The sequence below is a fragment of the Erpetoichthys calabaricus genome, chromosome 4 (assembly GCF_900747795.2).
Source record: "Erpetoichthys calabaricus chromosome 4, fErpCal1.3, whole genome shotgun sequence".
Lineage (NCBI taxonomy): Eukaryota > Metazoa > Chordata > Cladistia > Polypteriformes > Polypteridae > Erpetoichthys > Erpetoichthys calabaricus.
Window position 1 is genome coordinate 287,286,437 of NC_041397.2, and position 134,889 is coordinate 287,421,325.

Below are 134,889 nucleotides of genomic sequence, written 5' to 3' on the forward strand. Positions count from 1 at the left end.
ATTTTGTTCAAACTTAATTTTGTACTAATGTTTCAGGAAAATAAAGGGAACTAAAAGAGGTTGACATCAGGAAGGGCATCCAGCTGTAATACGTCCACTCCAATTACCAATAAAAGAGGTGGGCAACATTTTCCAGGCAGAGAGAGTGAGAGGGAAGGAGGGAGATTGAGGAGAATAATAAACTTAACAAATTTGATCACAATTAGTTGATCCATTCACAAGGGATGTTTGGCACAAACACAAAGACACACACATACATAAAAGGACACTAGGGTGGTCCACAAACCAGTGCAAAGAGTTGATGTTTATAGAATCATTTCACCGCAAGGTTTATTTTTGTCCTTTCGGATATCTTGCTTACCTGTGAAATTTCAGCCTGATTGGGAAACATTTAGAGGTCGCTCTGTTCTGAACATGTTCTTTGTATTGTTACTAAGTACGTATTTACGCAGGGTCCTTTACTGGTTAAGTCATCAGTAAACAATAAAAATAAAAGTTCAAGTAGAGAGCATTCCAGTACTAAAGTTGAGTTCCCTGAACATTCTAGTAGTAAGCGAAAGTTTCAGAACATTCTTGTAGGAATTAGGAATTTCTATTTTAAACTCTTTTGATGACCGAGTCTCAGAAGAAACAAAGAAAAAGATGGTGCAAAGCCGTCAGTGGCCACCATTACCAGACATTCCTCGACATCTTATGTTGACAAATGAATCTAAACAGCTGAAGCTGAAGGATCTGGAAACAGAAAGAACAACATCCTTCTTTGATGTCCTTATAGAGAAAGGCAAAGAAAGGTCTTGGTCGTTTATCAACAAACCACCAGAACAATGGACAGATGATCTAAGCTTCGTGGAATTTTGTGAAATGTTGGCATGTGTGACAAAACAACAACTTCATTTTTGTATAGTGTTCTTTACTGATTACAGGCACAGAACACTGTGAACAATTCTGTTAAAATACTGACAATACTAATTACTCAATACAGAAGTGGTACACATATAAATACAGATTTGTCAAAACATATGGAGAATAAGGTAGAAACTGATTAAACATAAATGGAAACCAACAATACCTGTCCATTAATTAACTGATGAACTCTAGCCAATTGACAATGGTGGAGATTATACATTGTAAAAGAGGAAGTCAAAAATAAAGTCACAGTCCTGGAGACCTCAGCCAACTGGCAGCATACCCGCTTCTGGGTTTCCTACAGTGGAGTCTGTGCTGTCTGCCCAATCTTATGACAGAATCTTTCCATCTGATGATTGCAATGCTTCTTTATCCAAGATGACTTTTCCATATGCAAGACGGCAGCCTGGTACCAAGTGCCAGAACAAGATACGGAGATGAGAAACTGAATTAAAGAAGGCTAGTAATGGTTTAAAAATTGTGACACTTATATTTTAGTACAAATGTCTGTCAAGCATAAATGCAGTATGCACAGGTAATCAGCAGCTCTAGTCAGGGTATGCTGGACTACAGTCGTGAATCTTCAGCCTGGATTTAAAAGCTGAGATTGAAGGGGCATCTCATATAGTAGCAGGCAGACCATTGCACAGCTTTGGGTCTCTGTAGCTAAAAGCTTAAATCCCCCAAACACACACACACACACAGTTATTTTATTAATCCATGGACTCTTAAGTAGGCCTGCATACTGAGATCTGAATGTGTGCCCTGGTCTGTAAGTAATGATCGGTTCAGATAAGTAAACAGGGTCTTGGCCATGTAAGCATTTATAAGTTAAAAAGGAGGATTTTGAAATAAACCCTAAACTTAAATCGGGGCAATCACCAGGACTTGAGAACTGGGGTTATGTGTTTGTATTTTCTGGTTCATGTAATGATTCTTGCAGCAGGATTTTGAATTAACTGAAAGTTGCATGAAAAATGATTGGAACAGACAGTGAATTAATTCATTTCTCAGTATCCTGCATATTTAGAAAAACATCTCAATCTTCCAACATTTTTAAGATGGAAAAAACATGTTTTGGATAGTTTTGAAATGGGTGTTTTAAACGATACACCAGAGTGAAAGATAACCTCTAAACTGTGTGCTGTTTCAGTAAAACTAATGGTGAAGATAGTGAACGATGCAGCTGAAAGATTGAATATTGAAAAATACAATGGCATTCTGACAAAGGATGTGGAGCAGGAGCAGTTTATTCTTCGACTGGTCACAAACCGTTCCTAGGGGTTTCTAACTTCACAAAGACAGTGCTAATGTTGTAGAGCTACAATTACGGAACAGTTGTCTGATGTTCAATTTAGAAAACATAAAAACTACCAAATGATGTGACCTCTAAATGTTGCTTTTGTGTGTTTATTATAAATATGATAAAGAACAAGACTAGCCTTTTTGAATCTGTTAAATGTTTTTTGGACAAACCTATCCATTCAGAGAAAGTAAAATGCATGAATAATGGATAAGCGAGACCAATCACATAAATCTTGAACAAGACAACTTCAATAGGAGATTATACTTCTATTAATCTTCCACAGCTATAGAATTTTGTGAAATTTATTAAAACAGCTCCTGTTTTGTTTTCACATAACTTTATTTAAAATTCAATCCTTTGTTTGAATGTTGCTGGAAATGTCTGCTGTATTTCAAGAGTTTTGTATTCTTTCTGTCAGGTCGTTTGGTACTGTGGTGTATATCCTGACTGCTCCTTAACAGTGTTGTGACTGGCTCTTAGGGAATATTATGTAGTAGAAGTAATCAAGACAGTTAAAATATGTTTTAGCTATCTCTCATTCTTTCTAATCTTTCTATGTTTAAAGAATTTTCTGGACAATAAGCGCAGCACAGAACTGCGACCTTTTCTGTTTTCATTTTGTTTTTCACTTGAACTCTGTAACAGTAGTTAGCCGCACAGAACAGGAAATGCCTAGCAGATAGATGATATTAAAAATTAAAACCAGTAAAAAAATGAAACTTTTCCAAAAGAAAAGTTTGGCAAGATGAAAAGTTAAATTGTAAACTGGTTATTATTTCTAGACTTTCCACGTGTTTAACTATAAATCCCTTGAACCATTGGATACCTTTGTGCACACACACCTCATGAATATGTACTGATATGGTCAGCTAACGGGTCATTGGACAGAGAGGGGATAGAGGTGTTGCACCTTGGCCGTGGCAAATTTTAAAAAGTCAGCAACTTCAAGAAATAATGAAGAAGAGAGACAAAACTAGGAAGAACACAGCCACCAAGAAGACCCATGATGCGAGACGCAACAATATAACCTTAAGAGTCTGAATGCCTCACACACCGGGGATGTTGGCCAGCATCGTCTGTGACTGCTCCTGAAATATCCTGGTTGCAGTGGTGATTTGTCACATCCCTTTACTTCTTCTTCTGCTTTTAAAACATTACCAATATTTAAAAAATTTTAATACAATATTTTGAATAAAAGTTTATTGTCTGTTCCCCTTACTTTCCTTGTTGGTCTGTCTTTAAATCTGGAGAATTGAGAATTAAGAGGAGAAGTGAAGTACAGTAGTAGTCAGTTCTGGGTGTAATGCGAACCCATAGTCCTAGGAGTCTGCGGGATGTGTTTCCTTCCAGGTCAGGGGAGTGCAAGGATAAGAGAACAAGAGTTGGGGTACAGTACATATGTGTGGCCCTGCATAACAAAGAATTGTGTGTGGGAATAAAATAATCTGTTTTAGAAAAGAGTCACCCCAAATCCCTTTCACAAAAAAAAGCAAGAGTAAAGAGAGAACACTAACAATTCTTGATAAACATTTCAAAGAAATCCTCAATCTACATGATATTTGTCTTTGATTTTGTAATCCAGACAATAATTAAAAATAAAGGGATATGGAGATGTATTATCAAACAACCACAGTTCAAAAATCTGTAGATAAGGAAACATCTTATATAGCAAGGATTGCAGCTAAGAAGGCCCAATATCACTTTTCAGTCCCAAGCACATTCAAACATTAAAGTGCTTTGGGCATTAAAATATTTTTTAATAGGATGAGCCATTCAAAACTAAGATAGTAGAGTTAACTGTGTTATACATAGAATGACACAAAGCATAAACTTCAATGCCAAAATGCAGAGCTCACAGCAGACACTTAATTTCACTCTCCAATCTTCTTTCAGTGTGTCAGATCAGTTCAGTTCATCATTCTGTTGTGCTCTTCACTGAGGACAGCTTACTAAAATAACACAGCAACAGAAAAGAGCCCAACATTACAATGCACCCAGATATGCAGTGTAGCAGTAGAGGTTGTTATCGACCTCTTGAACCCTCAGGTACCACGCCAAACACCAGGTAAAAGTGCAATACTTCTTCTTTTTATTATAAATATGTGCACTAAGCACCCTCCACTCCACACTACACATAAAAAGCTCAATTCTCTAATTAATCAACACAATAATCTCAATCCTCCTCTCCCAGACACTTAGCCACCCTTCCTCCCAGCTCAGCTCAGTGTTCTGGTCTCCCAGAGTCCTTTATATAGTCCATGACCCGGAAGCATTTCTCTCTTCTGTCCATGTGACCGTGAACACTTCCGGGTCGGATAAAAGCTCCTTTCTTCAACCCGGAAGCATGTCGTTTCTCCTGTTCATGTGACCAAGACGTACTTCCAGGTTATAGGGCACATAGCACTCCCCAAGCCTCCCTACAGTGGCTCCTGGTGGTCCCCATGGTATCCAGCAGGGTTGTGTATACAAACTACAAGGTCCATAAGGCCCTGCTGGAATTCGGGGAACCTCCATGCTGTTGGGAGGGTTCCACCTGGCGGCCTGGAGGTGTGGGCCAGAATATTTAGCCGGCCATCCTTCACAGTTGTTCAAATATATATTTTTAAGATTATATCTGAAATAGGGCGTCACGGTGGCGCAGTGGTAGCGCTGCTGCCTCGCAGTTAGGAGACCCGGGTTCGCTTCCCGGGTCCTCCCTGCGTGGAGTTTGCATGTTCTCCCCGTGTCTGCGTGGGTTTCCTCCGGGCGCTCCGGTTTCCTCCCACAGTCCAAAGATATGCAGTTTAGGTGCATTGGCAATTCTAAATTGTCCCTAGTGTGTGCTTGGAGTGTGTGTGTGTGTGTGTGTGTGTGTGTGTGTGTGTGTGTGCGCCCTGCGGTGGACTGGTGCCCTGCCTGGGGTTTGTTTCCTGCCTTGTGTTGGCTGGGATTGGCTCCAGCAGACCCCCGTGACCCTGTGGTTGGGATATAGTGGGTTGGATAATGGATGGATGGATGGTGTCTGTGTGTGTCTGTGTATCAGTCTGGTTACCATCTAGTTTCTATTTCTCTGTTATATGCTATTTGGTATGGGATTTGAAAAAGCAGTGCTAATGCTTCTGATGTGTCTTCTGTTGGAGTAAAAGTGCAATTCATATTTTTACTACTGTACAGTACATGCATTACAATAATAGATTCCACTAGATAGTACATTGCATACATTAACACTGAATTCGTTCAACAAAGAGTAACTACCAGATGGACAGAAATCGGCTTCATAGATTTCAACGGGTAGCACAGCTAGTGGAATGATATTTTCATTGGCATGTTAATATACTTCAAAAATATACTGCAATATACAAAAAGCACCTTGAAACATAAGGTCTAAAATATTTAGTAAAGCATAACTAGCATTTTAATTAGTTTGTAATAGTTTTATGAAATGTATATTATTCCTAATATTTTAAAATGTTAAGATTTTTTTATAATTTGCAAAATATATTACAATGTAGAAAAGTGGCAATTTACAAATTATATAATACATTTCAATATACTGTAAGATATTGTAGCATGTTTAGTACCTTGAAGAACTTTATAGCATAATTTAAATATATTCATATAGGTAGCAATACATTTTTAAAATATATTCTATATGTATTTAATTTTTCTTAAGGAGATACATAAGCACCGTGGACACCAGGGGGTGTACAGCACCCCAAACTCTGGACACAACAGACGCAGAGCCCAAGTTCAGCACACAAGACACATTTACTCAGCTGTGGGAAACGCTTTTGTCTCGTTCCCCACAGTACCATAGTTTCCAAGCACAGCACAATACAGCACTCTTTTCTCTTCTTTCTCTCTCTCTCTCTCTCTCCCCCATTCTGTCTCTCTCCGTCTCCGCTCCTCCTGACAGCAAGCTTTGTCCACCTGCTCCTGACTCTGGCCCTGAGTTGTGGCAACTGGCCCCTTTTATAGGACACTTGGAAGGACTCCAGGGGCCTCATGTATAAACGGTGCGTACGCACAGAAATGTTGCGTACGAACCTTTCCACGCTCAAATCGCGATGTATAAAACCTAAACTTGGCGTAAAGCCACGCACATTTCCACGGTACCTCATACCTTGGCGTACGCAATTTCTCCGCTCGGTTTTGCAGACTGGCGGCACCCAGCGTCAAAGCAGTGCTACTGTTCCTATGTGGTTACTCTTTCTTAGATCCACATCCACAGCGGCGGCTTTATCAAATACACTGAAATTAACCGCATATCGTTCATAAATTTAATGCATCTGATTGTAATTAACCTGTAACAATATAATGGTCCACAGAATTGTCAAACTAATGTTCCTGTGTGCTCATCCTTTCTTTCTTAGCTCCACATTCCTGACGCGGCTTTATAAATACACTGAAATTAACTGCATATTGTTTATTAGTGTAATGCATCTGATTGTAATTAACCTGTAGCAATATAATGGGCCAGGGAATAGCCATAGTATTCCAAATACCATAACTGCTTTAGCATTGTTACGCTCACTGCATCTTGTTCTTCTTTTTGCTGCTTCCGTTAAGGGTTGCCACTGCGGATCATCTTTTTCTATATTACTCTCACTGCACCACTCGGAGTATTTATATCACTGTATCTGAGTGTGAATCACAGCAGCAGATGATCGGAAAGAGAATTATCGGTATACAGTTTCAAGTACACACTACCTCAACCACGGCAAAAAGCGTCAAAGCCTTTCCTGTACGGACCTCGCGTTTCAGAAACAGTTTCATACCAAGAACTATAAACGCACTCAATCAGTCCATCAAGTGTTCCTTGTAGAACTGTTTGTACTTATAAGTAGAATAACCTCACTGTAAACTTATACTACAGTTATAATATTGCACAACCTGCGCTACTTTATAAAGCGCGTATGATGACAATATCATTTTTAAGATGAAATGCAGCAAAATATGTTGCTTATAGTATACAGATAAAACTTTAACTTCATTTAAATAATCTGTATTATTAATAATTAAACATGTGAGGACACGGTGCCGCAGCGTATAGTTAGTTCAAGGATAGCTCCTGCCTTGCGCTGTATTCTTGCTGGTGCTGACGCGACACTGGAAGGATAGACGAATAGAATAATTAAACATGTACTACGAAGATATTTCAATGTTCCTTAAAAGTTTTGAAGAATCGGCGTTCTAAGCTTACAAATGGCTTAACGTCTATTACAGAGCTGATTGTGTGGCGATTGGAGAAAGAAAAGTATGGACAGGAATTGGAGGTTAGTACGTTTGAAAGAGACAGTACTTCTGTAATAAATTATTTCATCGAAGGTCGCACATGGTGCAGCAAGCCTCTTGCGTGAGATATGAACAATCACTGCGCCACCGTGTTCTCATGTTTAATAACATGCTTTCATTCCTATCATCATGAAAATGATATCACGTATACATCTCAGTATTTTAATTATTCAGAGAGCTGTAATATGTCGAATGTAATGGATTCTGTGTTCTGTTGGAGAAAGAGAAAGAACGGAAGCACGTAGTGATTCACACACAGAGCACATAGAAGATCAAATACAGAACAAAGCATTTAACGTGCTACTTGAGAAACTAGTAAAATAAATGATTTTAAGATGAAGTTTATAATGTTCTACTTTAATGGCAAAATAAACTACGTGATTAAAGTGGAAATTTCGAGATTAAAGTTGACATTTCATGCTTTTTTCCCACTGTGTGCCTATATTTTTTGTTTATACCCTAATACGCTTTCATATGACACTCAGACGGTGGGCTGCGACTTGCCTTTTCACGGCGACTTTGATATGTGATTTCTTTTTTTTCTGTGCGACTTTGTGAATTTGATCTTTCGAGTTTTTCCGACACTCTGTCACTCGATCAACTTTCTTTTGTTGATTATACCACTGTTTAAACCAACAAATAGTACGTTTTTCCTTTGCCTCCACTTGGTATTCGCTGAAATTCTTATATTTTCCCCTGTGCTTTTCCCATTGTCTTTTCACAGAAGGCTATTTATATTGATTTGCATATTCAAAGAGGCGTAATTCTGGGAGGAGTTGGGGCGGGACAGAAGGCGCGTGCACGTGCGTTACTTTTCACGCTGATCGGGATTTATGTAGTGGAAGAACGTGAAAGTATGCGTTTGCACAGATTCCTGCATCTGGATTTTTCTGTGCGTACGCACATTCCCGCTTTTGTGCTTACGCCATGTTATAGTGTGAGTTCTACGCACGGCGTTATACATGAGGCCCCAGGTGTCCAACAACTTTCTTCCAGCAACACTTGTGGGTGTGGAGGAAGTGCTGCCAAACACAGCTCAGTAAATGTCCAGCTGCCCCCTGGCGGTGACCACAGGCCAAAGCAGGGTTGAGCTTCCATGCTCCAAGCCCGTGGTCCAACTGCAAGTCAGGAGGGCTGCCCTCTGTCATTCTGGGGGAGATAATGTCCTGGACAAGCTGTCTCCCCTGGTCCTTCCAATGTCGAGGCATCCTGGCCTTGTAAGGGCCCCAGCCATCTGCCACAGCACACATATTATCACTAATCCAATTAATGTTAATACAGAGATCCATGGACTTTACTTTAAATGTAATTGAATTCATGCTAACAGAGATCTAACATGCAAAATATACAGAGAAAATAAGAGGGAATTGTATTTTGTACATTGTGAAGAAGCAGAGTCCAGCTGACGTAGACCACTTGGCTGCCCTCCCCTGCCAGGGCATCCAGCAATACGCACACATCACAAGTGTTACAAAATATGACAGTCCAACTTAGTGTTAGTAGCCACTGATGCCAAAGGTTCCCAACCACTCTGATACCCCTGTGTTGGCTGGGATTGGCTCTAGCAGACCCCCGTGACCCTGTAGTTAGTATTCAGCAGGTTGGAAAATGGATGGATGGATGGACAGATAGGACCTCCAAACAGTGCTGGAATTATACAATGTCATGGTTTAGCCTGGAGTTGAATTACTTTGTTGTTTATTCAATTATTTCTGTGGTTTATTTGACGTATTAGTTTGCTACATTTTATATTGCATGTATTTCTTTTGTGATTATTTCTTTCATTTGCATGTCAAGCCCCTGGGTGCTGTGTTTTCTGGTCTAAGGCCATTGATTTCCTCAGCTAGTGCTCAGGAATTGTGTGCTGTTCGGTTTCCCTTTGTGGATTTCCCTGTTTGAAGATATGGCAAGTTTTGTTGGATTATCTGCTTTCTTGATTTGGGTTTTTGACAAAGTTTTTCAGTTCTTTGGTTATGTTTGCTTATCTTTTTTTATGTAATTCTTTGCAGTTTGGATTTCCTTGAGTCCAGTTGTTAAGTTTCTCTTCAAACAAAATGTGGTGATATGTGGTTTCTAATGGCTTTTCTTTCCCATTTGGGATTTATCGTTGAGAATTCTACCACTAGAAAACTCCCTCAAAAACACAAACAAAACAAAAAGGTAAAAGGAGGCTTAAATATCCAAAATGGAATCTCAGCCTTTCTATCTTCCAGCCTCCAAATGTCCCAATCAAGTCTTTTCTACCAAATCTATCCCGAAGATTTGGAAGGCTTAGCATACTAAATAGGATTTTTACCCAAACTATAAGTATGCTATAGCCAACACGGGCACAAATTAATGAAACCAAACAGTACTGAAAGCCTAACAAAAACATTATATAACACTAATGATATTTAAAGACTCACTAAAAGATAACAACATGTGACACTATATTTGCAAACTGGGATATTTAGAAGTCTGTATAAGCCTTGACCATTTTCGGTTGACCAGGCCTGATTTTCAGTTTAGACCTCCTTCTGAGTTTCAGGGTCAGGCCTACTTTGACTTTTGGGGCCTAATAGGATTTCAGGCCTATTTGTAGGATTCAGCACTGATTGCTGGGCAAAAATGGCAAATGTGTCCATTTAAAATTCATTGTACAACACAATAAAGCATGCAGAAAGTGAAGGGGACTGAATAGTTTCTGAATCTACTGTATAACTAATATAAAGGCTTTCTGAAACATACACAATTCTTATTAATTAGAATTGTATTTTAAAAGTTTCTTTTGTCCCAGTAGGAAACAATACATCATTTAAATAATTTAAACAAAGCATATCAGCAAGTTTACTTTAAAGTCTTACTTCAGCTGTAGAAGAACCATCCATGATGTAACAGCTACCAAACTTGCAGCAGTTTAAATTTCCAGCATCTCCCACAATTCCAAGCAAAAGCTGAAACTTCTCTTTTAAGTATAGTAAATGAGATATAATGCCAAGCACAATGATATATTTTATTAAAACAATCAAAATATTTTAATACATTTTCAAAACACAGCAAGTGCAAAGTCATTTATGCTCCACTTTTTACCACCACCTGCAGTTTAATAACTTCTCCAAGCTATAACAAGATTTCCTCTATCATTACTCTTCTGGCCGTAGCTTCTTCCCAGTACTCATCAATGGTTTAATATGATAGTCATGCTGTTCATATCTCATCCGACAATGCATGAATTTCCTCCTAGAACTTGTATGCACTTGCAACAGGTAAAGCATCATATTTAAACTTAGTCACACCTACAGTATTAATGGTTGTGAACACCAGTTCCTTTAACATTTTCTGCCTAGAAAAATCACACTACTCTTTCTTGATTTATTTGGTGCAAATAGGCACCGTATCGCATAAATAATGCCAGGACACAGGTCTTTGCAAATCCAGCTTTATGTCACATCCAGTGCAATAATTCTGGAGTTTCCAAAATTGCTTAATTGCATAAAAGACAGCTGCATTGTTCTACTTGAACAAGAAAACTCCAGTGATGTTTGATAAAGTCAGCGTAAACAAACTTCCACTTGTCCTCCATAACAATCTGAAACACGGAAATCCTCAGTTCTGGAAAGACCTCTTTTATTAGAGAAACAAGGAATTAAGAAGACATAGTGTCAGTGTCAATGTACCGTATATACTCATGTATAAGTTGGGTCTTGAAACCCGAAAAATCGATCATAAAATCAGACCCCGACTTATATGCCCGTTCAAAAATGCGACACTTAATTTTTTTTTTTTACATCTTCTTGCTTCCTCCAATTTCGCAACAGTTTCTCAGACACATCGAAGTTTGTTTCAGCAGTGCAGTTACCAATTTCTTTCACCACTTCAATGACTTTTAATTTAAAACCAGCTTCATATTTTCTTCTGATCTAATACTCCATCATAGATAAGAGATGCTCTTACGATAAAGGTGTATGAAGGTGTGAGATACAAAAAACACAAAACAGTTCAAGCGTCGCTTCGGAATAGTTTGGATATTACCGCGTGGTCACATAGGCACAATACATAGATAAAAAAAGGCTGTGTGCTCCGTGGTTATTCTCTGAGGTGGGTGTTAGCATATCATAATCTCTTGGACAATAGCGTGAGTTTTCCACATTCGACTTATAGGACCGACATTTTAAAATACCGGAAATTATACGGTAAAATCAAGCCCTGACTTATCCACGGGAAAACTTTAACGCAAGTATATATGGTAATTATTAACCAGTTCTGTCCATATAGTTTGGTTTATTTGATATTTTTTCAATGGGTAGAACGCAGGTATGTGCCTGAGGGTTTTTTGTTCAATTTGATAAAGTTTTATTTCATTCCCATTCTGTTTCATTTTTGGTTTACATGATGCGATTGGATGTGTCACAAGACTGCGATCATTGCTTCTTTTATGTCATAGGATGTGATTGTATAAATGTGATGGCGGTGCCAGTGTGCATCATCCCTCAGTGGATAAATATCTCGAATCTCAAATTTAGTGATAGTTAGCTTCTTTAACAAGTAAGCCCTAATTTCAGGTTTTGGTTTCAATTGTTTTGAACTTCTTTCTGCTTTAGACTTCTGATTTGCTTTCATGTTTTGGCTGCCTGAAGGATTTGGTATTTTTAGCTCTCACCTGGTTTTCCTTTACCTCATTAACTCCTGGCTATCAATTCTCTGATACCTTGAAGATCCTGCATTAAACCGAGCTACACTCAACAAACGGTGTGCTTCTGTTCTATAAAAGTAGCCTGAAAAAGCAATCTGCACCCACGTTTAAGGCTCAGTGGCAGCTATACGCTGACAGGCAGGCACACACTTAGGGTACTGAACCAGCTGTTGTAAACTCACATAAATGATTGGAAACAAAAAAGTGTCCAAACATTTTGAAGAACTCTTGTAACTCTTGGATTTGTGTTTTGATTTAACTATGGTGAAGTTTTTTTTATTAACAGTGTAAATACTGTATACTATGTGCACTGTACTGTACTGAAGTAGCAAACCATTATTTGTGTGGATGTACTATTAAATATTATTATGGTTTGTAATGCTGTATATTTGTCATGTTTGTTTAATGCATCATCAATGTATTTTTGTTAGGCGACTTGTCTTGTTATGTGCCAGTTATGATTTGATTTAAGGGCAAAATTATGACACACTGTAGGATTTAGGATTTTCCACCGTCTGTGCAGAGTGATGAGAGTAGCGAATTAAGTGAGTGTAACAAATTGACCAATTTATCCATATAAGGTGGTGAGTTATTAAGAGTATTGCCCTTTCCGACATTCCTATTCCCATTGACATTGATGACCCCTGAACCTTCTTGTTCATAAAGTTTCATACATCTCTCTAATACACACTAACAAACAAGACAAGGGGCTTCTCATTCTGTAACGATTGTAGCTAAGCTGTGTTCCATTTGAACTCGGAAGTTGGAATTTCTGAATTCCCAGTAGGAAGTTTCAACTAGAATGCCACCCAAGTTGTATTTCTTCCTCAGAAAGTCAGGAGAGCCTCACCAACCCTGACTTTAAAATACAAGTTGGCTGCACTGCATATCAATAGAAGTGAAAGCAGTAGTATTATACTGTTTATTAGCACTTCTGTCTGTTTGTGTCTCATCAAATCGGTCGTACACACAGTACCGTTCAACTTCTATCTGTTGACATGTTGCTGCGGTGTTTGGATGCACAAAATAAGTAAGTGCAAAAAAGGTTGTCCTGGAGTCGACTGTATTGGTTTTTCAAATGTTTTACTGCAACACGGTGAGCTCAGGTGTGATGACATTCCTAGCTCTGACAGCCAACTTCTGAGGTAAATGGAACACAGAATGACATCTCAGTCAAGAATCTGTAATGTGTCTGTTTGTTTTTACCTCACTGGTTGAAGCATCTTTATAGAGCACATTGTTTAATTTTTGAACTTCACTTTTCTATCCTTTCCATTGTGGACCATAACTGACATTCTTGTTGGCAGGAGTCTGGAAGGAGCAAACATAGTAATAGCTAGCGTGGAACAGTATGCCATTTATTGGATTCTTCTGTCTGTCGGTGGGAGAAAGTGACTTGATTCCAACACAATGCCACCCTTCTCCTTCTCTGTGCTTCTTTAACTGCACCTTACTTCACCAGGATTGGTCAGGATCACTCTGTGTGCTGGTAGGTAGTAGCCTTCATAATCAATATCCTACTGTCATGGATTCCGTAGTCCACCTGCTTCTACTTTCTTGCTTTCTCATCTGCACCCACTTTGCAAATCTCGCTGAGGTTTTGTGTCTTGTCAGAAGAACGGAATAGCAGCGTGAAGTCAGCATGCAACGTTAAAAAGAAACAGATTCACAATAATGAGAGAGAAGGAAAGAAAAGCAAAAGTACAACATTTAATCATGGAAGGCCACATCCTCAATTTCCCAACTTTGTGACATGCAGGTCCGTCTCAACACTTTGAACTCTCATCCACTCGAAAAAAAAAAAGGAGCAAGCAACGTTTGGTATAAATTCAAATTAAACATGTTATAAACTGCACAGCCTCTGGTCAGTTGAGTTTCTAGGATTTCAATAAGTTATATCTTGTTAGTGGAAATGGTGATCACATGTTCATAAATCTATTCAGTCTAGTTACATTTAGACAAAAAAATAAAACAGAAAAAAATGTTCTCTAGGTTTGTCGCTCTTTTTTATGAATGGAAGAATGGAAGGATAAAGTAGTTTTTGTTTTAAATTATGGACCAGAATTAAAATTTACTACAAGTCCCATTGCTTTCATTAAACCAAACATATTTTCATATCATTTTCATATTAAACATATTAGGGTACACATTTAACCTGTGTATCCTCTTGCTTTTTACTGGATTTTATTTTTTTGAGTCAACCATCTATCGCCTAAATCTGGATTTTCTGTTGAATGATTGCAGAAAGTCAACCCAAGATATGCAATGACCGGGGGCACCAGGAGCATAAGGTGCCCACGATGTTTCTGATGCTTATGTATGTTTCTGCTTTGCTATCAAAACCGTGACTCCACTGCACCACTTTGCCCGGGGGTCTATGATGCTGTTGAGATGGCCCTTCAGATATGTGGACTCGAGTCACATGACTTGGACTTGAATTTGAAGACTTGAGACTCGACTCAACAAAATCAAAGAAGACTCGCAACCTGACTTGAACTTAAACAGTAATGGCCTCCACTGGGACTTCAAATTCCACCATATGACACAAGAAGACTTGAGATCCTGCCCAAAACTCCTTTGCACGGCAGTATTTAAATGCAGACTGAAAGAAATTGCTAGAACATGCACCCACAGATTATATGACTTAACTTCAAAGATTTCTAGAATTATGAGCAAAGATTAAAAGAGCTGTGTTTTTTCAGTTTAAGCAAGAGGAGATTATTGTGATTGAAGTCTTAAATCTTGAAGGAAATTAGTCCAGTGAATCTCTGATGTTACTTTAAAATGAGTTCAACAAGAACATGGGGACACAGTTGGAAACTTGTTCAGGGTAAACATTAGGAAGTTTTTCTTTACACAGACAACCAGAGACACTTGGAATAAGAGACCAAGTAGTGGGGTAGGCAGTAAGACTTTAGAGACTTTCAAAGCTGGATTTGATGTTATTTTGGAAGAATTAAGTGAATATGACTTGTGAGCTTTGTTAGGCTGAATAGCGTGTTCTTGTCTGGATTGTTCTAATATCCATCCATCCATTTTCCAACCCGCTGAATCCGAACACAGGGTTACTAATGTTAAAAAAAGAAAAATTAATAAATTGCAAAACATGGGGAATAAAAAAGTTGAATAGATAGCCTATAATATTGAACTTTGTTCATCATCTGAGGTTACACCGAGAACGATAAGTTTGATTTTTGTAGTGTCACACATGTGCGACTAAGAGCAAGCTGAGTGGGCCAAGTGGAGGTAATTACCTGCCAGGCCAGGGGGTGGCGGGGTGCTATAAATCTATTTCTGTTATCTCTGCAGACCAAAAACGGGAAAACCTGCCTGACTTAATGTCACTTCCTGTTCTGGCCCCCAGACTGACGTCCCTTCCTGTTCTGGCCAAATGACATCACTTCCGGTTCACTGCATATAAAACCTCCATCTTTCCTACCAGTTCAGTTCAATCCTGGAACTCAACCTAACAACAACTTCTTGTTTTTCTTTAAACCTTTTGCAGCCAGGGACAATATACAGGTGGCTGCCCCCAAACCTTTCCAGTGTGATGAGACTCATTCTTTCACAGTAGCAATTACCATTAGCAAGCTGGGGACAAGTCAGAACTAAACTATAACTTAGTAATTGTGAAAAGGAAGTCATTTTAACTGAATCAGTTGCTGCTATTTATTTATTTTTAATGTTTTATTTTGTGTCTGTTATGTGCCCAAGACTATATGGCTATTCAGAAATGGCAAAGTGAAGAGACAGCACGTCAAAATCCAGTCAAAATGAGAAGGTTGACCTTATTAAAAATAAAAGACAAACACATGTGCATGATATCTCCAACCCTGAAAACGACAGCAGTGGCAACTCATTAAAAAAATAACTTGTCAGAAAATAGACAAAGTCTAAAAAAGTTAATGCAAACTTAGCTGAAAAGGGGAAGGAATACATAAACATCCTGTGTCAGTGTCATTCCCTTTCTACGTGGCAGAAATCAAGTGACATTAGGCACTGCTTAAACGGTCCTGAATGTTGTCATTTTCTCAAATGGATAAAAAGAAAACATAAAATTTGTGTCCAAGACCATTAATACCATAATCAGTAATGGGAAATGTTGAGAATGGTTTCCCTCTTCACCATGCAACCTGCACTCCGTGCTCAGTAAGATAAAGGCTGTTTTTCAATATTAAAATGCATATAATAATAAGTTTGCTTACTGTTACTCTTGAAGTTCACGATTTTTTAGTCAATGATGTATTCCATGCTTCTCTAAATACTCTACATTGTTCTTGCAGACTGCACAAACTAACACTGGCTAATTTGGTCTTCAGTAATTCAATGCCCCATAGGCATGTTAAATTATATTTCCCACTTGTTTCCCAACTGTTTCATTGTTATATTCAGTGGCACTTTGAAAACTGTTTTGCATTATATTTGTATTTGCAGATTGCTTTTTCTTTTGTTTATCCATTGTAATAAGAAGATAGTGAAGGAGTGGAGACAAGCCGGTACCCTGATTAATACGTCAAAGTAAAAGATGTGTAAAAGTGTAGGCTTGAATATTACCTAGCTGAATAAGCTACGTAGACTGAAACTGTTGTGGAAGAAAAAAAACCCAAAGCAAGACAGGAATAGTTCAATCAATTAGATTTTTATTCAGTCACAGAAGAGTGCCTGGATTCTACACTGCAAAGAAGAAGAGCAAAGTTACATTTTTTTTCTATTGGCTTTTTATAATTTCTTCTTCCTCCCCCTTCCCCTTATTATTCAAAAATAAACATAATATTGTTTACTTAAGCATTTTGTTTTAGTACGCTAGAACATTAGAACATTAACACTCTAGACAAGAACAGGCCATTCAGCCCAACAAAGTCCGCCAGTCCTATCCACTTATTTCTTACAAAAAAACACCAAGTCGAGTTTTGAAAGTCCCCAACATTTTACTGTCTACCACACTACTTGATAGCTTATTCCAAGTGTCTATCGTTCTTTGTGTAAAGAAAAACTTCCTAATGTTTGTACGAAATTTACCCTTAACAAGTTTCCAACTGTGTCCCCGTGTTCTTGATGAACTCATTTTAAAATAACAGTCTCAATCCACTGTACTAATTCCCTTCAAAATTTTAAACACTTCAGGCAGGTCACCTCTTAATATTCTTTTTTGCTTAAACTGTAAAGGCTCAGCTCTTTTAATCTTTCCTCATAATTCAACTCCTGTAGCCCTGGAATCAGCCTAGTCGCTCTTCTCTGGACCTTTTCTAGTGCTGCTATGTCCTTTTTGTAGCCTGGAGACCAAAACTGCACCCAGTACTCCAGATGAGGCCTCACCAGTGCATTATAAAGGTTGAGCAGAACCTCCTTGGATTGTACTTCACACATCGTGCTATATAACCTAACAGGGGCCATCTGCTCTTATTTTTTTCCACTAATCAGATAGACCCTAAAGAAGGAAAGGTCATCTTTCCTGTGTCAAATAGACGCGTTCCTAAGAAACTGGAAATATTCCTAGGTGAGCTTACTGTACCATCTTATGACAGACGCCTGTTTGAATAACCTGCCATTATAACATCACGGCTTTGTCAGCTCTTAACCCTAAGTAGCTTGCAAGCAGTTAATTTTTCTTTCACACTGTCTTCTCACTTGAAAACAATGTCTTGCATTTCCATTAAAGACATGCAGAACCACCACCACCTCCAACCCAACCCATAAATCTGTCTGGTGGTAAATATGATCCAGGGCCTAGCTGGACTGGACTGTTGCCAAGAACCAATCCACCCACCTCTCACTCTCTGAGGTCATCTACGGAGGTCTCATGTAAGCATGCATTAGAAAAAGGTAAATCAAAAGATAAAAAATATGTAATGTATTGAAGTAATCAAAGCAAAAGGTTACAGTTCCATTTTTAATTCAGACCTACAGTTGTGCTTTTGTAAAAAAAAAAAACAAAAAACAAAGACATTAGTGGTATATGCTAGAATATACAGTACATATACTTATATATGTGTAGATCCTGGAGCTACTTGTGCAACCTGAATCGCCTCATGCTACCAGTAGTGACAAGAACACTAGCAAAGTCCAAAACTAGAGAGGAATCAGTCAGGCAGGATGATGAGAAGAGAGAAGTTGTCTATGGTCACCACATACAAAGCCATTACGTTTCTGGGTCGTCATACTGTTGCCTCTCCAGTGCCCCAGATGTCACTTTCATTTGTACCAAAGCAGGTGAAGTTGATTCACAATCATTTGTGCTTCCTAGCTGAACAGATTGATATCCCTGAAGCTTAACTGACTTGGTGTAAGACTTGGGGTGATGAAGTGTTCCCTTTTGAGCAGTATAAATTATTGAATTGCTTTTGAAAACAGTATTCATTGTATTTTCACATAGACATACTGTCCTTTGGTTTACTTACAGTCAATAAAAGATTGCACTGAAACTGTAACCTTGTTGTATAGTGGTAAAGCATGATGTGGGGTAGAATGGTAGGATACAGCACAGCAGCGTTTCTCAACCTTTAAGTATTTGCGACCCGAGTTTTTATAACAGTTTTAATCACACCCCCCCTAATGTTTTTTTGAAAGGAGCTCACTAAGACCAATTAGTTCTTTTTAATTAATGATATATCATAGATGCATATTTTATTATACCTACTTAACTTTTATCGACATTTATCTAACTCTACTGTATATTTATTTTTCTAGTATCAGAATGTAGTTTAAGTTAATTTTTTTTGGTTTCAATAAATGTATTTTTCATATTTTCGATTCTTTTTTCATTTTTTCACATCTTCGCACCCCCCTTTTTGTTACTTTGCGCCCCCCTAGGGGGGCTTGCCCAAAGGTTTCAGAGCCACTGCAGTACAGTATAGTATGGTAATAAAGGAAGCAAGTTTTAATACAGTGGTTCCCAAACTCGGGGACCCACTGTAGCTGCAGGTTGTTGTCCCAACCAACTTGGACTCTTAGCCTAATTAAGTGAGCCATTATTTCTCAGTTTCTGTGTTTTGGAGTCAATGTAGAAATTACAAGTTTGGTAGATTTTTATTAAAATATAATAAGCAGTTATATGGGGAATATGTAGGATTGTTTAAGTCATTAACAGTATTTTCAACCTAATTTTCATTCTGCGTTTCCAGGTGTTCTGGTTATTAAATTGGTTATTTACTAATTAGCGGGTCTGACACTCAAGTCGTTGCTGCTTTCATCATCCCGGGTGTCTGCTGTGCTGGTTGTTAATTGTCACCATAAGGGTTAAATGAAGGGAGAAAACTACACAGGAAAAGGGGAAAATAATAGGAAAATAACAAAAGAGAGTTAAGCATTTATAGCTTTAAAAAAATAGAACTATTTCTAAATGTCTTATAAATGTAATGTAGTTCTCTGAAACTAAATAAGGAGAAAACAGATATCTTAGTGATTGGCAAAAATAGATATAATGAGGGTATTAGAAATAACCTCTGTCTTGACTTTTAAGCCTAATGGATCAAGTTTAAGTATTTTGGAGTAATTATGGACTCTGACCTAAATTTTAAATCACATATTAATCAGATTACTAGGACATTTTTTCACTTAAGGAATAAAGCAAAAATTAGATCCCTTATAACTTTACAAGTTTCTGTAGCCAAGGATCGGACCGCCAAGGTCCCCGCCTTCGGCCACCACCCAACTCACACTGCACCCGACCTCCTTGGCCCCTCCCATAGGTGGTGAGCCCATGGGAAGGGGGACCCACGTTGCCTCTTCGGGCTGTGCCCGGCCGAGCCCCATGGGTGCAGGCCCGGCCACCAGGCGCTCGCCATCGAGCCCCACCGAAAGAACGAGATCGCGAATACAAGCGGCTGAAATGAGTTTCCTCCGCAGGGTGTCTGGGCTTTCCCTTAAAGATAGGGTGAGAAGCTCAGTCATCCGGGAGGGGCTCAGAGTAGAGCCGCTGCTCCTCCGCATCGAGAGGAGTCAGATGAGGTGGCTCGGGCATCTGATCAGGATGCCTCCTGGACGCCTCCCTGGTGAGGTGTTCCAGGCACGTCCAACCGGGAGGAGGCCCCGGGGAAGACCCAGGACACGCTGGAGGGACTATGTCTCTCGACTGGCCTGGGAACGCCTTGGGATTCTCCCGGAAGAGCTAGAAGAAGTGGCCGGGGAGAGGGAAGTCTGGGCATCTCTGCTCAAGCTGCTGCCCCCGCGACCCGACCTCGGATAAGCGGGAGACAATGGATGGATGGATGGATGGATAACTTTACAAGATGCTGAAAAATTAGTTCACACTTTTGTGTTTAGTCGGCTAGATTACTGTAACGCACTCCAATGAGGACTACCCGAAAAAGACATCAATCGATTGCAACTCGTGCAGAAAGCAGCTGCTAGAATCTTAACTCAGAAAGGAAAATCCGAGCACATCTTTCCAGTTTTGATGTCACTACATTGGTTACCTGTGTCATTTAGAATTGACTTTAAAATACTGCTTATGGTTTACAAAGCCTTAAATAATCTGCTCCCATCCCATATCTCAGAATGCCTTTCACCTTACACTACAAATTGTAACCTTAGATCTTCAAATGAGTGTTTGCTTATAATTCTGTGAGCTAAACTTTAAAGGAGTGGTGAGGCAGCCTTCAACTGTTATGAACCTAAAATCTGGAATAGCCTACCGATATAAATTTGCCAGGCTAATACAGTGGAGCACTTTAAAAAACTGCTAAAAACCTATTATTTTAACATTGCTTTCTTATAGCTTCATTTTAGTGTAACCCTGATATTCTGTATATGCATTGATTTTTTCATTTTTATCATGACTCCACAATCCGTACTAACCCCTACTTTCTCTGCTGTTCTTTTACTGGTTTTCTGTGGTGGTGATCTGCTCCACCACCACCTGATCAAGGCACCGTGCAGTCCCTGCATTGATGAATTGAAGGCCAGAGGTCCACATGACCATCATCATCAAATTCTTTCTTGTGCAGTCTGAAAACCATGAGGACTGATTTAGATCATTTATGTTAGGTAGAATGCCTAGGGGAGGTTGGGTGGTCTTGTGGCCTTGGAACCCCTGCAGATTTTGTTTTTATTTTTTTTCCAGCCCTTGGAGTTTTTTTTTTCTGTCCTCCCAGCCATCAGACCTTACTTTATTCTTTGTTATTTAGTATTGTCTAATCTTATTTTTCTATTTCTATTTTTTATATTTTTTTCTTTCTTCATCCTGTAAAGCACTTTGAGCTACATCATTTGTTTGAAGATGTGCTATATAAATAAATGTTGTTGTTGTAAAAACCATACTGTTATGCTTTTCTGAATGCAGAATAAGAGAAAATTAAAAAAGACCAGCTAATTAAATGAGATCAGTTGTTATTGATTATCACCGATTGTGAATCTGGTTGGAACAAAAACCTTCAGCCGCAGTGGGTCCCCACGATTGAGTTTGGGAACCACTGTTTCAATACATCAATTTTAACAATTCAACAAAAACTATACATTTAAATTAGAATATTAGAATCATTGTGACATTGTGATGAGAACAGGCTGTGGGATATGGCTGACCATTCACCCCGGCCAATACACCCAGGCTGCCAGATGGAGCCCTCCCTGCAACATGAAGGTACCCCGAATTCCAACAGGGCCTCATGGACATTGGAGTTTTACTGCACAGCCCTGCTGGATACCATGGGGACCGCAAGGGGACGCTGCAGGGAGGTCCAGGGATTGCTATGTGCACTATAACCCAGAAGTGCGTGCTAGTCGCAGGGACAGAAGAAATGACGTACTTCTGGGATGAAGAAAAGGAGTTTTCACCTGACCCGGAAGTGTTAAGAGTCACATGGACTGAGGGACAGAAACACTTCTGGGTCAACAAGTATAAAAGGACTATGGGTAACCCCAGCATTTGAGCCGAGTTGGGAGGAAGGGTGACTGAGCTGCTGGGAGGTGTGGAGGATTATCATTGTTGAGAATTGTATTGAGAATTGATTGTTTATTGATTATAGTGGTGTGGAGGTGCTTTGTGCACAATTATTATTATAATAAAGTCATTTTGGACTTTTATCTGATGTCTGACATATTGTCCGAGGGTTCAAGGGGACAACAGCGCCTCCTATCTGTCACAAGGCCTTTCAGCCCAATTTGCTCATCATCCTGTTCACTTAGCAAACATTTGGAAGCTGAAGCTTAGTGGCCAAAGAACAGGTCCTTAAAGGGCTAGTCAGAAAAAGGGTAAATGTGAAATCTTTATGAATAAAAGGTTTATTATAAAATACAATCTGAAATACAAAGTTCAGAGAACCACAGAAGACACAGATGCTATCAAATCTGGGATTCCCATTAGTAAACACAGTCCCAATACGCAAATCCATAGAAAAGTTGAAAAACAGAGCATAGGGGTAAAAAATCCTATAAACTACAATCAAAAAGAGAAATTAACACAGGAGAACTTGCCAAAGCAACACCTTTAATGAACCACAAGGGACTGTTTTTTCTCAACCTTTATTGGGCTAAAGGAAATCGCTTGACGTTAATGGACAGGTGACCCCACCTCTTAGTCGACCACACACAAAATTCACTTATTATAGCAGTAGATACGTCAAAATGTAGAAAATAAATAATCAGTTACCAAAACTTAAACAAACTGACAAATAGACATAAATGAGAAATTTGAATCATAACATTGTTAAGGACAAACTGTGACTAGTGCAGAAGTTTGACAAAAAATATCTCTCTGGTCCATATCAGGTTGGTCATTCCTCCCAGTCACACCTTTTCAGGTTTCACTGCCAATGTCCACATTAAAATTTAAGTCTCCCAGGCGGAGTGGTGGCTCTGAGGCTAAGGATCTGAGCTGGTATCCAGAAGGTTGCCGATTCGAATCCCCGTCACTGCCAAAAGAGATCCTACTCTGCTGGGCCCTTGAGCAAGGCCCTTAACCTGTAATTGCTCCAGGGGCACTGTACAATGGCTGACCCTGTGCTCTGACCCCAACGGGTACGCAAAAACTAACAAATTCCTAATACAAGAAATTGTATAAGGCGAAATAAAAAACAAACAAAAAACAATAGAGTCCCCTCAGGGAGCACCTTTCAGAATTCCCAAGTCCACCAAAACTCCAAGAAGGATGATTACTCAGAGACTTTTCCCTTAATCAGAGTTACAGGGAGGTAATGCTCTCGTTTACCCAGGTAAACTTCAACATACACTGCCACTCCCCCTGGGAAACTTCAGAGTGGAATAAAATTGAACCAGGAACCATGAATTTTTGTTTCTGTATGATACTTCTCTAACCCCCTCACTGGCTCGGTTTTTTTTACCCCTAGAGAGGTCACATTTTGTGTCTGTAGAGTTGGTTTTAGCATCCGGGGATTGATTTTTCTAAAACAATTACCTTTGACTGCCACCCAAACCACAATGCACCAGTCGTTTATAGCTACTTCTGTAGGTGGTGGGTCCACTGAAGGACAATCCCATGTTGCTGATTTAAGTTGTTCTTGCACTGGCCCTGTAGGTAAAGCCAACAATCAGGAGGTCCCTCCCCAGTCCAGACTCCAGGAGGGGACCCTGATTTCCTGTTTCTGGGCCAGGTTAATGGGTCCTTGCTAGCTCTTCTCATAAAGTTCATGAGAACACTCACTCAGAACCAATTGCTCTCAACAACATAGGGCCTAGGGTCATTGGGACATACAAATCCCTCCACCCTGTTAAGGTAGTAATTCATATAGTTTTTTTTTTTTACTGTTAATTGTGTTTATTAATTTTCTTTTCTAAGATTGGACTTATTTTATTTCTTTAGTTTATTGCATGTTTCTATTAATAAATCTGACAATTCATTTTATCAGCTATACTTTGTTATTACTGCGGTGGGCTGGCGTCCTGCCTGGGGTTTGTTCCGGCCTTGCGCCCTGTGCTGGCTGGGAATTGGCTCCAGCAGACCCCCGTGACCCTGTGTTAGGATATAGCGGGTTGGACAATGACTGACTGACTGACTGACTGACTGACTGACTGTTATTAGATAATGGTTGTCTCATGAGAGGAATTCTAGTCTTGTGGGTGTTCCCACAGGGGACAAATTCTGACAGTTACAGGGACACCTGACTGGTAGTTCCATCCTCCGCATTCTTTTCCCGATGTACCCCCCTTATCTCTCCTCTGCACGTGCCCAAACCATCTCAATCTAGTCTATCTCACTTGGTCACCAAACTGTCACACCTGTGTTGTCCCTCAAATATACTCCTTCCTAATCTTGTCTACCTTCATTACCCCCAGCGAAAATTGTAGCATTTTCAACTCTGTCACTTCCAGCTCTGCCTCATGTGTTTTTGTCAGTGTCACCGTCTCAAACCATACAGTATAGCTGGTCTCACTACCGTTTTATAGACCTTCCATTTCACTCTTGCAGTTACTCTTCTATCACAAATCACTCCTGCCACTTTTCTCCACCCAGTCCACTTTGCCTGCACTCTCTTTTTCACTGTTCTGTGGCACTCTCTCTTGCTCCGGACTGGTGAACCCAAGTATTTAAATTCATCTACCTTCACCAAATCTGCTCCTTGTAGAGACATGCTTTTACTACCTTTCATCCATCATTCAAGCACATGTACTCCATCTTACTCTTACTGACTCTCATTCCCCTTCTTCCCCTCATGTGTTTACTCTTACTACAGATCACAATGTCATCCGTGAACATCATAGTCCATAGAGACTTCTGTCTCACTTCATCTGTCACCCTGTTCACCACCATTACCTTGATGTAATCCCACTCTCACCTTGAACCAGGCTGTCATTTCAACTGCACACCTCACTGCAGTCACACTGTGCTTATACATATCCTATTCCACCTTCACAAACTTTTCTGATATTACTGACTTCCTCACACAGTACCATAACTCCTCTCTTGACATGCTGTCATACGCTTTCTCTAAGTCCACAAACATCCAATGTATGTAATTCCTTCTGACCTTCTCTCTACTTCTCCATCAACACTCAAAGTAAACATCGCATCTGTAGTACTCTTGCCATGAAACCATATTGCTCCTCATAGATCGCTACCTCTTCTCTCAGCTTAGCATCCATCACCGTTGCCCATAATGTCAGGGTGTGGCTAATGATCTTTATACCCATGTAGTTACTGCAGCTCTGCACATCTCCCTTATTCTTTAAAATTGGTATTAATATACTTCTTCACCATTCCTCAGGCATCTTCTAGATTTTCAAGATTTTGTTAAGCAATCTAGTTAGAGACTCTACTGCCATCTCACATTTCTGTGCCTCCACTTGGTTTTTCACTTTTCATTCTCTTTATAGCTTTCCTACCTTCTGATCCCTGCTACTTTGTGATTTATTTTCTCCACTTCATCCAACCTACACTGTCTCTCATCTTATATATAAACGTCTACACGTAGAAGTGTCTGTCTGTCTGGCCCGGAAGTGAGAGGGGGATTTGAGGTAAAGGTTCTACCTCCGAGGAAACAGAAAACTTGCTTAGCCGCTAATACACAAGTGAGGCGAGCACATCGGCAAAACAAAACCTCCGAAGAAAGAAAAGTCCCTAAGCCACTAATGCACAAGCAATGCGAGCATGTCGGCAAAACAAAACCTCCTAGGAGAGAGACACCCAGAGTAGTTCCTTTCAAGTACCTGACATCTCTACATTTCAGTTTTTTTCTGACAATTTCAATAGTTTCTAGGAACTCTGGCTTTTTACAGCACAGGCTTACTCAGCTAGTTTTCTATATTCATAAGTTCCTCAAAGTACTCCTTTAACCTTTTCAACACACTCTTGCTGTTTGTCAGCAAATTTCCATATGCATCCTTTATCACACTGATCTGCAGCATGTCCTCTTCTTGGTCCCTCTTTCTTATAGTCTGTAATCTCTTTCACATTGCATCTCCTACTTAGGGCATATCCCACCAGTGTACTCCTTCCTCCACTTTTATACATCACCTGTGTTCCTACTTCTTCCTAAACTATGTATTTATCACCACCATTTCCATCCTGATTGCAAAGTCAACCACCATCTGCCCTACATCAATTCTCTCCTTGACACCATACCTGCCCATCACCTCCCACATCACCACTGCTTCCTTCTCCAACGTGCCCATTAAGTTCTGCTCTGATCACCACTCTTTCTTCTTTGGGTGTACTCTCCACCATTTTGTCTAACTCACTCCAGAAAACTTCTTTCTCCTTCATCTCACATCCCATTTGCGGAGCATATGCGTTGATTACGTTTAACATTGCTCCTTTGATTTCCAACTTTATGCTTATCACTCTGCCAGACGTTCTCTTCACCTCCAGAACATTCCTAACATACTCTTCATTCACAGTTATCCCTACCCCCATTCTCTTGTAGTCCACACCGTAATAGAACAGTTTGCCCCCAGCACCAATGCTTCTGGCCTTGCTCCCTTTCCACTTGGTCTCCTTTACACACAGTACATTTATCTTTCTCTGCTCTATTATGTCGGACAGCTCGCCCCCTTCACCAGTCATAGTGCCAACATTCAAAGTTACGACTCTGAACTCCACACTGTTTTCCTTCCTCCTCTCCTATTGTCTTTGAACCTGCTTTCCTCCTCTTGTTCTCCCTTGCCTTCTTTGCCCAGCAGTAGCATAGTTCCCACCATCAGTGGCAGTTGGTGGAAACCTGGGCCACAACTGATCCGGTTAGGACATTCTGCTTCTCTTCCACATGTTTGAATTGGTGCAGGTTTTATGCTGGATGCCCTTCCTGACATCTTCCTGAGTTGCCAATCTTCCCTTCCCAATTTACCCAGGCTTGGGACCACCACTGAAACCACATTGGCTTGTGCGACCCCAGTGGCTGGGTTAGCCACTTGATTTTGTGTTTGTTTAATTTGTTCTTCAGGTTGTTAGCACTCCATGGTTTGCTATTGGGGAAATACTGAACTGTTTTTGTAGGAATTGTGCACATTTTGTTTCTGGATTAACTAAATAGTTCTAACTCTCCAGCCAGCTTCTCTTGCTTTAAACTTTCCCACTCCAATGCATGACTTTTCCTTTGCCACCCACCTGGGTATCAACCAGATTCACAGAATGTTAAAGCAGATGGCTTTGTAGGCTTTATAACAATTAGTAACAAAAAAATTCCCTTGTATTCTGTCAATAGTCTTTTTACCTCCTGGTGCTGAAGAAACAGAAGCCTCCTGGTGATTCTGTGCAGAAGCTCTTTGTCTGCTTCAGGGGGCACCTTTGTTTTCCTTTCTCGCAATGTAGTTTGTCTTCGATTATCCTTTAATCCCCCTCTAACCCTTTCAACAGGCTTTCTCAGGCTGTAGGTATACATGTATTAGTCTTCTGTATTTGAAAAGTGAATCCATTTACTCACAAAGGAGGTACTACAGAAAATACACTTTTACAAATGCTCAAGAGGAATTAGGGAGGACACAAAGGACAAAAACTTGACATTTATTGGTTTCCCAAGTGTTTGGCTACATCTGTGGCATGTGTGCAGCTTTATTGTCATCAGCAGTTTGACGCGCTCAGGCAGAATTTCCCTTTTTAACATTGTGTGGCTTCTTTAACTCACATTAGTGAAACACACAGGCCTACATTTCTAAAATAAAGATGGTTCATATAGAGTGAGATGAACTATTCCAAGCCGACAACGCTTTTGTTTTTTTGATTCAAAAATATAACTTCACCGTGACCACACCGATGATCAAACCTTCCTAACAAGTGTTCTTCAAGCAAACATTGATCTAAAGCAATGCCTGGTTATGGTCAGAAGTATTTGAACGTCTAACTTTTCTATTTTGGTAACACATACTTTTGTTTTCAACATTAAAAAATACAGGATGACATTGATCACATCATTGGATGGAATTTTGCTGAGTGGTGGTCTTCAAAGAAACATCTAGGTAAAGATGTGATAGCTGTGCTAGCATAAGGCCCAAAGTTTAGACTTTTTGATAATGTTCTCAGTTGTCACTCTGCACTTCTGTGTGTAAAAACCAATGTGATGCATGCAGGCTGGAGGACCTCCTCACAGGCTCAGTCAAGGTATGGTAATAATCTGCCAAGAAAAGAGGGAGCGCTACCATTAACATCCTTCTTTCTTCACAGTGCTGTGAAGCTGCCCAGTGAGAGCATTTGATCTTGCCCCTTCTGGTCCAGCTGCCATAAAACCTGCACGTCTTGGAAGAAGCCGTCATTACTGGTTCAAGGAACCCACCGGATGGAGCTCAACTAGAAGCGACTACAACCTTGTAGTGCTTTATTTACCTAGAATTCCAGCATGCAGGACACACACCGAAGAGAATGTTTTCTTTTTTGTTTATTTGCTTTGTCCTTGGACAATAAAGGGACAACCCAGTGGGCTTCACAAAATTTTTCCTGTCTGCAGAACTATCCACACCAAGTTAAAGCTAACCATGATGATTTAAGATGGTTTTGCTTTAAGGAGCTAGTAGTGTGACACATTAAAACATTATAAACAACTGTAACCTCCCCACCAGTTGTTTACACATAGTTCCTTCTGGATTCCAAATGCATATGTGATGATGGCATGCATTTCTCCATCTTTAATTTTCTTGCATTCCCTATACTGCACTTAACATTCATCAGAGAGAGCTGTGCTGCTTCTTATTATTATCATCATGGTGTTCTTCATCACATCCATCACCTCTGTGATCTGCTTGATGGTTAGCAGATGTTGTTGGTGTTCTTTTTCTTTCACTTGTCTCACTTCATTTGCAGTTCATGTTGCTGTAATAGACTGATGAGCAGAGGTCAGTTTCTGAGCTTGCCACCACCTTAGTTTTTTTTTTGCATTCCCAGTACATATCAGGTAATAAGCTTTTGATCAAGTCCAAGATCAAGATTCTAGCTCCAGTAGTTTGCAAGTAATTGCATGACAGATGGACAGACCTTATCATTTTATATGCAATATATATAAGGACAAGACATATATGAGGTGAGTGAAGGATGCAAAAGGGGAAAAACATGAGGTCCATGGGACATCCTAAAACAGCTCCCACAATGCATTTAGCAAAAACCATTTCAAACACAAAGCAGACTGGCCAAAACACTTGCTGTCACATACAGTGCCAATAGAAAATCATCCCACCCCATTTAAATAGTCACCTTTTTAATCTTACAGCCTGACATTAAAACCAATTAAAAACAAACCTTTTGCAACTTTTTCCACATTTTGCCTTACAGCATTTAGGCAAAAAGATATCAGTTCTAAAAATCAATTAAAAATGAAAATCTAGAATAACAGGGTTGGAAAGGTGATCAATCGCCTGATTAGACTTTGTAGAGTCACCTTTAGCTTTAATGACAACTATCAGTCTGTTTGGACATGTCTCTACCAGCTTTGCGCACCTCGATTGGGGAAAAGGTGGCCATTCTTTCTTGCAGTATTATTTAAGTTCCGTCAAATTTTGTGGTGACTGGTGATAAAACTGCTCTCTTGGATTTTTGTTTATTTCTCAGAGTTTGCCAATCAAGGGCATTCACCTCCTAATCTTTAAGCCATTGCATTGTTTTCTGGTGGTGTCTACAGTTGTTGTAGTTTCGGTGAAGCTAGATGTATCTCTCTATTAGATATATAATCCAACATATGTATGTCTGTATGTCTGTCCACTTTTCACGCAAGAACTACTTAATGGATTTCAGGTTTTTTTTCTATAATTTGCTTGAACATTCCGGTTGATTTTGCGACTTCTGTCATCAAGCTAAGAATCATAGTTTGCTTGCAGGAGAGATATATTCATGCTAATCTGAGACAGAGGCTGCAAGCCGAGGGGTGGGGGAAGCGTGACGTCAGGAGTGGGAGCCGGGCAGGGTCCTCCTCACTGTACTGTTTCACTACTAGATGGGCAGAGCCACAGGGGACGGCTAGTAATACAACCATGAGTAAAATTTGCTAAAACTGGGTGGGAAAAAATAGACGGCTCACTAAGTGACACATTTCTAAATCAGTCTAATGTCTCATGAAGGCAACGCTCAAAGTAAGGGAGTTAGGTGCAGGCTTCTAATTACGATGAACGTGTACAGTCGAAAAGTCACCTAAAAAACCCTTATTAGACATGTAAATGTGTGTTGTGTGTGCCAAGAGCATATTGCATTCAACGGCATCAATAGACGAATGGTAGATGTGAAAGATATGCTGTCACAGGTGCTGTGTGTGCTCTATGTTGTTCAGCGTTACAATAGTGTAGGGGTCGATGTAAGCTCGAAAGAACTGGCAGCTGTATTCATGAAAATACGAACTGCAAGATGTGCATGTGAAGGAAACGGTGTGTCACAATCCATCAAAAGGAGAGCTGATAATGAAGAGCCACAAAAGATGTAGATATCAGTCCTCTAAACATCCAAATCAACAAATCTACCTAACAACACCAGTAGATGCACAGATGAGGCTGTACAACATCCGCCTTCTGACTGAACATCTAAATGAAAAACCAAAGAAATGTAACATTACTGTCTATTTGGAAATGCAAACACGCCATGACAAATTGGCAGCAGCATTTTAACACATTGTATATCCATAGACCACAATGCTTATCTAAACTCTAGTTGCTGTTATGTCAAATAGTGATAAAACAGTTAAAATGACAGAAAGATACCATAGCAGACAAAGGCACTTCTCAAATGTGTGGAGCCCATTAGGTCTGCATATGTGTGTGCCTGTCTCCAATGTCGCAGCGCTCATTACAACGTGCACATTAATCATTTCGCTTCAGATACCGTGTGCTACTAAGCTCCTAAGTAGATAACAACAATTTTAGCTTCTTATTTTCTTTCAACATCAAGTCTTGTGTTCAGTATCTTTTGCTCTTTCCCAGAAACTCCAGTGGCAGTTTAAAATGCATGGACTGGAGAAATAGGGGGTTAGGAAGAAGCCCTATGAGTGTAGTCTTTGCAGCACAGAATTTCGCCACTATTCACTACACACTTTTTAACGGGTTGTCTCTAGCTGTATATTCTTGTTTAAGAATCATTTCTGGCCTTGCCAGACTAGGGTATTTGTGGTGCAGGCAAGGTGAACCACCTACCCACCTTCAGCTGTTTAGCAAAGGGCTGCGGCTTTTGCTCAAGAATAAACATGTAAGAGGCAGCATCCATTTTCCTATCAATCCTGATCAATTTCCCAGTTCCCACTGAAAAGAATTACCTCAGCAACATAATGTTGCCACCACCACTCTGCACTGTAGGCATGGTGTGTTTTGGGTGGTGTGCTGTGTTTCGTTGTCACCCAGCATTGCGTTTGGAGTTCCTTCCCAACAGTTTCATCTTGGTCTCATCAAACCATAAAACCTCTTACCACATGGCTTCAGAATCTTCCATGTGTCAAGTGAGATTCAGTGTGGTACTTCTTAAGAAGAGGCTGCTTTCTTACCACCCTACCATACAAGGGGGCTTTGTGTAACGCTTGTGAAATTGTTGTCAACCAATCTCAGCAACGATTACTTGTAAGTCCTTTAAAGTTGCCATTGGCCTCTTGGTAACTTCCATGATCAATGTCTTCTGGCTCAGTCATCCAGTTTGGCTTTTCACTTCTCGTATGCTCTGAACAGTTCTCAGAGGGCTAGCTAAAGGCATTAAAATCTTTTTGTACCCTTCTCCCAACTTGTGCCTTTCTTTATTCCTTTTGAAAGGACCTTTCCAACCAAGTAAACAACTAACCCCTCACTCAGTATGTGGAATGGAATTAAGGTATAGCTGGGATGCAAGGTCAGCACTCTGTACCCTAGCAATGACACCAACCTAACTGACATCCTAAACCAGCTCTTTGACCGTTTTGACACTCTAAACAGGGGAGCTGCTCCTTACATTGCACCCAACTCTAGGAGAGCAGATGTTGGTTCTACAATGCCTCCAAGTGAAATGCTCACTACAGAAAATTGATGCCAACAAAGCTTCAGGTCCAGACAGGCAGTGAAGGCATGTGCAGATCATCAAGTAGAGATGTATGCTAACATATTACAACTAGCTTCTGATCCAACATGCCTTAAATCCTCCACCATCATTCCTGTGCCCAAGAACTCGGTACCAAGGTGTTGAAATCATTATTGCCCAGTTGCTCTCACACTAATAATTATGAAGAGTTCTAAGAGACTGGTGCTCTCACACATCACATCCATCACCCCCCTAGATCTGAACCACCATGAGTGTGGCTACCATGTAAACCAGTCTACAGAGTATGCAGTCTCAATCGAACTCCATAAAGTGTGACCACTATGGGGTGTCACCAAGTCCCTCAAACCACAGACTTAACCACACCAAGACAAGTCCCAAGTGTTTTTGTATTCACCAGATACCTTTTAACAGTCCACACCACAATGTCCAATTCATAATACTCCTCCTCCTCCAAGTGAGCTTTGCCCTATGCCTCCTGACTCTGACTCACTGGAGGAAACTCGATGGCTTCCTTTTATGTTGGACCGGAAAAGTACTTCAGGTGCCAGAGTATGGCCTAATGGAAGCACCCCGAAACAGGGAGTTCCTCTCCCTGCAGCACCCAAGGACCCCAATGGGGTTGTCCTACAGGACTATGAATCCCATGGATTCCGATGGGTATCCATACTGGGTCCACACCAGCGGAGCACTTCCAACTATTGTACTGTTGTTGTACTACGTACAAGTTGTACTAAAACTTCCAACTACAGTCGACCCTTGATATACGACCGGCCTGACATGCGAACAACTTGATTTACGACCAAAATTTTTGTTTTGATTTATGACGAACATCTTGCATTATGACCTGGATGCGGTCATGTGTATCCGCTTGTGCGATTGTAAACAAACAGCCGAGTGCGTTTGTAAGCGTCAGTCGGAGCCCAGATACATGCGTTTGTGGACGTAATTTCGGTCAGTGCAGTGATTTATATAATTTTTTTAGATAATTGCTAAGGAAGGAAGAGAAGGTAACGAAGGTAAAGAAAGCGATCACAATCGAAACGAAGAAGGAAATTGTGCGGAAATATGAGAGTGGTGTTCGTGTGACCGATCTCGCCAATATGTACAGCATGTCGAAATCCACCATCTCGACAATTTTACAAAGAAAAGATTTGTATAAGGAGGCTCCTTCCAAACAATAACCACCTTCCATTTCATTCTCCTCCTCCTCCTCCCTTCCTGCAGCACAAAGATGTCAAATTAAATGGTAAGTTGCTGTTTCTGGTAGGCTAGGCACTTTTTATAACTTTTTGGTTAGTACATTAGAAAAATTATTGGTGTTTTGGTAAATTATGCACATTATACAACCCTTTTTTATTATGAAAAGGTTAAGTAAGTGTTGCTGTGGGAGGTTCGGAACACATTATGGGTATTTCCATTATTTCTTATGGGAAAAATAGTCTTGACTTACAACCAACTTGAGTTACAACCAGCCCTCACGAACGAATTGAGTTCGTAAGTCAAGGGTCCACTGTATTGTACTATTGTACTGGGGAGGAAACAACCTCCCTTAGTACATCCATTAATCTTTCCCCCCAGTTTTTTTTTTTTTTTTAAAAACAGCTAAAGACTTTTCTATTTAGGAAAGCTTATTAACAAGAATGGTATAATTATTGTTGTTTTATCTGTTTTTTATCTTGCTTTGCCTTTGTTTAAACTTTTATGTTGCACTTTGAAATTTACTGCTAATGTAAAGTGCCCTATAAATAAAATGCATTATTATTATTATTATTATTAGTCCAACTCCATCCTGGCTGGGTTATGCCTCCTCTCATGTTGTCCTTTCCATTATGGTTTCTTGACCAGGCAAGGATCCACATTCCATCTCAGTCAGGATGCCAGTCCATCCATCATGGTGTTTAGAAAAGGTCTGATTCACCTAGAACGGCCAAACATCTATAGAAGTATTCTATTTGTGGACTTTAGCTCTGCATTTAGTAAAATAAACCCCAAATTACTTGGGAAACATGTGCCTGGATGCTTCTCTCTGCTTCTGGGTCATAGACTTCCTCTTAAACAGGCCACAGAGTGTCAGGATTGGAAACCACACTTCTGTTCTCATCCTGAACATGGGAACCCCACAAGGCTGTGCGCTTAGCATAATGCTCTTCATTCTCTCTACCCACTACTGTACCGCCATTCAGCCATCCAGTCCTACAACTAAATTGGTTAATAACACCACTAACGTTGGCCTAATTCAAGATGGGAAGGAAGTGCTTACAGGAATGAGGTGGACTACCTGACTGAGTGGCATATGGTCAACATCCTGGTCCAAAACACCACCAAAAACAAAGGAGATCATCTTAAACCTTTGAAGAACTAAGAGAAGACAGACCACCTGCCCTCTCCAAATTTATGGAGAAGTGGAGGAATGTGTGCAGAGCATCAAGAGTCTTGGAGTTTACATAACAAAACAGCTGCCATGGTCCCTTAATACCTCCTACCTGCTGGAAAAGGCACCATAGAGACTCTGCTTCTGTAGAAAACTGAAACAGAGCCCACTCCCTTAATCACTTCTGATAAACATCTACCACAACACCACTGAGAGCATCGTCTCCTGTATTGAGGATCTGTGACACACCATCTTCATGGTCACCAAGTGGAAGGATCTGTGTTGTATGGTGGTAATAATAATAATAATTCTTTACATTTATATAGCGCTTTTCTCACTACTTAAAGCACTCGATGGTGGCTCAAAGAATCATCAGGCCCGGCCTCTGACATCTGTACGGTGTCTACATGAGCTGATTGAACGTTCTTAAAAATGAAAATGACAGAGTGGTTTTTCAGAGTGATTCCATAGGGGAAACATTTCTTGTTCCTAAAAGACTCATCCACACGAAGATTCCCGAAAGAATTTTTTTATTTATTTAGATCTGCAACAGACTCCATACAGTTAATAACCATGAATAGATGGTAACAGATTTGTGATTTTAAAAGGACTCTTGCAGTATACACACAGTAACACAGACTAAGTCCAGGTTTTCTTCACCTGTTAGTGTCCTCCTAGGTAGTCTACTATACAATAAAGATTTCAGATTTTATTTCTACATATTAGGAAGCTTTTCAAGGCACAAAGACCAACCTCATATGCAGAGAACCCTTCTCAGAATGAAATTGTGCTTGGTCAAGCAAAGGTTCAACAAGGAACCACACAACCCAGTAAAGAACGATAAAGTGCAGTTAAAGAACCAAGCTGTTTTTAAGCATGAAGAAGAATGCTGGCAGCATCAGCAGAGGCACAACACAGCCTGGACATTCCCTTTGTGATCTATTACCGTCTGGTAGTTGGTAATGGATGATCTGATTCAATACAAACAGACAACAAATAAGAGCTGTGGCCTCCATCACCTCCATGTCCGACTGGCGATAATGGATTTAAAGCCCACCTTGGACTGTTATTACACACACACACAATTCAGCATCCAAAGGCTGAATCTATTGATCTATTTATGTATTGCTAGTTATTCTTTTGGTGTTCTTTCTTCACTATATACTCTATGTACATTTGAGTTCTTTTATTGTGATACATTGCTGCTTTTATGAGAGATGCATACCAAGTTTCCGTTTTATGCAAATATAATGACAAGTTAAGATTTCATTGCGTTGCCATTCACTACTAGCAATGGACTCCTTAAGGAGCAGCCAGGTTTCTTCTGAAGTAGTCAGAACCTCTACAGTGGATGACTGATGGGGAGCACTTAGCCGGGTGTGCGATCTGGAAGGTGATTGGCTCTGTCTGAGCAAGTTGGTAATCATTACTCCAATGGCATGAGCACATATCACACCAGGCACTTGACTAATTAAATTGGAATAATTGTTCAGGATGTTTTAAATATTATTTTCAGTTTGATGTTGATGGATATAGTGTGTAAATACAGCTGAAAATAGCTATGCTTAGTTCATTTTAATTTCCAGGGTTTAATGTAACAAAATGTAAAGATTTTGAATTTCTGTAGGCACTGCAGTTCATTGAGTACTAGAAAGTTACTCTCAAATACATGTGAGTGTGCTCCTCAAGCGATGCTCTTCGGACTTTCTTCAGTTCCTGTACTGCAGGTTCCAACAATTCACTGATTTTTTTTTGTATTTTGTGATTAACTTCTTCTTTTCCCACTTCTATGCTCAGTAGATGTGCTTGATCAACCTTCTCCATACACGTCGGTCCTGCTCCTCCTCATCACTCAAACTCTTTCCCTTCAGATCTTCTTTTACTTTATCCATCCACCTCTGTTTTGGCCTCCCTCGCTTTCTGTTCCCCTGCACTTCCATTTCCATCACTCTTTTGCCCACATATTCATTGCCTCTCTCCTCATCACATGTCCATACTACTTCAAGCTACTTTCCTGTGCTTTCATAGATATCTCCACCACTTTTATAGAACCTCATTATAAAAATTGGACCACTGGCCAGTAAAGCACCTACAGGATGAATTTGGTGTAGATTGCAAAAATATGTATCATACTGCAAGCATATAAAAAATAACAATAACAAATATTATATTTCATTAAATCTTTTTACATTGATTTCTGAGTGTTTTGAATGCAGCGTGGTGTCGCTGCTAAAGCACTGGAGCTTCAGTTGCAAGGTTACAGTTCACTGTCCCTAAGCAAGTCTCCAGGCCATCAACCGCTAAAGGACCTGTAAGCATTGGTCATATGTAATAAAGACTTCAGCCATATATGCAGTAATAAAAAAAACATACTGAAATTTAAGAGTCTATACAGCACCCTGTAATAAGTATGAAAGTCATTAAACCGTGCACAAAGTGTATGAATTTAGGCTCTTTCTTTACTAACGGATTAGGCAAATGCTGATCTCCCACATCTAACGTCCTGATGCTGTCCAGTCGCTCATGATAACACAAAAGGGAATTCAAGACGACTGCAAAACCGGGTGATGCGTTTGTTTTCTGGCAGCCTCAAAGCTCAATTCTGTCACTTTTACAAAGCAGAATGAGCACATTATGTATTTATTCGTAGATGGCTCCAGGTCTCCAGTCTCTTGTATCGCATGCACTTCACAGCTTGTTTGGCTCCTCCTCCCTTTGACAAAAATCACATCCGCAACCTGAACTTCAAACCGAAGTCGGGCGGTGCTGCTGCCGGCAGTTCAGGGCAGGACCCCCCTTCCCCCTAGCAAAAAAAAAGTAACTGGACAAAAGCAACATGATCGCCACAATATGAATACCTCGGAATGATCTCAAACAGGAGCTCGGCTCGCACTGATTTCCCATCAACATACAGGAAGGCGCGTTTATTTTTTTACATTTAAATGACTGGCATTAGCGCACAGGACAGCGCAACTGTTTAGCTGCCCGCTTTATATTTTATTTGTACTGCTGCATGGAACTCTTATTCTGGGAAGGTGAAAGTGTTTGTGTGGATAAAACAAACTCCGTGAAGCTCAGTGTCTTGCTCCAAAGGGACATCGGAATATGCGCTCTGCGCTGTTACTAAAACTGCTACATCTTCTAAACTTGTCTTCGGGACATTGAGGGCAAGGAAAATGAGCAAAAGCCTGCGAAAAACTGCAGCTGTGACAGAGAGGAATGATGTGACAGCTAGCCTTAAACATTTGTGGTTTGTTCCTTCGGCATATTAAGGTAACAAATAACAAATTAGACCTTTTACTGTTGATAATATTTGTTAATAATTATTCAATGTCTCAGTAATAGAACATTATATATATATATATATATATATATATATATATATATATATATATATATATATATATATATATATATATATATATAGTTAGTTAGTTAGTTAGTGATTTCAATACGGTATCATTACAACGAAATTATATTTTACATAATTTTATTTATGTATTTATTATTAATGACTGCTTTTCCGTTTTTCATTAATTATGACAAATGTATAGCTTTATAAGGTCATTACTGTCACGTGTGCAGAGAAATGCATGCGCTAATCAACATGCAACACTTCTTCTTCTTCTTCATATTATTATTATTAGTGGATTGGCGCCCCGTTCAGGGTTGCTTTCCTGCCCAGAGCCCGACTATTTAGTGACTGCTCCAGTATCCATGCATAAGCTTAAATTAGATTAGGTGGCCCAAAAAATAAATGGATTTGTTATTATTATTATTATTATTATTATTATTGGAAATAATAGGAGGATTGACAAGTGATGGATTGAGGAGGAGCTTATGATTCCTGAGGAGAGAATGACTCCAAACTTGAATTAGAGGACACTGAAAATGTATTTATTTATTTATTTATTTATTATTAAATTAATTAATTCAATCATCCCTATGCCTGTCTTAAGACTGGGGGTCCATACAAATTCTTGAACCGTGAAAGCCCTGCGTCACTATGCTGCCGTATGAATGGCTACTAGGTATACATAAAGTGAATGGACCCGATCAGATTGCTTCCCAACAGATGTTGTTATTGTTATCCTAGCAATTAAAAGAAAAGGTATTTTCATAACCTATGTCAACAGGTTCCGCACAAATGAGCCACCATGTAAATTAAAATGAGACGCTTTGTTTTACGGTACAGTGGAGCGGTGGAACCCTTCGCACCTCTCTGTGTTCTCAGGCCGTTTTCTGCGCGCTCTCTTCGTGCTCGTTTTTCTCTGAAGACTCCGACGTCCGCCCATAGCCCTAATAAATGAATGGCGCCTGGATAATGTGCAATTCTACACTTCCCACGGGTGCGTTTGTGGCAGTGTGTCCTGTGATGAACCGGCGCTCCTTTCAGTGACATTTCCCAAACCTGCGGACGCCACCAGCAGGATTTATGATGGCATCCTGCGCCTCACATTATTGTAAAAACAGATCCAGAGATCCAGAAATAGATGGGTCAGACTGCATTTCACACACTGGTCTCAACTGACCCAATCTGCACAGACAGGCAGGGATTTATTGACTACTTCCAAAATTAGGCGATGATTCCAAATTTACCCTGCGTGAGTAAGAGTGCGGGTGTTTGCTTGAATTAATCCTTCCTCAGAGCATGGCCACCAGAGTTAAAGGAACTGTCAGTGTGCCAAAATAATCCGTCATAGTGTGTGTGTTATACGATTAGATACATATATTCGCTTAAAGTTAATTTAACTTCGAGGCGCCCTATTCGGTGCTGCCTCCTGCTTTGTGCCAGCGCAGTCCAGACAGGCTCCGCCTCCCCCGCTTCAACTGCCCAATCCTGGACTGGATTAAACGTGGATACCTGTACCCGTATGTTGGCACGGTTTACGAATGGGGATTTCGGAGCCATCAGTGTGGCAGGTGAGCGCTGAGTCCTGTAGCTGAAGCACTCGAAGGTTTCAAGTTTCTGCGGTGTAAACTTGAGCGAGAGACTTCACTTGCTAGTGTGCAGTTACTCAGTCATAAGTATTGTATTTGTGCTTATTAAGTGCAATGCACTGGAACAATCTAAACAAAGCCCTATCTAAAATCTCATCCATTTAAGTTTGTTTGTCCACTCATTTCCTGAAGTCGCAACTAGCAGTAGATGATCGTGGGAAGTCGCAGCCATTCTCCGTATTATCTTCTGCGGAACGGCTGTCCATGAATTCACTGAGATGTACAATAAATCACATTGGACAAATCCGAACTTTTCAATAACTCTACTGAAAATTTAAATAATACGTGCTGATAATTAGTGATTGAATCAGTGACTGAAATGTATATTTTAGTAGCCTGGGTGTGTGACATCGATGCTCTTTCATTCATTTCTGAGGCTCAGCACAGTGTCGCTGAGCCCATTACGACTCGGACAAAGGCAGGGACCATAACTGGACAGGGTGCGTTTACTTACAAAGCTACGTAAACAAAATCACCAGTTAACCCAGTCTACAAGGACTTTAGGTGTGTGACGAGCCCACCATCGCACAAGAAGAGATCGAAAAGAGGATGATTTGAAATGGAAACCCTAACCACTGCGTCACCCCCGATGACACAACTGAATGACGTCTTTCTATATTTCTGGGTAGGGTGGTGCAGTGGTTCTGCCGCTTCGTGGATCTACCGGCTTCGGTTCCTCTCACACCCCGGTCGTTGAATTTCCACGCTCTACTTTGTTAGTTAATGAATAGCATTGAGTTCCAGTAAAATGGAGTCATCGTGGTAGCCGATACGTGAACAAATATCCAGTGGAAATGGAATCAAAAAATAATTTTGTGGAAATCAGTCTGCGTGGGTTTCCTCCCACGGTCCAAAGACATGCAGGTTAGGTGCACTGGCGATTCTAAATTGTCCCTAGTGTGTGCTTGGTGTGTGTGTGTGTGTGTGTGCGCGCGCACCCTGCGGTGGGCTGGCGCCTTACCCGGGGTTTGTTTCCTGCCTTGCGCCATGCGTTGGCTGGGATTGGCTCCAGCAGACCCCCGTGACCCTATGTTTGGATTCAGCGGGTTGGAAAATGGATGGATGGTTACTCTAAACTGGCATATGGAGATTGTTCCTACTTTATACCCGAGTGCTGTAGGAATGGGAACCTGAAGTGCGTTAGCGGTGTCCACTGTTGATCGATCTCGCTCATTTCCCTGTAATTGACATCAAGATCTCAAAAACGAAGCAATTGAAAAAAAAAAAATCACAGCATAGAGCGCATGCGTGGCGTCAGCGGCTCTTAAGTGTGAGGACAGCGCCGCGCACAACTTCTATCGCTCTCTGCTGGGCAGCTCTTCCCAATTATTTTCGATTTCTTTGACTAAAATCGTCGCACAAGGAGACGATCCTAAAGACCGAAAAATGAGATGTCACCAGTCTTTCTTTAAGGCTTCATTCATTCTTTGCATATGGAGCATAAGGTAGAAAACGAAAATAGTAACGATAGTTAGGATGAAGGCAAATAAAATGTACTGTATATTGAATTGCATTTTCAGTCAGTTAAAATTACTCCGCGGGTGTAACTTTATAGCCGAGCAAACGCAGCTGTTGATGCTTGTGGATGAACGGAACTTTTAAATAGAAAACGACTTGGGTTGTTGAATTCCCTTGCATTAAAAAAGTCAGAATGGATATCCGCTACAATTTGGCTTGGGTGTTTTAGTGGTGTTGCTTAAACGTTTATGGCTTTGTACCAACTGAAAGTTAATGTTCCGTTAGCACACTTGAAGAGAACGTCCCCATACAGTGCTGCCCCTACAGCCCAAACTGGGGTCCTAGGAAGAATCTTCTTTGTACAGTATGTCAAAGTTGCTTGCATGGTGCTTTCTCACAATTCAGCCAAAAACTAACTACAAAAGAAGAGAACCAGTGTTGGTAAAATTTGGTAACATCAGATTATATCTATTAAGCACTTTATATCAAAACTATTACCCTTAACGTCACTCCATTATTCCGGTAAACCGCTAGCTTTAGTGTAGTGGCAGTTGATGCAACATCAGCAAGCTTACTGGAAGTTAGACAGATTTGGAATCCTAAACATAACTGATAGTGCAGCACAATCTGCTTCTTCATGCTTTTCTAAAATTTATTTATTTATTTTATTCTCCTGACTGGTGTTGTCTTGAAGTCACCTCTCTGCTTGTTAACGAAAAATTATCACAACGGGTTACTGTCAACAACGTTGTTTTGACAATTCATGAAGCAGCTGCAATCTCAACATAGTCAAGCTGCTCCGTCGAGGAGATTCTCACTTTACATTAAACTTCAGTGACGTTATGTGATATGGCCAGTTACAGTAAGGTTAGGATTAGGGCTCTGGGAAGAGTTAACTGACTCAAGTCCTTTAAACCAAGTGACCAAATCATGTGCAGAGGAGATCCTGAATCGTTGAGGACTACGAACCCCCAACATAGGTCCTCCGATCACGGGCCCCCCACACATTGTGTGATCTACAGAAGGCTCAAAGGGTAAATCTGGGCACAGATTATGAGAACAGAACAATTTTCAAATCTAATTTATGGTTGCCAGGGAGCTGACAACATCCGATGTGAAGCAGCACCTAACCCCGTCCATTTCACAGCCTACTCACGCTCACAGCCACACTCAACATGGGGACAGTTTGGGAACTACGAGTTTAAAAGTTTTTGTATGTCTTATTGTGATTATGACCAGAAAACCTGAATAGCCAGAGAAAAATCGACATTTACTCTAAAAGGAGTGTTAACTACTGTGCCACCCTGCCACTCTAAATTAACCCTTGCAGAATTAAGGAATACATTGTAAAATAAAAACATGAATTAGAAAGTCAATCAAAACCCAGCAGACAATCATTTATAGTTTCACTGCCTAAGGGTTGGTCGTATATATGACATTCCAATTCTGTTCATGCGTGAATGGGGAAGCATTTCGGAAATTTAAACTTTAAAAATACATTTTACAGGTAAACAAAAAAAATGAATGCAACAGTTTGCAAGTACCTTTTTGGCTTATGTCAACTGTTGTTATAATTAAGTAGCTTCAACCAACTTTACGATGAGTTAGTTTTCCTTTGTATTTAAAATTATTTTTAATTACTGCATGTGTACATAATAATTAGCAGTTTGTTAAATTAGATACACAAAAAAATGAAGTGCTTTTGTCTCAGTAGGTAAATGTACTTTAAGCATCATTTATCCATCCATTTTCTAAACCCATTTATCCGAGGCTGGGTTAGGTGGTAGCTGGAGCCCATCCCAGCAAACATCAGGCACAGGCATGGACACCCCCTTGACATGGTGCCAGTCCATCGCAGGTTGAACATACTCACGGGTCAATTTCACAACGCCAGTTCAGCTAACCTGCATGTCTTTGGACTGTGGGAAGAACTCACGCAGACACAGGGAGAACATGCAAAGTCCACACAGGGAACACCCAGGATTGTGAACCCTGGTCTCTTTATTGGCCGTGTTGGAGTGTGGTGCCTCTGTATGTGTCATGTGTGTAGTCGATTTAAGTAGGAATAAAAGTTGATGACATTTCAAACATTTTAAGTTGTTTCAAATCAGTTTACCTCATTATATGTCAGCATTTTCCAGTTATGTTGTGACATCAGCATCAAAACATTATCCATTATTTCACTAAGCAAAGCCCATATACAGACAACGCTTTGATCATAAGACTGTGTCTTTACATAAACGGTGAGTGAGTGTTTCTGCACTCCAGTCGGTGTTGTTCAGCGGGCAGGTCACATGCCATGATGCTGAGCAGACGTGCTAAGTGAGCAGGAGCTTTGAACATTCTCTTTCAAACGACTTGATTAAGTCACCAACACATCATTTTGTATTTTTAATCAGTGAATTAATGAAATGGAGTTAAAATTACTTAGAAAACTAAGTCATTATTATTAGTTCCCCTGATTAAAGAGTGCAGAATGAAAGCAGCTGGCAGTGCAAGTGTGAAAGTGCGGGATATTTGTACAGAATGTCAAAGTCAGAAGTAAAAGATGCCATGCTGGTAATAGGAGGTAAATGGTGGCTCGGTGGTTAATGCTGATACTTCACAACATTGGGACCAGGGTTCAAATTCTGCCCCACACACTGTCATTATGGCATATGCATGTTCTCCCAATCTCACAGTTGGCATTCTGTGGGCACTTTCACGTCTAACAGACTTCCTGGTTTTGTTAATGTGCCCCTTTGTTGAGTGAGTATGGCTTGCAATAGAGTGATGCTCTCCCATTGTTGGTTGCTGCCTTGTACCCTGATGCTACCTGGTGACATTGGGTGTTGGATATAAACAGGATACACAACCTGTGACACTATAAATGAACAGGCTGGTTCAGCGAACCATGATAATTGTTTTTCTTTTCCCACAAATGTGCATCATGTCAGCCAAGTAACTGCACTTTTATTTGACTGTTTTTGCTTGCAGTGTACTGTAGTGGTTAGGGTGTTGGCCTTTAAACCACAATCAATCATTGCTTTTCACTCACTGTGTCACTTGCTTGTGCCACAATTGTAAAAAAACAAAAAAACAAACATACTTGACTGTGATTATGTACATCGCCTTGGGTAAAGACGTCAGCCGTTACTCAATAAGGTTAAATACAGCAGTGTCCGCACTGGCCGCAAACTCTCAGTCGCCACTATAACATGCAGCTGCTTGGCCTCACTTAACATTCTTCACAAATGGATATTTTAGCTCTGCTGGCATTATATACTATTGGCTTCTAAGGTTGTATTTAGATTTATACTGCCAAAAAATATGCTTCACAAGTTGCGGGGTTTGGTGCAGAAGTAGCTGCTGGTTTTCATTTCTGTTCACCTCCTCATCGATGAGTTCTTCTCTAATTTTCTTCACTCTTTTTCACTTTCTCAGTGGTTCTCCATCCTCTTTAAATGACTAGTAGCTTCACTTCATACTATATTTAAAGATTTTTAACCACATATTTCTATTTAGCCGCTTATGTGTGAGGCAGACCACCTATTCAAAAAATACAATGTCTAAAATACCCAGGTGTAAATGAAAAATGTCCTCTCCTTAAGGGCAGCTGCCTCTTGTCATTAAAAAAAGGACCACCCTTGTACTGCATTCAAAATAGTGCAGCCATTTACTAAACTTGCTTATAGCAGTCGTAATATTGAGGAGAATTTGACATATTGTGGGAATTGATCCATTAGTGGATGTCAGTACACTTGGCCAATTTAGAGTTAATGGAAGGCAGGAGCCCACCCTAGACGATCTGCTGGTCCATTGTACAGCACAATTTCACTATATGGCCAAAAGTATGAGGACACCCCTTCAAATTATTGAGTTCAGGTGTTTCATTGTTAACAGGTGTAACTATGACATCTCCATTGGTAGTAGAACGGGTCATACTGAAGAGTTCAGTGGCCTTAACTGTGACACTGTCATAGGATGCGACAAGTCAGAATGTGAAATGCAGCTCTACTTGATCTGCTCTGGTCAACAGTAAGTGGTATTCATGTGAACTGGAAGCGTCAAGGAGCAAGAACAGCTCAGCCACAAAGGGGTAGGCCACCCCAATTCACAGAGCTGTGCCACCAAGTGCTAAAGGGCATAGTGCATAAAAATCAGCGCTACTCTGTTGCTTCACTCACAATGGAGTTCCTAAGTACAACTGGAAGCAACATCAGCACAAGATCTGTGCAGCAGGGGCTTCATGAAGGGTTTTCCTGGCCGAGCAGCTGCACACAAGCCCAAAACCACTATGGCAGTGATGTGCGGTGATGTTCATGGCTGGTGAGAGTGAGATTTACAAATATATGAACCCAAAAGAGTAACTTATTCACTATTCATTTGGCAGCATGCACATTGACTACTGGTTATGTTTCATATCTCATCAGCATTCTTTACACACACATAGAGAGGTAAGGTTCATATTTGGCTAAGAAAGAACGTTACATTTATAGCGGCGAGGGACAGCAGAGTGATCGCATTTGCTCGGCACCCTCCATGTTTTCTAAATTTGCCGTTGCAATTCCACAATTCACACTCATTTAATACAAATGAAAGTTTAGAGTGGTGAACAAAAAAAACAGATTTCAAGTTTGACCTTAACTGTAATATTTTGTTGTTTTTAAAAGCTTTTAATTCTGATGCTTTAATCAATTTTAATACAGACTGTTCAACAAAAGGATAACAAGAAAAACAAACAAATATTTTATTTAAGGTCAAAATTTAGTTTTAAATAATGGATTGTTTTTTTCTTAGTTTGGTCCCATTTTTTATAAAATTGAAAACCATTTATGGTCTTACCTTTATTTGTAAATTAAGTCCTATTCGTTCTCCATGAAAATCTCCGTCACTCTCTTGTAAAAGTCCTTATTATTTTCCTTTAGTTTTAAAAATCTTAATCTTCCATTTTGGCAGTCAATCGGAACAAAAAATAAACATAAATGGACCGCTGCAGTGCGCTTGACTGTCTGATACGCTAACTTATTGGTGTCTGAGCCACTATGTAGAACAGCAGCAACAAGAACCTATTGGGCTCACATGTGCCCCCTTCAGCATGGCACAGTACTGTCTGCTTCACTCACCTTGTGCCTTTTCACTGCAGTTTTATGTCCGATCAGCAAAACTAAATATGTTACACACAATCATTAAAGATATTAGATAGGCTGTGGAATGTCAGGGTATATAAAAAACGCGTGTGCAAACATTATATTTGTGACATACAGAGAGACAGCAACAGGCACACGCCAATTGCAGGCATCAACCCTGTGTGTGTCGGAGAGCACAGTCCGAGGGGAGGTGAGGCTCGTATCATTGCTGCCACACCTCGCATTTCTCCTTTGTATTTGAACAGGAAATAAGCAAATTCAGCGATTTTAACTAAAAATGATCAAAATTATTGGAATCATACAGAAAACAAATTTATAGCACAGACCAGTGGACAAATTTATTTTATGTTATCATTATCAGTTTTTTTTACTTTTTATGATGACCCTCACCTGCCTCCCCTGACCGCATGTCCCTGCTATGTGGTCAATACCAGACGTCAGCTGAGGTGGTGTAAAGCACATCACTATTGGACTCTGGAGCAGTGGAAACGAGTTCTGTGGAGTGATGAATCATGGGTTTTGGCAGATGCCAACAGAACGCTACCCTCCTGGATTGTATAGTGTGTACTGTAAAGTTAGGTGGTGCAGCAGCGGAAATGGCCTGAGGATGTTTGTCAGGGTTTGGGCTCAGCACCTTGGTTCCAGTGAAGGGTACTTTTCAGACAATTGTGCATTTCTAACTTTGTGGCAACAGTTTTGGGGAAGGCCCTTTTTCTGTTCCAGCATGACAGTCTCACTGCATACAAAGCCAGGTCCATAAAGGCATGGTGGAACTTGAGGGGCCAGCACAGAAACTTTTGAGATGAGCTGAACTTACAAGCCAGGTCTTCTCTTCCAACTTCGGTACCTGACCTCACAAATGCTCTTTTGGATGAATAGGCACACATTCCCTTAGACACACTTCAAAATCTCCTGGAAATGCTTCCCATAAGAGTGGAGGCTATTGTGTTGGGGGCAAATCCATATTAATTCCCATGGTTTTGGAATGGGATATCCAACAAGTTCATATAGGTGTCATGGTCAGGTGTTCATAAACATTTGGCCATGTTGTGTGTAAATGCACACCTCCAAACAGGATCAGCTTATGTATGGAGTCTGCACATTCCACTCATATCTGCATGGGTTTTCCTGCAGATAATCAGATTTTCATGCTATATTACCAAAGAAGTGCTGGGCAGGTTAAATGGAGTTGCCAAATTGGCCCCAGTATGAGTGTGACTGTTTTCTGGTGATACACACATTTTTGGAAGACAAAAGCCCATCCAGATATGGGGAGAACATGCAGACTCTACTCAGACAGAACCTGGCTGAGAACAGGCCACAGGACACAGAACAGAGCAGTAATCACTGCACCCTAGAGCAATGAATTGGATCAAGAGCATTCAAGAATGTTAACTCATGTTGCTTACCTCAACATGCACATCTTTGTAATTTGGGGAAACATCAGGGTACATGGAGAAAATCAGCTCTGACATGGTAGGGAACAGATTGTGTTACTAGGAGAACACAAACCTATGAAACTGTGAGGACATAGCAATAGCCATGAAAAGTCCCCAAAATGTACTTCTAGCAAAATTAGTTTCTAAGCAAAACATTAGAAAACATCAGTGTCATGAAATAAGCCATTACCATCTGTACAAAAACAATTAAATACGTCAATTGTATCCCACCTAGAATTGTTCCATGCAAAAATAGAAATTAACAATAATAATAATTTATATTAATGTAATGTAATGTAAAGTATTAGTTCAGTGAAAAATGTCAGGGATTATGCCAACAGATAACCAATCAGGACTGATTTAATTTCTTTCCAGTAGGTGGCACCAAAAAAATGAAAACTGTGGCCAGGGTTTTTTTTTTTTTATTTTTGTGATAAAATTTTATTGTAATACTGTGCAAAGCAAAAAGTTTATAGAGGAGAACATAAGTCATTCTGTCAAGAAATACAATAAGGTAAAACCCCATGCTCGACAATAATAATAATAATTCATTTTATTAAAGGTGCCTTTCAAGACACTCAAGGACACCTTTTTTTGTTCTTTATTTTGCCTTATACAATTTCTCGTATTAGGAATTTGTTAGTTTTCACATACCCCTTGGGGACAGAGTGCAGGGTCAGCAATTGCAGGTTAAGGGCCTTGCTCAAGAGCCCAGCAGAGTAGGATCTCTTTTGGCAGTAATGAGGATTTGAACTGGCTACCTTCCAGATACTGTAGCAGATCCTTAGCCTCAGAGCTACCACTTCACCTCAAAAAAGTCAAGGAAATATACCAAAACAAAGAATTCATTAAATGAATAAATACTAAAAGAAATTAACAATAAATAAAAAAAAAAAAATGCAATGAGAAATAACATTATACAATTAAAATAACATTACGTATATATGATCATAAAACTACTAAACGGTACACTCAAGGGACAAAATCAAGGGGAGTAGGCAAGGTTAAAAAGATAAGTTTTAAGTCTGGATTTGAAGATGGGAAGGGAATCAATGCTGTGGATATCTTGAGGAAGGGAGTTCCAAAGACGAGGAGCAACAAAGTTAGAAGATCTAGACCCCATGATAGATAAACAAGCATAAGGGGTAGCTAAGAGATTTAAGTAAGAAGATAATAATAATAATAATTCTTTGCATTTATATAGCGCTTTTCTCACTACTCAAAGCGCTTAGCAGTTGCAGGTTAAGGGCCTTCTTCAAGGGCCCAACAAAGTAGAGTCCCTTTTGGCATTTTACAGGATTCGAACCGGCAACCTTCCGATTGCCAGTGCAGATCCCTAGCCTCAGAGCCACCACTCCACCTACAGTGGTGGGTACGAGCAGGTGTGTAAATATGTAGCAGATCAAAAAGATATGAAGGTGCCAGGTAATGAAAAACTTTGAATGTTAGTAGCAGAATCTTGAAATTAGTACGGTATTGAACAGGGAGCCAGGTAAGTTCACAAAGAACTGGGGTAATGTGTTCTATGGAAGTGGTTCCAGTAACAATTCGAGCAGTTGAGTTTTGGAGCAGCTGAAGCCTATGCAGAAGATTATGTACCTTCCCATAGCACAACCTAACCTGACAATGCGGAATTAAAATTGGCAAAGACCACCAAGTGAGGGAACAGCACAACATCGACCCCATTACACAGAAAAACAGCTAAGCATTAGGGTTGCTGCCAGATTCAGGGTGCATCCATGCTTGGACCAGCTCTACCGTATCCATTTATCTATAGAACAGTCAGATGCCCCATTGATCCTTACCTCTGGCGACTCAACATGTACCAGATTAAGTAGAGAAGACTTGGTGGGGGTGCAGTTTCTAGAAAAGGGTTGTAGTGGATGGGGTGGAAAGTTGGATTTTGTGGAATGGGTAGATTGTGCCCGGCTATTTTTCTTTAGCACTGTGTGTCCCATGAGTTAGAGGATGGCTGCTTGACATCACCCTGCTTTCACATTTTTTTTACCTTGACTGTATTTGAGTTAACCCTCTTCTATATTTTATCCTATACAATGGCTAATTTAAACATTGGCTCTTGGAATGTTCAGAGGCTAGACTCACTTGTGAAAAGCACTGCCGTTTTGGATGTTCTTCGGCATAAAAAGGGCAGCTGTTGCTCTCTGACGGGAGACTGAGCTGCTAGGGAGTGATGTGTCCAGAATGCATAACAGACACTTCAAGGTGGTGGGCTCTGCATCTGCTGCCTCCAGGAAGCATGGTGTGGCTACTTTGGCATAGCACAATTTACAGATTAAAATTTTGTACTGTTGACTCTGCAATGTTTTGTAAGCTTCTTTTGCATTTGTGTAAGTGAGACGAGTTTTGGCGAAGGCCCCTATATAAAAATATTGTGAATTGTAAAGCATTTTGTCAATGAAAATGAATTACAGTGTTAGACTGATGGTGGATACAAAGCAGAATGAGAAAAAGGTCTGGCTTCAAATAATTTATAGAACATTAGAACACTCTAGACGAGAACAGGCCATTCAGCCCAACAAAGCTCGCCAGTCCTATCCACTTATTTCTTCCAAAAAAACATCAAGTCGAGTTTTGAAAGTCCCTAAAGTCTTATTGTCTACCACACTACTTGGTAGCTTATTCCAAGTGTCTATCGTTCTTTGTGTAAAGAAAAACTTCCTGATGTTTGTGCGAAATTTACCCTTAACAAGTTTCCAACTGTGTCCCGTGTTCTTGATGAACTAATTTTAAAATAACAGCCTTGATCCACTGAACTAATTCCTTTCATAATTTTAAACACTTCAATCATGTCACCTCTTAATCTTCTTTTGCTTAAACTGTAAAGGCTCAGCTCTTTTAATCTTTCTTCATAATTCCTCCCCTGTAGCCGTGGAATCAGCCTAGTTGCTCTTCTCTGAACCTTTTCTAGTGCTGCTATGTCCTTTTTGTAGCCTGGAGACCAAAACTGCACCCAGTACTCCAGATGAGGCCTCACTAGTGTGTTATAAAGCTGGAGCAGAACCTCCTTGGACTTGTACTCCACACATCAGGGTGCTATATAACCTGAGATTCTGTTAGCTTTCTTAATGCCTTCTGAGCACTGTCGGGAAGTCAATAGCTTAGAGTCCACTATGACTCCTAAATTCTTCTCATAAGGTGTACTCTCAATTTTCTGACCGCCCATTGTGTATTCAAACCTAACATTTTTACTTCCTATGTGTAATACTTTACATTTACTGACATTAAATTTCATCTGCCACAAATCTGCCCAAACCTGCATGCTATCCAAGTCCTTCTGTAATGATATAACGGATTCCAAATTATCTGCTAATCCATCTATCTTGGTATCATCTGCAAACTTAACCATCTTGTGTCTTATATTGCTATCTAAATCATTTATATACTATATATTAAAAATATCAGCGGCCCCAGCACTGACCCCTGTGGAACACCACTCTTAACATCAGCCAGTTCTGATGAGGTTCCTCGCACCATCACCCTCTGCTTCCTGTGTCTGAGCCAATTCTACACCAGTCCACAAACATCACCCTGAACTCCCACTTCTTTTAATTTGATGCCCAACCTCTCATGTGGCACTTTATCAAGTGCTTTCTGAAAGTCCAGATAAATAATATCATGAGCTCCACTCTGATCATATCCTTTTGTTGCCTCCTCGTAGAATTCCAGCATGTTAGTAAAACACAACCTTCCTCTTCTGAACCCATGCTGACTGTTCAGAATAACTCCTGTCCTTGCCAGGTGTTGCTCAATCTTATCCTTAATATAGCTTTGGTTTTGGGCACAAAACCTTTTATATTATTATTATATAGCATTCTTAATTGTCCACAGAAACAGATTAAAGGCACTAGAGCAGCACATGAACAGTCCATGTGATTTAGAGCAGTCATGAACACTTCACCTCCGTGTCTGACAGAATGAGGCAAGTGGTCCTCAGTTGGGGTTATTTTTACTTCTGGTTCCAAAATCAGAATGAAATGCATTTGTCAAGGAATCTTAAATGAAACTCCTTTGGGGTGCCATCTGTCTAAGTGGGCAAGCCTGCATGTGTTCAGTCCAGAGTCAAACATCCAAAAATGTCAGTATGAGTTTTGGTATTGCACTTACACATGATGTATCTGTAAATCTAAAAAAGCAATAGGGCTTCTGACAGCCAAATGACATTTTCATGTTGTTCTGCTGTAGTGTGGTTGATTTAGCACCTTGACTAAAAATTTGGCTTCTTCTTTAAAACTTGACAAATTACTTGTTCTCATATGTTATTATGCAGCATGTGCTTCATGGGGTGCAATGGATCAGGTTTTAAATTCTGGCCTGGTCACCATCACTGTGGAGTTTTGATGTTCTCCCTTTGTTCATGTTTGTAGTCAGATGTTGTCAGCAGAGACTCCAGCCAGCCCACAACCCTGGAGTTTTGAATGTTCTGGACTGCTCTGTTCTGTGCAACATTGGTACAATGCACAGTGGTGCTGCCTAACTTTTCTACACAGTTTCTATGAAAAGCGTTCTCCCCTTAGAGGTTTTCACATTTTATTATTACACAACATTGAATCACAGTGGATGTAATTTGACTTTTTTGACAGTGAACAACAAAAAAGTCTCTGCAGTCTACTATTTTTACCTCTGGAAAAATGAGCCGAAAGTGTTGGATTATTTTTCACTAAGAAACAATGTTATTACATATAACAGAAACATATCAACACCAAAGCATCAGCATAAATACAGTAGGAAAGGTATGCCTAGTGTCCACCGTGGTACTGATGCGGGTTAAGCATACGTGTGTTGAGTGATGTGGGTTGAAACACTCACTAATGCACATGTCAAAAGATTTTTTTGTAATAATTCTTTTGTTGCTTGTGCATGAGAGGAGTGACACCAGCTCGTGTTATTGTAGCCTAGCACAGCAGCAAGCTTAATGACTTCCACATTTCCTCTGACACAAACATTGACCCAGAGCTAAACCAGTAATACACCAGTACAAGTCAATATAGTATATATGCACACCAGTAGTATACATATACAAACCAATGTAGTTCACACACAAACTGAAAATACATGAATAGTAACCAGTACAATTGAATGAATGAAACCAGTGGTGTATGCATGCCAACCAATAGTAAATAGTGTGAACATTTAAAATGATAGATTACACACAAAACATATATGATTTATGGGCTGTTTGGCCCCTCATACCTTTTGCATATTTTTTGATGATCATCTGATGAACATCCTACAGTTTGTACAGTTTCAGTGTTGGGTGATTGGCTTTATCATAGGCATAGTCATTAGTGAAATGTAAATATTTCATAATGAGTGAAAAATTAAAGTCTTGTATAACTTCGTTGAAAATGGGTGTCTGCAACAACCAGTTTGTGGACTAATACCATCTCTGGACTCATTTACCCACTATGCTTTTTAGTGTTAGGAGGCTGAAAACACCCAAATGTCCTCTGCAGTGACAGGTTGCCATAGACTGCATCAAGTAAATGGTTTGCTGGTTTGGCATAGCAGCTCATGTAAACAACTTTTTTCTCCAGCAGACCATCATCGACAAATCATAAAAAGTCCAGATAATCATGATTGAGAGACATTTTTACACTGGAGTTACCCGTAAATGGGCAATGAGGAGGTGCAGGATTCTCAGCAGTAGTATAAAGCAGACACTAATCATCAACATCACTGAAACTTGGCAGGTCAGAATCCACCAAACAGGGGTCAGTGTCACTGTCCATATCAAGGTCTGGTAACCATTTCAAAGCGTCATCAGTTTCACTAGATTCGAGCAATTGGTCCAATTTCAGTGTTGTCTTAAACTGACTTTGCAGCCTTTCGTTTGCCATTGCATCTTTGGTTGAAGGCTCTGTTCCACTCATGAATATTGATTAGTTACTATAGAGTTACCATAAAGTGGCAGAACACACGGAGATATTCATCATTTTTTGCTGCATAATGTCATTTCATCCACTATATGGCAGCAGAATACTTTCCTGAGAGTTACTCAAGCTTAACATTGTGAAGCAGATCATTACATGTTACCCCGAGTCTGACTCAGGCTTAACTTTATTGACATAGAATTCTAAGTCACAATTAGGGTTAATGCCAAGGAGGTTATTGTCAAAGTAAAAACAAATATCTGCAAAATGGTCTAAATTAATTACAAACATAAAATACCAAATGGTTGATCACATAAGTATTTACCCCCTTCAAGATACTATTTAGTCAATTAAATTTTGGCAGACATAACAGCCTTAATTCTGTGTGCTCAGGTTTGTTTCTGTCTCTTTATCAGCTTTGTGCATCTCCACACTGACATTATTCCCCATTCCTCTTTGTAAAGTGAAGAGCCTTTTTCAAGTTCAGCCATGAATTCTCAATTAGACTGAGATGTGAATCTCTGACTCGGCCACTCCAAGATATTAAGCCTCACTGGAAAACAAACCTTCTCCAAAGGTGCAGGTTCCTTGCACACCACATCAGGTTTTCCTCCAGGATTTCCCTATATGTTGCTGCATTCATTTTGCCCTCACAAGAATTCTAGGGTCTGCTGCAGAGAAGAATCCCCATTGCCTGATGCTGCCCACCACCATGCTTCACTGTGGGGATGGTGTGTTTGAAGTAATAAGCAGCGTGCAAACATGATGTTTAGACTGATACAAAAATAAAAAAAAGCTCAGTTTTGGTCTCATCAGACCATAGAACTTTCTTCCAGCTGAGTTCAGATGGCGTCTGGAAAACTGTAGCTAAGATGCCCTGTGCATTTTTTTCTATGCCACTCTTCCATAAAGCTGAGACTGGTGAGGCTCCAGAACCACAGTTGTCTCCCAATTCCCAGTCCCTGTAACTTGTATCTTCTTCAGAGTCCTTCAGAGAGTGGTCTCCCTCACTATTCTTTTTCTTGTACAATCAGTTAGTTTTTGTGTAAGGCCTGCACTCGTAGATTTACAGCTGTGCATTCTCTTTCCATTTCTTAATGATTCCTTTTACTGGACTCCAGGGCAAATTCAGAGACTTTAATAATCTTTTTATGGAGTTATGTGGAGTGTTCTTTTGTCTTCATTGTTTGTTATACTACCATACTCACCGTTAGTTGGCCCTTCCAGATAAGGTGCATTTGTACTACAGTCAATTGAAATCATAGAAAAGGTGGTCTCAACTGAACTTATTTTGGGACTCCTAACACCAATTGGCTCCACCAGTGATGATTTAGGTATGTCATATTAATGGTGGTGAGATCATTTATTTTGTGTTTTACTTTTGGCATTAAAGAGTCTTTTGATTAGTGTCAGTAAAGTCCAAATAAATCCAGTGGGATTCAATATTGTGTAGTATAAAAATAAAATTTTATAATATTCCAATGGGGTGAGTACTTTTTATAGGCATTGCAATTCTGTTTTCAGATCCTGCCTTGGTCACTATCTGTATGAATTAGGTTATGGTCTTCCTAAGTCCAAAAGTGATTTCTCCTACATGCTAAAAATGTATTATTTATGTGGATTTCCTTTGTGAAATTGTCAGCGTAAGTGTGTGTCTATGAAAGAGCCCAATGCCTGACTGGTGTCATATTTCTTGGGTTTTATCTTGTCTTACATTTTGTGCTGAATGGCTAAGCTCCAGCTATTATGTCCCTACCAGTAATGGCGGACTGCACAATAAAGTGCAGTGAATACACCGGACTTCTAGTTTTCATCCTCTTTCTCTGTACGCTTATCATTCGTTTGCTCAGTGTTTGATGTGCTTGCTGTTTCCTGAGCAGCTCTTGTTTTCTCCACCCTAGCGGCCCACTTCTTCTCTTCCTTTGTCAGCATCTTTTTCGCGTTAAAACTGATTAAACCACTGTTTGTGTTGCAATTTAAGATATGAAGAGGTAGAGGAAGAGACGGTGAAGGTGGTAGGGATGAGAACGGCGCCCATATACATGCGCCACATGGCCACCCTGCTGGCCACTGCCGAGAGTCGATTCTACAATAGAATAAAATAAAAATAAAAAAAGTAATAAAAATCATCACCCCAAAAGTGGACAGTAGAGGTCACGTAGTATATGTGTACCAAATTTCAGGTCAATAGGTCAAACGGTTTGCGAGCTACAGGTGATTTAAAATCCTGGACAGACAAAACGGACTGCCATGGTAGAGTATTACTGTATATAAGAAAATATTGAACTGAGTAGGTAAAGAAAATGAACGGAGTGGTGGATACATCCGTTTGATTCACATTACGCTGTGTTATGGATGCTGTTAATGTATTCAGTTTTATTATCTGAATTAGTCATTAAGCCCATTACAATAACGGGCACTAGAACAGTAATCCATAAACATTAGTAGGAAGAGTCTATATTAAATGGCAAGGGACCTTTTACCTCATTACATTTTTTCCGTAAAATGCCTGTAATTTTCTCTGGCAGTAATACTGGTTTTGCTTGCCGTAATATGCGTTTAATTTTCTGTGACAACAGTGGGCAATCAGCAGATTATCCCCAGCAACTGATGTAATGTGCGTGAAAATAATTCTGCTTTTACTTTACAATTTACTGGGCCAAGCTTCTTAATCGCAAATCTGACATCCTCAGAGTGAACACTTGCACAACAATGGGGAAGCTGGTCTCCGTGTCTCAGTACCCGATTGGATTTTTCATGTTTTCTGTTTTAGGTCTTGCCTCATTTACCGAAATCCGATTGGATCTGCCGCGCGATATTTTATAGGTCCCGCCCTCTCTGTCTTGTGTGACGCGTCAGGCGGCCTTTGAAGCATCTGTTTTTATGCATCGCTCCGTGCCCCGCGCATGCGCACTTCACCAGAAGACACGGACACATGGACGCACACAGGGATTTTATTAAAGAGGATGATGATTCTGAATATGGGCTTGTGAAAATGTGAGTATGGTTACACAAAATTGCTCCTGACTAACTGTGAAAATCCCTTCTTTTACTGTGTTAGTTAATTTTCAAGTGAATCAACTTTTACTTTATATAGCCCCATACAGTGCTACATACAACAGCTTTTCATTACATGTTACACTTCTACAATAAATAGTACATCTCCCTCTAGTTCTGGTTATGCCCACCTTTTACCTCCATTCTTAAAGACATGGATTCAACAACATGCTGGAATCATTCCTTAAAGATTTTTGCCCATGATGACTTGATAGCATCACATCGTTTCTGCAGGTTGTTCAACCACACATTCATGCTTTGATCATCTGACCTGCTCTACTGAGTTGAGATCTGTGGACTATGCAGGTCATTTGAGTAAACAGAAGTCATTGAACAATGTTATGAAGATGTGGGCTTTGTGACATTCATGATATCTGTTAAAAAAATGTTTGAGTACATTGTGGCATTCAGATGAAGCTCATCTGGCATTAAGAGCCATAATGAAACACACACTATCACACTGCCTTCACAAGCCTATACCACCAACACAAATTGCCAAATTCCCCCCTGTGGAATCTAATTTTATCTAGTCCATAGATTTATCTGCATGTCACAGCAGAAACACAAATTAATCAGATGAGGTGACATTCAGTCATCTAGTATTGTTATCATATACACATTCTAGCCTAATCTCCTTATCCTTATGTGACTGGAGTGACTCCCAGTGTGGCCTTCTGCTGCTGCATCAAGGTCCCACATATGCATTCAGAGATGCCTTTCTGCATGCCACTGTTGTAAAAAGTGTTATTTGAGTATTTGTGGCTTTTCTGTTAGTTTGAAACAGTCCAGTTATTATCCTGTGACTCCTCTTATTAATAAGGTCAGCAGCAGAACAGTCACTCGCTGGATATATTTAGGTTTTGGTCTTATTCTCCATAAATGCTGCAGAGTCTAATGCTTGGACATTCCAAGAGGACAGCTGGAACTGTCACACTGATGCCAACAATAAAATAGTCAAAGTCACTTAGATCACAAATTGGTTGAATGATAACTCAACCTCTAGACCATGTCTGTATGCTGTGTAGTGGATTCAGAATGTATTCACACCCTTTCACTTTTTCACATTTTGCTATGTTGCAGATTTATGCTAAAATCATTTAAATGCTTTTCTCGTTCATTAAACAACAGTCAATATTCTAGAATTAAAAAGCAAAAACACATTTATTAAAGTGAAAAAAACTGAAGTATCACCTCGAAACAAGCATTCAGATCCTTTGCTATGACACTTGATATCTGGCTCAGGTGCCTCCCATTTTATTGATCACCATTAAGAAGTTTCTATACCTTGTTTGGGGTCCACCTGTGGTCAATTCAATTGATTGGACATGATTAAGAAAGATAAACTCCTCTATAATGAAGGTAACATAGTTGACAATGTACTGTATATCAGAGTAGAAACTAAGCAGTGAGGTTGAAGGAATTGCTTGCAACACACATTCGTGGAAAAAATTCCTCTAGCACTGAAGGTTTTCAAGAGCACAGTGGCCTCCATATTTCTTAAATGAAAGAAGTTTGAAACAGCTATGATTCTTCTTAAAGATGGCCGCCAGGCCAAACATAGCAATCAATTTAGAAGGGCCTTGGTAAGCGAGGTGACCAAAAACCAGATGGAGCTCTAGAGAATCTGTGTGGAGATGGGAGAAATTTTCAGAAAGACAACTATCACTGCAACAATTTACCAATTTGGGCTGTATGAGTGGCCAGACAGAATCCTTTTCTCAGTAAAAGACACATGGAAGTCCGCTTGGAGTTTGCAAAACAGCACCTAAAGGACTCACAGACTAGGAGAAACAAGATTCTTTGGTCTAATGAAACCAAAATTACCATCATGTGTGGAGGAAAGCAGGCACCACTCATCAATACCATTTTAACGGTGAACCATGGTGGAGGCAACTGGGACAGGGAGACTTGCCATAGTTGAGAAAAAGTTCAACATAGCAAATATCCTTAATAAAAACTAAAGGAAATAAATAAATAAAAAGGAGTACTCTGAACCTCAGACTGGGCCAAAGGTTCACCTTCCAATGGGACAATGACTGTAAGCACAAAGCAAAAACAATACAGGAGTGTCTTAAGGACACCTCTTGAAATGTCCTTCAGTTGCTCAGCCAAAGTCAAGACCTGAACCCAATCTCTACAGAGACCTGAACATCCTCAACGGTCTCCATCCAACCTGACAGAGCTTGAGAGAAACTGTAGAGATGAATGGCAGAAAATCCTCATATCCAGGTTTGCGAAGCATGTTGCATCAAACCCAAGAAGACTCCAGGCTATAATAGCTGCCAAATGATTACTAAAAAGTTTATTTCCATTACCATCTGAATTTTGTGTATGCAATGTCTTTGGAATGGATCATGTGACTGTGATTGTCAGGATTGTGAGTTATGCATTCAATTTCTGTGTTATCCTTTGGGATGTAAAAACTCTTGCACTAATTAGTGCTGGTTAGGTTAATTGCCAAGTATACCCTAGTGATACTTTTTTTGTGTTCTCTTTCTTCTGTATTTGATCTATGATTTAGGTTTACCCTTTTGTTTCTGTTCACTCTGTCTCATTTCTGGTATTCTGACACTTGCTAAGTATGATTTCTTGCTTCTTTTTTATCTCCTGGTCATTTTTCGCTTACAACAATCCTCAGCACCCAGAGTATCCTTAATATTTTCATAGTCGTTAAATATATACAGTCACTCCTCTACATTTGCACGTTTAACTTTTGTGACTTCAAACATTTACACAATTTTATTTGTAACCTCATTTTTTACTTTCGTGTTGGCATCCTTGCATATTTGCGGGATTCATGGCTCTGTGTAGTAGAAAAACATAAATGAGAGGCGCAAGTGCAAGTTTTAGGAGCACCTTCCCCAGTCTTGTTCACCCTACCACTTTAGAATAAAGAGCTCATCATGCATTTGTTGCATATTTTCATTGTTTTGCTTAAAATAGCAAGTTTTATGTTGCAATGATATGTAATGCAAATCCTTAGGGTGCTAAGACCAAGCCATCAATGTCAGTGATCTGGCTTAGTGAGAAAATAAAGGTCGACTACTGCTGTTGGCTGTGAATTTGGTGGTAACAAATCAACCAGCTGGATATAGACATCAAGGCTGCCGATCCCACCATAGACCGCAGCCTCAAAGTTTAACATGAAATCAAATCAGCTATGCTTCTACATGCCAACATCTTTAAGAACGGATTATTTCAAGCTCATTTTTCCTTTATGATTTCCAATGCCATCCACCAACCATGAACGACATAGTGTTGGAGCTGACTTTGAGACCTCACCAGTCTTGATGTCTTCTAACTATAGTGACTAATGTTTTATTTTTTTGTATTTGAGATGTTAGCAAAAAAAGGTCACAGAATTCTAGTAAATGACTAGCCGAATTTTTTTTTTGTAGATTACCAATTGTATTTTATTTACTGCACTTTATGGGTTATTTCATGGTTACCGATTTATGAAAAGTGCATATTACCAAAAATAGGGATTTTTTTATAGAGAATCATATGCATAATGGTGTACTTTGAGCAATCTCTACCAAAATATTAGTTTTTGATATCGCGGGGCCCTACACCTATTTTCCATAGGTTCAACATTTGTGTTTAACATTGTTTCCTAGGAATGTAATCCCTGTGAAATTTAAGGATTGACTGTATTTCTGCATTTTTATTCATAAACATAACATTCACTGGTGGCTCTAATTTGCCTCTAGCTGTTTCTTGTCTTGCACCCAACAGGTCTGAAAATGCTATATTATGTTCATTATTTATTTGGATTGAAACTTATAGGTCAAAGTGCAGAGGTGAATTGTTTCCAGATTTCTTCAGTAGGAGTGCTATCTGGTTAAATGACAAGCCACAAGAAGAGTTAGTGGTGATGATTGAGACCTAATATTTTTATAATTCTTTCCATAATGTGCACTAACCCAGTTCACTTTACCACTAAATCATAACTCTTTCTATATTTGTATAGTGTGATAAGAACCAGGTTATATAACTCACTCAGGGTCACAACATGATGGCAGAGACTGAGACCTGATACTTTGTATATTGCTATTATAAGAAAGACTTGCATTCCACAGGCCATTTCTTTTTTTTTCTCCTGGAATGGATAACAAAGTTAGGAGCAGAGAAATTTGTAAAATACTAATGAACTGGATTAATAATTTTAAAGTTGCAGGTAGACAGAAGTAAAAATTGAAGAGTGTGAGAAATACTCTACCCAAAAATTGTATTTTTTTTATTTGCCATTTACCCCATGTGTTTTGTAGTGATGGCTCATAAAATGTTTTAATGTCATGCTTTTATGGAGTACACAGATAACAAAGTGTCAGATAGAATGGCACTTTATGTAGATCAACACTGGAACACCACCAATGATATCAAAAAATGAACATAGAATAAAAGACTCGCGTTACTTGTGTCACATAATATACATGTTGGTTATTCAGCCGTATGCTCACAATGTGCAAAATGCAAGCATTTTTGTTAACATATTGTTAAAGAAATACTCCCGGAAAACTCTGCATAGGATATGCAAGTTTCAACGTTTGAATTGAAGACAAGACAGGACTCCTGACCAGTGAATCAGGAGCATAGATGCATCTTCAGAGCTGTAGCAGTCAATGTTGGATGGGGATGTCCTACCTGATCTGAGCTACCTGCCCAATTTGCGTCAGTCATGTGCAGACCTTTCACTCATGCGTATCGTAAGAGTTCTCCAGCTCACACTGCCCAGTATGGTTTGTGAGTGACCAGGGGCCTCATGTATAACGCCATGCATAGAACTCACACTATAACATGGCTTAAGCACAAAAGCGGGAATGTGCGTACGCACAGAAAAATCCAGATGCAGGAATCTGTACATACGCAAACTTTCACATTCTTCCACTACATAAATCCATATCAGTGTGAAAAGTAACGTACATGCATGCACCTTCTGTCCCGCCCCAACTCCTCCCAGAATTACGCCTCTTTGAATATGCAAATCAATATAAACAGCCTTCTGTGAAAAGACAATGGGAAAAGCACGAGGGGAAATATAAGAATTTCAGCGAATACCAAGTGGAGGCAAAGGAAAAACGTACTATTTGTTGGTTTAAACAGTGGTATAATCAACAAAAGAAAGTTGATCGAGTGACAGAGTGTCGGAGAAACTCGAAGGCTAAAGTTCACAAAGTCGCACAGTGCCCGAAATAAAAAAGAAATCACATATCAAAGTCGCCGTGAAAAGGCGAGTCATAGCCCACCGTCTGAGTGTCATATGAAAGCTTATTAGGGTACAGACAAAAAAAATAGGCACACAGTGGGAAAAAAGCACGAAATGTCAACTTTAATCTCGAAATTTCCACTTTAATCACGTAGTTTATTTTGCCATTAAAGTAGAACATCATAAACTTCATCTTAAAATCGTTTAATTTACTAGTTTCTCAAATCCCATTGTAACTAAAGTGGCACATTAAATGCTTTGTTCTGTATTTGATCTTCTATGTGCTCTACATGTGTGAATCACTACCTGCTTCTTAAACGGGCTTTCTCTTTCTCCGACAGGACACATAATCCATTACATTCATGATATTACAGCTCTCTGAATAATTAAAATACTGAGATGTATACGTAATATCTTTTTCATGATGATAGGAATGAAAGCATGTTATTAAACATGGGAACACGGTGGCGCAGTGCTTGTTCATGTCTCACGTAAGAGGCTTGTGGCGCCATGCTCGACCTTCGATGAAATAATTTATTACAGAAGTACTGTCTCTTTCAAACGTACTAACCTCCAATTCCTGTCCTTACTGTTCTTTCTCCAAAAACCCAATCGCCACACAATCAGCTATATAGACGTGAAGCCATCTGTAAGCTTAAAACGCCGATTCTTCAAAACTTTTAAGGAACATTGAAATATCTTCATAGTACATGTTTAATTATTATATCCGTCTATCCTTCCAGTGTCGCGTCAGCACCAGCAAGAATACAACGCAATGCAGGAACAATCCCTGAACTAGCTAGCGCTGCAGCACCGTGTCCTCACATGTTTAATTATTAACAATACAGATTATTTAAATGAAGTTAAAGTTTTATCTGTATAATGTAATCAACATATTTTGCTGCATTTCATCTTAAAGATGATATCGTCATTATATGTAAATACGCGCTTCATAAAGTGGCGCAGGTTGTGCAATATTATAACTGTAGTGCAAGTTTACAGTGGGGTAATTGTACTTATAAGTACAAACAGTTCTACCAGGAGCACTTGATGGACTGATTGACTGCATTTATAGTTCTTGGGATGAAACTTTTTCTAAACCGCGAAGTCCGTACAGGGAAGTCTCTGAAGCGTTTTGCCGTGGCTAAGGCAGCGTCTGCTTCATGCTGTGTACCGATAATTCTCTTTCCAATCAGCTGCTGCTGTGATTCCCCACTCAGATACAGTGATATAAATACTCCGAGTGGTGCAGTGAGAGTAATATGGAAAAAGATGATCTGCTGTGGCAACCCTTAACGGGAACAGCTGAAAGAAGAAGAAGATGCAATGAGAGTTACAACGCTAAAGCAGTTATGGTATTTGGAATACTATGGCTATTCCCTGGACCATTATATTGCTGCAGGTTAATTACAATCAGATGCATTACACTAATAAACAATATGCAGTTAGTTTCAGTGTATTTATAAAGCCGTGTCAGGAATGTGGAGCTAAGAAAGAAAGGGTGACCACGCAGGAACAGTAGCACTGCTTTGACGCTGGGTGCCGCCAGTCTGCAAAACCGAGCGGAGAAATTGCGTACACCAAGGTATGAATTACCGTGGAAATGTGCATGGCTTTACACCAAGTTTAGGTTTTATACATCACGATTTGAGCGTGTAAATGTTCGTACGCAACATTTCTGTGCGTACGCACCGTTTATACATGAGACCCCAGATGAGTGGGACACACATGTAAGAAGTCAGTAAGTAATTAAATAATAATTTCAGCTGAATTTGCACCCAAGATGTGTTTAAAAAACTTGCAGTATTTTCATCTCAAGAGTATATTAGCTGACCATAATGAGAATGTTCTGCATAGATTCATTGTGTCCACACTGCTGGATTAAGCATTTTGTGCTTCTCACTATGTAGCACAGATCAGGTAGTGACAGCGCTCTGAGTATATAACACAGACACCCACAGAGCTCAGCTAGCTGTAAAGACAGGAGCTCAGGAGACATAGGAAGAAATAAAGGACTCAGAGTAAAAATTAACTCAGGGATAGAAGATGGTGCAGTGGTTAGCACTGTTGCCTCACAACTCAGGTCACAGTTTCGGCCACAATAATTTGTGATGTCTGAAAAAAAATAACATCAAGTTTTAATAGAGAAAGGAGATAATAACGTTTCTGACAGAATGAAAATTTCCAGTTGAAGTCAGAAATTTACATACACTTAGGGCATATTCTTTAAAACTCACTTTATGAGCCCACCACAGATTTTATGCTAACAAACTATAAAATTGGCACATCGTTTAAGACATCTACTTTGGGCAGGGCAGAATTCATCTTTTCCAACAATGTTCACAGACCGCAGGGTATTTAACTTTTTATTGACTATATCACAATTCCAGTGGTCACAAGTTCATATACACTTTGTTATTATTTCGTAACTTTGCCTTTAAATTGTTAAACTTGAGCCAAACATTTTGGGTCATCTTCCATGAGCTTCTTACAATATGTTGCTGGAATTTTGGCCCATTCTTCCAGACAGAAGTGGTGTAACTGGGACAGGTGCGTAGGCCTAATTGCTTGCAGACACTTTTTCAGGTCTTCCCACACATTTTCATTTGGATTGAGGTCAGGGCTTTGTGACGGACACTCCAACACCTTGACCTTGTTATCCTTAAGCCACTTTACCACAACTTTGGAGGTATGCTTGGGGTCATTGTCCATTTGGAAGACCCATTTGTGACTGACCTTCAACTCAGCAGCAACAAGCTCTTAAGATGTTGTTGCAGTATATCTCCATCATTTTCCTTCCTCATGATACCATCTATTTCATGAAGTGCGCAACTCTCACCTGCAGCAGAGCACCTCCAAGAAATGATGCTCTTACTCCCATGCTTAATGGTTGAAATGGTGTTTGGTTTGTAAGCCTCACCCTTTTTCCTCCAAACCTAGCAATGGTCATTATGGCCAAACTTTTTGATTTTGGATTCATCAGACCAGAGGACATTTCTCCAGAAGGTAAGATCTTTGTCTCCATGTGCCATTGCAAACTGCAGTCTGGCTTTCTTATGGTGGCTTTGGAGCAGTGGCTTCTTTCTTGCTGAGCAGCTTTTCAGGTTATGCTGATATAGGACTTGTTTTACTATGGATATCAATACTTGTGTACCTATTTCCTCCAGTATCTTCTTCAAGGTCCTTTGATGTTTTTCTGGGATTTATTTGCACTTTTTGTGCCAAAGTACTTTCCTCTGTAGGAGACAGAATGTGTCTCCTTCCTGAGCAGTAAGATGAGCTGTGTGGTCTCACAGTGTTCACAGTTATGTATTATTGTTTGTACAGATGAACGTGGAACCTTCAGATGTTTGGAAATTGTTCTCAAGGATGAACCAGAGTCTTGGATGATTTCTTTTGATTTTCCAATTATGTTAAGCAAAGAAACAGTGAGTCTGATGGTAGGCCTTAACATGCATCCACATGCTGACCGCAGTTAGCCAATTCGCTATTGGAAGTTAATTGTTTAATTGCCTAAAGTCTTGACATCATTTTGTTGAATTTTCCAAGTTCTTTAAAGATGCAGTTAACAAAGTGTATGTAAACTTATGACCCGCTTTAGTTGTAATATAGTCAATAAAAAGTGAAATACTCTGGGGTCTGTGAACATTGTTAGAAAAAATTATTTTTGCCCCGCACAAAGTACATGTCTTAAATGAAATGCCAAACTTAAAAAGTGTTAGTCTAAAATCTGGGGAGGTGTTATAAAGTGTGTTTTAAAGAATTCATCCTAAGTGTTTGTAAAGTTCTCACTTCAACTGTTTAAGGACTAGTGATGAGTGAACACCTCTAAACCCCTACTAACCTTTTTGGGTTAGTACCATTTAAAAAATATTTTGGGTGGAGTTTTCCTTTAAATTGAATGTGCGGCAATGTGGGAAAATACTTTTTCTATGATATCAAGTCATGCTGTATTTTTGTGTATAAATGGAAAAATAAAATCAAGATAAAAGGGAAACATGGAGAACTTGAACCACGATGCTGCTGGCTTGAACTAACACATCCTACCTTCAGCATTATCCTTCCACCGCCATACTCCAGCACTAATATTACGTGTTATATAACTATAACATGCGAATTTCTTTCTCTTATTTTGTCACAATTAAATTAATGTTTTGGGGAGATTGGATTTTTCTGGTCTTCAGGTCTGTGCGACTGATTCATTAGTGAATATGGTTATTCCTTAGCTTGTCAGAAAATAACCAGGAAATTGTGTTTATTCGATCTGTGAGTCGATGAGGGACACATAGCTTTACACAGCTCATGTACAGCACAGTTGTCTCCAGATATTTACATCATCAGCAGTGACACATGAAGTGATTTGCTCAGTACCACACAGGGTGTTGAGATTTGAAATGTGATATTGTGCAGGGCCGTGCTGAAAACGTTCCTAATTTACTTTATTACATGTCATCTTGCCTGAAGAAGGGGCCTGAGTTGCCTCGAAAGCTTGCATATTGTAATCTTTTTAGTTAGCAAATAAAAGGTGTCATTTTACTTGACTTCTCATTACATGTCTTATGTATTTGTAAACTGTGAATACTGGCAGGTCAAATGATCCTCTTAGGGTAATGTGTGGCGTTAATCATAGGTAGTGTGACTCGATAATTTATATGGGAACTCCAGAAACAATGGATGTTTGAATATTTTTATAGTCTGAACACGGGCAGATTGAAAGTGCTGCTCAGGGTGACACAAGGAGTCAATGGTGGAGACACCATACTTTATTATTAATTATTTTTGGACTGAAACTGTTATCCAAAGCAACTTAGAGCATTTGAGATACAATTGGTTCAATTTCTTTTGTTTTTCCAAATGGAGTACAGGCAGGCAAAGTGACTTGCTCAGGGTCACACAGTGTTACCAGCAGGATTTGAACCCACAACCTCAGAGTTTGAAGTCCAAAGCCTTAACCACTACACCACATTGAGACTTGATCCTTTATATGGCACCTTTGTATATTGAGCACTAGCCCAACTGAGCTTTTTGGGTACAGCACAGTTATTTCTGTATTTCTGCAGTATGCACAACGGTAGGTGAGGTGATGTCTTCACTGTCATACATGCAATGGTGCAACTTGATACTTTATGTAGTGCTTTTACACTCTTTTAGTTCACTTTACGCATACAAAATAATTTAAATATGTACCACATAAGCAGTTATAGATGGACTGACTCCCTCATAGTCCACCTGGCCAGTACATACAGTATATCTATATATACTGTATATATCAATATATATAAAAGCCAAATACCACGGACTCACTCATCACAAAATCTCCCGAACCAAGAGGACTTGGGACTTGAAATTTGGAATGTAGGTTACCCTTGGCCCATAGGTGCTCTCTAAGAAACGGTTTCAAAAATTTCATGGTCCAAACATGAAATTTCTTATAGTTTTTTACACCCATTCACTCCATTTCTTTCTAAAATACATGTCCTTAAAGTAAATTAAAAATACTTTATTTTTTTGAAGAGTACAGGTTTTGTTTTGATATTTTCGAGTTTCCACAAAACGTTTATAATTTGCCATTTATTTATCTTTTTTAAAATAATTTAGTTAGGTTATTCCAAGGTACTGTATATCAAAGCAAATTTTTTTTTTGAGAATTTTGATTTTCATACTTTTTTTTATTTTATTCTTTTTCATACTTTCTTCACAAATTTTTCTATTAAGTTTATACCTCTTTAAATAAACCTGCAAAACTATGACCGAGAAAGAAAGGATTTATATTGATGAAGTAATGGTCTCTCACCATGTGGTGTGGATGAGCGGTGACAGCATATGCCTGTTCTCCTCACTGGCCTACCTTTTGCACGGCACCACCGTTCTGGCCGCTCAGATGCGGTTGACATTGTTAGCCACGTCTCTAATAACTGGTGGAGGTTCAATCCGTGCACCTTGACGCGGACCAGCAATCCCTACCACACCAAGCCTCAGTACTTCTCCGAAATGTCCAGACCCGCAACCTATGTATATTTTAGAACACATTTTTCCTGTTGCTATCTCGTAGTATTCAGCTAGTATATATATATAATGCAAAGGTCTTTCACTCTGTCATGCGATTACTACTGGACTACTGAACTAGAACTTTGATCTTGGTCTTTTTCAAAAGCTTATGACCTGATACATTCTAGAAATTCAAAGAATTTAGGGTTGTGGAAACCTCAATGAAGTGACATATGGTTGTGTGTTTATTGTGGCAAAGTGATCACAAAACCAAGTGACATGGCAGAAAGAAAAGGAAAAGTAGCAACATCTGCTGAGCAACAGACAAATTGCAGAGACCGATTACGTGATGAAGAACACCAGAATAGGAGGAAAGTAAAAGAAGAGCAGCAACATCTCAATCACAGAATTAATTAAGTGATAAAAATAACAAAGAATAAGCAGACAGGAAAGTAGTAATCCAGAATACAACTTGATATGTTCTTGAAATTCAAAAAAAATTAGTTAATGGCAAACTGGTAGGCAATTTACTGGTGGCTAGAAAAGTTTATTATAATAAAATCAGGTTTCACAAATCCATCTGTTGATAATCCCCAGGAAACAGTATGTATATCTACAGAATTCTTTATCTAGTGTTGGTATGTGTTTATCGATCATTGAACATCGACATTTAGGTAACGTAAATACGCAGAGCGACCTGTGGTCATGTATTTATGGCAAAAGTGATTGTAAAACCAAATGATAACTACCATAATGAAAGAAAGAAAAAGAAGAGTGTCAAGCTAATCACAGAAGGTGATTAAGTGAGGCAGAATGAGAAACAATAAGAAGACAAAGCACTCAGCCATACTAACAAGTGAAAAGTAATCCTGTTGCACAGAGGAATTCAGCAGTAGACAAACATAATGGATCACAGGCATGCAAGAAAAAGTTCAGGAACATCCTCGAGACAGAAATGTATGATGGCAATCGAGAAGATTATCAAATAGTTGAAACTTCCAACCATATACAAACATAGCTTATACAGCTTTAGGTCAAAGTAGTCCACTACCAAAATTTCATCTTCAATGTGACCAATGTCACAGGGTCATTTTAAATGCTAAAAACAAAAGAATGTGTTTCCAGAACAGAAAAGTTTGATTGTCAAATTCTTGAAATTTCTGACCATTTGCAGACATTTCTTTTACATCCTTAGCTCAATGTTTGTCAGAAGAGCAGAACTTTTAGGTCACCAATATAAATAAAATGCATCATTATTATTATTATTATTATTATTATTATTATTATTATTATTATTATTATTATTATTACTGTGAAGCTGTACTTTTTAATGGTGAAAACAAAAGTATGTGTTACCAAAATGGAGAAGTTCTAAATGGACAAGATCCAGGTGTTTTACCAGTACTGTATGTATTAACATTCTGTAATTAAATTTCAAAAGAGCAGTACAGTGTGTTTAAAAACATTTTTTCCTTCAAAATATTAAGGCCTTTTAATGATTCCCCCCCCCCCCCCTATATAAGCAAAGGTAGAGCTAGGAAGCACCTTGCCCTTAATGTTCGTGATGAGACTTCCATGTCCTCAACTGTTCTTTTCTTTCTCTGTTTTTCCTCCCTCAGCTTTGGCTCCCAGTCAGCACGCTCGCCCGACAGTCCCCACCATGGCCTCAGCTTGCACACTCTTGCTGGCGTTGATTGTTTCAATGGGACTGCCTGAAGCAGGATTTTCTTGTCCTCGCCCATGTGCCTGTTACCTGCCAACAGAAGTTCACTGCACTTTCAGGTCTTTGATAACAGTGCCTGCCAAAATTCCCAAACATGTGGAAAGAATCAATTTAGGGTTTGTACTATCTGATTGTTTTTCCATGTTCTTTTTCCAAATGAGACTCGATCATGCTCTAATTTTTTTCCTTAGTTAGTTTCTCTCCTTGTGCACCTACGGCCTTTGTTTCTTTGTATCCACTTCTCTCATAATTTTATCCTCAGAATTGTATATTTCTGCAAAATCCAGATCTGTGTTTTATTTATGATTTTTTTTACCTTTTATTTGCTAAAGCCATCTGTGGTCTAAAATATGAATGCCATAGGCCATAAATCAGACTAGCAGCATCTTTATGGGATCTAATGAATGCATATTACCACTTATGACCTTTTCAACATTTTTTAAGAAATGTTACACACCATTTATTCATTCATTCATAAAACATTTTGGTGAGATTAAATATACAAGACCCAGTATGTCATTCAGTTATTTCTTTACCACCATTGGGGGCTCTGGTCCAAACCACTGCCCTGATAGTTTAGTGTACAGTCCCCCAATCGATTGGGTAAAGAAGAATTTAGTTTCTACTTACTAGTGGCACAGTATTTAAGTGTTCATGGTCATAATTTAGACCACTTTGCAGAGATCTGCTTTCACTTTGACATTAAGGAGTCTTTCTCTGTTGATCAGTGTCAAAAAAGCCAAATTAAAGCCATTGTGATTAAAAGTTGTATAACAATAACACGTGAAAACGTCCAAGGAGGGGAATACGTTCATAGACACTGTAGCTTACACCCACCCGCCATTCTCTGTGGACCCTTTTATACCTGACCTTTGGTGCAATTGCTTGCTGTGTTCTCTACCACTTCTTCCCTATTCAAGACAACACAGTAGTTCACTTTAGTCCATGAAAATACTTGGTTGCTTTTCTTTGGACATCTCCAAGAAGTATATGGAGACTAAAGCTGTTTACAGGACCCCAGACACAATCCCACTATAACATCACAGAGTTGCAATGCTTTGAATTCTTTTTTTTTTTTAAAGAAAGGCAGGCACCTCTTCACCTAATGTCTACAGACCAGTGGCACTTGTGTCTCACATCATGAAGTCCTCTGACAGGCTGGTCCCTGGACTATATGGGTCCTCTTACAGTAGACCATCTGAACTCACTACAGTCTTCCTATAGGACAAAGATTGGAGTGGAGGATGCAATTATCTGTCTGCTCCACAAGGCTTATTCTCAGATGGGCAAAGCTGGCAGCACTGTGAGGATTATGTTTTGTGATTTCTCCAGTGTCTTCGACACCATCCAGCCATCTCAGTTAAAAGCTTGAAGATATGTAGGTGGATGAGCCTCTGGTGTCCTGGATAATGGAGTATCTGTCAGGCCGTCTGCAGTTTGTGAGACTGTGGGAGCAACACAAGGAACAGCCCTGTCTCTTTTCCTTTTTTCAAATACAACACCAGGTCATGTCACTTGCAGAAATTCTCAGAAGATTCTACAGTTATACAAGTGTATTGATAAGGAGGATGTGACAGAGAAGAGGAGTCAGATGGAGAACTTTGTTTCTTGGTGCATAGAGAATTGTCTGAAACTTAACATCATCATAACCATGGAATTGTGCATTGACTTTTGCCGCACCAAAGAGCCTTTATGTTCAGTCACTATTCAGGGAGGGGATGTAGAGGTGGTCCTCTCCTACAAATACTAGGGGTTCCACATCAATGACAGGCTTGAGAGGAACTGTAAAAGAAAGAGCAGCCCATGTTCTTTTTTCCTTAGGAGACTGCATTCCTTTAATGTGGGAAGTGACATCATTCACATCTTCTACAACTCTGTCATGACCAGTGCAGTTTTCTATGCTGTGGTATGCTGGGCCAGTCACTTGAACAGAGGCCCGCCATATTAACAAGCAAATTAAAAGGGCAGGCTCAGTCATGTGGCACGCTCTGGACCCCCTGGAGGTCGTAGCAAAGGAGAGAAATCAACAAAACTGAGTGCCATTATGACCAATGCTGCACATCCTCTTTCTGACACACCAACACTGAGGACTTTCAGCCAACTAATTATTCATCAAAATTGTGTTAAGAAGCGTGACTTGAGCTCAATTGAGCAACACACCTGCATAAGGCCTCACGGGGACTGTGACAGCCAAGTCAGAAGTTTTTTGTTCTCTCTTTTTAAAAAGTCTCTTGGTTTTTAGTCATTTTGGTGTGTACTCAGACCATATTGTGTGCATATAAAAAGAGTGTAGTGTAAAAATAGGGATAAATAAAGTTCCGTCCAATCTAAATATATTTTGAAGCTTCATTTTACTTTGGAATTTACAGACGTTTAGACTAGAATTTCAATGTAAGCTGGGAAATGACACACACTACAGAAACTGAAAATGTGCTTTATGTATTACGCTTCACTGCTACGGGTGTTGAGTTTCAGTAGCTTTCATTTTGGATTTTGCAGATTCTCTCTGTGTTTTCGTTGATTTTCTTTGGTTTTGTCTTTAAGCCTCCTAGCATCTTAACACATCTGAAAGTTAAATTAATTTATGACTCTAAACTTTTCCAGCTTGATTGAGTTGGCCTTGTGAAGAAGTGACAATTCATTCTCCTCCTGCCACTGTAATAGACTAAGTGCATTGAGCAAATGGACTAATGGACTGATGCATTCCTTGTTTTCTGTGCTCTTCTCAGGTTTAACACCATTAACTCAGTAACAGAAAGTTCCTTGGCTGGACTTAGAAAACTGGAACTACTAATGATCCATGGGAATGACATCCATAACCTACCTGATGCTGTATTCAAGGATTTGATATCTTTACAGGTGAAAAATCATTTTCTTTATTTTATGTTATGTAATAATCAAGCCTTGACACAATCAAGAGGTTTGGGGCAGCTTCCCGAATAATTGAGAATTGGCTGCTGATTGTAAAAAAAGAGTTCATGCAAAATTCTTTACATACAAGAGTCCACAACAGAACTGAGCAGGTTAGAACATATGGCGGATATATAGTTGAAGAAGCAGGAAGAAGAGGGATCTTGGGATCGGACCTGGAAATGAGGTCAAAGGGCTGCGACTTCTTAGGAGTTAGGTGTGAAAGAATATTTAACTGCTTACAAGCTACTAAGGGTTAAAAACTGACAAAGCTGTTTTGCTGTGTCGGCAGGTTATTCATACAGGCGTCTGTCATAAGGCAGGGTGCAGTAAGCTGACCTAGGACAACTTCCTTTTTAGGAATGCGTCTGTTAGACACAGGAAAGATGACCTCTCCTTCTTTAGGGCCCCATCTGACACGTACACAAAACAGAAATGGTTGGCTGATTTGCACAATTTAAGATGAAATGCTTAAGTAAACACTATTATGATTTTTGATAAGTAAGGGGAAGGGGGAGGGAAGAAGGAAAAGATATTAAAGCCCGATCAAAAAAAGGGGAAACTTTGCCTTGCAACGCATGAATCCATCTACTCTGCCTGAATGAAGACTGATTGATTGAACAATTCCTGTCTTCCTCTGAGGTTACTTCCACAGAGGTGGGCACTTCTATTAGACCGGAAGTGACCTCTTCTGGGGCGGACCTGGAAGTGACGCTGCCTTGAGAGCCAGGTGAAATGTCCTGCATTTGGTCTGCGGGGAGATAACCTCGAACCGCCACCTTACCGTGGTGGAGGGGTTTGCGTGTCCCAATGATCCTAGGAGCTCTATTGTCTGGGGCTTTATGCCCCTGGTAGGGCCACCCAAGGCAAACTGATCCTAGGTGAGGGATGAGACAAAGAGCGGTTATACAAACCTCCTATGACGAATAAAAAAATTTGGACGGCGTTTTCCCTCGCCCGGACGCGGGTCACCGGGGCCCCCCTCTGGAGCCAGGCCTGGAGGTGGGGCTCGATGGCGAGCGCCTGGTGGCCGGGCTTGCACCCATGGGGCTCGGCCGGGCACAGCCCGAAGAGGCAACGTGGGTCCCCCTTCCCATGGGCTCACCACCTATGGCAGGATCAAGGAGGTCGGGTGCAGTGTGAGTTGGGTGGTGGCCGAAGGCGGGGACCTTGGCGGTCCGATCCTCGGCTACAGAAGCTGGCTCTTGGGACGTGGAATGTCACCTCTCTGAAGGGGAAGGAGCCTGAGCTTGTGCATGAGGTTGAGAGGTTCCAGCTAGATATAGTCGGGCTTACCTCGACGCACAGCTTGGACTCTGGAACCAATCTCCTTGAGAGGGGCTGAACTCTATACCACTCTGGAGTTGCCCCTGGTGAGAGGTGCCGAGCGGGTGTGGGTATACTTATTGCCTCCCGACTTGGAGCCTGTACATTGGGGTTTACCCCAGTAGACGAGAGGGTAGCCTCCCTCCGCCTTCTGGTGGGGGGACGGGTCCTAACTGTTGTTTGTGCGTATGCACCAAACAGCAGTTCAGAGTACCCACCCTTTTTGGAGTCCCTGGAGGGGGTGCTAGAGGGCATACCATCTGGGGACTCCCTTGTACTGCTGGGAGACTTCAATGCTCACGTGGGCAATGACAGTGAGACCTGGAAGGGCGTGATTGGGAGGAATGGCCCCCCCGATCTGAACCTGAGTGGTGGTTTGTTATTGGACTTCTGTGCTCGTCACAAATTGTCCATAACGAACACCATGTTCAAGCATAGGGGTGTTCATATGTACACTTGGCACCAGGACACCCTAGGCCTCATGATCGACTTTGTGGTTGTGTCGTCGGACTTGTGGCCACATGTCTTGGACACTCGGGTGAAGAGAGGGGCGGAGCTGTCAACTGATCACCACCTGGTGGTGAGTTGGCTTCGATGGTGGGGGAGGATGCTGGTCAGGCCTGGTAGGCCCAAACGTGTTGTGAGGGTCTGCTGGGAACGTCTGGCAGAGCCCCCTGTCAGAAGTAGCTTCAACTCCCACCTCCGGCAGAACTTTGACCATGTCCCGAATGGGCCATGTTCCGTGCCTCTATTGTTGAGGCGGCTGACCGGAGCTGTGGCCGTAAGGTGGTCGGTGCCTGTCGTGGCGGCAATCCCCGAACCCGTTGGTGGACACCGGCGGTGAGGGATGCCGTCAAGCTGAAGAAGGAGTCCTACCGGTCCCTTTTGCCCTGGGACTCTGGATGCAACTAATAGGTACCGGCAGGCCAAGCGGAATGCAGCTTCGGTGGTTGCTGAGGCAAAAACTCGGGCATGGGAGGAGTTTGGGGAGGCCATGGAGAACGACTTTCGGATGGCTTCGAAAAGATTCTGGTCCACCGTCTGGCATCTCAGGAGGGGGAAGCAGTGCAGTGTCAACACTGTATATGGTGGGGATGGTGTGCTGCTGACCTCGACTCGGGACGTTGTGGGTCGGTGGGAGGAGTACTTCGAAGACCTCCTCAATCCCAATAACATGCCTTCCAATGAGGAAGCAGACCCTGGGGACTCGGAGGTGGGCTCCCCCATCTCTGGGACTGAGGTCACCGAGGTGGTCAAAAAACTCCTTGGTGGCAGGGCCCCAGGGGTGGATGAGATATGCTCAGAGTTCCTAAAGGCTCTGGATGTTGTAGGGCTGTCTTGGTTGACACGTCTCTACAACATCGCATGGACATCAGGGACAGTGCCTCTGGATTGGCAGACCGGGGTGGTGGTCCCCCTCTTTAAGAAGGGGGACCGGAGGGTATGTTCCAACTACAGAGGGATCACACTCCTCAGCCTCCCTGGAAAAGTCTATTCGGGGGTTCTGGAGAGGAGGGTCCGTCGGATAGTCGAACCTCGGATTCAGGAGGAACAGTGTGGTTTTCGTCCTGGTCGCGGAACAGTGGACCATCTCTACACCCTTAGCAGGGTCCTGGAGGGTGCATGGGAGTTTGCCCAACCAGTCTACATGTGTTTTGTGGACTTGGAAAAGGTGTTCGACCGTGTCCCTCGGGGAATCCTGTGGGGGGGTGCTCCGGGATTATGGAGTACCGGATCCCCTGATAAGGGCTGTTCGGTCCCTGTACAACCGGTGTCAGAGCTTGGTCCGCATTGCCGGCAGTAAGTCGAACCCGTTTCCAGTGAGAGTTGGACTCCGCCAGGGCTGCCCATTGTCACCGATTCTGTTCATAACTTTTATGGACAGAATTTCTAGGCGCTACCAGGGTGTTGAGGGAGTCCGGTTTGGTGGACTCAGGATTGGGTCACTGCTTTTTGCAGATGATGTTGTCCTGTTTGCTTCATCAGGCCGTGATCTTCAGCTCTCTCTGGATCGGTTCGCAGCCGAGTGTGAAGCGGCTGGGATGGGAATCAGCACTTCCAAATCCGAGACCATGGTCCTCAGCCGGAAAAGGGTGGAGTGCCCTCTCAGGGTTGGTAGCGAGATCCTGCCCCAAGTGGAGGAGTTCAAGTATCTCGGGGTCTTGTTCATGAGTGAGGGAAGAATGGAGCGTGAGATCGACAGGCGGATCGGTGCGGCGTCCGCAGTGATGCGGGCTCTGCATCGGTCTGTCGTGGTGAAAAAGGAGCTGAGCCATAAGGCAAAGCTCTCAATTTACCGGTCGATCTATGTTCCTACTCTCACCTATGGTCATGAGCTATGGGTAGTGACCGAAAGAACGAGATCGCGAATACAAGCGGCCGAAATGAGTTTCCTCCGCAGGGTGTCTGGGCTTTCCCTTAAAGATAGGGTGAGAAGCTCAGTCATCCGGGAGGGGCTCAGAGTAGAGCCGCTGCTCCTCCGCATTGAGAGGAGTCAGATGAGGTGGCTCGGGCATCTGATCAGGATGCCTCCTGGACGCCTCCCTGGTGAGGTGTTCCGGGCACGTCCAACCGGGAGGAGGCCCCGGGGAAGACCCAGGACACGCTGGAGGGACTATGTCTTCCGGCTGGCCTGGGAACGCCTCGGGATTCTCCCGGAAGAGCTAGAAGAAGTGGCCGGGGAGAGGGAAGTCTGGGCATCTCTGCTCAAGCTGCTGCCCCCGCGACCCGACCTCGGATAAGCGGAAGAGGATGGATGGATGGATGAGATAACAGAAAGGATTAGTGCACTCTGCCACCTCCTGGTCTGACCAGGAATTACCTTCTTCTGGCCCTTTAGCTGCCTCCCATGTGCATGTCTGTGACAATGTAAATTTTTTTTGTCATCAAATTCTATTGAATTACAATGCCAACATAAGAGGAAATTTAAAGCCATGAAGGGGAATATAAGCCATTCTAACAGGAATTACACTAAGGTAAAACCCAATGCTTGGCTCCCGCTCCCACCCCTACCATGCTAAAGCACAAATCAACACAACCCTACAACATTAAAACTGACAGTGACAAAAAAAGAATAAAGGAGTTCATGTGGACCAGCAAGTGAGGGAAGAGCAGAGCGTCAACCACATTGTGAAGTTGAGCTAACGATTAGAGTTGACCGGGGGCATCCATGCTCAGGTCACCTGTACTGTATCTATCCATTTATCAATATAAGAGCCACATGCTCCATTGATCCTCAACACTAATAACTTCAAAAGAATGAAATTAAGAAAGGAACACTTCAAGACAGAAAGAAAAAAAGAATCAGGAGCGTTCCTATAAGAGGCAATGGCAATTTCAGCAGTGATTGGCCGTATTGCAAATAGCCTCTGCTGGATAACAGAAGAATTAAGTGAGCACAAGTTTAGAAGCAGGAAAATTTGGGGAAGGAAGGGGGAACTAATAGAAAGAAAGGAAATAAGAAAATCAGGCATCTCAGACCAAAAAATAAACACAGAAGAACAGTCCCAAAACATATGTATAAATGTACCTGGGGTATTTCCGGGAGCAAAAGTGACAATAAGGGTTAGATGGCGGTCCCCCAAGCATATTGTTTATGGAGTGTAACATATGATCGGTGAGCAGATTTAAATTGAGTTTGTTGACAATTAGGATTTCTTTTTCCGTTTTCATTTTTAGAACTAAATTCAATGAATTTGAAAGAGTGGGAGAAAAATATCTGAGTCACACTGACTTGATTGATAGTGGATGATATGAAGCCTTAGAAAGCATTGCATATAATGATAGACACTGGTTTTCAACCTGAGGACAGAGTAAGTGAGGAATTATACAAAGGATGGGAAGCAAGGGCAGAAGGGACTGGAACCCCACAATCTTTATAGACAGATCTGACTTCTAAGTAGGAGAAAATAGAAAATGAGTGAATAACAACAACAACAACAACATTTATTTATATAGCACATTTTCATACAAAAAGTAGCTCAAAGTGCTTTACATAATGAAGAAAAGAAGAATAAAAGACAAATAAGAAATTAAAATAAGACAACCTTAGTTAACATAAAAAGGAGTAAGGTCCGATGGCCAGGGTGGACAGAAAAAACAAAAAAATGGAAAAGAATTTTTAGAAATTGGAATGTTCATAGGTCTGACCCATCAAATACACACCCAATATGTGAATGCCTTTACTAGACGTGGAATGGAACTCAATGGGACCACCTCCAATGCGTAGGGCTGGGTTGTGAAAAATAGGAGAGTGTGTGTGCCAGGTTGGACAAAGACCAAGACATCTTCCCACCTTACGTCACATTTCTATAGCATAAATGACTACAAAATCCACCTTAGAAGTCTTAAGATTAATACCAGAGAATCTGAGGGTGGGAACAGAACCTGAGGATACCCAATTGGACTCCAGCAACAACCATAAGGGAGGCATTTTCTTTATTTAATAAAAAGGAAAGAAACCATGGAATAAAGTAGGGCATGCATTGTAGCAGCACGTTCGATTTTAGTACAGCAGGTAAAATCATTAGAGGCCCCAAGTAAAAGTCAGCAGCTCAAAAGTAATGACAAAAGAACCATACTGTATGTAACTTTTAAAACAATTTGTTACAGTTCTACAGAAAATATACTTTGGCAAATTAAAACTGAAGCAGCAGTGTTAGTAAAGGCACAATATCTCTTTAAGCTTATTTGCAATCACGTTATAACTGAGAAATGTAAAACTGATGTGCTCCACCAGTGCAATAAATATACAGTATATCATTATTGAATAAACATGCACAATCATGTAACAGATAGATAGATAGATAGATAGATAGATAGATAGATAGATAGATAGATAGATAGATAGATAGATAGATAGATAGATAGATAGATAGATAGATAGATAGATAGATAGATATTTATTAAAGGCACTATATCATAGATAGATAGATAGATAGATAGATAGATAGATAGATAGATAGATAGATAGATAGATAGATAGATAGATAGATAGATAGATAGATAGATAGATAGATAGATAGATAGATAGATAGATAGATAGATAGATAGATAGATAGATAGATACCATATGCACTTCAGAACAGGTCATCTACCTGAAGCTAAGCACATTTGGGCCTGGACAGTATTTGGATTGTATAACACCTACAAAAAGCTTGGGTTGCTTCTGAAAGAGGTGTTGGTGAGACCAGCAGGGGGCACTTACCCCGTAGTCTGAATGTGGATCCCAATGCCCCAGTGCAGTGACAGGAACACTGTGCTGTAAATATGGCACCATCCTTCAGATGAGATGTAAAACTGAGGTTCTGTACTTCAAGTGGCCTGTGAGACGGAAGCCCAACAATGTCAGAATTCAGAAACCTGGCTGCATCCCTGACAGCATCCACAGAGCCCAGCAGGGCAGGTTAGCAGGACTCCATCTCTCATGGTGCCCCATGGAAATCTGAGGCACTGCTGCAACCCAGGGGGGCTGTCACCTGGAGATCTGGGGGAGAGAATGGCCTGAGCATGCATTCTCTCCCTTTCCTTCCATTAAACAAACATCCTGGCAGGGTAAGAGCATCAACTGTCCGCCACAATTTACAATTCACATATAATAATACACCAGAGAAAATCTCCCCTGAAAGTCCATCCTCATTAGACTTAATAAACTTGTACAACTTATTGTTAGTGTTGTTCATTATGCTTGATCAGAAAAAAAGGTTACTTTTACCAGTTTGCCTGAAATGGATATGTAGAATTATACAGTATTTCTAGAAAGGCCTCACTTTGCTCATGGATTCTTAAAGGAATACCCCACCTAAAAATAATATTTTTCAATAAGTTACTTATTCCATGTAGTTTGTAGTTATGACCAAAACAATTTTAATCTTATGTTTTCATGCTGAATGGAGAAATGAAAGCTAATATAATAGAACTCAAGGTGAAAAATGTCCATGAAAAACAGAAAGAAAATCCCACTTCTTACATCTTGTGTTGCATAATCCCAATGTCAGTTATCCAGTTGTGTGCTCAAAATGTGTAAAATGCTTGGATTTTTTGATGAAACAATATAAATGGGGTACTTGTGGAAAAATCAGTGTTCATCATAAAAAGGAAAGGCCTTCCCATAATGCTGTGCTTCTGAACTGAAGATTCGTCTCTCCCTCTCAGTCATTGGTCATTAGTCCCGTACAGAGATTACAGCTTTATAATATAGTGAGGTAATGCAATTTTGGAATCTTTACATTTTATAACTAAAAAAATGATTTGCAATTATTTCCTATAGAAACACCATGAATAGGTCTCATACAAAAAAATAAATGCTGTTCTTTTGTTTTTCCAATAGGTATTAAAAATGAGTTATAACAAACTAAAAGTTATAACTGGACAGACTTTTCAGGGACTCTCCAGTCTGATGAGACTGCATGTTGATCACAACAAGATCGAGTTTATTCACCCGGATGCTTTTAATGGCTTGACTTCTCTGCGACTGGTCCATCTAGAGGGCAACCAAATTCAGCAGCTCCACCCCAGCACATTTGCCACCTTTTCTTTCCTTCAACATTTTAAAATATCAACTGTGAAGCACCTGTACCTGTCTGAAAATGCTCTAAGAACACTCCCAGGAGACATGTTTAAGACGATGCCTTTATTGGAAAATGCGTATCTTCATGGAAATCCTTGGATATGTGACTGCAGACTGAAGGGTTTTCTGGATTGGAATAAAAGCAAAGAAGGTAAAAGAAAGAAATCCTTAATAATGAATTTATGACAGGTATAGTAATCATTGATTCTGAGGAACATTAAGGCAATGGCAACCCTATCTGATGTTTAGCTGAATCAGCACAAGGACCAGAATAGTTACTGGAGAAGAAATTTTCACCATTTTAGAGCCAGTCTTTATAACAGTGAGATCTCAGGTGCCTTACAGATTGACCCATCAGTAGAATCACAGCTCAAATTCAAGACATTTTTGCCATATTCTGGTTCAACCACCAGTATGAATCCAGCAGAAGTGTGATTCTTTAGACATTTCTTCCTGTGTCCACTGTTAATGTTCATTATTATCTCACTAAAGCCACTCTTTCTTGCATATCATCTGTCAAGGTTGGAACTCATTTGAGTCGTTGTCTGCTTTATTCAGCCCATGAAATGGTACATTGAGTAGAACCTTCTAAACATCTTTCAGCATCCCTGTTCTGTTCAGATGTCATTTTGTACAAATTATGTCACCCTCCATCAACCCCTTTGATTAACTGTCTACATATGGTCTGTATGGAGTTTGCATGTTAGCCCTAACTTCCTATTACTCTTTATAAGAATGGAACTAAACAGGCAAATTAATATAGTAGATATGATAACCCTTGCCAACACTTTTTGAGTTTCCTTTTTAAAGCATAATTGTTATTCCATTTTTATTCAAACATGACCTTACCTAGCACTAAGAAGCTTTTACTCGAGAGAAAGGTAATTTATCACCACATGCAGGTTAAGAGCCATTAAATTGTGGACTCTCAGTGAAAGGAGGTTTATTGCTGTCCATGAATGAATATGCCACCACGTGCTGGTGCTGGCAAAACACGTTTCCATAGCTTTGTGGTGGTCTGCTTCAGGGTTTTGTATTAGAGGAATTAAGGATACAGGCTCTAAAAACAATGTGTGCGCGTGTGAAGCTTTTAGTGATTAGGATCTCATGTTTTGTTTGCTGACATTGAGTTTAGGGTTAAATTTCTCATTTTGTGGCAGAACACAGCAGGTAAAATTCAGAATATCAAAACTTTACCTGAAAGAAGACCCTCTCAAAAAGAATTTAAAATTTTTTGGTTAAAGAATTACAGGTTTTCATTTAAGCGTTGTAACAAAAATGCACTATATAGGCGCCTGACCAAACACAGACTCACACCGGAGGCACGTATAAAACCAAGAAAGCCTTTTATTTTTTTCACCTGTGGGGCACGTCTTCCCTGTGACCCCCACAGGCACATCACAGTCCCAAGTAGACAAAACACCCAAAACACAAGCACAAACATTCTCCTTTGGCACCACCACCACTCCTCCTCCAAGCTTCGTCCTCCTCCTCCCAACTTTGGCCATTGAGTGGCGGTTACTGGGCCCTTTTATAGTCCACCCGGAAGTGTTCCAGGTGGTTGACTGCCGAGTTCCAACTGCACTTCCGGGTGTGACGAATACACTTCCCATAAGGACTCACGAGTCCCAACTGCAGAACCCTCTGGTGGCACCTGCAGGACCCAACAGGGCTGTACCCAACTTCAATTCCTATGGAACCCTGCAGGAAACCAAGAGACCATTCCAACCCAGGGGGGAGGCCATCTAGTGTCCAGGGGGAGGTATTGCACAGTCCATGGCTTCTCCCCCTGAACATATAGCGAAGGGCCTGGTCCACCACAGCATTCAGAATTAGAATTTCTGGTTTGCTTTTTTCAACAAATGTTTCTTTGACCCTCTTCCCTAATGACTGTGATTTCCATTTTGAATTTTTAAATCTGCATCACTCTAAAAATAAAAAAAAAACTGCAGATTATTTGTTTTGAATGGAAAAGCATTGTCACTGGGCATTGGAAAAGGGCCTCTTACTGCTTTTTAGCTTTTTACACCAAATGCTATTTGTAGCTCTCCCTGTTGCTAATGAACAGTAGTCTCATGGGGCCAGACATATTTATCAAACAAGAATACACAGTTGGAGACAACCCATTAAAAAGTGTGAATGATGGTGAAATCCTGCACTGCAAAGGCTGCACTCACAGGGCTTCTTCCTAAAACACCCGCGCCAAATTTCTCCAGTCCATGCATTTTAAACCACCACCGGGGTTTCAGAGAGACAGCAAAAGATCCAGAACTAAAGACATGACAGCTGAGAGAAAATAAAATTGCTGTTATCCATTCAGGAGCTCAGTAGCACAATGTAACGGAAGCTTAATGATTAATCTGTACATTATAATGAGCACTATGACAGTGAAGACAGACAGACACAAACACACAAGGATCACCAGAGCTACTTGGCACCGTGTTAGGGAAGTGCCTCTGTCTGCCTCAATATCTTACTGTCATTTTATTGCATAACTCTATGACATAGATAGATAGATAGATAGATAGATAGATAGATAGATAGATAGATAGATAGATAGATAGATAGATAGATAGATAGATAGATAGATAGATAGATAGATAGATAGATAGATAGATACTTTATTAATCCCAAGGTGGAAATAACAACAGTAAATAGAGTTTAAAGAAGCATTGTGGTCTATGGATATACAGTATGGGTGGCACGGTGGCGCAGTGAGTAGCGCTGCTGCCTCGCAGTTTGGAGATCTGGGGACCTGGGTTCGCTTCCCGGGTCCTCCCTGCGTGGAGTTTGCATGTTCTCCCCGTGTCTGCATGGGTTTCCTCCGGGTGCTTCGGTTTCCTCCCACAGTCCAAAGACATGCAGGTTAGGTGGATTGGCGATTCTAAATTGGCCCTAGTGTGTGCTTGGTGTGTGGGTGTGTTTGTGTGTGTCCTGCGGTGGGTTGGCACCCTGCTCAGGATCGGTTCCTGCCTTGTGCCCTGTGTTGGTTGGGATTGGCTCCAGCAGACCCCCGTGACCCTGTGTTCGGATTCAATGGGTTGGAAAATGGATGGATGGATGGATATACAGTATTGCCCCCAGAATCCGAACACCCCATAACTCGAACAACTTGGAGTCCGAACGAAAAATTCAAGCAAATTTTGCCCCGAAATCCAAACGCTACTTTGGAATCCGTGTGTTTGTGCATACGTTTTCCCAGTGATCAGGCCACCCATACACTTTGTCGTTCAGTTTGTTGTCGGAAGCTGTAGTGAAAGCATCTTGTGTGATTTTCGCTGCTATTTTCACTGCTAATTTTATGCTTTTGTGCCTGTTTTGTGTTATTGTTTTATATAATAACAACTTAGTGTATTTGCCATGGGTCCTAAAAAATGGAGTGAGGAAAATAAGAGTAACAGGAAAACTGTTAGAGCAACAATTGAAGTTAAGAAAGTTCTTATCGCTAAGCTTGAAAGCGGTACACGTGTGGCTGATCTTGCTACTATGTTCGGGATGCCTAAATCAACTGTTTGTACGATTTTGAAAAATAAAGAAGCTATCAAAGCAGCTGAAGCGCCAAAAGGGTTCTGACACTGACCTCTAGGAGATCAAAAAGTATGGAAGAGATGGAAAAACTCCTCTTAGTTTGGATTAATGATAAACAGCTGGCTGGTGATGTGAATTCTGAGACGATAATTTGTGAATAAGCCAAGGTCCTCCACGATGATTTAGTGAAAGGCATGCCTGATACTAGTGCTCAAAAGGAGGAGTTTAAAGCCAGTATGGGGTGGTTCAAGAACTTTAAGAAAAGGACTGGGATCCATAATGTTGTTATGTGTGGAGAGGCAAAGTAAATACAGGTTTTTATATTTTTCATTTTATTAATGTACATTTTTATTCAAATATTATTATTATTTGTTAATATTTTTCCTTAAAATCCAGTGTATTTACTGTTAAAATCATTTTGAAAATTCGAGTTTGTGGGACCCAGGAATGGATTAATCCAGTTTCTCTTATTTTAAAGGGGAAAATTTGTCTTGGAACTCAAAACGATTTGGAACTCGAATGGGGTTCTGGAACGGATTATGTTCGGATTCCAAGATATCACTGTACGTGTTTAAACGCTACAGCTATTTTGTCATGGGATGTTTTACATTTCCTATTAGACAGTAATGTTATATTTCTTTAGTTATTCATTGAGATGTGTAGTCAGAAGGTGGATGTTGTGCAGTCTTGACTGGTGTTGTGGGCAGATTTGTTGATTTGAGTGTTTGAGTACTGGAATCCGCATTTCCTGTGGCTCTTTGTTATCAGCTCTTTTAACGGCAGTCCTTTTAATGGAGTGTGACACACCTCTTAATTCAAAAGCATATTTTGCAGTTTGTGTTTTCTTGACTATACCTGCCAATTCTTTCAAGCTTACATCGACTCCTGCACTATTGATATAATGCTGAACAACAGAGAGCACATGCAGCACCTGTGACAACATATCATTCACGTTTACCATTTGTCCATTGATGCCATCGAATGCCAATTTATAATCAGATTCTAGAGGAAGGTTTGCATCAGGTTATATTTATTTTTAAAATGTGTACATTTATATGTCTAATAGGGTTTTTTAGGAGACTTTTCGACTGTAAACAGTTTATCGTAAACAGAAGTGTGCTCTCTGTTGGACCAGGTTAATGACAGCACCTCTGATCTTTGCAGTTCAAAAGCACCGCCCCATATCTTAGCACTGCCTTCATGAGGCATTGGATTGGTTTAGTAATGTGTCACTCAGTGGGGCATCTAACTGTTCCCACCCAGTTTTAAGCAAAGTTCGCTCATGGTTGTCTCCAGCAGTATATATTATTCATCTGACTTCAGCGAGACTAATTAAACAATGACTTTGTTGTGGGTCCCAAAAAACTTTCTAAAATTTGTTTTAGCTGTTAAATTAGACTTTGCCATAGAATGCCCTTCAATACACTTTTAAAGGTCTCTTACTATTTCAAAAGTATAGAAGGAGAACATGAGGCAATTCTTTATTTTACTTTTCTATAGCCTTACTTTGAATTATGTATCCCTTCTTCTAACAGCAAGTTAACAATACAAAGTCATTAAAAATGCAGAACATTTTGATTATGTAAACATTTGGTTTTATTGCCATAGTATTAAAGTCAACAAGAACAATAAAACAATTGTTGTACATGTTGTCTAATCCACTAACTGATTATTAGATTAACGTAATAATGTCCTAACATGAATACTAAAAATGAATGAAAATTAAATTTAAAGGTCGAGTGCTTTAGTAATCCATCCATCCATCCATTTTCCAACCCGCTGAATCCGAACACAGGGTCACGGGGGTCTGCTGGAGCCAATCCCAGCCAACACAGGGCACAAGGCAGGAAACAATCCTGGGCAGGGTGCCAACCCACCGCAGGACACACACAAACACACTCACACACCAAGCACACACTAGGGCCAACTTAGAATCACCAATCCACCTAACCTGCATGTCTTTGGAATGTGGGAGGAAACCGGAGCGCCCGGAGGAAACCCACGCAGACACGGGGAGAACATGCAAACTCCACGCAGGGAGGACCCGGGAATCGAACCCAGGTCCCCAGATCTCCCAACTGTGAGGCAGCAGCACTACCCACTGCGCCACCGTGCCGCCGCTTTAGTAATCTTTTTTGTTAATTTGATAATTATTTTGACTTTCTTTTGATTATCATAATTTTGTCACTGCTACCACTCAGATGATAGACAAAAACCACAAGTTAAAAATGAATTATAAATCAAAATAAGTGTGAAATAATGGTTAACTGCATTAAAGAAATACTCCATCCAGAAAGTAATATTTTTATATATTTCTATTTGCATGTAGTTTGTAATAATGGCTGAGAAAAACATTTAACCTCATGTTTTCATGCAGAATGGCGATAACAAAGTTTCTGAAACAGTCCTATGGTGACCAACGATGAACAACAGCAAAAAATATCAAAAAGTCCTTGAAAAACTCTCACATTACTCATGTCACATAATGCACATGTCGAGTCATGAAGTTGCGCTCTCACAAGTCCCAAACACATGTATTTTTACTAGAATATTGTTAAATAAACCACACCCAGACAACACTCTCATGTATGGAAATGGAATGTGCTGAGACGCGAACAAGCATATGAATTAGATATACAAGTCAATCCTTTCCATTCACGGATTTATGATTCGTGGATCCACCTATTTGTGGATTGAATGGAGATTATTTTGCGAGTTTTGTGAGCTACTGTGGAAAACCACAAAAGCTACGTAGCTGCACTACGTAGTGATGGGTCTAAGGTCTACGGCTAAGAATCTACACTGATATCTGGAAGGTTGCTGGTTCAAATCCCATTACTGCCACGCTACTCAGTTGGGCTCTTCTGCAAGGCCCTTAATCTGAAAATTGCTGCAGGGGTGCTCTGAAACGGCTGACCCTGTACTCGGACCTCCAACAGTCATGCGAAAAGCCAGTTTTCCCTCTGTGTAGTATATCAAATCAAAAAACAAAAAAACAGTACTGGAAATCCCAGCAACCCCAGGAGTACTGAGTCAAAGGGCAACTTTGAAAATTGACATGAGGGCTGCTGAATGAAAGATGAGGGCGCTAGCTTTAAAAGTGAGTCATTGGAAGCCAACAGAAATGCATTCAGTGATGTCTTTTTGTTTCAATGGTACACTGCACAACTGGATTAGAATTACACACATCGGATTGCTGTTTTCAGAGACACTTAGTTTTAGTTTAGGTTTAAGTACTGCAAAAATGGAACTATTACTCCTTTGCTCTTATGTAACAAGACCTTAACAAAGGCTTCTTTTGGTCTTCATAACATGTATAACACATCAGTAGATGGGTTCTTCATCTCTGTGCAGTGTAGCATATTGACATTCTACTGTAGTAAAATGACTTGTTAATATGAAAAATTCACAGATTTTATACTAAATATGTAATCTTGAGAGAAATGAGTCTCAGTTAAGCCACCTCGGACTACTCCAAAGTGAAGTTTTGTTAGTAGGTCACATTGCAGAGATTAATGAACACTTTACTGATGCTTTATATGTGTTCTGAAGACCCAAAGATGTGTTTGTTAAGGTCTTGTTATATAATAGTGAGTAAAAAGATGCATTTTTACTGTACCTTAACTAAGGTGTTATCCAGTTTTCTCTGGATTGATGTTCTTGCCCTCTGCCAGCTGGTTTGTGTGATTTCGTCTGAGTCGAAAAATATCTTAGTCTGGGGAATGCTCATGACTTCTACAAAATCTTCACATACATCAGCATCATGGTAGGACAAAACATGATGTCCTATTTAGTGCAATAAAGTAAAAATATACAGTAACCAAGACTATATAACGTTTTCATGGCTTTTCATAATTAACAGAGGTCCCACGAATTGCAAGGGATAATTGTATTTCTTTTCAAAGCTCTTCAATATTGTAGTTAGTTTTAAATTCAAGTAGACCCTTTGGTAGATTTGTCTTCTGTGGTTTTGATTTTGTGTTGCCCCATACTTTTGGTTAACTTTTTGTTTTCGTTATGGTCCTTTTCTGACCTGACTATATTTCATTTTTGGCAGACTAACTCCTGGTCCTTTATCGCTCTTTCACAATAATCCTCCGACGTGTTTTGTCTCTCAACAACATTCACACACACCACACAATTTACATAAGTTAATTAAGAAACTGGAAAGTAAGTCTGCCCTGCAATGAACCAACATCCCATTGAAAATCGAATGATGCCAGGATATGCTGTGGCTAGTGGGTTCAGTAAATGTACGTAATTATTATTATATTAGAACATAACCTTCAGAATGCTTTGCAACGTCTACTTTAATTCACCCTGAGTGCATATTTCCATCCATTTAAATTTTTATGAAATAAAATATAATCAAGGGTGTAATAGTGGTGTGTCGCACTGGATATAGAATCCTGTAGTTGAATTCAATGCCCAGTCATTGTCCTTGTGTGGTCTGCATGTTTGAACCATAATAGTTTGGGGTTTTCTTCTGGGTGCTTCCTCCCAAAGATTGGCAAATCCACATGTCTATGGTGTTATTTTTGTGAGTGACACAGATAAGCTAACATATTTCTTTATGGGAGATAACAGAACATAGTGCAAGATCTGTTAAGCACGTTTCCTTTATGTTTGTTATCAAAATCAAGCTGTTGGCAACACCTGCTAGTGGGGTAAGGAGTTACATTGGAAGCAAGGCAAGAAACAGCAATGGACACAAGCCAGTCACTCAGACTCACACAAATGAGTTAATCTAATCTGTGTGTCTTTGATATGAGAGAAAAACTGGAGCACAATAAACACAGACACAGGGAAAATATTTAAAATATTGCACACAACGTCCAGGTACTACAGTATTCCGTTCAACCAAATTCACTTATTTTTGTACAGCACTCCTCATGAGTGCAGGCACAGAGAGCCATTGAATGTTTACAGGTAGATGGCAATACAAATGTTACAAATTATTAATTGACAAATGAGTACACAGTGTGAGGGATGGCCGGCATCTTTACCCGACCAGAACGCTTCCTTAAAGGAAGGACAGGGGGAGATGGCTTTTGAAGAGCCCTATCTTCTCCAACCTGCTACTTGGCAGCCTCCATGGATTACAACGGCACCTTGGATTCCACACAGGGCTATATGGGAATTACAGCCCTGTTGGGTTCCGTGAATGCTGCCAGGGGGAGCTGAGGGAGCTGCGGAGCCCTACTTTGGGCTTCAGCTGCACCTGGGAATAATTCCAGACCTCTCTAATGAGCGACCTGCAGTGCTCCTGGGTGAGGCTTAAAAAGGACCCAGCTGCCTTCCAGAGATGAGCCAGAGTCGGGTGGAGGAGTTGAGGTGAAGGAAAGAAGAGAAGAAAGGAAAGAGAAAGAGAACTGCTGTATTTTCGGACTGTATTGTGATTGGTGCTGGTGGGAAATGACTGGAAAACGTATCCCACGGAATAAAAGCCTTCTGTTTTACGGGCACTTCTGTCTGTGTCTGTCATGTCGGGTGTTTGGTGACTGCTGTGCCCCTGGTAGTCCACAACAGAAAGACACAAATTTGATCAAACAGACAGCAAACAAAGTAGTTTGAAAACTGGTTCTCATTGATATTTGTTAATTCTTTGTTGAACTATAACCTATTGGCACTTGAAGAGAGAAAAACAAAAACCCAAATGAGCAGAATCCCTGGAGAAAAGAAACCTCTGGAGGTTCCTGGGTCAGTTATAACAGATGAAGTCAAAGACAGAGTTAGACCCAGTCATAGTCCTGTAGGCCGTGGCTGGGTAGCTGCCTACCCCCTCCTGGTATTCCACAGGAGAGTGTACTATTTTTAATTACTATTTTTCTAGAAACTTTTTATGATACAGTCCATAGTTGTTAGAATCAAATCTCACACTAAAACATTTCACAAATGTTATTGAGTCTTTAACCTTTTTTTTCTTTCCTTTATGTAGGTGTGGGTGAAATGCAAAAAGGATAAAGCTTACGAGGAAGGCCAACTGTGTCCTATGTGCACCAGTCCTAGGCAGCTAGCTAAGAAAGAGCTCTTACAATTAGAAAATCTCTCCTGCACAAGACCAGTTATTCAGGCAGCACTGAAGATGAACCAAAGCTCCTCAGAGGAAGATGTGACCAGTGAATACTTTCCTACAGAGCAATATTATGAAACTTTTGGAAATATAACACTCAATATGACGGATGAGCATGACAACAGTGTGGATTTGAACTGCCATATCAAAGCACCAAGAGATTCAACCAGATTTGATTTTGACCATCTCAATGCCCAACAGATCGCCATCAATATGACTCTTTCAGTTGATGTTGAGTGCCCAATAGGCCGTGAACATTATGAAAAGTTGTGGAAGCTAATTGCATACTATAGTGAAGTACCTGTCCATCTTGCAAGAGAAATTATGCTGAGAAAAGAACCTACGTTAAGTTATAGATACAGACAAGATAGTGGAAAGGACTCCTATTATTATACAGGTGTAAGAGCCAATGTGCATTCCCAGCCATCTTGGCTAATGCAGTCTTCTCTAAGTATACAACTGGACAGATTGCAGTCTACAGCCAATCATGTGCTCTTAATACTAACCACAAATTTTAACCAAATATTGGATACCGAAATTTCCAGAAGACAGAAAAGCAAATGGGTCATGATCGAGTCAAAAGCCGACGCCAAAAATGCAGTGGTCGTAATGGCCGGAAGTCTGTGTCAAATAGACTGCAATGTGCAGAGCTCAGGAGATCCACAAATTAAATGGGTTTTAACCAGACGGTACAAAAGTGGAGGCATCACATCACAGCCAGAATAACAGAGTTTCAGTTTCTAGCAGCGGTAAGCTGGTCATCAAAGCAGCAGACCATGCAGATTCTGGGGTATACTACTGTGTAGCACAAGTTAAAGGAGACATAGACATAATGGCCTTTTGGATTTCTGTGCAGGCAATGACAATCCATTCCTCTGGGGAAGGGAGCAGTTCTCTCATAAAAAATGCTGGTGAGCCGATTTCATTGCCATGCAGTGCTGTTGCTGTACCTGATGCACAAGTCAACTGGATTCTCCCAAGTAATAATGTTGTAAATAGCCTCTCGAATACGACTAGAGCGTATGTGTTGCAAAATGGCACGCTATTTATAGAGCACAGCAGGGTTAGTGACAGTGGATATTACAAATGTATAGCTGTAAACCAGTATGGGGCAGATTCCTTCTCTTCAAAAATAACAGTCACAAGGCCTCCATTGACACAGACCATCCGAAAAATTCCAAAGAAACCACAGTCAGTGTCTGGTGCATCTACCAAAATTAGAAACAGGGTAGCTGATTATGAGGAGGCTTCAGGGGATGGTGTTGAAGAGATCCAGAAAAAGCAGTCACCTAGAATTTCTTCAGGCAATCAAAGTGAAGGTCACAAGAGCAACACGCCAGAATCATCAAGACCACCAAGAAGACGAGTACATAAGAACAGGCTGCAAGGTCCTAATAGAGATCGCAAAACTAATAAAGGGAAAACAACTTTTGAATCCAGAAGAAGAGTAAATGTATCAAATAAAAAAATTGATCCACAGCAGTGGGCAGATATTCTGGCAAAGATACGCGAAAAAACGTTACTGAAGACAACGGCTCCTCCTCCAGAGGAAAGCCTGCCTACGCAAACAACACCGTCTAAGCATGCGACCACAACTCTGTCCTCAGAGTCAGAACACACAGATAATACTGATGAATTTGCCTCGGGTGAAAATCATGCTGATAATGTGGAATTATTTTCCGTATCAACACCTCAGTCTTATATTAAACATAATGAAATTGATTTTGTGACAGAAACAATGACGACAACTTCCTGGGCACACAGTTTCTAATGTGGACTCAGATATCAAGGTAACGGACTCTACACCATTGTCCTATTCAATCGATGATCTAAAAGCAAAAGAAAACACTGCGGACAACTTTATAGGAAATTCTCTGAGTGCTGCTTGATGTACAAGATAACCAAAGTGATTCTCTGGACACACATACTAGTTCTGAAAGATATAACGATCAGCTATATTACACACCAAAACTGGAAGCTGATCAACATTACCAGCATAGTACAATTACTGCTACAGAGTTTTAAAGTCAATGAAGACGTGATTAAAAGCTCATCTACGGTCCCCACAACTACAGCGTCAGCTGAAGAAAGAAATCATAATGGATTTACAGTTAATAGTATGAAACTAATTCCAAGCAGAAATGTGAACAGGCTAAAGGACAATGATTTAAGACTGGAAACTGTTTCTCTTGTAAAAGAAAATATATCACAACCAAGCATTCACCAGGCAAACAGAGAAACCACTTATTTCTCAGGCTTCAGAAGTACAACTGCAAGTACCGACAACTCCAAACATCCAAACTACTTCAACTATAACTAATTCTCAACATCCTAGGAGAAGGCCTGGCTATAGAAGACGATTAGACCCCAATCGATTAAGACCAGGGTTAAATAAAATCTCATCATCTCTGTCTACAACAACAACAACCACCACAAGAAGATCTTCCCTGTTGTATTCCACCCCTGGAATTTTTGTACCTGGACTAACTAATACTACGCCTGATTTGCATACAATTATGATTTCTGGGCACAACAAATACAAAACCAACTCCCACAATGATACACATTAAAACACTGGAATCAGGAGCTAAGGCGTTGATTCAAACTGAGGGAAAGACTCCAACACCTTATTCAAAATCCCCTAGTGCAACTCACATGGTGACCTTACAAAATCAAACATTGTCAATAAACCTTACAAAAATAAAATCAAGCATACAAGTAGGATGGGATACAACAAGTACTACTGTTACTACACAACCTGTTATAACAAATTCTGGGTCATTATCAGAAAGACAACAAGAAAAATCTGTTAAAAAGCAATCCACCATACCAGACTATGCTACCTCAAAGCCATTTTTCAATGATATAGTCAGTTCTCTAACAGATAGTACAGAATATCTCCATCCAGTTTCAGCAACAGAAGCATCTCATCTACATTTTCCAACAACTCATTCCACCACAGCAAACCCTACAACACATCCTTTAAGGGAATTTTCACCAGAACAGCAACAGGTGTCGAAAAATCCTGCAAAATTTGGTGACGCCATCTTAAATGTAAAGCAAGCTACAATAACCTCTAGAAATCAAGTGGCAACAAAGCAGCTGTCACCATTCCAAATTTCTTTTACTCCTTTCCCAAACCAAGTGACAAAAGATCGCTCCATCATTACAACCACAGCAGCTTCTACTTCACAGATGCAAGTAAAATATCTTCCTACAAAGATAACTGTTAAAGATGACGAGGTACAAAAACCACTAAAAGTGTTTACAAATTCAAGTACTGTGAATGAAACCAATGGTACCGGGCAACTAGGGGGTATCAGTAAATATCACAGTACAGATGTGCCAATGTCTGTGAAGCTTTCAACACAATCACCTTTCCCATTTGTAAATATGTGGTCTCAGGGTTCTAAATCAAATAGAACTTCAACCAGCAGAGAAAGCTCCACAGTGAAAATGGCAGTAGTGAATACTCCACGAAAAAATGAGTTAAGCTCCACTATGAAAACAACAACAACTTCTTCTTCACAATTCCATCAAAATGTATCCCTACAAAACAACAATAAACATTCTAATGCTATTCAGAACGGCTTGGTTTGGAACTCAAGGACTCCTACTTCGAATTTCATTCCTAATAAGCATGGCCTAAACCCAAGAGTGCCAAGCATATTTCAGAGATTCCCATATTACCATAATGGAAGAAACCCTTTCTTGAGGCCTAATCCAGACCTATTTAGAACACCAGTCAGGACCAATCCTCCTACAACTACAACCACAGTGAAACCCATAAAACCGAGCACTTCTTTCAAAAAGGAGAAGGTCACAACTCCAAAGCTACCTACTGTGAAAATGACACAGTCTTCCACAACAACACCAGCATTAAGTATCAGAGCTCCTCAAACATCTTCAACTACCATGAATCCAAAGACTACCGCCTTATACACACAGTGGAATGGTGTCTTCAACTACAGACCTCTTCATCCCCATTTCATTCCAAGTAAGGAAAGGACTATGCAGCGACCGTCTCATATTCCTCATCCTTCAACTGATATTCGAGTTCCTCATCTGGGCCCCAAAATCACCACAACGAATGTTCATACTGTGACTGTCCATGCAGAAATGGATGCCATTTTACCCTGTGAAACTACTGGAGAACCTAAGCCATTCCTTTCATGGACTAAAGTGTCAACAGGTAAAAGTGTTTTCATACATTTTATCTTCATGTGCTGGGTAGCTTCATTTCATATGTCAGGCTACAAAATTTGTATCCACCTTCAGGCAAACCTATTCAATCCACCGTGGGGTTGCAAGGGAGTGAGGCTATTGTGAAATCACGGGGCACCAGCGCTGGATGGAGCACCACACCATACACGCCAACACTCACTCACACTCTGTTTTTAATCAATCTTCCCTGTGTGTGTTTAGATATTGAAGCATAACTGAAGTACCTAGAGAAAGGCCCACGTGGATTAGCATAGGATGGTCTATGCAGCACAGTTTTTGAACACATACAGCATCAGCACTAATCACTGGTCACCATGCTGCCCTTAGAACCCTGTAAAGCAATCAAATGCTAAATGATTATTACTGTCAATATCATTATATAAAGCAGTGGTGGTTAAGTACAGTCCTGTGGCTGTGAGTTTCTGAACCAACCAGCTTTTACATTTGATTGGACTCTTACCTTAATCAAGCCAGCTGTTATTTCCCAGTTACTATGTTGTGATGTTTTAATCCAAAATTATAAAACTGGAATTGCTAAAATTGATTTGAAAGCTAACTGGTGCTTGTAACAAGTATTCACCCTCTTGCTTGCTTTCATATTTTATTGTTCTACAACATTGAATCACAGTGGATTTAATTTGACTTTTTTGATGTTAAAGTGAAAATAGATCCCTGTAATGAAAATCAGATTAGTACTCTAAATTAATTACAATTATAAAACACAAAATAATTGTTCTCATAACTATTCACACCTTTGGTGACTATGACAGCCTTGAATATGCATGCACAGATTTCTCTACTTCTCCATGAGCTCTGCAAATCTCTACATTACCATTTTTCTCTCATTTTTCTTTGTAAAACAGTTGAAGTTCTGTCAGGCTGCATACAGATCTGAGTGACGAGCCTTTGTCAAGTCCAGCCACAAGTTCTCATTTGGATTGCAATCTGGACTCTGACATTCACATTGTTGTTTTGAAGCAATTCCTGTGTAGGTTTTGCTTGATCCTTGGGGTTGTTGTCTTGTTGGAAACTAAATCCTACCCCAAGGTGCTGGTTTCTTGTAAATCACATCACTTTTTCATTATTTTGTTGCATTTGTTTTACCTTCGGAAGCCTTCCACAGTCTTCTGCATCCCCAGAGCCTCCACCAGCAGGATTCAGTGTGGATGGGTTTTTTTTTGATAAAATGCAGTGTTTGGCTTATTGTTAGTCTTATGACCACAAAGCTCTATTTTACTCTCATCAGACCACAGAACCTTCTTCGAGCTGACTTCCAAATCTTAAATTTGCAATCTCTAGACAAGATTTAGTGAGATTTGTATTTATAACAGTAGTCATTTGTGTAATCAGCAGGTCAAAAATTATAAGATATATGCAGAATCATTATTGTCCAACGTAATGGAACAATACAGAGACATACATCAAAATTCATCCAAACCACGACAATTTAGAGTCATCAATGAATCTAACAGGAAATCTTTAGGTTGTATGAGGAAATTGGAGTTATTAAATAAAAAAGAGAGACATGAGGCGAATACAGTATATTAGGAGATGCCATTTATAATATCAATTGAAAACTGAAAATTTGAAAAATGATGATTATTATTGTTATTTTTAAATCAAACAATGGTTACTCTATTATTAATACTTTCTTTAAAATAATGCAGCATTCTTTGCATTTTTCTTACAGGAGCTGTAATGGCAATAAATACAAGGATACAAAGATTTGAAGTTCATGGAAATGGAAGCTTTATTATTCGTAAAGCTCAGCTTCAGGACCGTGGACAGTACCTTTGTACTGTTCAGAACCAATATGGCATGGATAAAATGATCATCATGTTAATGGTGGTGGCTCAGCCCCCAAAAATGACTGTATCCCGTTATCGAGACGTGACAGTATACCTTGGAGATACAGCCAATCTGGAGTGCAGAGCACAAGGCATTCCGTCTCCCAAACTTTCGTGGATACTGCCAGACAGGACAATGCTACACTCAGAAGGCTCAGGAAAGGGAAGAATAATAATGATGGGAAATGGAACTTTAAGTGTTACAGCCACCAGCTTCCTAGACAAAGGAATTTATAAGTGCATAGCCAGCAGTGTTGCAGGAGCAGACAGCATAACAGTCAGGTTGCATGTTACGGCCTTACCTCCCATGATTCAACAGCAAAGAAGTGAAAATCTTACCTTGGCAGAAGGGCAAAATATTTACATTCACTGTACTGCCAAAGCTGCTCCTCTTCCCAACATCCGCTGGATTGTCTTTGATGGGACCCAGATCAGACCGTCTCAGTTTATCAATGGCAACTTGTTTGTCTTTCCAAATGGGACCCTCTATATTCGCAATTTAACCCCAAGAAACAATGGGAATTATGAATGCATGGCAAGTAATGCAGTTGGAGCATCCCGAAGAACAGTTAGCCTGACTGTGATGAAGAGTGCTTCTACTGCAAAAATCATTGCAGCCTCTCCACAAAGAAGTGAAGTCACTTATGGAGGTACTCTTCATTTGAACTGCACAGCTTCTGGTGACCCTGGGCCGAGGATAATATGGAGGCTACCCACAAAGAGGCTTATTGATGCACAGTACAGGTAAAGTGGTCTTAATATAGAAAGCTTATGTGTCATTATGTGTCAGTGTGTGTATATAGTCACAGGGCATGGCCTTTACCTCATCACATTGCGCTCAGTATAAATTTAGAGATACTCTGTTAGAACATTAGAACACTCTAGACTCTACCCATTCAGCCCAATAAACCTCATCAGTCCTATCCACTTCTTTCTTCCAAAAAACCATCAAGTTGAGTTTTGATAGTCCCTACTGTCTACCACACTACTTGGGGGCTTATTCCAAGTGTCTATCGTTCTTTGTGTAAAGAAAAACATCCTAATGTTTGTGTGAAATTTACCCTTAACAAGTTTCCAACTGTGTCCCCGTGTTCTTGATGAACTCATTTTAAAATAACAGCCTTGATCCACTGGACTAATTCCCTTCATAATTTTAAACACTTCAATCATGTCACCTCTCAATCTTCTTTTGCTTAAACTGTAAAGTCTCAGCTCTTTTAATCTTTCTGTTCTAATAAGGGTAACGATGGCAACAAGTACAGAAGGACCGAGCACTTTTTCTATCTTCAAAAACACTCTGCAGCTCCTGGTAAATGCGTAGGTACCACCTGAGAAATATCATTATACCAGCTTGTCCTGGGTCTCCTTCTCGGAGAACAGGCTTAATATTTCTCCTGCAGGAAAACACCCTGGGGCATAGTCATGAGATCACCTCAAACAGAACCTTCTTAATCTGTAGTATTAGACTCTGTATCATGTTGTCCTCACAAACTCCCAAGCTCCTAATCCTGTCATGGAGATGGAGCTCTGCTTAGTAGCTGCATGTGAAACACCTGTTCTCACAATCTCATTCTTTCATTTACTACCTTCAAGTGGAGCACATAATGTAGTTCAGGACCAGGCCATAGAAAGACTTTTAAAGCTTGTTGACTCCCTCACATCACAATCCACACAATACCTGCAGTATTGTGGCTGCTGCACTAATCAATCAATCAGCCTCAGCACCTCAAGATGCTGAAACATATTGATTTGTAGGACTCTGCCATTAGGAATCTGAGTTTTGTGAAATGAGATTATTATATAGTGGTTGAGCTTGTATATCTCCTGTATCATTTAAGCTGTTTTGTTAGAAAACTAGGGCTGTTGGTTAGGGTACCCATGTGTTGTGAAAAAGTGAAACAAACATGGCCAAATGAGTGACAGCCTCTAAAAAGACCCACAAACCAGGACAGAACCCTCACACTGATCTTCGTAGAGACAGACCTTACCCCAGGCAGCCTCAAATTCAACAGGCAGGCTTCGGTCTACGCAGGCCAAAAAAGGGGTACTGGATTTAAGCAGTTAAATCTCCATTAAATCTCCATTAAATATCCCAGATATACAAAATGCACTAAATGCCCCTCAAGGGAGATGAAAACCGGAAGACCTCTGGCTTGAGAGACATGTCTATTAAATTATTTATTTTATTCTGATTGAGTTTCCTGGGCGCATTTAAATAAGGTGTAAAGTATATCCATTGTTGTTGATTTTTTGAATTAGAAAGTTGATTGTTTAGAAAGTTTAGACTTATTATTATTTTTCTGCAATGTGAAATTGCTTTGGGTGTCATTGTTGTGGAGGCTATGCACTTGGAGGTTTCTTGGCAAACCTTCCCAGAATTCTCTGAGAAGCATGACATTTGGGACATGTCTTTGAAACAACCGTATTTAGATCTGCATGGAGACTGCTTCCATATCCAAGACTGATGAGTAAATCCACTAGTCGTGTATGATAAAAGTTTAGAATTCTTGTCTCCCAGTATTTTTAATTTGTGCTTTGATTTTTGGTTTACAGGTCTGGTTAACGGTTTAATTTTGATAATCTGATCAGTTGCCCTCCTCGGTTTATTTTGAGTATGATTTTCTTCTGGTTCTATCATCAAATCCTCACTGCCTCTTTTGAGTCAGTATAATGTCCACCATGAGAATCTTAACAACTAAAGAATTTATTTCAAATAACTAAATTAAAGCACAAATTAAAACCCTTTATTTAGAAACCAAGATAAAGTGAAAAATAATTAAAAAACAGAAAAATTTTAAATACAGTATACCGTCTCACACTAAAATTTTACTTGAACCAACTCCTCCATCTGAACATAAGAGAAGAGGGCAGTTTAGCAGCAGTGACGTCATGGTGGTCCAATATACAATACATAAATACAAAATCTTCTTCTTCTTTTGGCTGCTCCCATTAGGGGTCGCCACAGCAGAACATCTGTTTTCCATATCATCCTGTCTTCTGCATCTTGCTCTGTTACATCCACCACCTGCATGTCCTCCTCTCACCACATCCATAAACCTTCTCTTAGACCTATACAATACAATACAATACATAAATACAAAATAATAAATACAAATCTAAACATAATTTTACATACATATAAAAACACATGAAAAATACCTCAAAAACAACACAAATAATACAACAAAAAAACAAACATAAACCAGGGAACAGACACAGGCTGACACATCACACCTTGGCAAACAATTCCAAAGAGGACCAAAATGGGAAGAAAATCAAAGCACGGAGTATTTTAAATAGAAATCTCATACTGTATATTAAAGAAGAAACAATCTTAGAATCTTTCCATCAGACAAATAATGGAAAGGATATAAGAATTGAAAACCTGTTGAATTTCAAGAATGGTTTGCAGTTCACCAGCATAAGGAAGAAAGATCTGTAGTAGAAATAATCATTAAGCAAAGACAGGAGGATCTTTAAATCATAAATCACAATCTTTATTGCACAGCAATGTAACAATGAGACTTCACCATTGTGCAGGGACTTAAACTAGGAAGTGCATCTGTTTATATTTCATTTCTTATCATCTATGCAGAACCCTCTAACTCCTTCTAGTTCTTCCCTCCAGTTACCTAATGTCCATGCCTACCATTCCCTAATGTTCATCACCTGACCAAAGCTGGCCATCAGTACTTCATACCCCGTGCAGATGTCCAAAACGTATTTACTGACCAGTAGGGTCAAGACCAGGAGGACCCACATATAAGACACCAGGCTGCTCAGATGAATAATTACTTTTTAACCATCTCTCAAGGTTAAAGTCTTAGTAGCTGCATTTCTACAACAATGACCTCAAGTTCTCTTATATTACACGCTGTCCTTGACTTGGCATTACCTCATGTTAGTGTTGGAACAAGCAGACAAAGAAGCCTTTAATAATTAACTCTTAAAGCTAGCTAATATAACACATTTTGCTTTAACTTAATTGAGGATGTATTGATCCGAAATTTTAAATTCTCTGTGCAAGCAGCTTATCCAATACTAATACATTCTAATCATCAATACCAAAGATTAATCAATTAGGCTAATACCACAAAGGCCAATGTAGAAAAAGCTTTTTTTGTTATGTAGACTTGCAAATAGAGTTCCACGAGCGAAGAATAGGTCAGGGTCGCACCCCTTTCCATTTCTTGTCCTCACATGGAGAGTGTAGCTGAAAATCCAAGGCCTCTCTTTCAGTAGCATGAGCTTATACAGTTTAGAAGATCTCCATCAGCCTGATGGCCAATCTGGTTTCTAGCTGTGAGAGGTTGTTCTGAAATAACAGCAGGCTCTCTCAACCTTCAATGTCATATCACTTGTCCCTTCCCCTAATACTTCCAGAGATGGTAAAAGCAGCAGGATGTGAACTTGTGATACCCAGGTTGCCCGTAGCTGGCGTACTCTCCTTGAACTGGAATATTAATAGTCATTAATGGGATGGCTAGGGCAGCGAGGACACATTACAACAAAGGCTGCTGTAAATCAAAGTGCTTAGTGCATTTTTATTTCAGTTAAACAGTGTTCAAAAACAAAGTGCTGCGCAGTTTCTTTAAACAATAAATAAATAATCCATGATAAAAAAGCAGGCGTATCTTATCAGTGGCCATTAAAATCAACAACAAATGAATAATCCATAAATAATTTAAACCAAAAGAATATAAACCCAGAAATGAAATCGGGCACATCTTTCACTGTTCTAAGCCCTCGTGATTCTCTGATTCTTCTCCACCCTCACTTACCCATCTGGTTTGCTCAGCGGGAGCAGTCAACCATTTAAAAGTGGCTTGCATCCCAGCCACCACAACTGGTTAATGCTGGGGCGCTCAAGCCCGGGTCTATTGTTTCAACACCTTCATATGTGTATCCATAGGACAATCTTCGGAATTGTTTTGGTCGCTCCTGCTCTAGGAATGCCCAGCAGGAGCAACCCTACCCTACAAAGGCCGTAATGTTCACTCAACATGGGCCCACTGCACCAGCTTGCATGCAAGATCGTACTTGCATACATTTAAATTTTAATTCTCTCATGTACAATCCATCCTGGGTATGACATTAATCTGCATCCAGCCCTGCAAGGAGGTCCTCCAACTTGCAGGGAAAACTTGGTTGTTGCTGGCAGGATTGGCACTCCAGCCACTGTAAGAAACCTCACACTGTTCAGTGTGGTGCTGAGGTGTCACCCATTGCGCAGTTGCACTGAGATGTCAATCCGGGTGGTTTGCCATATGGTGGGCGTGGCTGTAATCAGCGCATGCTCCCAGCCTCCTCCTCATGTACAACCTAACATGTGGTCACATACTGCACAGGTTGAAAACCTCTGCTCTAGTCTATAACTCCATTCATTTAGGACTATTTTGATGTAATCATTGAAGAACATCTTGAGTTACCTGTTGTGGTATGACTTTGTTAATATGTTTTCCATTTGGGTCAATCTTGCACTTAATTTTCAGGTTTTGAGGTCAATTCCACTCAATTTTCAATTTTTTGAGTTTAACTGTTCTTTGAGTTGTATTGTTCTCTGTAATATTTTGGCCAGCATATTGATTTGTTGTGGCTTCAGCTATTGTGCATGACTGTTGTTAGGACAGCGCACATGTTGTCAGTGGCCTGTCCTCGGAAGATGTGAGTGACCTGGTTAATCAACACTGCAGGTTAAAGGTTGACCAAAAGTTCACTTCACTATCTGAACTGCAGATTCCAAACCTACCAAGAAATCTTTGTTACTCCTCATCTCATAATGTTCATTTGACTCTGACCCTTGCTTGTTTTAAACTTTACTTGTTGTCTCATGCTTCTTTATTTTGCTCAGTGCTCTTTGATCTTCTGGTTTAAACCATTTCCTGGCTTACATGTGCAATGGACTAAAATTACTACTTAAAAAAGTGACATTTCTGTGTGTTGTTTTAGAAAAAAAACATATAAATAACAAACGTAAAAGCCAATAGATTGAGGGGGCAATGAAAACCCTTTGTTTGAGACTGAGAGGATAAATAAAGAGGCAAATTTCCTGAGTAAGGCTGTGTGGCCACCAGGGGGTGTTACAGCACCTCAAACACCAGACTCAACCTCACACACACAAGTCCCAATATAATAACTAGGTTTATTTTCACCAAATACCTTGCAAAAAAAGGCTTCAAAAGTGACATAAACCAAATACAACACAATTCTTCTCTGTCTCTTTCTCTTCTCCACACCTCCCAGGTGAGCTTGGTCCGTCCTCCACACCCAATTCTTACTTGCCTAGCTGTGGTGAAGTGGTCTATTTTATTTTGTACCTGGGAATAATTCCAGGGGGCGGCACGGTGGCGCAGTGGGTAGCGCTGCTGCCTCGCAGTTGGGAGACCTGGGGACCCGGGTTCGCTTCCCGGGTCCTCCCTGCGTGGAGTTTGCATGTTCTCCCCGTGGTCTGCGTGGGTTTCCTCCGGGCGCTCCGGTTTCCTCCCACAGTCCAAAGACATGCAGGTTAGGTGGATTTGGCAATTCTAAATTGGCCCTAGTGTGTGCTTGGTGTGTGGGTGTGTTTGTGTATGTCCTGCGGTGGGTTGGCACCCTGCCAGGGATTGGTTCCCTGCCTTGTGCCCTGTGTTGGCTGGGATTGGCTCCAGCAGACCCCCGTGACCCTGTGTTCGGATTCAGCGGGTTGGAAAATGGATGGATGGATGGATGGAATAATTCCAGTGCTAGGGCATAACCCAATGGAAATATTTCCAGGTTAATATAAATTCCCAAAAAGTTGGGATTATGAATCCGATCATCTCCCCCTGGAAGCCCCTTGAAACTCAACTGGTCTGCCAAAAGGGACCACAGCCCCCAGCATGCCCTGCAGGGGTCTGTATGTGAATCCTAACCCAGGAAGGCTGCCACCTAGTGTATTATCCATCCATCCATCCTCTACCGCTTATCCGAGGTCGGGTCCCGGGGGCAGCAGTTTGAGCAGAGATGCCCAGACTTCCCTCTCCCCGGCCACTTCTTCTAGCTCTTCCGGGAGAATCCCAAGGTGTTCCCAGGCCAGCCAAGAGACATAGTCCCTCCAGCGTGTCCTGGGTCTTCCCCGGGGCCTCCTCCCGGTTAGACGTGCCGGGAACACCTCACCAGGGAGGCGTCCAGGAGGCATCCTGATCAGATGCCAGAGCCACCTCATCTGACTCCTCTCGATGCGGAGGAGCAGCGGCTCTACTCTGAGCCCCTCCCGGATGACCTAGCGTATTAGAGTAGAAAATATTCATCAATACCATAATTCTATTGTACTGGCCCCCCTGCTGTGCGAGGATTCTTATTCAATCCATGCCAGTCCATGTGTGCCATCCATTACTGCTGTTACAGGGTTATAGCTGTACATAGGGCATAGATATTTACCTGCTTTGAAGATCTATCTTTGATTGGTATCTCATCAGTAGACAGAATAGTGATAACAGAACTACCTGCTTGTTTAGGATGTGTTTGTATTTATTTCGCTTGAAAACGTATGCATTTTGAGGATATTGGTCTTAATCAATTTACAGGTGGTATATTTACTTCTTGATAATAAGCAACAGTACCATTGATATGTACCATTGTTTAGCCAAGCAGCAGAAATTAAAGCAATTATGTACCCCTGGGCAGATCAGAATAAAAAAAAAATGTATTGTCGGAAATTCCTAACTGCCAACTGCTTCTTTTATGCTTTTTGCACCATACTCCTGTGGCTATACCCTGTAGCAACAATTGCTTGTACGTGGCACAGGTACTCCTATGCCTGAGGCCGGTAACACATGTGTCTTCTGGTTTTCCCATTAAACCTCGAATTGACAATACACTGAAACAATACCTACATGTTTACTTTAAAACTATGTGAGGTAATTTAAAGACAATCTTTAAAAACCTTTAATATTTTATGAACATTAACTTCACCAGGACTGCCGCAGACCCCTGTGTGCAGTCTTGCAGCCCATAGTGTGGACAGAAGGTGAGAATCAGGCCAGGACATGGCACCAATACATTATATGATAGAGCCAATCAAATATCCACAATCTCTCACGCTGAAGCAATTTAAAGATGCCTGTCACCCTAATCTTCACAAGGCTGACAGGAAAACAATGATATGTGGATAAAATCTGATGTAGACGTATGAAGCAGCACAGACTTCACAGAGGTAGTGACCTAACCGCTATGCCAGAACACCATTTTATTCTCATAAATGGCAAATAATGTTAGTGCTGATTAAACAGATTCAGTAAAAGGATTGATGATGGTATTATACTTGTATTACACTTAATGCACTTTGAATGCATTTTTTAAATATAAAATTGTTTTCTCTCTTTCTCTTTTTGTTTTACAGCTTTGATCCCCGGATTAAAGTTTATGTCAATGGTACATTAGTAGTCCATATGGTCACAGAAAAAGATGAAGGAGACTACTTATGTGTGGCAAGAAACAAGATGGGTGATGACTACATTTTACTTAAAGTAAATGTCATGATGAAGCCGGCCAAAATAGAATACAAACAGCAGACCAACCACAAAGTTACATACGGTGGCAACCTGAAAGTAGACTGTATCGCATCAGGACTGCCCAACCCTGACATCACGTGGAGTTTACCAGATGGCACCGTGGTCAACAGTGTCATGCAATCTGATGACAATGGCTTACGTACCAGGAGATATGTGGTGTTTAACAACGGTACCTTGTTCTTCAATGAAGTAGGAATGCGGGAGGAAGGAGATTATACATGCCATGCCGAAAACCGAATGGGAAAGGATGAAATGAAAGTGCATGTTGTGGTGGTGGCAGACACACCAGTCATCAGGCATAAAAATTACTCGGTTGTGAGTGTTCCATATGGAGAATCAGTTTCGCTGAAATGTGAGGCAAAGGGTGAACCGATTCCAAAGATAACATGGCATTCTCCAACTAACAGAATAATTTCCTCCTCTTCGGACAAATATCAGATACACAATGATGGTACTCTGTTGTTACAAAAAGTGCAGAGGTTCGATAGTGGAAACTACACCTGTGTTGCAAAAAACACAGCTGGGGAGGACAAAAAGGTCATTCGTGTGGACGTCCAAGTTATCTCGCCATCAATCAATGGAAGCAGAAGTGCTGTGAGCAATATTAAAGTGAAAGCCATTAAGGAGCATCGTATGTTGTTGGATTGTAGAGCAGAAGGAATGCCTATTCCACGAGTGATGTGGGTCTTGCCAGAAAATGTCGTTTTGCCTGCTCCATATTATGGAAGCCGATTCACAGTGCACCGGAATGGAACTCTAGACATAAAATCCCTGAAAAAGACAGATTCAGTCCAGCTAGTCTGCATTGCCCGTAATGAAGGAGGAGAAGCAAGGCTTATAGTTCATCTGGATGTTATAGAAGATTTACAGGCACCCATACTAAAGAACCCTTTAAAAGAGATTTTGTCTCTAACTGCTGGGTCAAACTTGCAAATAAATTGTTCTGCTGAGGGTAAACCAGTGCCAGATATTCTATGGATCCTTCCCAATGGAAGCCATCTTACTAATGGGAAGCAGCTTTCCAATATCTATCATGCACAAGATGGCACTCTTCATATTCACCATTCATCAGTCACGGAAGCTGGCACCTACCGCTGTGTAGCCAAGAATACGATAGGCCAAGCGGAAAGAACGGTTGTGCTTGAAATCGGCAAAAAGCCAGAAATTAATAACCCATACACAGGTTTGGTGAGCATAATCAACGGTGAAAATTTGTTGCTCAACTGTGCATCGGTAGGAGACCCACAACCAAAGATATTCTGGTCGTTGCCTAATGGGATGACTCTAAGCCGACCCCAAACAGCTGGCCGCTACGCAGTTCTTCAGAATGGCTCGCTATCCATTCATCAGGCATCTGTCTACGACAGAGGGACCTTTTCCTGCAAGGTTGTCAATGAATATGGAGCCACATCAATGAGCGTGGCTGTGATTGTCATTGCTTACCCACCAAGGATTACAAGCAACCCACCTTCAGTAACTTATGCCAGCCCCGGGAGTGCTGTTCACTTAAACTGTATGGCCATAGGCATCCCAAAACCTGAGGTGACATGGGAACTGCCGGACAAAACACACCTCATGGCATCCGCTCAGCCGCGACTTTTTGGGAACAAATACCTTCATCCTCAAGGATCGTTAATCATTCAGAATCCATCCCAAAGGGATGTAGGGTATTACAAGTGCACTGCTAAAAATCTTATAGGAAGCGACTCAAAATCGACATACGTACATGTGTTCTGATTTGTAAACATGTCTTTAAAATATGCCCGTTGAACTGCTAATGTTTGTACAGGAGATACTACTAACTACAAGTAACTTAAATGGACAAAGCAATGGAGTCGTAGAGAATGGAACAGAAAGGCTGAAGAAGTATGGCATTTGCAATAAGCCCTTAAATTGTGACTTTTATATTGGTTAAAAGAATGAAATTAAACATAAATATCAGAAAGTGAAAAACACACTGTATAATGGGTAGTTTTATACTTTATATATATATATATAAATATATAGTTAGAGTGAGAGAAAGGGATTCACGGATAAATTGATATCTCAGTACATATATAAATTTTCTATATGTAGTATATAAAATCCTGCGGTGGGTTGGCACCCTGCCTGGGATTGGTTCCTGCCTTGTGCCCTGTGTTGGCTGGGATTGGCTCCAGCAGACCCCCGTGACCCTGTGTTCAGATTCAGCGGGTTAGATAATGGATGGATAGATGGATAGTATATAAAATATATACATATATACAATACTATATATGCAATTGCACACATATAGTATGATATATGTATGATATATATATCAGCATATTATATAGTACAATATACATATACCCAGTATATATGTGTGAAATGTTATATGTACAATATGTACTGTATGTGTATAATATATATATATATACTGTAGGTATATATTTATACAGTTTACACAGCCTATCTATATATATTGTAATAAAAAAGAAAGTTGTCAGGAAGAAAGAAGGTTGAGGTAGCAGCCAGTAATCCTTGTTTAATATGGGTCGCTGAAAAAGGGAAATGTAAATGCACTCAAGTGTGGAAAAAGTTGGCATTCATCCAAAACAAACAAAAGGAGTGTTGAGGGATAGTTCCATCTTTCTCAAACTTCAGTCCATCAAATAACAGCCACTTGTGGTGACTCTGGGATTTTTATATCGGTGTTCCGGAAGGAGTAGGAAGCAGAAGCTAAGTCAGTTTTCATCTGGCTGGTGAGCTTCTGAACTGCAGACAGAAAGTGAGATGGAGTTAGTGATAGTGGCTCTACTCTACTCGCGGTGGTATTGTTTACCTTGAGCCCTGAAGATGTCCCTGAAGCAAGCTTGCTTGACTATTTATACAGTATATATATATATATATATATATATATATATATATATATATATATATATATATATATATATATATATGACACAGATAACTATGTTTGATAAAACTCAGCCATAATGGTGCATATCTTACAATTGTTACGATCTGTACATACATTGGTCAGTGACTCACACCTTTACTGCCAGGGTTGTTGTGACTTCCATATTGTATGTTTCTGGGCTGAATACCATTGGTTATAAACAGTTTGCCCTAAGCCTTCTTGTTGTTGCAATCACAGTTTCAGTGCATGGCCCTGGGGTCTTTTCTAAAGCAGGTGGTGACTCCTGCCTCACGGAGAAGTGCAGTGCAAGCACGGCATGCTCCGTAGTAGTCGATGGTAGCTGGTGTAGATAACCAAGAAAAGAATGTTGACATTCTGTGAAACTGATTAGTAGGTCATGGTTAGATTGTACTGTCTGAAATGAAGTTATACCAATGGCTGCTGAAAACGTTTCACGTGAGGAGCCTGTATACGAAGTACATGGGACAAAATTAACAAGGAATGTTTGGCATCATTATGTCATGAAAAGGAGAGGATGTGTTGTTTGTATTATTGGTCAAGGTTTTCTCGTTGGGAATTAGACTCTGTATGAACTCTAAATATCCACTAATTTTGATTGATATACAGTATGATAAATGAACTCTGTCTCCTATTCTATGAAGTATCTACTGATAACGTCAGAGCAAGGTAGTGGGCCAGACACATCATATAGGCATTTTGTATTTTTGCAGTTGGTGCAGCGACCTACTTTGCTCACTGCTGCTTTATAACTGTGGAGTGCTTTGGTTCAGTTCTGACTGTGAAGTGTTAACATAATCATAATCTGTAAAAAAACGTACAACCTTGTTTGTCTGTAAATTCTAACACCAATACAACAGATAATCAACTCTATAACAATATAGAGCAGGAGCTTGGACGCAACCTTTTCACACACAAATGTACATGTATATCTGAGAGAACCCGCTAGTGACACAAACAAATGGTATGGGTGTGATCTTTGTGGCGATTTCACATTCTCCCCATCTTCATTTAGTTTGGTTTCCTCCAGATCTCAATGGCGTATGGGCAGTATATCAGTTTTTAATTGGACATATAGGAGTGAGCACAGGTGTGTGATAGCGTGTTATACCATGGACATGTGGTCTGTCTACGATTGGTTCCAGCTTGGTGCCTGACACTACTAATACAGGGTCCAGCCCACCAAGACTCTGTATTTAAATAAGTCAGACTGGAAAATAAATAAATTAAAATAATGAACATGTCATAGTGCAGATGAGACTATGTACAAAAAGTAACACACAAGAATGCTGCACAATGTTACAGAGTGCCTCTCAGTCCATAAAGTCACAAACTGTATCACACTGATGGAAGCCATGAGAAGGAACCAAAGAAACTGGTCAAGTAGTTTAGTCTAAAGACAAAGGACTTGTAGGGCATCCAACATAAAACATCCAGTGGCCATCTCATACTTCAGCTGTCGTTAACATCTGTAAAAGAACACAGCGTCTGAATGTGTGCTAAGACAACAGAAGCGAGGTGCAGTTAGCAATGATATGAAGTGGTATTTAATACAGTGGAAAAGGGAAGCCTTAGCTTTGCCTAATATGTATCTCCTGTTGCGTTCTCGGGTTTGTGTTGCACAAATTAACTAGAAACAAGTACTTTTTTCTGAAGCACACTCTATATGAGACGTGAGAACAATTGTGGAGTCTTTCAACTTAAAAGCATAAAAGAAATTTGTCAGATATGTTTAAGGAGTTTACTCCATGTCCGTCTCATCAGATTCAATAAAATTCAGAAATGTTTCCTTCATAGCTGCTCTTATGCAGGGTGGCAGGCTCACTGACTTTCACGTAGACCTATGTAAATATATGTATAAATTGTAAAGAGAAGAATTAAAAGAAAACATAAGGGTTGGGTACCACATGTCCCACATTTAATGGTACATCTCATGTCCAGGGCAGCCTAGGCTTGCCAGTGCTCTGTGACTCTCACGTGTCAGAAAATTAGTCTCCACCTTGAAACTCTGTACTCTTCAGACGCAGATTCCCAACTGAACGCTGACTACCGGTACGTTTGTTCTTTAATAAGACCCTGTAGCAGAAGAGGCAGCAGCTTCAGGCAAAACCAGAAGTGTCATCACAATCCATTCTGGGACTCATCCTTGGGGTAGCATGGAAAAGAGAAGAAGGTGTTAGTGACTGTGTCTCCTTACAATTTGGGCATGGAGGGGCTAACCTCATTAGTGTTTCAGAGCATAACTGAAAGAAAATTACACAGGAGGGCGGCACGGTGGCGCAGTGGGTAGCGCTGCTGCCCCGCAGTTGGGAGATCTGGGGACCTGGGTTCGCTTCCCGGGTCCTCCCTGCGTGGAGTTTGCATGTTCTCCCCGTGTCTGCGTGGGTTTCCTCCGAGCACTCCGGTTTCCTCCCACAGTCCAAAGACATGCAGGTTAGGTGGATTGGCGATTCTAAATTTGCCCTAGTGTGTGCTTGGTGTGTGTGTGTGTTTGTGTGTGCCCTGCCCGGGATTGGTTCCTGCCTTGTGCCCTGTGTTGGCTGGGATTGGCTCCAGCAGACCCCTGTGACCCTGTGTTCGGATTCAGTGGGTTGGAAAATGGATGGATGGAATTACACAGGGGCAGCACGGTGGCGCAGTGGGTAGCGCTGCTGCCTCGCAGTTGGGAGATCTGGGTTCGCTTCCCGGTCCGCCCTGCGTGGAGTTTGCATGTTCTCCCCGTGTCTGCGTGGGTTTCCTCCGGGCGCTCCGGTTTCCTCCCACAGTCCAAAGACATGCAGGTTAGGTGGATTGGCGATTCTAAATTGGCCCTAGTGTGTGCTTGGTGTGTGTGTGTGTTTGTGTGTGTCCTGCGGTGGGTTGGCACCCTGCCCAGGATTGGTTCCCTGCCTTGTGCCCTGTGTTGGCTGGGATTGGCTCCAGCAGACCCCCGTGACCCTGTGTTCGGATTCAGCGGGTTGGAAAATGGATGGATGGATGGATGGATGGATGGATGGAATTACACAGAAAAAAAAAAACAAAAATAAAATGAAGCGAGGTTCAGAAGTAGAAGAACAGCTTTACAGTAACTACAGCCAAAAATTCACAAGACAAAACTGAAATCAAGCAGGATTGTTGAAAGTTCAAAAAACAGTTTGAAGGGTTTTGAAGTCCGTAGAGTCAGATGAAGAAGTATCTCTTTTGATGAAATTTGATCCCGTTGCTTCATTTTTGACAGTGCCACAATCTTTAAGGACGTGACTGCTCCGGAATGGTCTTGGCAACAGGCATCATCAATGATACCGTTGGAAGGGACAAAATGGCAGTGATAATATTACTCGAATCAAAAAAATCACAATCATAACCAGAGGTGTTTACTAAGAATAAGAGCAGCTAAATAAAAAAAAACAAAGAAAAATATTTACACAGAGACCTCTTAGACAAGGTGCAAAAAATATTCAAAATAGGAGACCCTGTCAAGTCGACCCCTGTAGATGCTCCCTATGGACATGTGAGCGACAATACATAAATGGGATGAAGTGACATTTTTTGAAGGGATAGTATAAATGGTTGGATTGAATCAGAGAAGAAATAAAGTAGCCAAAAAGTGCAATTTTTAATCTTGGATTATTTACCAGTATGAAACTGACTAACGTAGTGTTGAACGTCGATTGCTCCACTTCACAGATTCTCTAAACTTCCATCCATCCATCCATTTTCCAACCCGCTGAATCCGAACACAGGGTCACGGGGGTCTGCTGGAGCCAATCCCAGCTAAACTTCCATATTTTCCAGAATTCTTATTATTATTGATGGTTCACCTGTCACCAAACATTCTTCACAATACCAACTGGATGATAATGATCAAACCACTTCCAATTTGGGGTATGAGCAGGAATTCTTCCCTGCAAAGGCCCTATAAATGATATCTTTTTTTGCACCTCAATTACGTTTGGATTCAAAGTATGTCGTGATGGCAAACATGTGACGATGCACCTGCCAGTTGTCTATGGCCACTGAAACTTCATTTAATACACAACACTGCCACACCACTATGCATACGCAACCCACCACACCCCATTAACCTTCACATCCTCGTGTTGTGCCTGTTATATTTGAGGTAGCACAGTCGTTGTTGCTTAGCACTCTTGAGTCTTATCTTCTTTATTGAATTCTGGATTTTTTCTCTAGTGGTTTAGAGTTAGTATGCCCCCCTCATGTCTGAATGAAAGATGTGAATATTTGGTGAATTGGTGATTTCAATTTACCTGTGTGCCACAAATGGTCATTTGACTTGCCCTGTCTTACATTTTGTCAGAAGTCCTAAATTAGTTTACTAAAAGGATGGATCATTTATCTATATATTCAATATATCTGTGCATGTGTGTACATTAATAAATGAAAAACAATGTATTAGAATATCATAGGGTTTTAAATGTGAAAAAAACAGGTTTGCATTCCATATTACCCCCTTAAAACTAAGAGCTATGAACTTGTGCTGGCAAGTTCCTCTCCAGAGCTAAACGATGTGGAACTTAGTCTATTGAGATAAATTATCATTTGTTCAGCCCTGGATACTATAGTTACAGCATTCTCCTTCTATCTTTTCAATAGATTTGATTTCAATCTATTTTCCAGTATTTTTTACAAACAATATTAGCTACCAATACAGTCGTTATGAAAATGTGCTCACGCTATTTTGATATTTAGTATGGTAGCAAAAGAAATCTGTAATACCAATGGGTACAATATGTTACTGCTCTTACAAAATTCCTCCTATCCCTTATGAATTTTCACAACAAAGCAGTGTGATACTTTTTAGTATTTAGCCAGGAACATCACCAAGCTGGTCCAGCCTAATCCACACATTGCTGTCTCAAATCTCAAAGAAAGCCAAGTGTAAATTCCATCTATGGTCACTATGTTGCATTTATCCCAGTTGGGTATTTAGGGTATCATTCCACATCCTGGATATGGGTGTGTTAGGTTAACTGATGACTCTGATTTAGCCCTTTGTGTGCATTTGTGCCTTGCAAGGAACTGGTGTGGTTCCATGAGTTTGCTGTCATCTTGTGCCCAAGGTAGTTTGCATAGTTTCATGATCATGAGCGGTACTAAATGGGTTTGAAAATAGCCAGGTGAATGGATGGGTGTTTTGTCTATAATTCTACAAATGGTAGGCCAATTGAATTTAATCTAGGCTTAAATTTTCTCTTCATCAACTGACGTATTATATGAGAGATTCAATTAAAAGGTTTCCTTATTCAAAGAACCGAAAGCTGACCATTAATTAACGTGCGCCAGTGTCCGAGGCTGAGATATCAATATCTGCAGGTGACTAATGGAGATCTTCTTTAGCTGAGTGGAATAGCTGATAGCTTCTGTTTCCGATGCCCAGAGTTAATGTTTCACCCCGACTGTCTGATGGTGGACAACTGGAAACAGAAGAACTGTTGCAGTGACTGACTCCTCGTTGGTTACAAGTTGGGGCTTGTCTGGGGTTTGCTCAGGAAGCGGCAGGTTGAAAGAATTTTCAGTTGCATATGATATCTCTGCTTGCAAGGTCAGAAACCTCTTCAGTGGTCTAAGACAGTTCATTCTTTCTGATGTGGAGGCCTGTGTTTGCTTCTCAATGTTGACATCTCAGGGAAGATGTGGGGCTGAAAAAGAAGGCAATACCCTGAGCGAATTCCTTGTGGTGACACAAGGACATCTTTGAATTAAATTACATTACCATATTCAGGTGCAGATTTTCAGATCATGGTCACAGGAAGTCATAATTTATTGCGGCAAATATTAATTGCTACAGATAATTGCTCAAGGTTTATTTTTAGACTATCACAATTTAATGTGTTGAATGACACAGTGCCTAGGAAGAGTTTGTACAGCACAATAAGTATATTCGTGACCACCGTTTCTAAAATAGCAATAATTATTTTTGTTAATAAAAATGACATTTCCGAGGTTTCTAATGTAGAAACACCAAAGATTTTTTTTCCAAAGTGTTAATCTACGACAAGAAATAGACATGTTTTCAATACAACTAAAAATGGGAGCATTATAATTTCCTTTGGCTCTCATTGCAAATGTGACTGGCATCATAATGTTCATATTTTCAGCTCACTTTAGTATCACTATGCTTGTCCTGAGGGGGTCACAGTTGCACCATGTTGAACTGGGTAGACCAGGCCTCCCTATCCTCAACAATTTCATCTAATGCGTTTTGTGAAATTCGCAAACTCTCCTCTGATAGACAGATATAATCCTGAAGGATCTGACCATAGGTATCTGAAGCACATGTCGAGTCCACCTCAACTGACTCCTCTTGATTCAGAGAAGCAACAATTCTACTCCCATGTTCTTCTGACAAACCTCACCTCTTCTGACACAGAAAGACTGCCTTACAACCCTAACTCAGGAAAATATATTTTTTTTATGAGTTGGAATTTTTATACCCTTTTTCTGAATTTATTATTCATTTTTTAGTATCTTTTACTTCATTTTATAGTTCTGAAACATTTATTTCTGCTCTTCAGATATTTCTGGTCTAATTTTTAAGACATCAATTTTTTTCCCTATATTGTTTTCATTATTATTGGCGGGAAGAAATGGAAAGCACAATGTGTGACGTCACTGTATGACTGCATAAACGTCAGTCCTGAGTATTAGAAAACAAACCTCTGTTCCTTTGGTGTGTTCTTCATAAGAACTTCAACTTAGAAGAAACATTGCAATAGTTATTTGGCTCTCTGGGGTTAAGAGCTTTGGTTCGATGAAAGATAGGATACATTTTTTATTATCAAATTTGGCTCCAGTCACTCTTACATTTCACCTTCTATACCCTGTAAAAAGAAGAACTGCCTTTTCTCCAGCATAAGCAGAATATATTTTGGCTGAGCGTTTACAATCTCACTCTTTCAGTTACTGCCAAAAGCCTGTGACCAGAAGGGAAGATTGGGATTTAGGCTGGATGGTAAATTGAATGCTCTGTCAGATCGCTTAGCTTCTACTTCCCCATCATGGACAAATACAACATATAGAAAACTACTGCTGTTTCACTGATTTATTGATTAATAATATTATCACCTCCGAAGTACTTGAACTCCTCCACTTAGAGTATTTGCTCAAACCTTCAGAGAATATGATTCTCTGTTCCAGAAGAGGACCATGACCTCAGGTTTGGAGATGTACAACCAGGACAAATATGGTCGTCCACCATGAACCTATGTATGGGTGTAATAGATCAATTTTTAATGAAATTTCTGCATTCTTTGAAACCTTTAAACGAGGCTATTTGAACAGAACATCAATGAAGTGTGGAACTGGCATAATCAAAATCTGTGATCGAAGTCACAACAACCTAGCCACAGCATAATATTCATTTAAATGCCTTTTACAAGGACAATATTTCAAAAGTAGGAACACAAATGGTGTGCTGCAACAATACAGCAGGGTCAGCATTACTCTGTTTAAAAGAAAGTTTTTTGGTACCAGAACAATAAGGTAGCACATTTGGCAAGGTGCTCTGGATTTATCATCCATATTAGACAGGTAAATCTTTAACTAAGCAACCTCTCCCATGTTTGGTGTTATAATATTTTAATTAGCCTCATAATTTTAAATAAATTAATTTGCTAATTATGGAGGTGGCACAGTGGCCAGTGCAGCTGCTCCAGCATTCTGAGTTTGAATTCCACTTGCTGATATTGTCTATGAGGGATTTACAAGTGCGCTCCAGTTTTCCTCCAACATCACCAGAGATATGTGGATTCGGTTGATCGGCGATTCCAGCATGAATGTGAGTGTGTGTCTGAGTAGGACCAGTGATGTACTCAACCCTGTTCAGGGCTGTTTCCTGCTTTGTTCTCAGTGCTGCTGGGATGAGCTCCAGCCCACAGTGACCCTGAATTGGGTTAAGAGGCTCTGAAAATGTTATGTTAGTTTGTCTAGTGTGGTACAAGAATGTCATCCAACAATTATAACGTAGATGCTATTAAATTACACTTGTATTTGGAGTACTTGAAATCTGGATCTGAAACTGTACCTGAAGAATACCCCATTTTACAGCCTACAAAAACACCCAAGTCAATTTAAAAATGTTGTTATTGTCTTGCATAGTATAACAAAATCTTAACAACCTGCAAAGGCCAATACCGACACTGACAAATGATTTTACATATCAAGAATAAAAGGACATTTTGAAAGATTACACTTAGTAATTTGTTTGAAAAGTGCCGACTAGAAGCCATACTGTAACCATACGCACAAATGTACTTAATATAAAAGTGCAGGCTAAAGTTCAGAGTCACTCATTCTGCTTCAGCACTGAGGGGAATACTAGTTTGGTAAGATGGTGTTTCACCCTTATGGGGTATTCTGGTGTGTAGAGATAGCCATTTATCTTTGGGACATGCTGGTTTTGATTATCGGATGTTTAACACGGATTTGGGGAAACAGCCCTTAAACCCCATCTTCATTTTCTTTTTTAGCTATTCAATGAGACTATGTCAATGTTAATGTCAAGGATTTATATGGGGTCCCTATGAGACCTGCTGATATAGGGAGACATTCATGATATCTTTGAATGATTTAAGTTTGTGGATATCCGTTGATATCTGGAGTGGAGATGAAAGCAGTTGAGTCCCATGGGACATGCTGGTCAGGGGAACAGCGGTTGACTCCTTTGGGAATAGCTGGTTTAGTGTAACAGCTGGAATATGCTGGTGGGGGTGGACATTCATTGACCCCTGTAGGACAGTCTGATATGGAATAATGCTGAGTGACCTCTGAGAGACTTGCCACATCAGAAAGAAAGTTGCAGACACCCTAGTAGAATATTCTGGTTTAGAAAGACAGCTTTTGACCCAAAAGGAGTGGAGAGTTCCACAGTACTGGGTAGCGATGCAAACATAAACCGTTCAACACTTCAGAGAAGGAGTTGCGTCCCAAACTCTGGATGGCTCCTCTTCTGAGCACCTCAAATGACTGAGACCTTGAGCTGTGGACTAAAAGTGCCAGTAAATGCTGCTTCTGTTTAGACAGTGATGTTATTCCTAGCGATCACATCATGCCAAAGATGCCTCTTTGCATGCAGGAGCCTGTTTTTTTAACATCTAAGTGTACTTTTTCTTTTTTTGTTTTTAAATTATTTGTCTTTAAAAGACTATTTTATTGTATAGCTAAGTCTATAAAGTTCAAAGATAATCTATCAATTATATGCATATTGCAATTAAAACAATATTTTTCAACTAATTGTATGATTTCTTCAATTTTGTATTTTCTATCAAATTGCATTTTAATTAAAATGAAACAGTTGTTAATTATATAGTGTCACGCTGTTTTCTGGATTTTTTGTCATCAGTATTTTATGACAAGTGATAAAAAAGGACACTTAAGATCAGGGGAAAGTCTCATAAAGTGTAAAAAAAAAAATGTATTACACATTCAGGATACAGCACTGTGTGGTAAATGATGACATGGCAAGACAGTGGTGAGAATTCCTGCATCACGACTGCAGGGCCCTGTGTTCAGTTCACTGTCCCTGAAGTGTTCACATAATTCTCCTTGTCTGAATGTTTTGATTTTTGTGTGTGTGTTTTCCAGGACTTCCAGTTAACTTGCTTATCCCAAACACATTCAGGTTGGGTTGTTTGATGACTTGATGAGACTTAGTGTGGGACTGTGCCGAACAATGAACAGGATCCAGTCCAGAGTTGGTTTCTCTTTTTACGTAATTATGTTAGAGTAAACTACAGCGTCACATTGCTTTTTAAAAACAGGAGCAAAACAATAGATAGATAGATAGATAGATAGATAGATAGATAGATAGATAGATAGATAGATAGATAGATAGATAGATAGATAGATAGAAACTTTACTAATACCTAAGGAAATGACAGCATACACAAAAATAAAGAAGCATACACATAACAAGAATTATCATAATCTTAGGTATGTTTACAAGGTACAAATGCACAAATAACAAGGATTATCTACAGATATACTAATTCACGATGTGCAAAGTGACAATAATGGCACTTACAGTACCAGATTAAATTTCACAATATGGTATATCAGACATTGCCACAGTACATTGGCACAGCTTACCACACATGGCGTCATTGTCAGTAAAGATGTCTGCTAGACCAGCTCGATACAATTCAGCACAGAGGGAACAATACCATCTTCACCATGGCGAGGTCTCAATATAAAGCCTGAAGGCTGATGATAGAAGCGGCCTCACATGGAGCTTCTTGGAGTAATGCAGTTGTCTCAGTTATTTAACTTAACATTTTAGATAGATAGTGTGTATAGTTTAACATTATTTATTACTGAGTTGTTCACTTAATTCTATGTCTTGTTCATGTTACTCTACAAAAATTTGATGATATATTATTGTACAACACAATATTTTAAAAGCTTCCATTGAGTGATTTCCTGTACTATCACTAAAATGGATGTACTCTTTTGACCATTCCATGCTGATTATTTTCAGGTGTGTTCCCATGTGATATGAAAAGCGCCTACTGCAATTGTCCACGTCTGTCCATCTGTTGGACTCTGCATGAAACAACTTGGTTCCTAGTAGACAGATCAGGTGGGAATTTGGCACGTTTATTCTTCAAGGAAGTTTCTCAGAACAGCTCAATTTTATTTGAGTTCTCTCGAATACAACAGCTGCACAAAGTTCTGAAATGTCAATATCTCCCATTGAAAAGCATCAGTGAATGTGCACACATTTTGTGTGACTTCAATTACGGATCATTTTATTGTTTCAAATATACCTTGAAAGAGATCACTTTAATTTGTGTGTTTTGTAAATTTCTTCTTTTACTCCTCTGAAAGTGTCTCCCAATGATAAAGCAGACACAAGTTAGCCAAAAATGCACGATTACAAGCCTCTTGTTCACTAATTTGCTTCTCCTGCTGCTTGAGGTAATATAACCATCATAGAAATTGAATGAATGGAAAAGGAAAAAAAATATGTGAGTGTATTTGTGTAAGCACAGAGTGCCTGGTTACTGTTTGGCCACACAGCTAACTCAAGGTCTTTAGACATTAGGCCAGTTTGCCCATCAGACACATAGGTGTGGTAGATGCCCTGACCACTTGAACAAAGCCAGTACCACAGTCAGGATAATGTTCATTGGTTTTTCCAGTGCCCTTAACACAACTGGTACCTCATCAACTGGGAAAAAGCTCAGGGCTTAGCATCTAGATACCCCCACAATCTCCTGGATCATGGACTACCTGACCAACAGACAGCAGTCTGTGAGTTTTAGATGACTCCTCCATCACAGGCTGTATTAATAGGTTGTATAATAGGCTGCATTAAAAGGAAGGTTGTGGAGAACTTTGTCTTGTGGTGCAGGGAGAATCACGTGCAGCTCAGTATCAAAAGACAAAAGAGCTGGTGGTGGAACTCAGTCATGCCAAAGAGCTTCTGAGACTGCTCACCTTCAGGGGGAGGTCATGGAAGTGGTGCTGAGTTACAAATACCTGGAGATTCACATAAACAACAAAATGGACTAGTCTGACAACACAGTGGTGCTGTACAAGAAGGGCCAGAGCAGACTGGACTTGCTAAGGGGACTCAGGTCTTTTGATGTGTGCAGCAAGCTGATGGAAATGTTCTATCAGTCCATGTCCAATGTTCTAGTAGCCAGTGTGGTATTCAGTGCTGCAGTCTCCAGGGGAAGCAACCTGAGCACAAACACAATGCCTGAGCAGACATATCAGGAAAGCCTGTGTGTGTGTGTGTGTGTGTGCCCTGAGATGGGCTGGTGCCCTGCCCGGGGTTTGTTTCCTGCCTTGCACCCTGTGTTGGCTGGGATTGGCTCCTGCAGACCCCCGTGACCCTGTAGTTAGGATATAGAGGGTTGGATAATGGATGGATGGATAATATAATATAATATGAAATAAATTATTAATTATGAACAGCATCCTGAAAGTTCAAAATAAACATTTCTTTTTATTTCTTCAATTCAAGTCAAATTTATGAATAATTTAGAATGCAGGAGACAATTTTTACTCTGAAATGCTTTATGTTTAATGGCCATGGGCTATACTCCTCTGACTCCTACAACTACACACACAGATTCATTTGATGAGCTATGTAATAATGATCTGGTAAAATGTTAACTGCTGTATTAAAAATGGATGACCCCAGCTTGCCTGTCTTCTTTTTGTAAAGCAATCCAGAAAGACAAATGATTAAAAGGAAATTCAGGGTAATTTTAATTTCCAATCAAGGGGAGTTTGCTGTCTTAGTGTATTCACTGAGCAGTTACATCATCAGGCTCGCTTCCTCTGGTCTCCTTTGATCTGACAATAGCAGCATGGAGACATTCGTTATTCACTTTTCATGTGACTGACGTGGTGAATCTATGAATTTACTCCAATAGTCTGCGGAAAATTAAACTGTTGCTGTTTAATTTCACAAAGTATCCCGGCCCTCAGTCTTAATTTAAAGTTAAAGTGTCTTAAAAACCAGAGCACTCTTCAGTTACACTCTTAAAACTCTAAATTAAAACAAGCTGTTCAGACAGAAGAGATAATATTTACGCATCAATGGATGCATGTAAAATGAACTAAGAGAAGGTCCTACGTGGCTTCAAATAAATCTGGTTTGGAAATAAAATATCTTCTTATTCATTTTTAAAGAATGGACAGGTTTAGGAGACTGCTCACAAAGAAGGTTTATTCTAACACATTATATCCATTTTGTGGCATTTTATTCATTTCACTCCACATCATACTTATTTGGCAACAGTCTCAACAGTAAAAGAAAAGAGATTATTTTAATATTTCACACTAACATCATACTCCGACCCCATGTTTTCAGACAGATTTGACTTTTTAAGTTTTTTTTTGTTGGGTTGTAAACCTAAGCCTGTCTGACTCATTATTTATTAAAATGCTGTGACACATGCACGCTTAGGAGGCAGTCAACAAGCCCGGAGGTGAGTGAAATATCGCGAGACAAGGGGTTGATCTACGGTACTAATGACCCTCTCTCTCTCTCATCAGACAAAAAGAAGAAATATAAAGTACCTTCCGTACTTCCGGGTTCCCAAGATGGCATCCAACCATCACTTCCTCCTCTGACTCCCAAGAACCATGCCACTTCTGGCACCTCTGACATGACGTCACTTCCGGTTCTACCCCGATGACCTCACTTCCGGCACCACATCACTTCTGGCTTCCAAAGATGACGTCACTTCCGCCTGACAGCCATGATGTTATCTCCAGTCAACTCACTTCCGTCCGCCATTTTTTCTCAGTATAAAAAAACGCCATTTTTCTTATGTATGTTGTTGAATGACTGTAAAGTACTTTGACCACATTTCTGGCTTTTTGCATTCTTTGTCCTTTGGACATTATACGGGGACGGTCCCCAACTCTTTTTTTGTTGTTTTTTGTGCTATTTTTCATCACAATGCGTATTTTTGTCTCAGACAATTTAAGCTATTAATTGGCGAAATCTTTCAGAAATGTCTCTCCAAATTGCAAGACTTCTCTTTATTCATGGCTGGGCTGTTGTTACTTCTAGACCTTTCCACTTTACAATAACAGCACTTACAGATGACCAGGGCAGAACTAGCAGAACAGAAACTTCACATACTGACTTGTAGTAAAGGTATCATCCTATGCCATAGCCATGTTTAAAGTCACTGAGCTCTTTAGTATGATCCATTCTAGTGCCAGGGTTTGTCAAATGAGATTGCACAGCTCTGTGTTTAAGTAATACACCTGTTAACAATGGGTTAAAACCCAGAACTCAATAATTTGGAGGGCTGCCCACATGCTTTGGTCCATATAGTGTATGCAGGACCCCCAGAAGCGTTGCTTGACACACTTCTACTGAATAATTTGTTGCCTTAAAATTCTCAATGCCGATCTCTCACTCAACATCTCAGAAAAGGAGTGGAAGGTAGCAATGCACAGAATTCACTCAAACTCCAAAGCAGATTCCAGAATTAATTACTATAGAGCTGACAATTAATCTCAAGGGTACATTTTTGGGACGTGAAAGGAACACAAATCAGAGTATCTACTTAAAATCACACACAGAAATAGCGTTAACATGCAAATCCTGAAGGGATGGCATCCATTTTGGTATCGAAACCCACACTCTGGAACAGTAACAACAACAACAACAACAACATTTATTTATATAGCACATTTTCATACAAAAAGTAGCTCAAAGTGCTTTACATAATGAAGAAAAGAAGAATAAAAGACAAATAAGAAATTAAAATAAGACAACCTTAGTTAACATAAAAAGGAGTAAGGTCCGATGGCCAGGGTGGACAGAAAAAACAAAAAAAAACTCCAGAAGGCTGGAGAAAAAAATAAAATCTGTAGGGGTTCCAGGCCACGAGACCGCCCAGTCCCCTTTGGGCATTCTACCTAACATAAATGAAATAGTCCTCTTTGTAGTTAGGGTTCTCACGGAGTCACTTGATGCTGATGGTTATACAGACTTCTGGCTTTTAATCCATCCATCATTGTTGGAACATCATGGTGCTTTGGGTAGATGGTGGTGGCACAAGCCACCACCAATAGGACACCGGAAAAGGAAACAGAAGAGAGAGTAGGGGTTAGTACAAATTTTGAATGAATAGTTATTATAATGAATTGGATATACAGAGTGTCAGAATTAAATTACAGTGAAGTTATGAGAAGGCCATGTTAAAGTAATGTGTTTTCAGTAGTTTTTTAAAGTGCTCCACTGTATTAGCCTGGCGAATTCCTACTGGCAGGCTATTCCAGATTTTAGGTGCATAACAGCAGAAGGCCGCCTCACCACTTCTTTTAAGTTTTGCTCTTGGAATTCTAAGGAGACACTCAGTTGAGGATCTGAGGTTGCGATTTGGAATATAAGGTGTCAGACATTCCGATATATAAGACGGGGCGAGATTATTTAAAGCTTTATAAACCATAAGCAGAATTTTAAAGTCAATTCTGAATGACACAGGTAACCAGTGTAGTGACATCAAAACTGGAGAAATGTGTTCGGATTTTCTTTTCCTGGTAAGGATTCTAGCAGCTGCATTCTGCACTAACTGCAAACGATTGATGTCTTTTTTGGGTAGTCCTGAGAGGAGTGCATTACAGTAATCTAGCCGACTAAAGACAAACGCATGAACTAATTTCTCTGCATCTTTCGATGATATAAGAGGTCTAACTTTTGCTATGTTCCTTAGGTGAAAAAATGCTGTCCTAGTGATTTTAAGTAAGCAGCAATGTTAAGTAGTGTGCCACCACATTGCCACACAGAACTACAGATCTTTCAAGTCCTTAAATTTCTATTTGTTTTTATTTCTTTGAGACATGTTCTGTGGTTTTCTTTTAAGTTTAGGAGATGAAAAGAAATGTAAATTTAAACACCTGTAGCAGTCAGTAAAGATCATCATTTTTTACAACAGAGAGAACACCTAGACTGGAAAATAATGACTCAATTAGAATGCTTTACCTCAAATTATTCTTTCATTTATAAGTCTTAGGCTATATGAAGATTTAAAAGTGATCTGCAAGAAGAAGCTTGTTTAACTGCACAATGCCAGGAGATTTGTTTGAACCTTCATACTGAATTACTTCTCACCAGCTTCCTGATCTACAAACAGTTTCAAGGCTCCCCATCACCCTTACATCTGTAAAACTGATGCAAAAAGTACAACCAAGTTTCAGCTGCCAGTTATATTTACATCTCCTTCTGTGCAACACTTTTCACTTATTAGAAATAGTGTTTTAGTTTGAAAAAAACCCAACAAAACTAGGGGACACTCATCTTAAGTGTAACAATGTCAGTATGGGATTATACTGACAAAAAAGAATTGAAATACCCTTTTATATAAACTATCTGCATATATGATTACATAGGATTATGTTTTTTGATTTCTCCATTGCTTTCAATACCATTCATCAATCCCTGTTAAGAAATAAGCTCAGAGATATTCAAATAGATGAGCCTGTAGTGTCAGGCAGACCGCAGTTTGTGAGACTAAATTTCTGTGTTTCTGATATGGATGTAAGCAACACTGGAGCACCAAAAGGGACAGTCCTGTCTCCTTTTGTCTTCACTCTGTACAGCTCAGACTAGAAATATAACATCAGGAACCTCATGCATAAACGGTGCATATGCACAAAAATGTTACGTACACCTGCTTTCTCGCACACTTTGAGAAGTGCAAAAAAACAAACTTGCCGTAAAGCCACGCACATTTTCACGGTAGCCCAATACCTAGCATACACAGTCTCTTGTCAGTTTCGGAAACTGGCAGCAGCCAATGTAAAAGGAGTGTTACTACTTCTGTGTCATTTACCTTTTGTGATGCAGAATTTATCAAATACACCAAAATTAATTGCATATCGTTTACAAATTTAATTCACTTGATTGTAATCATTCTGTAACAACATAATGCTGCATGGAATGGCCAAACTATTCCAACTACCATAGCTGCTTTAGCATTGTTAGAAGACATCGCAAATGCAAGAATTAGAAGAGAGTGTGTATTTATAGATCATAATGATGACTGGCTTCTAAGTCAATTTCAATTTCCAAGAGCTATTCTCTTGGCGCTGTGTGTTGAACAGGTGCCAGCTTTACAAAAGCAGACTTTGAGGAACTGTGCTCTTCCTGCTCCTTTGCAAGTTCTGTCTCAGGTTTTTAACTACTGGAGCTTTTCAACGTCAACTTGCTGACTGATCAGGTACAGTATTATCCGCTTGTCGTCCAGATACAGTATATAAGATTTCCTTAGACTGTGTTTGAACTGTGAAACATCAAAGCACAATTCGCAACAATGTCCGGTTTTGCAAATGTAATTGGAGCGGTCAGCTGCATGCACATTGTTATTGCAACATAGTTGGACAAGCTACATCAGCCAGGGATAAATCACCAAAAGAATGAGCTGGCATCACATCATATATAGCTGGAGAACCTATAAAAATGGCAACTCCGTACAATTGCAGGTGCTTTTTCCAACTAGCGTGACAAAAGGCAAGCAGTTCTTTTTAAAGATAGCAAGTCACCTCAGATAGCCATGTAAAGAGCAGAGAATCGGTCCGTTGTGGCCCTTGATGCCATTGCTACCCTATAAAGGTGTCTTCAGAGAATTAATTTGCTTACAGTATGTAAATAGAAAGCATTTCCTCTCTGTTAATGTGCTACTCTGTAGTGCACAGAAAGTGTGTTGCATTGTGCAAGCATGTAGTACACAATCATGGCTTACCTGTACCTGAAGAGATGCGCTATGATGAACCTGACCCTGACCCATCAAATGATCAGCCAAATCAGACAGCGTTACAACTTCATTTGAATGTAATTAGCTGAATGTAAAAACAGGTAATCAGATGAAGCATTTATTTTTTTAACCAATTCATTTAGTTTTGCCTGCTACTATAAGAGATGCCCCTTCGGTCTCAGCTTTTAAATCCCGGCTGAAGACTCACTACTTCAGTTTAGCATATCCTGACTAGAGCTGCAGATTAACTGTACAGACTGCATCTCTGTTGTTAGTCATTAGCAATGTGCATACGCACATTTCCGCTTTTTTCCATATGCCATGTTTTATTGTGAATTCTACGCATGCTGTTATACATGAGGTCCCGGGTCATGTCACTTTCAGAAATTCTCAGATGACTGTGGAGTTATGGGGTGTATTGATAAAGAGGAAGAGACAGAGTACAGGATTTAGATGGAGAACTTTGTTTCTTGGTGCAAAGAGAATTGCCTGCACTTTAACACCAGCTACAGCAAGCAACTGGTTATTGACCTTTGCCGCATCAAAGAGCCTCTATGACCAATCACTATTCAGGGAGTAGGTGCTGACATGGTGCACACTTACAAGTACTTGGGGTCTACATTAATGACAGGTTGGATATATACATATATATCTCACAGTGCAGTTTTGAAGTTTAAAAAGAACACATATTAATTGTGAAAGCACATCACCACATGAATATTCCCCCATATGCTTCCTGGTAAAAAAATGGATAAGCACACAAGAGTTGGAAAGCACAAAGCAGAGAGAAGAGCAGCAGCAGCATCTCACAATTCACCAATGCTGAAGCTGTTAATTTAGCATCCTTGTTCAGGCTTAACATGCAAGAATGCAACTCCACTGATCAATTCAGGTTCTAAAATCAGCTTGCCCCTGATATCATAACAGCACTTACTGATCATATGCTAAATCCTTGGAATTTGTGTGTGTTATTCATTCAGCGAGGCTAAATTTAGGGGTTTGGTTCTAGTTGGGGGTCCCAATAACAAACTTTGCCCCTCCTGTTGCAAAGCCTTGTGCTGCCACTGCTGCATAGAGTTTTTCGAAAGGTCTTCTCCCAGTTTAGAGATGTGCACATTAGGTTAACCAGCGATTCCAAATTGACTGCAGGTAAATGTAAGTTAGAGTGTTTGGCCTTGCTGTGTGGCCTTCTTAGTGTTGGACCTTGTAATGCTGTCAAAAAAGGCTCCAGTTCCCTATGATCATGAATTAGGGATGCAGATTGGAGAACATATGTAATGTCGCCTACTATAATTTCAGAATAAATTAGAATTGTAATGTTAATGTAAAGAAGAATGACTCCCTTCAGCTGGCTCATTTCACCTAACGCACATTTTAATATGCAATTTATCCAATACTGCATGAAAATGCGCTTTAGTTAGGCAAAAAGAAAAATGAGGATTTGCAAGAGAAACACATGTTTTATATTTTACTTGGGAAATAAATCAAAAGAATGGGATTATATGTCAAATCTGTTTCTTGTTAAGTAAAAGCTCACTTGAGAGGCTTTTCTTAACAATATAATTCAGTTCACCATTGTGCTGTCATACTTCAACATATAATACTGTTTTTTCATACTGTGAATTACAGCCAAATAACACACACAGATCAAATTAAAAAGAGGTGTTTTCTCTGAATGGAAAAAAAAAAGTATGCACTCATTACTAATAATTCAGGCAATCATTTGGGGAGAATCTACAGGTTCTTCAAAAAAAGAAGACAGCATCTTCAAAAATAATTTATTTATGAAAAGAAATATGATTTTGAGAAAGTGTTCTGGAAAGCAGAAATAGATGATGTGACCAATAGAACAGGTTGATTGTCCTGTTGGACAAATTTTGTCACAGGTGGCATGTAATTGTTTGATATCAAAACAGGAGAATTGTTATTATTGTGACTGAGAATTAAAACACTAAGAGGCAGAAGCGAATGCCGAAGTTAACGGGCAAAATTACAGATGATACTGAAGTAAACTTAAATCAGAAATCGTAAAATAGTGTTTAACAGTTTGTTTATATACTCAACTTCTGAACTTGAAAATGTATGTCTGGCATAGCACTCAGGTGTGCTCGGGAACTTAGTTAACTGATTTGAAAGTTAGAGTATTTTAAACTTTAATTATTTCATCAACGTGTCAGTTGCCACATTTCTATTTATGAAATACTTTTCTAACAATGAGTCAAACTCCAAAGAATCCATGATAATAGAATATGATCGCATGCACTAGCAGACTACAAGAAACACACCCTGCTTAATTTTACAACATCATGTTGTTAAAAAATAGGCTCAATGACTCAATAGACAGCAGATTCTAATCCAAGTGATGTATAAATTAAGTTCAGTCTTAAAAACAATGGTTCTAAAATGGCACTTTGCTGTATGGTGTGATTTTTCATAGAACCAGTTGGTTCTTTAAGCTTTGAAAAGGACAAAACGGAAATCTTTAAAATATAGTAGGCAGGATGCTGACAAATATAGAAAACTCAGCTTAGCCCATGTTACTGTATGCAGCAAGAGTCCATTTAAAATTATGAACCCATCGGTATCTTACAAATCTGTTGTCATCTGTTCATGGTTCTTTATGGTACCTACTATGGATCTAAATAAATAAAGGTTTTTTATGACATTCATTTGGAAAGTTTTATGGGAAATAAAAATGGTTCTCCAATGACATTGCTTTAAAGAACCACTTTGGAAGCATCATTTTTAAGAGTGTATTTGAAGAAGAGTTAAAATCTCTGTTGAAAAGCAGGTCTGGCGGCTTGTCGATAAATTGTAGTGTCAGAGAAATGCTGAATAATTATGTAAGGTTCCTTTATTTTAAGATATAAAAGGTTCTTTACTTAAACTATCAAAAGGGACCCCAAAATGATAGTGTCTAATAAACACCCCAACAGGTATTTAGTGCAGTAAATACACTCCCCACTTTCTCAACCTTAGTAACAATAGCACACCTCTCAGTCAACCACTATGTGCCAACTAACATCAACAATTAAGCAGAATTACCAACATAAAATCACAATTAATATTATCCCATTCTATTAATAACAGTTAAAATAAAAAAAAATCATTAAATGGATCTAAATAACTAATAATTTGGAACTGTGATAGATCTATCTATCTATCTATCTATCTATCTATCTATCTATCTATCTATCTATCTATCTATCTATCTATCTATCTATCTATCTATCTATCTATCTATCTATCTATCTATCTATCTATCTATCTATCTATCACTTTGGTCCTGTTTTTAAAAAGCAATGTGACGCTGTAGTTTATTCCAACATAATTAGGTAAAAAGAGAAACCAACTCTGGACTGGATCCTGTTCATTGTTCAGCACAGTCCCACACTAAGTCTCATCAAGTCATCAAACAACCTAACCTGAATGTATTTGGGATAAGCAAGTTAGCTGGAACTCCTGGAAAACACACACACAAAAAAACAAAAAATTCAGACAAGGAGAATTACGTGAACGGTTCAGTGACAGTGAACTGAACACAGGGCCCTGCAGTAGTGATGCAGGAATTCTCACCACTGTCTTGCCATGTCATCATTCACCACACATATCAGAATAAATTAACATGAATACTCGGTGCTGTATCTTGAATGTGTAATACACTTTTTTTACACTTTATGAGACCTTCCTCTGATCTTAAGTATCCTTTTTTATCACTTGTCATAAAAATGCTGCCGACAAAAAAATCCAGAAAATAGTCCGACACTATAAAATTAACAACTGTTTCATTTTAATTAAAATGCAGTCTGATAGAAAATACTAAATTGAAGAAATCATACAATTGAAAAATATTGTTTTAATTGCAATATGCATATAATTGATAGATTATCTTTGAACTTTATAGACTTAGCTATACAATAAAATAGTCTTTTAAAGACAAATAATTTAAAAACAAAAAAAGAAAATGTACACTTAGATGTTAAAAAAACAGGCTCCTGCATGCAAAGAGGCATCTTTGGTATGATGTGATCGCTAGGAATAACATCACTGTCTAAACAGAAGCAGCACTTACTGGCACTTTTAGTCCACAGCTCAAGATCTCAGTCATTTGAGGTGCTCAGAAGAGGAGCCATCCAGAGTTTGGGACTCGATTCCTTCTCTGAAGTGTTGAACGGTTTATGTTTGCATCGCTACCTAGTACTGTGGAGCTCTCCACTCTTGGGTCAAAAGCTGTCTTCCTAAAGTAGAATTTCCTGTTAGGGGGTCTACAGCTCTCTTTCTGAAACAGCAAGTCTCTCAGAGGTCACTCAGCATTATTCCATATCAGCCTGTCCTACGGGGTCATTGAATGTCTGCCCACACCAGTATATTCCAGCTGTTACACTAAACCAGCTATTCCCAAAGGAGTCAACTGCTGTTCCCCTGACCAGCATGTCCCATGGGACTCAACTGCTTTCACCCCCACTACAGATATAAATGGCCACCTCCGCAAACGTAAATCACTCAAAGATACATGAATGTCACCCCACATTAGCCAGTATATGTACCTTAAGCTTCTTAAACCTGAATGAACAAAGCACATCACACCCATTAGGCTCAAGTCCCAGGACTCTCTCATGTAAATGTTATTCATAATGTTATTTTTTACTGTGTGATGCATGGCCAGGGCCATTAACCGGCCAGATGCCAGCAGGGCGGAAGGGCCTGAGGGAGAGACCATATTGGGGACAATATCTTCCCCGAGACACTAGGGGATAGACCCCCTGGGTTGCTACAGCAGCATGGATGAACACAGAGCATGTCGGGAATTGTAGTTTGGAGCAGCCTTATTGGGCTCTGTGGGCACTGCCAGGGTCTGCTGCAAGTACAGCTGATCCCTTTGTGGCACCACTTCAAGTGCAGCCGGAAGAAGGTCAAGAAACACCTGGAGCACCACTAGTCAGGGAGCCAGAGTTGGGAGGTGGACGACAAAGCTTGTGAGAAAGAAAGAAAGAAAGAAAGAAAGAAAGAAAGAAAGAAAGAAAGAAAGAAAGAAAGAAAGAAAGAAAGAAAGAAAGAAAGAAAGAAAGAAAGAAAGAAAGAAAGAAAGAAAGAAAGGCTGTGTTGTATTGTGTTGTGTTTGGTGTTTTGTACTGTGCTGTGAAGTGGGGAGCAGCAGAAAATGCTTCCCCACTGAAAAATAAAATAAGTGCTGCATTGAACTTGAGTCTCAGCCTTTCGGTGTCGGGGTTGGGGAAGCTGAACGCCCCCTGGTGGTCCCCAACTGGTTAAGTGTTGCTAATTTATATTAGGTGTTCATGTGGGTTTTATCCAGGAACACTCGTTTCCTTACGCATCTCAAACAAGTATACTTAACATATACAAAATGTGGCCATATTAAACTGGCATATTACTGTGTGTGTGTGTGTGTGTGTGTGTGTGTGTGTGTGTGTGTATGTGTGAGCCATGGTGTCCCCTCCAGGATTTCTGAAATGCACCTGGTGTTGCCGGTAAAGGCTGTAGCTCACAGTGATATTGTAATAGAGTAAGTGGGTTGAGAAATGTTTCAGGTTTTTCTTTGGAAAGAGTGCCAACAGACAGAATGAAGTTATTCACTAACACCTCCTAAATTTTTGTTTCAGTATGTTATGTTTTTATATGCTTTTTCAATTTATGTGTTTGGACAGAGCCGAACCAAAATCCTAAAGGAAATGTCTGAATATGTTACTATTACATCAGTCCTGTATGTGCAGTAACGTTTCCTTTACACAATATATTTTAGTTTCGTATGTTATTTAATAATGCTATAAGACATGTTATTTAAAGTGTAAAAATATTTCTTGAAATTTTCTCAAGCTGTGAAAGATTGTCAGCAAGAACAGACTGGCATGTCTTCACATTGTTTTGTGGAAACTCAGCTGAAAAAAAAGAGTATGTGAGGAAAACTAGAGAATTCCTTCTACCCAATAAAAGGGAATAATCAGAATTTTGTGGAAAAACAGACAGATGGACAGGATATTACATGGGGACTTTCTGCATTTTTAATTTATTATTGTGAATATCATTACAGCACCATTTTGTTTGGAATTTTCCAGAAAGGAGCTGGCATTCTGTGCATTAGTTAAATGGGCATACTACTGTATAGCCTACTGATGACAGCAATGGCGCTTTGTTACTAGCTATGCAGATCCAAAGCAGTGTGAGATACATAAAGTACTTGTGCAGTCATTATAAAAGATGGCAGCATACACACAGACCCACGTCTCAAATTTGGTCCAATAAAGTAAAGACCAACAAGAGTTTAGTACTAAATCAAATGTAGATAGAATGTAAATGAAAGGATAGGTTTAGTCAAGCAACAACTTTACTTTAACATCTGACTAAGAATTTAGTGCAGTAGGTTTGTTTTTGGTGAAAAGCTCTAAAACAATAAAAACACATAGATAGATAGATAGATAGATAGATAGATAGATAGATAGATAGATAGATAGATAGATAGATAGATAGATAGATAGATAGATAGATAGATAGATAGATAGATAGATAGATAGATAGATAGATAGATAGATAGATACTTTATTAATCCCAGGGGGAAATTCACATACTCCAGCAGCAAAAAATATTAAATTAAAGAGTAATAAAAAAATGCAGGTAAAAAACAGACAATAACTTGAATAATGTTCAACGTTTACCCCCTCTGGTGGAATTGAAGAGTCGCATAGTTTGGGGGAGGAATGATCTTCTCAGTCTGTCAGTGGAGCAGGACAGTGACAGCAGTCTGTCGCTGAAACTGCTCCTCTGTCTGGAGATGACACTGTTTAATGGATGTAGTGGATTCTCCATAAAGGGCCTTTTGAACCAAAAGAAAAGGGCCTTTAAAGAAGGTGATCAGCATGAGCTCAAGCGCGTGCAGAAGGAACTCCGAGTCCAGCTCAGGGCGGCGAAAGAGCAGTACAGGAGAAAGCTGGAGCAGAAGTTGCAGAACAACAGCATGAAGGAAGTGTGGGATGGGATGAAGATCATGACTGGCTGCAGCTCAAAGCGGGGTACCACCATCGAGAGAGACGTGAAGAGAGCAAACCAAATGAACATCTTCTTTGCTTAGTTATGACTTCACCTTGACTTTAGAAAACACTTGTGCATAATTCTGTAGTTTGGTCAGTTTCTCTCTTGGTTAATTTATGTCAGACCCCTGCCTATACAGTATTAAGGTTATCCTATTGGGTTATCATATTAAAAGAGACTCTTCCTCTCTGTCTCTCAGTCTTCACCCACAGTCAACCACGTGAGATTATATGATATTACTTCTAAATGGAAGTTTGGTGATGGGGTCAAAAATTCACTACTGAGTTAAGTTCAGATTCTATTCTGCCCTTCTGGCACCTTTATGCATGACTTTTGGGAATGCGCTAGGGTGGCGGAGTTGTGAAGTCTAGATGCGAGGGCCCTTACCTCCATTCTGGATATTCAAATACCCGTATCACCACAATTACTGATCTTAACTAGATTTCTCAGTTTATCTTTCGTCAGTATCTCAGCTACACAAACAGGTTATCTCCATTGCTTCTATTGCTTTAAAACTTCTACTAGTGTGTCATTGGAGAGACCCAGATGGTGTATCCTTCAGTCACTGGAAGTTTTCATTTTATAATTTGATGCTTTAAATGTCACAGCTTTGTGAATTAGTGGGACATCAGAAAATAGCATTAGAAAGTGGGAGGCTATCACTAAGAAACTCAAAAGCCGCCTGTGCTGTGTTTAAAGGTTTTATTTTTTGTTTCAATTATGATTTTCATGCTATGGATAATTGGTGGTGTGCTGTCACAGGTGAGTGGGCATTTTGGGGTTGGGGCCATGGAGTCTTGGTGAGGATTGGAGGCTAGTGTTTATGACCTCTCTTATGTCTATGTGTATGTGTCAGTCTGTGGAAAATCAAAATTTATTTTCACTTCTCTTATAAGTACAGTTTTCATCAGAAAAGTATACAGTTTTTGCTGTTTATAGAGCTCCTGTTAGCAATGTTATAACATTTTAGTACAAGCATCATTCAAGCTATCCATCCTTAACCTGAGACCTATGTACAATTAAAAAATACTTATCTTTATCAAACAAGTTGCATTGTGTTTGTCTTGCTGTCGGCTCCAGGCCACTTTAGGTCCAGTTCTTATTCTCATATCCTTCAAAATCCATTTGGCTTATGTGTAATGATAACTGCAATAGAAATTGTATAATTCAATCAGGATGTTTTGCAGTCTGCTCCATTTTTTCATGGGACCAGACCTATTGATTTGCTCATTTTCTGCATGAGTTGTTTTTGAGATACAATAGTTAAATAAAAATATATAACTCCCAGAGTTCACCATGGTCCGCCACATGTCAGACTTCTGCCAATGGTGGCCCAGATTTTTTGGTCACCCATCTGCCCCATCAGCATATTGTTGCTGCCTGGGAATTCAGATGTATTTAAAACAATATGTGGTGTTTCCACTGTTAACAAAGTAATTACATGGGATAAGAAATAGCTCATTACCTTGTTTGTCATGCCTATGGACCTAGGCATAAACATACCTTGGGGTTTAACCCGTTGCTAGACAATCCCATGGGCTCGTCCTTTTCTTTTTCTGCTAAGCAGCACTCAAACTTGCCTTTATGGATGACCCTTGTTTGTTCATCTCCACAGTCTGCCTTCAACAGCAGTGTAGGCAAGTTTGTTGGGGAGTGATACCCATAGGTACTCTGCTCCCTGAGGGTTTTCCACCAGGCTTTTCTCCCCATCCTACTGGTGTTAACAATCATGCAACAACTAAGGAGTGTAGGAATAAACACTCGACCTGCAGGATGAATACAGGCCAGGCAGGAGGCAAAATGTGTGTGAGTTATTGGGGGATAGGTCTAAACCTTGAGACATTTACAAGACACTATAAATAAGGTTATTCCTCCATAGTTAAGCCACAGAGGTTTCAGGGGTTTATTGATTAACCGACATCATCCATTTCTGCTCCTTGTTCAACCATTCCTAAATACAGCGCCTTCAGTAAGTGTTCTTCCACTTTTTAGAAATTTTGCCATCTTTAAGCGTTATGCTAAAATTATTTAAAGTCATTTTTCCCCACATCAAGCAACAAACAATTCCCGAGAATGACATACAAAAACTTGATATTAGATTTTTCTTTATACATTTATTAAGAATAAACAACCGAAATACCCCATTAACACAAATATTCACACCCTATGCTCAGTAGTCCACTGAAGACCCTTTGGTAGGGATTGCTGCCTGGCGTCTTCTTAAGTATGGCGTGACGAGTTTTGCATACCTGGAATTGGTGATTTCCAGACATTTTTTCCTGCAGATCTTTTCGAGCTTTTAGATTGAAAGCTTCGGTGGACAGCTATTTTTAGGTCTCTTCCAAAGATATTTGATGAGGTTCAAGTTTGAGCCCTGACTGGGCCACTCAAGAACATTCAAAGAGTTAAACCTAAGCCAAACCAGTATTGCTTTGTGCTTAGCATCGTTCTCCTGTTGGAAAGTGAACCTTCGAACCAATGTGACATCTAAGATGCATTCTGGAGAAGGTTTTCATTAAGGAAATTGATATACTTTGCTCTGTTCAGTTTTTCCCCAAACCCAGTGTGTGCTGCTGAAAAACATCCCCACGGCATGATGCTGCCACTACTATGCTTCACCATTGGACTGGTGATGAGGGGTGCCTGATTTCCTCTGGATGTGATGCCTTGAAATAAGGAAAAAAACAGGTCAATTTTGGCTTCATCAAAACAGGGAATCTTATTTGTCCTAGTCTTAGGCCCCCTTTGGTGCCTTTCCGCAAACTGCAAGTCGGTTTTCATGTGTCACCTGGCCACTTTGCTATAACACCCAGATTAGTGGAGCGTTGCAGTGTTGCTTGTCCCTATGGAAGTTTCTGTTATCTCCACACACAAGGTTTGGAGCTCATGCAGTGCGACGACTAGGTTTTCGGTTACCTGTCTTACCAAGGCCCTTCTTTTCCGATTGCTCAGTTTGGATGGGCAGCCAGCTCTAAGAAGAGTTGTGGTTGCTGTAGACTTCTTCTATTTATGAAATAGGTAGGCCATTGTGCTCTTAGAAACCTTTAAAATAGCAGGTAGTTTTTGTTGCTTCTCGAGATCTTTGCCTTGAAACAATCCTGTCTCTAAGCTACACAGTCAACTCGTTCAAGCTCATGGCTTGGTTTTTGCTCTGATACACATTGTAAACTGCGGGACCTTCTATAGACAGGTGCGTATCTTTCCCAATCATGTCCAGTCAACTGAATTGACCACAGGTGCAGAAACATCTCAACAATGATAATGAAATTGGCATGGGAATGGTCCATATTTCAATTGTCATAGAAATAAGTTTACAAACATTTCTAAAATCTAATTTTCGCTTGGTCATTCTAGGGTACTGAGTGTTACTTGATGTGGGGAAAACAATGAATTTAAACAATTTTAGCACAAGGCTTCAATATAGCAAAATGTGAAAAT

At 40.1% G+C, this 134,889-nt stretch overlaps 1 protein-coding gene across 1 annotated transcript; it reads left to right on the forward strand.

Moving 5' to 3' along the window:
• Positions 1–37,195: 37,195 nt before the first annotated feature.
• Positions 37,196–106,233, forward strand: mxra5a (matrix-remodelling associated 5a). The gene is given in 10 exon segments (XM_051926671.1): positions 37,196–37,654; positions 69,170–69,389; positions 72,003–72,132; positions 79,838–80,219; positions 86,620–86,630; positions 89,544–90,359; positions 90,361–91,443; positions 92,199–93,870; positions 95,593–96,493; positions 104,109–106,233. Coding segments are annotated over 9 exon segments (7,083 nt in total). The 5' UTR covers positions 37,196–37,654; positions 69,170–69,210; the 3' UTR covers positions 106,018–106,233.
• The last annotated feature ends 28,656 nt before the right edge of the window (positions 106,234–134,889 follow it).